We start from the raw sequence: 130,778 nt of genomic DNA on the forward strand, positions 1-130,778 counted from the left end.
TTTATACAGTAACCACGAGTAAGCTACACATCTATTTATGACCACAGTTGTATGTGTTGCTACACTACAGGCTCTACATTTCTGATAAAGCACGCTAAGCCAAAATATCAAACGTTACGTAATTCAGAATAACGCAAATAAAAAAAAATCAGTAAGGGTCAAGTAGTTTTTTTAAATACATTTTTAGTTATAAATTGAAAACTATTTAAAACTTTTACGAACGCTGTTTCTTCTTGCAAGTTACGCAATCCTGGACTAAACCCTAGCTATGAGATCCTAACCCTGGCATTAACCTTCAAACGTTACCGATTTGCCTTTGGGCATTAAAACCTACACTTCTTCTAATAATTATCATTAAACAAGTTTTTAAAAACCCACGTTTTCTGATTGAACTAAAAAGTAGAAAATAAATGCTATACATCACAATAATGCAAGCGATCACTCTACTATAAGCGATGAAAAACGTGGGGCGCCGAAGTAAAAGTTTTTTATCGGTCATTGTTAATATAAGATGTAAAAGTTATATTACTATTGATTAGATAATACTATTGACTTTTTTTAGGGAGCTGTTAGAGAGTCAACAGTATTAGAAACTGTAAGAAAATCACGGAGCCCCACGTTTTTCATCGCTTATAGTAGAGTGATCTCTTGCATTATTGTGATGTATAGCATTTATTTTCTACTTTTTATTTCAATCAGAAAACGTGGGTTTTAAAAAACTTTTTTAATGATAATTATTTTCTACTTTTTAGTCTTTGTCTGTTTGTTTGCATTCAAATCTTGCTATGGATTTTATCTTTTCGCATTCACTTTTTTTGGGTAAACGAAGACAACTCGTAAAAAACACGTGCCTTTTCCAATTTGCATAGGTTTATACACAAACACCGCGTGACCACTACTCAGTAAGCATGAAGAGGGAAAGTACCGAACCTTGTTTTCATCAAATTACAATTACTGGTACAAATCAATAGAAGTCTAAAATGATCAATAAAAGTTTTCCATGGATCAATTTAGTAATAATAATAATTGAATATTGTATTGTCATTGGAAACAAAGTTTCCCTGAAAATTTCAGCGTGCTAGCTAGCAGGGAAGTGCCCGAAATTTCGATCGCAAGATTTGATTGGAAAAACAAACAAATAAACAGACGCGAAAGCAAGTTAAAGAAAACGTGGGAATAAAAATGAAAATATCTCATCTGCAGCAAATCTGTGTTCGCCGGTCACATCGCCCCCCAGGGTGACTGGAGGAAATGGAACATGCCTCGAGGTATGAACGATGCTTACGTCACACCTAAACCAGACACCAAAGCGGAGCCCTCACATTTCTATGATTACCTGGACGCCAAGCCACGCAAAGAAGGTCAGTGCACTCACAACAAGGCTTTCGTTTCCAGCGTTAGTTTCGTAAATACCGCTTTAGTTTCCTAAAGACATATTCATTTTCGTAATTAGTGTTAGTTTCGTAGTTCAAACTCCATCAAAATATCCCGAAGTCAAGTTAATTGACCTAGACTAAATTATGTGAATGTTTATTTCTGGTTTGTAATACATTTTTCATTGTTATGTTCCATCAGCTTGTTTGAATATGGTACACCTTACAACATCTTCATACCGCAAGCTCGATGGTTGTTTATTAGGTTCACACGTGCTTGTGGTAGAGGCGTAGCTAGGGCAGGACGGATGGGGTGACCGCCCCGGGCGCCGATCCTAGAGGGGGAAAGAGGCTGCAAGGAGTCGAAAAAAAGCTCATTTTTAGTAGTGTTTTAGAACTATAAACGGTTAAAGTTAAGAAAATAGTCTGATACTGGCTTGAACGACTGTTTTCTAAATCAAATGTGATACGAAATATTACAAATTTAAAAAATTGTAAGGGGCATTGTTAGAAATCGCAACTGACATTTCCGAATTGGGGGGGGGGGGGGGCGCTTTTCGAAAGGGAAAAATTGATAGTCTTTTCCGGACGCGGAATAGTTCGATACACACCTGACACGTGATTTTCTTTGGCTAATAAAAAACATTATGTCGCTTTCAGGCATGAATGAAGGAAATTTCTCCTGGGATTTTATGTTCAAAATGTTGGAACCAGACGGCCAGGTAAGATTATGTCTTTGGCGTCTGTTTAGTTTAACGATGCAGTTTCGTCATGTTGCTGTAAATTAGAGTCTCGTGTTCGAATCTCTCCAAAACCTAAATAATGTGGTCATCTGATTTGGTTGGCCTGATTCATTATGTTTATTATAGCGAAAGAGCTGGTTAACATTAAAATAGGACCAACATTATTTTCAAATGTAAACTCGGAATAAAGTTTGTATATATTGTTTTAGTACTATTGAAGTGCTACTCTTTAAGTAAATAAAATGGGGTCTTTTCGCTATTACTCAGAAGTTCTACGAGAAATGTGAAGATACTATTTATGATTTTTACAAAAGCGTAAAATACCGTGCAATGCTGTGTCTTCATATTTTTAAGCAGGACATTTTATTTTAAAAGTTTTTACCAAAACTAACACGGTAGCATCAGTACTTAACGATAGAATATTCAAATAAGGGGGGTAATTCAACAAGTTCATATCTTCCAACTTCCAAGCAAAGTTTTTAAAAATGCTATTTGAACGTAGCTGTATCCTCGGCAAAACTTAGGAGTTGAATATGGCAAATGAAGAAGAGTTTATGGGTAGTTATTTGTTTTTCTACCACATAAGAAAGAGGTAGTGTGAGAAATAAAACCAGTTCACCATCAACGCGGAGTTAACGCCCTTTGAACTCCAATAGTTATGGGGATTTAATTTCAAATTCACTCGTTCAAGTTTTATATTTTGCTAATTGATATTTTTTAATTTTTTTTACTTAAACAGGAATTTAAACTTCAGAGACCAAAGATTAATTTGGTAAGTGAATTAATGCTATAAATAAGCCATATATTTAAAGTGGCACCTATAGATATGCTTGTAATTAAAGCACTCGTTTAAAATGAGCGTACTTTGAGAAGAACTATGCCCAATACTCTGGTGATTATTGTAAAATATTAGCAACTAATTTGTTGAAGATATTATCGATTTTAGTCAATTAGAATTTGAATTTTTAAATAGGAATTTCCTTATGAGTTAATTAAGACTAATTAGAATTTGAATTTTTATCAGGGATTTTACCAGGATATGTAACCAATACCAGCTGACAACTCAGTCAAAGTGGCCAGATCAAATTTTGCACTTTAAATTTTAAATTATTATCCTACTGTTTCTTATGATCCAAAATTGTTTTTATCTACCTCACTGATTTTTTAAAATACTGTTTCTTTCCTTTCCATCATTTGTACGGTTAACTCAAAATATTGTAATAATTTTATAGCCCTGTTTAAAGTTTGTTTTTTGTTTGTAAAAGCTTAAAAACAGTGTTTAAAAATGCATTTTTAACTTTGAATATTTTGTTATTTTTTTCTTTGAAAAAAATAAAGTAACTTTGTTAAAATTTTTAGTTAATTAAATAGAGATATCAGAGCAGACTTCCCATATTTTTCTACTGCTTATTTTAAAAGGAAACTTGACATCAACATTTTTTTGGAGGGGGAAGGGAGAATAGTTAACATTTGTTTGTTTCTTTGATTTCTGAATTCAGTAAAACCCATTATTTATTACTAATGCTATTTTTTAAAAGCCCGGAATTCAAAATTAAAAGGGTTAAATTCGCCCAACACAAAATATATCAACTGTTAATATAAATCTCTATAATATGAGCCTTCTTTGTTAAAATACATTGGTACATAATTAAAAATAGATCTAGGAATTTTGTACAGAGATTAAATGTTTGAAGCATTACAGATGGTCATATGGGAGGGGGAATCATTACACCAGAAATGTAAAACTATTTTAAATAAAGCAATATCCCACCATTTAGTTTAGAGGTGTGTTTTTTTACTGACTTTCCATTCTCAATATTGTTTCAAATCAGAAACTGAATTCTCAGTTTTTATAACTCACTGCATATACAACAGAAAGAGGTAGGGGCGAGGGGGTGGTAAGTCTGCATTTTTGTGGTTAAACATATACATCAGACTACGGAAGTTCCTATTGTATGACAGAACTCTATTGGTCTTGTCATGCTTTGTAGGTTTTTCTAATTCATTATGAGCTCTGTAGGTCCTCTTATATGAGGTCTATGTAGCTCCTGTTATGTGAGGGCTGTGTAGGGTCCTATTATAGGGTCCTGTAGGTCCTAGAGTGAGATGCTAGTACTAACGTGACTTCTGCTAATCAAAAAGTAACTATTGAACAACAAAATGACTTTTTAATTTTATATACTAATTTTAGTCAAAGGAATTCACAGAAATTATGAAAATACATGCAACAAAAAATTACTAAAGCTTGGTGTAGACTCCTCAAAGAATAATTTTAAAAATATCAATATAAAGTATTTAAATCGTAAAGCGAAAGATAATCAAATGACACCATGTCTAGTTTTTTTTATATTATTTTTGCAAATGCTTTTCATCTTAGCAAGCATTAAAAAAACTCTAAATGAAGAGTTCCTGATTCTGAGTTAAATGACTAAGTAAGCATTAGTAAGTTAATTTAAGTTCCCTTTCGAAACTGAGGGGCCTTTTCTTTCCCTAACGTGAGTCATGTACCCGTCATATTTGGGTGTACTCATGCACGTTTTACTGACTTGATCCAGGATTCGAACGCAAGACTTTAGTGTTAGCAGTCTAGCGCTCCACGGCTGGCCACGCCGTACCAACAAAAATTATAAAAATATAAACATAAAATACAATAATACGAAGATAGCATTTGAAGAAAATACATTGAATCTAGTTGCCTCAAGTAGGCTACAATCTACAATAGGACGTAGAGCTGTAATAAGGTAAAGGAAAATACCTCGTTAGCTTTTATAAACATAAAAATTGGTTGCGCAGCTTCTATTCTTGGTAATTTGGTAAATGTTTAGGTCTCATCAGCCACAGGTGGAGCCAAACAAAGATAGTTTGGAGGCGATGCTTCAAAACATAAAAAACAGCCGTATGTTTCTTTACAAAATGTGGGCGCTCTACCAAACTAAGATTTTATTGTTGTGTCGATTGCACTTCTAATAAAATAGACATAGGTATGTTTCTGTACAAAATTTGGCCGCTCTACCGAACTAAGATTTTATTTTGGTGAAGATTGCACATCTAATAAAATAGACATAGATATGTTTCTTTACAAAATCTGATCGTTCTACCAAACTAAATTTTTATTGTGGTGATGATTGCACTTCTAATAAAATAGACATAGGTATATTTCTTTACAAAATCTGGTCGTTCTACCAAACTAAGATTTTATTGTGGTGTAGATTGCACTTCAAATAAAAGGACATCTGTACATGCGTGGACTGGCTGTGTCCGAGAGGCCCGGGAAATTTTAAAAGGGGACCCTAACTCTAGATTGAACTTATTTTATTGTACATTTTTTCTCTCCATCAAAAGTAGAATTTTAATCCTAGGTATGAAGAAACGGTGAAATGATAAAATAGCAAGCATTTTTAAAATAAACACTATTAGGACAATTACAGCACCATCTAGGGGGCCCCGTCGAAATTTTCTCCTGGGGGCCGACCCATGATTTTACCAGGTAGACCAGTCGACCCCTCAAATGTAAGTTTTTTAAGAAAAAAAGAGACAGCTCTACCAAAGTAAAAAAAAATTTGTGTCTATACCACTAAATATTAAAAGACATCTGTATGCTTCTTTTTAAAATTTGGCAGCCCTACCAAACTAAAATTTAATTTTTGTTGCCTTGCCTCTCCCTGTGAAAAGACTTCTGTATTTCTCTGAAAACTTGGAGCTAACCGTGATGTAGATGATGAAGTTGACGGAAGCGTTGATCTGGTAGAAGATAGTCTGGATGTAGATGATGAGGTTCTTCTCAGCCGGCTGTATCTCTGTGTAGGTCATGTAAATATCAAGGCTGGTGGTGGGTACCACGGTGATGATGTACACGATACAAACCGTCAATAGCATCTTGATCACTTTCATGTCTTTCAGGATTCTAGACGTCGACTTTTTCGCGTTCTGTTTGGTGAACTTGGAGACTGAAATCAACTTGACGGTGATCATGGTGGTACAGATTATTACAACTATCAACGGGATGGTTGTTAAAATGTTGTTCCTGTACAACATAAAATACGAGTTAAGTGTATCGGAATTGTCTGTATAAAACTGAGTGATTCCGATCCATCCGTATGTTATATTAAGATTTGACTTGTGGTACCATATAATATAATAGCACATATAATCAGGAATTACTAATATAAAAAGGTAAACGTACACAAAAATCACAGCACATTTCATTCGAAAAGGGGTGATAATTCTAGTTACATGCAAGGGAAACCACACGGCTATGAATCTTTCAATGGAGATAATCACGACCAAAAGGAAACTAGATGCATTACCGATGCCGTTGATGGTTAGTAAAATGATGATGTAGTACGCGTAGTATGTCTTCTCTAGGTAGATGTCGAAGAGGTGAATAATTTTGCGTACATAGCAAACCTCTGTGGTCAGGGAGTACACCAAGTCAGAGACTGACAGCGAGAGCAGGACTATGTTGGTGGTGTCGCGGAACCCGCACTTGGTGATGATGTAGATGGTGAGCACGTTACCGACGATGCCGAAGGCGCACATGAAGTGGATGATGTAGGTGTTTAGGTAGACGTCGAACTGGTTGACTAGTTCGACTAAGTTCTGTGACGCCGTGTCTGGAACATTAGGGACTACCATATGGTCAAAGTTCAAGTTTAAGGTCACGTTTGTTGTGAAAGTGAATGGCGTCTCGGTAGTCTCACAAAGGAAATCAAAGTCACGTGATCTGTTCATTTTCTTAATACTTTGCGAGACTGCCTTGTTATAAAATGTAACGCTTTCGAAAAAAATCTGATATTTTAAACTTGTAATTAAATAAATTGTATGTTTACTTAGATATCAAAAGTGTTGAACACACATTTTATTCAAACTAATATTCACATTTAAGAGTTTAAAATGTGAGAGAAATTAGATAAAAGTTTTTAAAAAATGTTGTTGTGAAAAAAAAATTGAAAGTTCTCAAGTATGAAACACTTTTTCCATTTAATTTAAAAATCTAATTAATTACTTATAAATTTAAACGTTTATCTTTCTAATAAAACTAAAAGAGAATCATGAAAACAAGGCGGTTTAACATTTATTAGAGTTTAATACCATACTAGATTTTTTTTTCTAAAGTAAAATTGACGAACTGAAGTGTAAATTAATAAACGAGTGTAAAACGTACATTATAGTTTCAACTTCTTATTGTCTTTAGGTTTTCATGTACCCACCAGCGTGATTGATTAATCGAATTTTCCAAACTACAATAACGAAATATATGTTGAGGAAGTTTCATGTGGACGAGTCTAGACCTAGCATTGATGCATAGTTTCAATACCTCTGGACTCTAAAGTCTTTTTCCTCTGTGTATTCTTGTGGTTGTTTGTTTTCTATGTATCAACAACCAATCATGTATGTTAAATTATAACTTTAGAATTTAAAAAAAAATCTAAACTTAGCGCGGCTAAAAAGTCAACATACAGATCGTCCTTTCAATGTCGCTAAGTAACCAAAAAACAGGTTTAAATTTTCGAATTTTGAATCAAGATCAATATCGCTATGTCAAATATCTCTCCTTTGTTTTTCGCCAGTTCTTTCAAATAATTTAACAGACAGCCTGCTGGTTGCTGAGATTCCTAATAAGAAAACATTTACAAAATTTCGGTTGCCTCAGATTGCATTCTTTATAACGATGTGGAAATAAACATTAGGCTAGTTAAAGATGTATGGGTAGGGTTTAAACTATACCCAGGACTAGTTTGAGTGGTATGTAATACTGGGGTAATTTTTGTATCCTCCACTCAAGTGGGAATTTACATCAAGCCTAGTCCCGAGGGGACAGACAATCCCAAAATGTGGTTAATGAGATTAATTTCGTGCAGAAAATGTCTGGATTGATCCAGCGAAGTTTTTTTAATTCTACCATTTCAGCTTTGTCCGGAATATCTAAAAAAAAATGTAATCAATGTTTAGAGTTTTGTAGGTTTTATGTTTTTAGATAATTTTGCGAGGCGGTAAATTGCAGATAGATTAATTTGACTTCCTGATCTATAGGTTGAATCAATGAAAGAGGTAGTTTGTTGTTTTGTTATAACAAGATATGTTTGCTCGTGACAATAAGCAAGTCTACGTCGGGTTGGTGATTAGCTACATTTAGAGTAAAGCGGTTTAGGGTTATGGTTTAAATTAGTGATACCGTGTACATCTAGACGATGACAGTAATTTGAAGATTTATGACAGTATAGTTAAGACGTTTATAATTATGAAATTGTGCACGGTCGATCAATCTATAGGCCTACTATTATGTGATATAATACACGGAGACAATTACGTTAATTGTGTATGTCTGTGCCTACAAGTCATTCTAATGACGACAAACTAAAATATTTTAAACTAGTTGTAGGACTGTGTGGGTGAGTCGTACCAAATTGTTTTAGCTTGAGTTTTGGTCAAGGGATGCTATTAGAGTGAAAACATGTCTGTTGTCATGGAAACTGATGTGTTGTATTGGAAACTGATATGCTGTTATGGAATCTTTGGATAAACATGAAGGTGTTCTCTTCACCCAGCGTCTCAACTTCCTTCATATCAATTCATATCTTGGTACTAGCAGCTCGAAGTGGTAGACAGCCCGTCATCCCACTAAAAACTTGGTTTCTATCAAGTGATTTGTGTCTGAGCTAGTGTTTCTAACCAATGGTAATCAATCTTTAGCAAGCACATGCTCTAGTTCATATATATTTTCTCACCAATAAAAGACCCGCCTAATACAGAAAGGGGATGGTATATTTTTCATATAATTGGGAAGGGAAGGGGAAAGATAAAGATCGTCAACTAACTTGACGTCATTTATGGTTCATGGATGCCCCCCCCCCCCCCCAAATTTAACAGCTGTAAAGAAAAACCAACGGCCAAGATATAGAGCCAGACAAGTCAAGTAGTGGAACCCCCAGGGCAATTGACGGAAATCTCGACCCTAGGAAGACATGGCAACTTTCTGTGTTGGAGGAGCCCGAAAGGATAGGACGGAATTTGGAATAATTGAAAAAATTAGCAGGAGACCGTGGAGAGTGGGAAGATTAGACAGAGGCCCTGTCCTTCTCAAAGAACGAAAAGTAAAAATAATTATCATTAAAAAAGTTTTTAAAAAAATTCATAAAAAACGTTTTAATAACAAGCTTTTATGTAATGATGCACTAAAAAGTAGAAAATAAATTATAGACTACTATTTAAATAACTATAAAGAAAAGCGTGGGTCACTTTAGTATCTATTGGATACCTTTACTAATGTTAAGGAAGACACCCACGCTTTTCTTTATAGTTATTTAAATAGTAGTCTATAATTTATTTTCTACTTTTTAGTGCATCATTACATAAAAGCTTGTTATTAAAAAGTTTTTTATGAATTTTTTTTTCAGTACTTTACATGTTTTATTTACAATAGAGTTACATGACTAAAAACCATTGCGCGCCTACTGAACATCACGTTCAGTAGGCGCGCAATGGTTTTTGAACGCAGCCATTACGTGATGGCGCAGCTATTGAAGGTGATGACGCGTGTGGTGTGGTTGGCTAGACATGCCTACTAATTCGGTCCAAATTTTAATTAATTAATAAAAAATTAATTAGGCATCCAATTAAGTCAAATTTAGTTTCAGATTGCATTGTCTTCATGTCTTGACCCACGTGCCAACTGTGAATCGTGTCGGTCAAGTAGAAGTTTCCGAATTTTCACTCCTGCGTTTCCGTCTAGACAGACAGACAGAGGAAGTGAGTTAAATAAAAGCTTGTAAAAAAATTCATAAAAAACGTTTTAATAACAAGCTTTTATTTAACGATGCACTAAAAAGTAGAAAATAAATTATAGACTACTATTTAAATAACTATAAAGAAAAGCGTGGGTCACTTTAGTATCTATTGGATACCTTTACTAATGTTAAGGAAGACACCCACGCTTTTCTTTATAGTTATTTAAATAGTAGTCTATAATTTATTTTCTACTTTTTAGTGCATCGTTACATAAAAGCTTGTTATTAAAACGTTTTTTATGAATTTTTTTTTCAGTACTTTACATGTTTTATTTACAATAGAGTTACATGACTAAAAACCATTGCGCGCTTACTGAACATCACGTTCAGTAGGCGCGCAATGGTTTTTGAACGCAGCCATTACGTGATGGCGCAGCTATTGAAGGTGATGACGCGTGTGGTGTGGTTGGCTAGACATGCCTACTAATTCGGTCCAAATTTTAATTAATTCATAAAAAATTAATTAGGCATCCAATTAAGTCAAATTTAGATTCAGATTGCATTGTCTTCATGTCTTGACCCACGTGCCAACTGTGAATCGTATCGGTCAAGTAGAACTGTCCGAATTTTCACTCCTGCGTTTCCGTCTAGACAGACAGACTGTCGACAGAGGAAGTGAGTTAAATAAAAGCTTGTAAAAACCCACGTTTTCTGATTGAACTAAAAAGTAGAAAATAAATGAAAAACGTGGGGCGCCGAAGTAAAAGTTTTTATCGGTCCCACGTTTTTCATCGCTTATAGTAGAGTGATCGCTTGCGTTATTGTGATGTATAGCATTTATTTTCTACTTTTTAGTTCAATCAGAAAACGTGGGTTTTTTAAACTTTTTTAATGATAATTATTTTCTACTTTTTAGTCTTTGTCTGTTTGTTTGCATTCAAATCTTGCTATCGATTTTATATTCTCGCATTCACTTTTTTTTTTGGGTAAACGAAGACAACTCGTAAAAATTACGTGCCTTTTCCAATCGACGTTTTCTTTGTGTTGCCGTTTCTTTCACCGTTGTTTGTACACAAACACCGCGTGACCACTACTCAGTAAGCCAAAAGAGGGAGAGTACCGAACCTTGTTTTCATCAAATTACAATTACTAGGTTATGTCCCTTTTTTGTACAAATATATAGGGGCCTAAAATGATCAATAAAAATTTTCCATGGATCAATTTAGTAATAATAAGAATTGAATATTCTATTGTCATCGGAAACAAAGCTTCCCTGAAAATTTCAGCGCGCTAGCTAACTGGGAAGTGCCCGAAATTTCGATCGCAAGATTTGATTGGAGAACCAAACAAACAAACGCGAAAGCAAGTTAAAGAAAACGTGGGAATTAATGTGATGATGATTATCTAGCAAAGTTTTATTTAAAAGAAAAGAACTGGTGATATCAGTTGCTCAGCTTGAATCCCATGTGTCTACGGTAGCTTGTTGTGTTATTTGGTTTAGTGGAAGCTGTAAGCCTCAGAGTTTCTTTCCACCCCCCCCCCCTTGAAGTAAGTCTACCGCCCCACACACACCCCACCCCCACCCCTGGAACGAAATGGAATTTATATAGAAAATATATACTTTAACAGTGTCCGCCCCCCTTCCACGAAATTTTCAAGTGCACCTCCGGAGAAAAAAGTCTGGAAGAAATACTGGTAGGCATACAGCAAGTATTTAATGTACGTAGAGGTTTTTTTAGCAGTTAATAAAATTTGTATCTGAAGTGAACATGTCTTTCTAAATACCTTTGTCTTTGTCTAAATACCCCTGCTTTTGCATGAATATATGTTATAGACATATACGTTATAACATTATAATATGGGAGTAGAGGTGGGTCAGAATTGTTGTGTTGAATATGTAAATGATCCCAGGTGACTCAGGTGAGTTGTACTCACTGAAATGTTATTGTCGATTAGAGTTCACATCGCAAGCTCCTGATCGGGTTTTAAGCAAATGTTTTAGTATTTTGTGAACAATAGCATTGACTTACACTGTTGTTGTTTTTCTTCCTTTTATGTATATAGGGCCTACTGAGTATGAATGAAGTATTGTAATAGAGCAAAAAGAATCGACGTTTTGCACCATTATGAATCGAGAAAAGTTCACTGTCTGTCCATCTCCTTAGTTAAATTGACGAAATTTTGTATATACATTCTTATACTTTAATTACTTTTAATTTATGAGTGATATCCGAGATCCGGAAGGAGTATTTTGTTTTATTTCCGTTTTTTTTAATGCCGATAGCTTGAATGCCGTTTTAGTTAGGTATACAAAATTTTATAAAGGTCTGAGTGTTTTGGTATAAATGAAGCTTTGCGATCGAAAACTAACCTGAATCAGGTTTAGTTAGGTTTTGACGAAATTTCAAATATACGTATAAGATCTTATACTTCAATTACTTTTAATTTATGAGTGATCTCCGAGATCCGAAATAAGTATTTATTTCCGATTCATTTGAAAATACCGATATCTTGAATACCGTTTCGGTTAGATAGACAAAATTTCATGCATGCCTATGACTGTTTTAATTCTATTTCGTAGATTCTACCTCTATCAACTTTTGAGCGATTTCCGGTAATTGGAAAGAGTACTTTGCTTTGATTCCGATTTCTTTAAAAAAAAACAATTTAAAATTTTTATATCATATTCTCATAAAACATTTTCTAAGAATTTTTCGCCTCTATGTGTTTTCTCGAAAAAGAAGCGGTTTTACCACAAACTTCCATATTTTTATATCCCGGTTGCCAACCTTAAGTGTTATATATATTATATAATATATAAGAATAAACGAGAAAGTCTATATGGGATCTAAATCCCACTCAATTTTTATTGTTTAGTTTATATTTTTTAACATTTCGTAAGTGAATATATTTTGATTACTAACGAAAAAGCAAACTGAACTTAAAAATAAAACAATAAACCTGCCCCCTCCTTCTGAACAAAATAAAGTTCTTCAACCCGTGTCCAACCCACCACCCCGCCGTAAATGTAAGTCCCCTCATCCATTGACTACGTCTACAGGAATTCATCAACAGCTGGATTAAAAAAATACATTTTTATAAAATTACCTCCTATATGAAAGAGCTACAATTCGCGCGCTATATTGTAGGTGGTATCGGTACTTGAGGTTTCATTTCAGTACGTATCAGAATGCAACAAGTATCGTCTTGTACAGAATATTAGATTTAGAAATAATGTCGGATCGAACACACCCATTGGCTTCATAACAACATTACGTTTTCCATTCATCAGCGTTCTCATTCACATTTACAATCTGTAGACTAGACTCAGATCTTCAGTCTAGATCTAGATCTAGATCTAGATCTTAGCAATAAAAATGTCTAAGAAATCCATAAGCATAACGGTAGTCAGTTCTGAGCATGTTGTAGAGCACATTTTACCGGCGCAAATAGAATGCCACTCTAAAACTAAACATAAGAAGAAAAAGGGTGAGTTGATTGAAATTTATTAAATTTAATTTTAATTAATTTAAAAATAATTATTAGGCCTAAATTATTAAATTAATAAATAATTAATAGGCCTAGGCCTAACTAAAATTATCATTAGCTTTTTTTTGGGTGTAAACTACTGTAAAGTGATGAAAATTATCAGTTAGATTTATTATTTATTAAATCATTCAGCCCACATTCATTGACATGGTGATGGATTTAATTTTTAGTAGAATATCTAGATTCTAGATCTCAAAGAATAAGACTCCTATGTATCTCACTGTCTGTTTTTATTTTAGGCTTAACAAATTACTAAATCAGTAATTAGGCCTACTAATTAACTTTGTTTGCTGTAATCATGGAGAGAAATAAATTTAGTTATTGACTTATTGGCAAGTCAGCCATACTAGCAAATTTCATATGTAAATAAATATATCATTTTTTAATGCGAAAAATCTCCACTATCAATACAACTGTGTTGGAACAACATAGATCTAGATCAAATGTTTTTTTTTTTATGACAGGCCCTATAGGGAGTGACTTGACATATTCAACCAACTTGGGTAAAACTTCTCAGCAGCAAAGTAGCAGTGAAGATGACAATGAGATGGAAACAGAATTGCCTGGTAAGAAACAAGTAGTGGCTGGTGGGGAAGTTGAAGTTTGTAAATTTACATAGATCTATATCTAAACTTTTTATTTATTTGCAGCATTGTAGTAGGGCTGCAAACATTTATTTACCAGACACTTGACTGTGTTGAATCAATGCTCATAATGTGTATATTTTTTCTATGTTTAGCCCCAAAACAAGATGATCATGACCCTGACTATGGAGAGGTTTTTAAGTTTCGTACACATAAAAAATCAGGACAAATGGTTTCCAAAGGTACTTTTTTAGTTTTGTCAAAGGTCTAAGGGTTCTTCAAAAGATTGAGATAATTGAAAAATATATATGCTGGCAAAATAAAATAAATTAATGATAGGGAGAGCATAGCTACTACAAGCCAGCGAGAGATTAAGTGAATAAATCCAACCTACAATGGTCAATTTACGTTGGTAAATCAACATGTGAGAAAGGAAAACCAAAACACAATTACAGAAAAAGATAACTAACGTTTTAAAAGCCTGTGAATTTCAGGGATGTGACTTTTCCGAATTTTAGCGGAAATCCGATTTTTCCGTTTGAGCTGCAATTTTCCTCCGCTGATTTCATTTTTGCGAATTTTTCCGCCGATCTTCGATTTTTGCCGAAGTTTTAAAAATTAGGAAAAAAAACGAAAATGAAATCTACGGAAACGGCCGACTTGCGCATTCCATATATTCGTATTTAATTCGAGAATTACAGTACTTAGGTCAAATATGCACATTTCTTTTTAATTAGACGATTGCGCTAGGTCTGACGGTGCTAGATTAAGATGAAATATAGATCTAGGTCAAGATTCAGAATTTCTGCGAATTTCAGTATTTTTCAGAACGCAATTTTTTGGTCCAAATTTTCCGCTGATATCAGTTGAATATTTATCAAAAACACGGGAAAAGTAATCTAAAATAATGCCTTTCTTCACATGAAACTCGCATCTCCCAAGCCTGGTAATCTAGCTATCGATATAGCCTAATTTACCTTTCTGTATATTTGTTCACCCAAATCTACAGTTTCTCTCTTATTTTATTTAGCTATCTAATATGCATATTACAATCCTTGCAAAATGTGACTATGAGGACTAGACTTAACCCCCCCCCCCCCCCCCCCCCCCCCTTGTAGCAGCCGTGGCTCTTGTGACCTCACCTTGACCCCCAAGTACGTGTTTGGTACTACTTGTGGGGGAAAAAAATTAAAATGACGTCACAGTAGTTTCAAATAGCTGTTCCTGCAATACCTATGCTATAGGCCTATAGATTTAAAAAAAAAACGAACTCAGCGTGACTCCGAAGAAAAAGTACGATATGGACTGTTTTTAATAAGGGGTCTTCCATAAATAACGTCACACTCGGGGGGGGGGGGGGTCAGATAGAGTGACGTCATATTTTTTTTTTAAAAAGTAATGTTAGAAACTGAATTTTAGCAGCTATTACGTGTTTTAGAAAACTTTTTAAAAATTGTAATATAAATTGATTAATTAAAATACCCTATGTTGGTCGAGCTCAGTCAATATTTTAGAAGGAAAAAATCGATGTTTAAAAAAAAAATTCAAATTCAATTTTGAGGAGGGGGGGGGGGGGGGGCGGTTGTTGGCTGAGGTGTGACGTCATTTTTGAGGGTCGGGGGGGGGGGTCTGTCTTTTGTGATGGAGAGGAGAGGTAAAAATCGTAAAAAAACGTCATTTATGGATGACTTCAAACAATTTACAGCCATTCCAAAAACAAAAATAACGATGTGGTTTGGCTATCGAAATGGTTAACTTTGGTTCACATGTCAGACCCTTTCTAATTTCAGCTAATCTGGTCAATTTCATTTTCCATCACATGAACCCAAAACTTTCAAATTTCAATTAATCTGAATCTAGGCATTTTACAGTTGAAGACTAACATTTTTACCATGCCAATCTTTAAAAGAATATAAGGCATAATTTAAAATTGAAAACAAAAGTGTAACTAGACTAGATTAGTACACTTTAAATTAGCTTAATGTTAAACTTAATTGCCACTTTTATTACATTGTAAATGTAATTTTTTTTTAAAAGTTGTTTATAAGTTAAACATTAAATTGCAACTAGACAAGACTTTCAATGTCATTTTAGAGTAACATAAACTTCTTTTATTTATAATATTAGCTATATTAAACGATTAATTAGAACAGTAATGGCGTGAGGGTGCTTTAACTGAGATTTAAAAAATGGATAAAACATAGAGTTCTTGTCCGAAGAAAATTTCCTAATTTTTTTTCCTGGTCTGGTCACATCCCTGGAATTTGTATGGGAAATAAGAAATCTTGACATATTGTGGTAAATTTAGCCTTCTTTGTATGAAAAACAGAGAATTAGGCAAATCACTTTTAATAATGTCAACCAGGTTGGCGAGTTAACAGGTCACAATAAGTGGGTTAAAATTTATATTAAACCTGACAATTTGCTACTATTTGTGTTTGTTTTAGCTGAAACATGTACACCCAAATCATCTGCTAAAAGGGGAAAGCAGGGAACGCCAAAAAGTCTGAAAGTGAAAGCAGTAGCAACACCACCAAAGACCCCACGCTTACAAGACAAATTTTCTCATGAAGGTAACTTAATTTGCTTGCAGTATGCTTAGATGATCAGTGTTGCCTTAAAAGTCGATCAGCATTAAACCACACATAAATATCCTCTGCATGCAACACTTCCCGATGTGTCCATTAAAATTTATCTGAAATGTAATACATGGTTTCTTTAATGCAAAATCATGCACCCCTGCAGAAACTAGTAAAGTGGGAAATAAAAACAAAATCCAGGAGCTTGAAGAAAAAGTGTCGCCTTTCACATTATTTTAACTCAAAATTTGTATCATTTTTTTGGCAGTGAATAATATAAAAATGGTTTTTGATAATGCTTGAATTTTAAGAAAGTGGGCCAAATAAACACATTCTGTTTAGATTTTTCAGGAAAGTTGTACCAAATTCATATATATATATAGAGAGAGAGAGAGACATTTCGCTTCCCTAAAACCAGAATGTTTCAACTCCATTTAATGGTCATATATCTCACCCTTATTACGCAATAATTGAATTTTACTGAGTGCTTAATATAGAAATGTTATGAGAAAACAAAATTTTAAGCCTGGTTGTGGACATGAAAAGTGGAGTTGGAACAGTCTGGTTCTAGGGAAGCGATATATTAATCCTTCCTGTGGTACAAACTTGTGGTGGATGTTTAGCCTGCCTGTTATAATAGATTATTAAATTGTATGTACACTGTAGAGTACAAGAAAAATGGCAAATAGTTTTGTTACATGTTTTGCAGCTTCAACTCCTCTTAAGTTAGGTGTGGCAGCTCAGAGAGAACACAAGCGCGTGGAATCTTCAACACCTTACAGACTTCGCAAGCGTAACATGGATTCACAGCATTCAGGTGATTTTTTTTTTACGTTACGCTTGTCTTTAGGTGTTTGATACGATAATATCCTGTTCCGATTTGACGTCTTGTAATAGTGGATTTGATTGCTATAAAGTAATTTCATCCCTTCATACATTATTTAAACTATAACTTGACAAATAAATAAAAGTACAAAAATTTTTATCTTAAATTTTATTTAGTATTATGTATAAACAGAAAGAAAAAAATTAGTAATTATAAAATGTAAAAAACAATAAGTAGTAATTTAAACATGTACAGAAAGACCATGTTTCTTTTCTTTGTTAATAATGATAAACATAAATTTACATAAAATTCAGTAAGTGCCAGGTTAAAACAGAAGCCAATAATAATTGTTAATGCTAAATTTTACTTCCTAATATTTGTTTATCACTTTACATCTACTTTTGTTAAGTATTGTCTGATTGTATTACTTGCAATTACATTCAGTAGTAATAATATGTGGTAAAGGTGTTGCCTGTATTGTACTGTATAGGCATAGAGTTCCTAATGTCCAACAAGTTTCTAGTGGGATCCCTGTCATCTATATCTGTCTCTGGTAGTTCCCTCAGAGGCTGAGCTAGCAGGCTATTGGGTGAAGGGTTCCTGGTGTCTAGTAGAAGACTGATGCTGCGATCCTGCAGGAAGGCATGGCTGTCTTCCTGTAAGATGCTTGCCACCTCTGGCTTAATTTCGTGAATGAATGGAGACTGGTCGCTAGGTTCCAGGATTAATGTGGTGGGTTTCTGCATTATCTGGGGCATGGCGATTGTGGTTTGGTGTAGAGGTACTGCGTGGTGTAGAGGTACTGTGATGGTGGTTGCTGACAAGTCCTGTAAGGACAGGGACTGCTGTTGTATTTCAATGTCAGCTTGTGGAGTTTTCTTCCTTGGATTTTTTGTTTTTCCTGCGAGGACACAAAAAAATGAACGTAACAAGAATATAAAAAGAATGTAATTAATTTCATTTATCAACCTTACTAGTTTTGACGAAGAATATTTATTGGGGTAGAATTTTTTTTTTAATACATACATATTTAAGGTCATTGAAATACTTTAGAAATATACCTTACCTGTATTAGTTTTCTTTTTTTCTCCAAGAGCTTCTCTTGCATGGATTTTGGAATGTTTCTTTAGAGTACAAGATAGCTTGAAGGCTGCCCCACATGACATACACAAATATGGGCGTTCTCCTGCACAAAACATTAAGTTGTGGTGTTATATTAGTTAAACTAGTTCTCAGTACTTGGGAAATCTAGGTTAACCTATTTCCCAGTACTTGTGAAAACTAGGTTAAGCTAGTTCCAGGTACTTGTGAAAACTAGGTTAAGCTAGTTCCAGGTACTTGTGAAAACTAGGTTAAGCTAGTTCCAGGTACTTGTGAAAACTGGGTTAAACTAGTTCCAGGTACTTGTGAAAACTAGGTTAAACTAGTTCCCAGTATTCAAATGAAATGTTATTTTTTAAAATGATAATACAATTGCTGTTAACCTGAGTGGATTCTGCGGTGGTTCACTAGTGTGCTGTGCCTTGAGAAGCAGCGGTTGCATGTCTCACAGGTGTATGGTTTCTCTTGGGTGTGTGTGCGACGATGGTGCCTAAGCTCAGCGTGAGATTTAAACTTTTTATCACAGTAGTCGCAGGGGTGGTCGAATATGCCTTGGTGCATCTTCATATGGATGGTTAAACTGTTCTTCATTTTGTAAATCTGTGGTGGTAAAATTATCACTTTTTCAGCATACTCCTATCTTGGTAATTTTAATTTGGAATTACATATTTTTATAATTTTGAAAATGTAATGTCTTTAATTTTTAAATATTACTCTATGCCACAACTAAATTTTTATCAAAGCTTAGTCACTAACTTATTACTGATAGTATAAGTTGACTTACTGTTATCATAATTGCACAAGTAGTATTTTTATTTGTTTATTTAGCTTTCACTTACCCGCCCACAAACTTTGCAAATAAATCGCTCATTCTGTTTTTTGTCACTTTGCTCTTCGTTGTGACGACGTTTGTGTGTTTTCAAATCATTTAGGCTCACAAATGATTTTCCACAAATCGCACACACATGGGGTCTGTCAACTGAATTGTAAAATATCTTGATTTTGAATTTATTCAGCATTTCAGAATAGTAATAATGCTACGTTATGTGTTAAAAAAAAAACTTGTATACTGTAAAAAGTGAAATGATTACTTTCATGAGTCGTGGTATGGAAGTAATAAGAGCTCCTAGATTCAAAGCTGGCATTGCAGATTCTGCAGGAGTACTTGTCTTTGGTGTGTGAGCGGCGGTGAATAGAAAGATCATGGGCTGTTTGGAATTTTTTATCACAGAAGTCACATGACACATCTCGTGTGTTGTCGTGAGATTTTACATGCAGTTGTAGGCGAAATTTCGTTTTATAGCTCTGCAAGACATGAATATAAGTACTGTAAAGAGACATCAACAAGAAAATTAAAGTTATTTGAATTTGAAAAAAAATAATTTCCCTGCTACCTTGTCAAGAAAAACCAAAGTTGCTTACCCTGCCACATATACCACAGCTGAACTGACTAGAATCTGTGCCTCCCAGAGTTCTCTCCTCCTCTGCTGTGTGTTTTAGCTTGTGAAGATTCAAACCGGATGTTTGAGAAAAACATCTGCCACAAACATCACAGCTGTAGGGATGCTCACCTGTTAAAATCCTTTGCTTTATTGCAACATCTTTTGTAATTATAATCCTTAATTAATTATTGCAAGGAATGTATCATTTAGTGGAAATAAAACATGCAAAAACAAAACATGATTGCAAAAACAGACAAAAATTTTACCTGAATGGACTCCTAAGTGTGATCTAAGTGTTCCCTTGGATTTGAACCCCTTGCCACACTGCTCACACCTGTAGGGGCGCTGGCCTGTGTGCTGCTGCCTGTGTGACTTCAAGTCTTGAAGTTCTGGGAAAACTTGGGCACAAAATTCACAGTGGAAATCTCTTTTGTTGACATGTCTCTTCATGTGGGCCAGAAGCGCAGCTCGTTTGTTTAGGCTCTAAATTTGTTAATAGAAATAAGTTTATGTGCTTTGAAATGCCAGTAAACTTATACTATACAGACTTCGCCTAATTTTGTTATAAAATATGAGCATTTATTTTGTGTATGTATTTCAAAAATTAATTTTTAGAAAGTAGTTTTATACTACAGACAATTTTGCTCTATGCATAAATTTAGTGTTAGTTAAATTTACACTGTATAAAATATACTTCAATATTATAAACTAACTTTCCCACAAATCTGGCAAAGATATTTTTCTGCTGGTGTTTGAATGTTTTTCTCTTCCTGCTGTGATGAACTTGTGTGGTGGTGAGAAGCTTCTTGTCCTAACATGTCTCTCAGTTTCTCCTGCTCATGGGCCTTCATATGGATAAGCAAAGCCTTTTTAGTTTGACATTGCTGGAATGAAATAAAAAATTGATAGCAAAACATAGGTATCAAATGTCAAGTAAAATATGGATTGGTTTGTTTTTCTAGATAAATTCTAGCAACTTACTTTGCCACACTCCTCACATTTGATACTGCTTGCATGGTTGGGATGTTCTTTCTTCTGATGTCTGTTTAAATTTGATGTATCTGTAAAATCTTTCTTGCATACTGGACATTGATATGGCTTCTCGCCTGAATGGACTCGTTTGTGGCGTGTTAGTTGGTGTGAGTGGATGAATGTTTTATTGCATGTATCACATGAAAATCTTTTTTCTTTTTCATGAACCCATAAGTGTGACTTAAGATTTCCTCTGTCCATAAATGTCATATCACAATATGAACACTGAAGATGTTCATCCTTTATTAAAGGATCTATATTGCATAGACTTGCATTAAAATTGATAGATGAATTTATAAACTCATTTGAATAATTTGCAACTGCATCATTTAAATCATCAATTCCCTCTTCATCATTAATTTTGTTGACTTTTAAGTTATTATTCCTGGTCGTCTTGCTTCTATTAGTTCTTGTATTTCTCGTTAAAGGCTTATCCAACACCTGATTACATACATCTTGTTTGATCAATTCTTTGTCTGTAGCAATGAATTTGAAAGTTTTTTCTTCATTGATCTGATCAGTCCATACCGGTCTTAGGTGTTCATTACCTTGTATGAATTCAATTATCTGGCACACCAGAGAAATTGAGGATAGGTTAATGTTCATTTGCTGGCTGACCTGTAAAGCTTCCAAAAATAAAGCAGCAGCTTTTTCTAGTCTCCCTTTAAAGTCTTCAATATTTGTATCCATACTGCCAACTTGAGTTGTCAACCTGTTGAGTTGTATAAAAAATTTAGAATCAAGGGTTATTAAAATTATTAGGCTTAACTAGATTTTGTAGGCCTAACTACTTTTAATTTCTGTCCAGGAAGACCTACTTTCTAGATTTCGATTTAGATCTAGGGGCCTAATCTAAATTATATTAGGCCTTAGGCCTATATGAATAGATATTGAAATCTAGTCAAGAATCTGTACTGTGACTATAGATAGAGTTTAGATAATCCAGAAATTAGTCTAATCTGGATATAGAATCTAGATCTAGATCTTCCTCTTGGAAGTCTTCTCTCTAGGCCGCTAGGGCGAGGAAATGAATACAACTCGTACTTGTTAGTTGAACTAATTTACTAAAGAGAGCGTAGAATCTAGGTTCTAGTTGTAAGTTGACTTACGTCGACTTACGATCAAGAGGAATCAAAATTGCGAAAAAAAAGTTAACAAACGAAGCAACTGCTTCTAGATTAATCGTCGCGCATGTAGTAACGGCTCTGACAAACATAGGCAAGTTAAATGAAATTGAATAGTGAATTTCTAGATTCTAGGATGCCATGTTTACATTCTAAAATCTAAATGAAACAAGGAATTTAAAAATCTTAGATCTAATCTGTATGAAAGTATACGAAACAAAAATTAAAATTATTTAGAGTTAACTCCCTTGTTTAAAAAATTTAATCGTTTTTTTTTTTTAAATTTAAATTTATAAAACCATTAACCGTCTAAACTGAATCAACAAGATCTATCAATTTTTGTATTTATTAGTGTAATTAAGTCATTCAATTGATTTATCATTGTTATTCAAAAGTTTTTTTTGTATATAAAACACATTACTTTATATTTATATTATTTACTGTTCAATTTCAGGCTCATCTTCTGATGACAGTGTTGATGATGATACATCAAGTGATGAGGCACAAGAGGAGGAGGAAGAAATGTGCACTGATAAAAAATCATCAACCAACAATGACACAGATATGGTAAGATTTTTTTTTGTCTGGAACATTTAACCAAATTTATTAAGATATTTTAATGGAGCTCATGCTTTTATGTTCACCAGTTATTCTGTTGCATTTTTATTATTCAGATTTGATCAGAAATATTTCGTAATACTTTCTAAAAAAAAATTGTTTAACAGATAGCTAACTCAAATGAAAATAACTTACTGGATATGATCATGTCCACTATAACAGAACATTGCGTCATGATAGCTCAAAGCCTTGAGTTGTACTGGGTGTTTCATGAAAGTCAGTCTACCCAAGTAGTAGTTCAGTTTGCTCACAAGAGCAAAAACGTAACAACTGCAGGGCCAAAATCTTGTCAGAATATGTCCCTTAGCTGGTAACATCCCATGGTACGTGATTCTTAACTTTCAACTTATTTATTTTTAAGTACATTTTTTTTTCTATTGTAGTCTGCCAAAGCTGAGAATTACTTTGACCTTCACTCTATGGCGCCAATAACCTCAGACAGAACCATGTCCTCCTTAGACGGCCCAAGGCTTGATGTGGACACCATTCGAGAGGTTCTCAAGCACTTTGATGATGGTCACAAGAAGTCTATTTCAGAATTAATGGAGAAACACACCAGATTTTTTAAGAGATGGATGTTCAATATGTGGTAGAAAATTATTCTAAACATTGGCAAATTTTGATGTATTGTGTGATAGATGGCATTAACACGTAATGGAGGTTTTATCATGTCTCTAGCTGTAACCTCTGCCCATGGGAACTTTTGGCCTCTTTGTTTTCTCTTGCCCTGTGGTGTCCAGTGAAGAGCAGTCTTAATCAAAGGGTTAACTCTACTTCTCAGCAAATCAAATACTAGGAAGATTGTTTTAATTTTCAATATTTATCAAATAATGCAGGGTATTTTGTAAATAATTTTAAATAAAATTCAAGAATTAACAAGCTTGTCTCCTTATAGTTAGTGCTTTTGATTGTAAAAGAATACTAATTATCTAAAGGATTACGTCCCCTTAAGTCTTGTGTATTTACTTTTCTAGTCCTTTAAGCAACTGTGCTTCATAAAACTGGTTCTTTAACACAATTTTAATATCCGTATTTTGGATTCGTTATATATAATAGTTATAATAGTTATAATACCACAACTATTTCTTTTCTATGTATTCACATTTAAGACAATTTTTTTCAATTTTTCAAAATTATGCTTGAAAAAAGCTATTAACACATTTTGTTTTTGACAGCTGTGGCTATAATATATTACTGTATGGACTCGGCTCAAAGCGTCTGTTACTGGACAAGTTCAGAGAAGAATATCTGATGGAATTTTCTCACTTAGTTATTAATGGATACTTTCCTAGCCTTACAGTTAAACATGTAGGTTTTTATAAACTCTTAATTCAGGAGATTCTCTAATACTATACTGTATGCATGTTTTATTCTGATGGTACCTTTAGGAGTAGGGCTATGGCCTAATTTAGACCAATGATACTAGCTAAGAAATGGTAACAAATAGGTAGTGACATCGTTTTAGAAAGTAGGCTACCTTTTAAGTTTGTGTAAATTTTCCTAATTTAGTTACAATTTACTTTTTTATTTCACAGGAGTTTATTTTCATCTAAGTAATTGCTTGATAATTTTAATATTTCTTCTAATTCTTATAAAATTATTTTCTCAAGATCCTAAATTCAATAACAGAAGAAATTCTAGAAACATCTAAAGGATTTACAAATGTATATAGTCAGATAGAATTTATACAAGAGGCTTATAAAAATAAAAGTAAGATTATTTTTATTCTATAATATCAACTTAAGCATTACTGTATATTTGTTTTTATTTAATCTAGTTACATTTTGTTTTGTTTTTTCGTGTTGATTATTTTAGTTTTGTTTTCAATATTTTAGTTTCCTTTTGCTATTGCAGATGAGGATTTTTATTTAGTGATACACAATATAGATGGAGTCTTGCTACGCTCTGAAAAGTCCCAAGCAGTACTGAGTAGTCTGGCAAAGATTGAAGGCTTCCACATCATTGGCTCAGTGGACCATATCAATGCTGTGCTCAGTAATACATTTTTAAAAAATTTGTGGTGATAGACCTTTAGCTTATTTTGAGAAGACAAAATGATGTGCATTTTAGGAATAGTTTCTGTTAAATTTATGCCAGACAGGAAGGTTTTGGACAGTACTTTAAAAACAATTCTTAAGTTTATAAAATGACTAAATTTGAATTACTTTTCACACAAAGGGAGAGGAGGAGGTTTTAACTTTTTTACAACATACTTTAATAGTCTACGGTTGTTGTATATGATAAATTGGCCTTGTGATGGTGCGAATAGAGGGAGAAAAATGGTTAAGAAAATATATTGACAATACCTACATTTATGCATTAGAATTAATAGTATTTCTTTGTTTATTGGCAAGGAAACTATTTTGTGTTGTCCATTACTTAAGTTACAGTGATTACATTTGTTTACAATCCCAAAAGCATTTTCAAAATGACTTAAACATTTCTCATCCTAGTGTGGGACCAGAACAAGTATTGCCATTTCCGTTGGCTGTGGTATGAAACTGCCACCTTCCAACACTACGACGCGGAGAACTCGTACGAGAACTCGCTCATGGTGCAACAGTCAGGCTCGCTGGCCATGAGCTCATTGGTTCATGTGATGAGGAGTTTGACGCCTAATGCACGCCAGGTGTTTCTTCTACTGGCAGAATACCAGCTTGAGATGGGGCAAACCACAAACTATTCAGGTGAATGTTTTGATGACGTTATATATACATATCCAGCCAAAGCACAAACCAGAGGCGTAGCGACCCTTCCCGGCGCCCGGGGACAAACTTTTCGATTTGCACCCGTCTCAACCTTTCAATTTATTTTTCGAACCCCCTAAGGTCGGCGCCCGGGGACATATGTCCCCCCCCCCCCCCCCTTCGCTACGCTACTGGCACAAACCAATGTTATGGTTTTTGTTTAATAACATTGGAACATGGGTATAATAGTTTTATGATTATTGTTTCAGGCATGTCCTTCCAAACTCTGTACCACAAGTGTAGAGAAGCTTTCCTTGTTAACAGTGATCTCACCCTACAAGCTCAACTTGTTGAATTTAAAGACCATAGACTGATACTTTCAAAAAAGGTACGTTTTAAGCATTCTTAACAATAGGAACAGAACATGTGTAACAGCTAACAAAAAGAATTCATTTGTTTCTGCTCTATGCCTCTTTAAGCAAAACAGAACCTACTAATTTTGAACAGAAACTTGATCTGGGCTTGTTTTATGAGGGTTCATGCATTGAAGAGATTGCTTTTAAAATTCCATGTCATTTTAAATCGTTATCTATTAGTAAAAAAAAATGTCTGTGTAGGATGATTTTTTTTTAAAGATATATTTTACTGTTGCTTTAAAAAATAAATTCATTTTTTTGTTTCTTCCTCCAGAATTATGAAGGTATCGAACATTTAATAATTCCTGTGGACCAGGCAACCCTCAAAGAATTTATTCAAGAACATAAAAGCAGTTGACCCGATTTGTTCAGTAACACTTGAATTCCATATCCCAGGTTTTATGCCATGCTTGCCTTACATTCCCTGTAAGTTCTTGTTACTGTAGGAATTGTCAGTGGGTTTTGAATACATTCAGATTAGGCTTTCATTGGTTTTTTTTCATCTATTTCACGAAGAATTTACAAAAATTATTTTAATAAATATGCAACTGTACATTTCCTTTACAATTTATAAAAATTTTCAACTCAACTGCTGTTTTTAAACAATGTATTGATGTATGTTTTTTTAAAATTACTGTACTACTCAGACTTGGTCTGCTTTGACATAATGAAATTGTTCTCATTCTCAACTAAATAAACTGACTTCATGAACACAGCTTGTATTTTCAATACATTTTTTATTCTCTAAATTTAGAGGCAGACATTTCATACTTTCACTGATTTTACAAAAAGTTGCATACCCAAAAAAAAACACTTAAAAGGGGGAAATGTGACCAACAACACTGCGCACATACAGACATCACATGGGTTATGTTAAAGCAATAAGAATAAATACATTTGACTTGAGATGTACACAAACAAGCAGGTGGAGAGGATACAACTTACTTAATTAACAAGACCTGAGCTTATGTTTCAATATCTGTAGCTTTGACCCACCCTAATTGTTTAATTAAACAGTAAGTTGATTTTAAATCTCATAGCAACACTAAAGTGACTTAGGGTGTCAGCCTCTTGGGGTCACGAGGGAACAAAGATGTTTTCCTGATGTTGTCCAGTCCCAGATAAAGCATGGTCACTCTCTCCAGACCTGCCAATGCAAAAAAATTAGTCTCAGATCAAATGAAAATTCTAATCAATTTATAAATAGCAATAAGTTTTCATTATTTAGAGCAAAAAAAACCCCCATAAATTTGGTAAACAATTTTTTTTCCTTCCAGTCCAAACCAAATGATTATTATAATTAATTATTAATGATTATTATTATGATTAATAATAATTAATTCAACAATTATTACTATATCAATGTCAGAAAAAGTATATAAATAAATCTTACCAATCCCACCCCCACCATGAGGAGGAGCACCATATCTGAAGCTGTCGATGTAACCTTTGATTTTATCCAGCTCTGTAGGCAAGTAAACAATATTTTAATTTGGTGCAAGTTACGTATACTTTAAAACAGAACATCACAAAACAGCACATGGGCAGACTGTGAAATACTCCTATCCTAAAACTAAAATACACACACAAAAAATGTAGTTGTATCTCAAATTTATAACATGAACCAAAAAAAAAACAACTTACGACATCCATGAGCTTCAGCTCTTTTACTCAGGAGTTCTGGATCATGAATCCTCTGGGCACCAGACAAGATTTCTTCTCCCCTCATAAACATGTCATAGGAATTGGACCATTTCTGGACAGTAATTTTACATTGGTATTAACATTAAATGAGTCGATACAAGACAGTAATATTACATTGGTATTAACATTAAATGAGTCAATAAAAGACAGTAATTTTACATCTGTATTAACATTAAATGAGTCAATAAAAGACAGTAATTTTACATCTGTATTAACATTAAATGAGTCAATAAAAGACAGTAATTTTACATCGGTATTAACATTAAATGAGTCAAAAGAGACAGTAATTTTACATTGGTATTAACATTAAATGAGTCAATAAAAGACAGTAATTTTACATTGGTATTAACATTAAATGAGTCAATAAAAGACAGTAATTTTACATCGGTATTAACATTAAATGAGTCAAAAGAGACAGTAATTTTACATTGGTATTAACATTAAATGAGTCAATACAAGACAGTAATATCTGTAAAATAATGCTTACTGAATCAAAGGGGTCTGGCATGGTGTAGAAAGGTCGGACTGCAAGAGGAAACTTGTCCAGGATGAAAAAGTCGGTGTCATACTAAAAAAATGTAAAAACATGACAAAATGTTCATAGAACTAAGTGCATATTAAGGGGAAACTTATTTTGTTTAAAACCAACTTTAGTCCAATTATAATTATTTCAAGAAAAAAAAAAGCAAATAATGTAGAAAATAATAAAAAATATTGCTTTATAGTTCTCAAAAATGGAGAAAAATATAAAATTACTAAAATTAGTGAACTCTTCTAAAAGGAATTTTAAATATTTTTTAAAAACATTTAATAAATCCTTAATGAAGGTATCTCTCTCAAGAATAACCAGTTTTGCGTTTCTGCACCTTTGCTTTCACCAGTCTTCCTAACAGCTTCTCATTGGCTGTGGTGAGATCTTCTTCATCTCCCATCTCAATGCCAGCACTTCTCAGCATCTCCACACCATCCTTGTAGTTCAGTATCAAACTAGACACAAAACATTGAACAGTGTATTTGTAGCTTAGTATCAAACTAAACACAAAACAGAACATTGCACAGTGAGTCAGTGTATTTCTAGTTTAGTATCAAACACAAAACAGAACATTGAACAGTGTATTTTAGTTTAGTATCAAACTAAACACAAAAAACCCATTTATCACAGTATCTTTAAGAGTTAAACCTTTAAAAAAATGTATTACAATGTTGTGGGTTAATTGGAACACTGCACTACTTATAGTATATAAAAGTACTGTATCATTAAAACTTTACCTGGGTTCCAGAAATTTAAAAGGCTCAGATGGGAATTGCTTGTTGACTAAACTGATTTCCTCAGCATACCTAAAAAAAAATTGTAATTTAAAGTATAAAATAAGAAGTTAAAATAATCCGACTACAGCCTGTATGAATTTTTAATGCTTATAAAATAGTACTTACTCGGACTGTAGACCTTTGAACATGTTAACAAACATATCACCAATGACATCAAGGACCTCGTGATAGTGATAGTTGATTGCCATCTCAAGATCTAGACCAACAAACTCAGTCAAGTGGCGATGGGTGTTGGAATCCTCCGCACGGAATACTGAAAATTATATTCTAAGCTTTAAAAATGTGCTTTAAGCATCTTTATTTTCATGTAAACAAAAAATGACATGACATGATTATTTACAAAGTGTGAGTTGAAGATAGATCCAGTATTTGTTTTGTAGCCTACCTGCTCCCACAGTGAAGACCTTGTCAAACTCAGCACACACTGCCATCTGCTTGTACAGCTGAGGGGACTGGGCCATGTAAGCTTTAGTCTTGAAGTAAGTCACTTCAAAAACATTTGCACCACCCTCAGATGCAGCTGGGGATGGTAATTTTAACTAACAAATAGAGCAATACCTCTTACAACAGTCATTTTAGCCATATGCAATCTAGTAAACAGTTTTTCTATTTTCATTTTTGTTTTAAGTTGACTTGTAGCTAAACTACAGGATTAAAATGTACTTATGAACAAGGTTTTAATCTTTATCTGGCCAAGGTTTTATAGAAAATGTTTTTTTTGTTTGTTTGAAAGGTATCAGTTTTGACAAATTTATAATAATTTTGATTTACTACACAGTATTTCAAATCTATGTGGCTATGTAAGTTGGTGACTTTACATAATTTTGAAAGACCTTAATGTTTAGACTGTATTGCTACCTTGGGTTTTTTAATTAAAAAAAAAAAGACTAATGATAAAGCTCATCTTAACAAACTTGCTTTGTGAAATCTAATTAGTGCTAACAAAGAGAGCAAAGCCTTGTAGAGCAACATACAACCACTAAGTTATGTACTTCTGTTAAAATTAGCTCTTGTGTAAGTTCCCTTTTCAAACCTGACTGTCCGTGGGGGAAAGTGAAGCCTGTTCACCTGTTTCTGTGACCTCCACATTTGAAAGGATATTAAGGTCAATACTATCCCCAGCTACCTTTACTTTTCCTAACAATGTGATAATAGTGGCTTTTCTGCTAATATTAATCTCCTAACTTTTTTTGTTTGTTTACTGAGGTATTTTAAAAGTTAGATGTTATCAATCTTAGAATTTAAAGAGTTCTCTTTAGAGAAACTCACAACAAATGTCTGCTTAGGATACTTAATTTCGGTATGGACTTTTAGGTAACTACTTCAGAAAAATGTAGATGATATTTTAATTGAAATTTTGTTGTTCACCCTCAATGTATCTATTTTACAGATGTTGAAAACATAATAAAAAAATATTTTCACCTAGTATTTGATAAATTAAATAATTTTAAAACACAAACAATTTAATAAAAATGCAATTATTTCAAGCTGTTGTTTTCTAACCTGAAATGATCTTAGGTGTGTGGATTTCAACAAAACCTTTGGATGTCAAATAGTCACGAAAGAATCTGCACACCCCAGCCTCTAGTCTAAAAATAGACTGACTAGTCAATGTCCTAAGGTCAAGTACCCTGTTGTCTAGCCTTGTATCTTGATTGACAGTTGCCAGTTCCTGGAGGGTAAAGTGGGTTGAAAGACATTTTTATAAAAGGTACATTTCTAAGACATCAATATAAATCATTATACAACTACACAATATGGAAATTATCATCTAAAAGGTGATTGACACATTTTTTTTAATAAAGTGAATTAAATGTTGTCATGAAAGTATACAAGAAAACACAGCAGGACTACCTACTGATATCATAGAGTGGTACTACTTACCCCTTCTCCTTCAGGTCGACTAGCATCTTCAATAAGAAGGGGCAATCGTGGCTCAGCTGCACTAACCACCCAAATCTGCACACACACAAAAACAAACAATTATGCCATGTTTTGTACATTAGACTTATTGTGTTCTCAACACAATATAAAATAGTTGACACTATAAAACTATAACAAAGTAAGAATTTATAGAGAGCCAGTTGTCAGTGCTGCACCTACCTGCTTGATATGTAGCTCCACTTCCTGCTGTGTACAAGACTGTATTTTCTGACCCACTGTTTGCACCACACCCTCAACATCAATGATTGACTCAGCTGTCACACTAGCAGTTTAAAATAAATTAGAATAGTTTGTTTAAAAAATAACATTATAAATAGAATCAAGCAGTAAAATACAGATAAATAACCATCTGCACATCCTTTCTTTTTATTGAAAAGGATGGAAAAACAATAATTTTAAGTTCTAACCTTACTGAACATGAAATAAAATTTGTTAATGAATTTAATAAAAACACATTTTTAAAGATTGAAGAATTGTGTCTAACATCTTTATGAATGTATGAATGTTATGCTGAAACTTTTAAAAATTATTTTTGCTGTAGAAGAGACTTCATGACAAGTTTTCCTACTGCATCCATCCAAGTAAACCATATGCTAACATCAGACAGAAACATTCATCTCTTATCTACCAAACACTAATCACAGTGGCACCAAATCTTACCTTGAAATAAACTTGATCATCTGTTTGCTGATCGTTTCATTCTGCATGGCTACTCCCTGGACAGTCCACTTCTGCTGCCTAATAACAAAAAAGCACTGCTTGCCTGATCACATTGGTGGGAATACAAAAACAAAAAATTGTTATTTGCAGACTATAGTGCTTTGTACATATGGCTTCATTGTAATTAACAGAATGGTCGAAAGTTCAGAGTGAAGAAAAAATAGGTTGTAAGCTTATGGTGGTTTTTTTTTTGCTAATTAGAACACTGTCAAAAGATGTAGTAAAATAAAGATAAAAAGACCTCTGATGATGTTAACTGTATAGTATAAAGAAAAAAAAATTGTCTTCCAAAGAGGTGATAATAATTTCATTATAAAGAAGTTTGATGCTATTATTAAGCTAGGAAGATCTCAGGCTGCAGATGCAGTAGAAGTCATTCGTTTTTTTTGCTATATTATCAAATGATATGATAGTATCATGGTCAGCTGTCTTTATCTATCCTGCCACAAAAATGCATTTTTTACTGTTGACCCCTAAATTTTACCTTTGCTCCTACAAGTATGCAATCTTCCTCTAACCCACACTTTTTCTCCAGCAATGCCTGGCAACATTTCTGAAATTTTATAGAGGCGGCGCTGAATCTTTTCTTGTGATTGGAAGAGTGGTAAAACTCCATAGAGGCCTTTGGATACATCTTCCCCCTCTTTCTCACCTGCCTACAATAGAATTTTAAACATGCTATTAAATTTTAAAATTCATTAGGGGGGCCTATTTTTTTTTTTACCTGACATAAATATAGGAAAAAAATCAGATAATTTGAGATTTTTATCTTTAAAGGCATCAATATCTGGAGAGTATAAAGTAGCTATCAGATATATTACACTATTACACTGTATCAGTTCAAAGTGGTGTGCGGGGTTGAAAAAATAGCAAAACTTACCTCTTGTTCAGTTGGTTTTTTATACTGTGCTTTCTTGGCCGCCTTTTCAGCTTCTTTCTGTTGTTTTTTTAAAGCTTTTTTGGAAACAGGTAGCCCATCTGGCCTACAAGAACATTAGTAAAAAAAATATATATATATAATTAGACTACATTTTATCAGGCCTAATATTAATAAACTATAATTTTATAAAAGGGTAAATAATAAAATCCAAAGATTCTAAGATTGTGGTGTTATTTGTAGGCCTATTGAATTTATAAAACTAACTTGAAAATGTGTATGATTGAAAAAGAAAATGATTTAGGTCTAGGCTAGTTGACGATTCTAAAATTTAAATATTACAGAGACCAGAGATCTAGATCTTGATAGAATCTAGAATTATAGTATTTGATAAGGGTCCGAGTAGCTTAAGCTCGACTTAGACAACAACAAACAGCTGCCGGTAGTGCAAAAGTACATTTGACAACAGTACACAACGCTGAGCAGAATCGGGGACGCAAAGGGATTGGCATGATGTTGATCTATGTTTATAATCAGAAATGAGAAGATAGATCTAATTAAAACGTGCTGATAAACTTACCCGACAGCTTCTTCTCCGCTCATTTTAATATCTTTGGATCTAAATCTATAGATCTAGACCTATATTTTTATAAACAAAACGTCGCTTTTATGCTTTTTCGCAGAATAACATTGGCACGTTTACATCCCACACTGGACGGTATCGAGCCTAAATTAGCTCTTGTTAATACTCGATACTACTCATTGCTTACTTTAATAAGTTCAGGATTTGCAATTTTCTTCAGATAGTTGGCATATAGTCTGTCTAGATGCTTTTATTTTTATTTAAGTAACGTTACAAATATTTCAGTAGCATGTATTTTCAGTAAATATCTTATTGCCTTTAATAGATTTTGAAAAACATTACGCCTCGTCGAACTCTTGTACTCTAAAATAACAATGTATATTTGATGAATTTTCTTTACATGTTCGTTTGATTATTTCAACATTCACTATTTGGACCAGCAAGTTTATGTAGAGATCTACATTATATTTATTTTTTAAGTGTAACACACATTTTGTAGCCCTGTGCTGTTATTTCAATAGTTTTTTTTTTAATGTTCTGTAGTATCGATATTTGTATCGATGCTTCTAATATCACAATGTTCCTTTCGGTTTCTTCAAAACATGCTGCAATACGCAGTAATGCGTAGAGCAATGTAGGCCTATTGCAGCAATAGATTTAGGCCTAGAATGAATCTATAGAGCCTAGAAGCCAAAACAATTAAGACAGTTATAAGCATAGTTTTGAGCTAAAAATAACTTACATATTTTGATTTTTAAATAGGCCATGACGCTCAGTTTGTATGATGTATCGTTTTGCAATGGTATTTTCTTAAAACAGTCTAGTTCATTAGGCGGATCTGTGAAGGGAAAAAGGGGGGGGGGGGGGGGGCGGAGAATTAAAGTATGTTAGATGTGAATAGGTAAGGAAACAATACATGTAAATCCAAATATCTTCGGCCTTGAGGATGTACTATAAATGACGTTAGGCTTTATTGACGATTTGAACTCCACTTCCCTCCCCCTTCCCATTTAATGTGTTATCCAGTTAAAATAATAAAATTGTACCAGAGAGAGAGGGGTATAAAAAAAAACTGAAAATACGAAATTGTTGGAAGGAGTGACACCTTTATTTACCACACCGCGGGTGACACCCATTATTGTGACGCCACTGATACTTAGGCCTGTGTCAATCTCGGAGAAAAGAGCAGTTTACATCAGACATAATAAATAACCCAAGTATAACCACCCACGCATTATGGCAACCGGATCCTAATCTAGACATTTTTTGTCTCGATTGTGTCAGCCTACACAATTATATTTGTGTAGCGAGTGCTAGATGGGGCGGAACACCTCTTACTCCCACCATCACAGTCCTGTTACCAGAGTTTTCTTTCAGACATTTCCCACGAGCCCATCACCCCCTCCCCTCCCACCCCATAGACGAAATAGAACAAATATATAATTTAAATAAAAAGAATATTCTAAACACTGTGCACCCCTCCCTAAAATTATAAGTGCCCCTTCCACGGACATCGTAGCTCCATCTATGCACACTTTAATAAAATGACGCCTCGAGAAAAGCACAGAAGATTGACACAATTTAGTGTAAATATCGAACTAGACCTTTGTGCAAGGGGTACTCAATAAAGAGGTGGAGGATTCTCCAAGTCATCAGAGTTCTTCTAGGCATCTCTTCGGGGGGGGGGGGGGGGGGCAAAGCCCCCCCCCCCCCCCCCGAAATTTTTTTACCGCCCCCCCCCCCCCCCGAACGAAATGAAATTTATGTAATTTATATAGAAAAAATATACTTTTAACAGTGTCCGCCCCCCCCCCCCGAAGAAAGTCTACCGCCCCCCCGAAAATTTCAAGTGCCCCCCCCGGAGAAAAAAGTCTGGAAGAAACACTGCAAGTCATAGGTTTGTAATTTTTATACGTCGGCCTTGTATCCTACGCCAATCATTTGGTTACTTTTGTATGTCGGCATTGTGTCCTACACCCATCAGTTGCTTACTTTTGTATGTCGGCATTGTGTCCTACATTCATCTGTTGATTACTTTTGTATGTCGGCATTGTGTCCTACATTCATCTGTTGATTACTTTTGTATGTCGGCATTGTGTCCTACACCCATCTGTCTACTACTTTTGTATGTCGGCATTGTGTCCTACGCTCATCTGTCTACTACTTTTGTATGTCGGCATTGTGTCCTACACCCATCTGTCTACTACTTTTGTATGTCGGCATTGTGTCCTACGCTCATCTGTCTACTACTTTTGTATGTCGGCATTGTGTCCTACGCTCATCTGTCTACTACTTTTGTATGTCGGCATTGTGTCCTACGCTCATCTGTCTACTACTTTTGTATGTCGGCATTGTGTCCTACACCCATCTGTCTACTACTTTTGTATGTCGGCATTGTGTCCTACGCTCATCTGTCTACTACTTTTGTATGTCGGCATTGTGTCCTGCTCTCATCTGTCTACTACTTTTGTATGTCGGCATTGTGTCCTACACTCATCTGTTGGTTACTTTTGTATGTCGGCATTGTGTCCTACGCTCATCTGTCTACTACTTTTGTATGTCGGCATTGTGTCCTGCTCTCATCTGTCTACTACTTTTGTATGTCGGCATTGTGTCCTACACTCATCTGTTGGTTACTTTTGTATGTCGGCATTGTGTCCTACGCTCATCTGTCTACTACTTTTGTATGTCGGCATTGTGTCCTACGCCCATAATTTGATTACTTTTGTATGTCGGCATTGTGTCCTACAACCATCGGAAATACTAGTCTGTGAGGGTAGAAGGCTAAGCTGGGTTTGGGCAAGAGAGAGTTCCAGAGGCGTAGCGACCCTTCCCGGCGCCCGGGGACAAACTTTTCGATTTGCACCCTCCCTCAAGATTTCGATTTGCACCCCCCCTCTCAAACTTTCGATTTGCACCATCTCAACCTTTCAATTTATTTTTCCAAGCCATTTTGGCGCCCCCGGGGACATATGTCCCCCCCCCCCCTCGCTACGCTACTGGAGAGTTCTGAGTAATTATTGGTAACCTTGGAATCTGCTAAATTAGCGTACGGCGTAGCTTCTAACAAAAATATTTCCTTTTTCAACATTCCAGCACACATTGGGTGAATCTGCATGGAATTAAGTTATTATTATTGTCTATTGATCCTTTAATATGAATATTATTCATGTATCCTTTTTTCTCTCCTACTAATACTTAGAACGGTCTTTTTGACACCTGCCTTAGGTCTAAGTCTTGAAGCGTATACGCTTATGACTTTAGGCCTTGTTTGCTTTGAATTAAAATTTCATTTCATAAAAGGCACATTTTCTTAAACTCTTACAATGAAGAACGAGCTGCTTTATCTTTTTTAAGTGAATTAATATTCTCCGGCCAATTCAATTTTTATCTTATTTAATTTTTTAATGAATTTTCTCACAAAATCGATCGGATCTGCATGTGCATCCCTCCCATTCCCTTTCCATTCTGCACATTGCATAGGTTTCCTTTAATGTACGTTAAGCTGCCCCGGTTGTGGAGAAATTGCGCTAGTGGTAATCAAACTGTTTATTTTTCTTATTGTTTGAGTATATGTAGCTTAGGTACCATTTCCGTTTGGCAGGACACATTTGAAAATTCAATGAAAATGCTGTAGAAACTGCCTTTCGTTCATGACTGTCCACAACCGACAACCCTTTAATTAATAAAAAAAAAAGCTCATTAGCGCAATCTATTAATTTATAAAGACTGTTTTTTCCCTTAGCCCTCCCCCCCCCCCCCCCCCACGATACATACATTCAATTGTTCTTAGTGTGCGAATACTTTGGACTCGTCTCGACCCATTGCCTTGATCTGACTAGCAGGAAGTTGGTTGGACAAAAATAATCTGGTACAAGCCGGCTATTAATAACTTTTGACCTCAATCGGAAGGGAGAAGACTGATTTTTTTGTAGTGAAGATTCTCTCATAGTTTGTCGCGCTTGTTTACAAACTGCTATCGCAAAAAGAAACTAGAGAATCTAGAAGAAAGTATGTCTAGATCTACAACAAGAAGATGTAGACAAATGAGCAGTAAGTTTTTAAAAATAAATTGTTTACTTACTACTTAGCATTCGTTTAATAATATTAATATCTACTTCACTTCACTAGTAGATCCTATTAATTAAGACCTATTAAGTAAAATAAAAACAAATAGAAATCTACATAAAATTCTGTTCTAGATCTAGATCTAGATCTAGATCTAGATTCTAGATTCTAGATCTAGATCTAGATTCTAGTTTCATTTCATTTATTAAAATTTATTTTGATTTTTTTAGATGATTCTAATTTCTATTCTAGAATAGAGCTCGATTATTTAAGTGAAAACGAGTAAAAAGTAGATCTAGATTCTAGATCTAGATCTAGTGATCTAGATTCTAGATCTAGATCTTCTAGCTAATTTGCATTCACACTTTTTAGACTCTTGCCTTACATCTAGAATTTGAATATATCAATAATTTTTTAATATCATTGTAGGCAAAGCATTGTACATTTTTATTAGATTTAGATTCAAGATCTAGATATCTAATCTAGATTCTAAATCTAGATCTAGATTAGATCTAGATTTAGATCTAGAAATCTAGATCTAGTCTCTAGTAAATGCTGTGACAAAATGGATGTTTTCATTCTTAAATTTCTTTTGCATAGATTAACCTAATCTAGATCTAGATCTAGATTAATAATTAATACTAGATCTAGATCTAAATGCTATCAAATTTAATTCTAATATATCTAAATCAAACTAGATCTAGATTTTGAAATCGAATAGATTAAAAAAATGTGTCGTAATGTATGGCATTTGTCATGTGGATTGTTGAGTAGTGTTATAGTTTAACAGCATTTTAGGCCTTGCTATTCTAGGCTATAGTTTATCATTATTTATATGCATGCATACGGTTTCCGTTTATTTTGTTTATATTTTGTTTGATGCAACCCATGTAATTTATTACTCCATATATTATAACCTTAGTGATAGATTCAACTTCATTTTATTGGGTGAAACAAAATGCGTAGCTTTGGTACGCTACTTAAATCTCCATGGCCTGACATGGTAGAGCGATTTCGATTCCTGAGTAACCCGCCCATTGTCGCCGGCTTATCTCACGAGACAGGTAGGCCCCATTAGAGCAAAAAACGTGTGCACTCAAGGGGTGCAAGACCGTGCTGGCGAGCTAGTCCAAATTGTGTCGCGAGATGGGGGTAGGAGGTCTCGGCTTATCTTCAGGGGTAGGGGAGAGTTGTTTGCGCACTTGTTGATATGCCGTGACACAGGCTGAGAAGCAAGGGCACACAGCACACACTCGTCCTGTCCTTTCCGGCTCCGCAAGCGCGGTCGTGTGACTGCCATGGCTGAATGCGCGCTAAAACTGAGCGTGCGTGCACAACTGGGTACGTCTCGGCTATGTCAGAACAGTGTCGCATAAGATTTTAGTCGAGATAAATGCGTGTTCAGCAGTCGAGTCTATTTTTAAAACAGGAGCCATAAATCAGTGTGTTTTAATAGAAGAGAATTAAGGTACGGTAGAGTATTGGGTATCAGGCAGCCATTGCTTTAGCATCAACGTTTGCCTTGTGATATGTTATGGAATGTAGTCAAATGTTAGACGTGGTGGTACTTCTGATACATTATTATTTAAGGAGCATTTATACAACAAACTGAAAAAAGTATCCCTTTCTAACTAAATTGTCCATTGGGTAGATGAAGTAGAATTAATCTGTTTCTCTGACTGCGACATATGCTTGTTAAGCACTTCGCCTTACCGTCTTTACTTTCCCCGACTCGAGCCAGGTACCCATTAGAGCTGGGTGAACTCAGTGATGTCATGTGAGCTGAAGCCAACGTCCAGAAGTTCAAGACTTTCAGGTTATGTAATCGTGGGTTTGACTACAATGTGCCATCGAAATGTCAATGAGCAATTTTCATACGACTAATTAGATCTTAATTACACTCCCCCCTCCAGTATATTTTGTTAAAAAAAAAAAAAAACTTAAGAAGATGGGGTGCTGAATGTTGTACTGCTTTGGGACGGGGAATGGTACGTTTTTGTATGACAACGTGAGGCGACAAGAAGGGGGTGGGGGTAAAACTACCATTGTGTGACGTCATATATTGACAACGTGAGACCAAAAGAAGGGGGGTGGGGGTAAAACTACCATTGTGTGACGTCATATATTGACAACGTGAGACCAAAAGAAGGGGGTGGGGGTAAAACTACCATTGTGTGACGTCATATATTGACAACGTGAGACCAAAAGAAGGGGGTGGGGGTAAAACTACCATTGTGTGACTTCAGAGATTGGAATCGTGAGACCTAAAGAGGGAGGTAGGGGTGGGGGTAAAAACTGCCATTGTGTGACGTCATATATTGACAACGTGAGACCAAAAGAATGGGGTGGGGGGGGGGGGGGGTAAAACTACCATCTCGTGACGTCAGGTATGGACCAGCTATTGTTCAGACCACGTGATTTGAAGGCTAGGCTAGCGCGGGTTCGGGTTAACATGCGTTCAATAAGCGATACAGATCGAACTGTTTGAGGTGGGACAATCACCAGCTTGTATCCGAACCCGGGGGGGGGGGGGGGGAATGGGTCTTGTAACTTTAGTATCTCACTGCTATCTATCTCGGTTCTTCTATGTCAGCCGGCACGGCAACTTTACACGGAAAGACTCACGGGTCGAGTTGATTTTTTCCCTGTCAAATTCGTCTCGGGGTTAGGGCCAAGCTCAGATCAGGGTTAGGGTTAGGACACCAATGAACAATTTCGATACGCCATACCGTCTCTAGAGGTATGCGCCCGGGGACAAACTTTCAATTTGGCGATTTGCATGCACCCCCCCCCCCCCCTCACACTTTCGATTTACACCCCCCCCCCCCTTTTTCATACTTTAGATTTGCAACCCCCCTCAAACTTAAAATTTGCACCCATTTTGGCGCCCCCTAAGGTCGGCGCCCGGGGATATATGTACTCACCCCGCCCCCCCCCCCCGCTACGCCTCTGCATAAACTAGCTGTATTTCCCCCCCCCCCCCCCCCCCCCCGTTTGGTCAGAGAAAGAGTCACTGCCACTATGCCACTCTCTACCTTGTCCATTTAGTTTACAGGTGGGAGAGAGGGGATTATTTATTTTTTTATCATGTATCCCACTCAAGTAAAATTAAACATAAATTACACAGGGAATCTCTTTTTCCACTATTTCGTTCAGCCAAAATAAAGCATTTAAAATAAAATACCCAGAGCATCAAACTGTAAATGTCGTTGCTAATACGACAGCCATTGCAGTATTATAGACAGGTACCCATCAGAGCTGGTTGGACTCAGGGACGTTCTACATATCGACTCAAGCCCCGGGATTCGAACTCGAGATTTTCGGGTTAGATGTCTAAGAATAAGGAAAGATAACGACGTTCTACCCTTAGGCTTTGTAAGCTGCTTTATACAAGACGTATATTTGGCAAGTCACAAGGTCTTATTTAAAGTACCAGTTAACACAGTATTCTCTGGACTCCCTTTAGTTCTGTTGACATCTAACATTTTGACAAGTGTCACAAAGTAAACAAAGAATAAACTTGAATCAAATTACAGTTCGCTAAAAGTTTTAACCCATTTCAAAGCTAATGAATTATTGTTAATCTTTTTTTATTTAACTATTTTTTTTACCACGCATGTGCACGCAAAATGCATTTTCATTTGGACCCGAATCAAAAATTATTTGAGAGACAAAATACCCCTGTATTGATCAATCCAGCATTTCCACAGCAGTCCCGGAACTGTTGTCTGGCCATTCACTGTTTGGTTTTAAGTTCTGGTGTATAGAGTGTAGAAACTTAATTTTGCAGTTTTGTCTGTCTGTCTGTCTGTCTGTCTGTCTGTCTGTCTGTCTGTCTGTCTGTCTGTCTGTCTGTCTGTCTGTCTGTCTGTCTGTCTGTCTGTCTGTCTGTCTGTCTGTCTGTCTGTCTGTCTGTCTGTCTGTCTGTCTGTCTGTCTGTCTGTCTGTCTGTCTGCCTGCCTGCCTGCCTGACTGTCTGTCTGCCTGTCTGTCTGTCTGTCGACGATATTTTTATTTATAAGTAAAATATCTTACACGTCTAGGTCTATTACTTTCAGTTTTTGAGTGACCTTCGACATCTCTATTTCCAATTTATAAAACGCCGATGACGCGAATACCATTTTCGTCGGGTGAACAAAATATCATACGTAGGTATTACATCTTATATACTGGTGTCTTTCAGATTTTGGATAATTTCCGATTACCGGAAGTTGTACTTTACGCTATTTCCAATTTCTCAAAAAAAAAAAAACAATAAAAATTTATTTAACTTGATTCCTCGGTCTATCATCCGCCATGGGCGGAAACTTGCGAGCGAAATTTCCACCACTTCTAACGGACTGACTTCTTTCAGATTTTTCACGTAGATCAAGACTCGACGGCAATTCATTGTTACATAAAATCTGACATAATAAGACGTTAACTTTTTAAAAATTAATCAAGGTTTCCTTTGTAAAATTCTGACTTTCCGCACTATTTAAATAAATAGTTTGCCAACATTTGGTGCGTATTTTTTTCTACGCGCTTCGATTCTATTAAAAAAAAAGTAAGTATTAAAAAAATAAATTTAAAACTATAGCCCGATTGCAATGGATGTACCATTATAATTAAAGTTATGCAAGCATGCAACATAAACTTTAATAAGATCACTCCCGCTTTATTGCGTTTTTGGGTTGAGCTAAAAAATTAGTACATAAGTATAATACTTTAGTGCATGAGTACCACATGATAAACTAGTACATGAGTACCTCATGATAAACTAGTACATAAGCACCGCGGCATGATAAGCGAGTGCATTAGCACCACGTGATAAACTAGTGCACGAGTACCGCAGTCTTATATTGATTATTCACATGGCGGTGCCAGACAGAGTCTGCTATTTAAAATTTTCCTGAGCAATTTTATTCAAGGCAAGACAATAGACTGTTTTTTATTATCATAACGTTGCACGTTGTATGTAAATCATCAATTGATCTACGCCAAGCGCTTCTATCCCTCTTCCCGTACCTGATACACAAAGCTGTATCAGCACCTACATATTGTATTGTGAAGGGCCGTGTGATACACAAAGCTGTATCAGCACCTACAGATTGTATTGTGAAGGCCGTGTGGCCGTGTGGTACACAAAGCTGTATCAGCGCCTACAGATTGTATTGTGAAGGCCGTGTGATACACTAAGCTGTATCAGCACCTACAGATTGTATTGTGAAGGTCCGTGTGTGGTACACTAAGCTGTATCAGCGCCTACAGATTGTATTGTGAAGGGCCGTGTGTGGTACACTAAGCTGTATCAGCACCTACAGATTGTATTGTGAAGGGCCGTGTGTGGTACACTAAGCTGTATCAGCGCCTACAGATTGTATTGTGAAGGCCGTGTGATACACTAAGCTGTATCAGCACCTACAGATTGTATTGTGAAGGTTCGTGTGGTATTTTAAAACTATCGCAACCGTGTATTTAGGTTATAATAAGCTACCAAGAAATATTTCTATCCGTTCACTTACCTGCACCCCTGGGGGGGGGGGGGATGAGTTTTTGCGCGATAATGGTAGATGACCGGTGGGTTAATTGAGCCTTGATCGTCGTTGATCCGCTCTAATGATGGCTGTTTTCTGTATCAATGGCCCAGAGGCTGTACTGACCGATTGGTTTTGCTGTCACCTGTCAGCCGACTGACCTATGGATTGATGCTTACCTGTAGGCCAACTGACCTATGGATTGTTGCTTACCTGTAGGCCGACCTATGGATTGTTGCTTACCTGTAGGCCAACTGACCTATGGATTGTTGCTTACCTGTAGGCCGACCTATGGATTGTTGCTTACCTGTGGGCCAACTGACCTATGAATTTTTGCTTACATGTGGGCCAACTGACCTATGAATTTTTGCCTACCTGTAGGCCGACTGACCTATGGATTGTTGCTTACCTGTGGGCCATCTGGCCTATGGATTTTAGCTGACCTATAGGCCGACTGACCTATGGATTTTGGCTATGGATACATCGTGAGCGCAACTAGCTACCATACTGTGTCTCACCAAGGGCTTGTGGGTTATACTTTTAGAACCCTTGGTCCCAGGTAGGCACAAAGCACCAAGGTTGAGCCGTGTGTCCTTTACCTCTAGTGCTTTTACGTGTGTTCGATGGCATTAGGCTGGATCGATGCTACCCGGCACAAGATCTGCTACCCGGCACAAGATCTGCTACCCAGCACAAGATCTGCTACCCGCTACCCGGCACAAGATCTGCTACTCGCTACCCGGCACAAGATCTGCTACCCAGCACAAGATCTGCTACCCGCTACCCGGCACAAGATCTGCTACCCGCTACCCGGCACAAGATCTGCTACCCGCTACCCGGCACAAGATCTGCTACCCGCTACCCGGCACAAGATCTGCTACCCGCTACCTGGCACAAGATCTGCTACCCAGCACAAGATCTGCTACCCGGCACTAGATCTGCTACCCAGCACAAGATCTGCTACCCGCTACCCGGCACAAGATCTGCTACTCGCTACCCGGCACAAGATCTGCTACCCAGCACAAGATCTGCTACCCGCTACCCGGCACAAGATCTGCTACTCGCTACCCGGCACAAGATCTGCTACCCAGCACAAGATCTGCTACCCGCTACCCGGCACAAGATCTGCTACCCGCTACCCGGCACAAGATCTGCTACCCGCTACCTGGCACAAGATCTGCTACCCAGCACAAGATCCGCTACCCGGCACAAGATCTGCTACCCGGCACAAGATCTGCTACCCGGCACTAGATCTGCTACCCGCTACCCGGCACAAGATCTGCTACCCGGCACAAGATCTGCTACCCGGCACTAGATCTGCTACCCGCTACCTGGCACAAGATCTGCTACCCGGCACAAGATCTGCTACCTGGCACTAGATCTGCTACCCGCTACCCGGCACAAGATCTGCTACCTGGAACAAGATCTGCTACCCGGCACAAGATCTGCTACCCGGCACAAGATCTGCTACCCGGCACAAGATCTGCTACCCGGCAAAAGATCTGCTACCCGGCACTAGATCTGCTACCCGCTACCCGGCACAAGATCTGCTACCCGGCACAAGATCTGCTACCCGGCACAAGATCTGCTACCCGCTACCCGGCACAAGATCTGCTACCCGCTACCCGGCACAAGATCTGCTACCCGCTACCTGGCACAAGATCTGCTACCCAGCACAAGATCTGCTACCCGGCACTAGATCTGCTACCCGCTACCCGGCACAAGATCTGCTACCCGGCACAAGATCTGCTACCCGGCACTAGATCTGCTACCCGCTACCCGGCACAAGATCTGCTACCCGGCACAAGATCTGCTACCCGGCACAAGATCTGCTACCCGGCACTAGATCTGCTACCCGCTACCTGGCACAAGATCTGCTACCCGGCACAAGATCTGCTACCCGGCACTAGATCTGCTACCCGCTACCCGGCACAAGATCTGCTACCTGGAACAAGATCTGCTACCCGGCACAAGATCTGCTACCCGGCACAAGATCTGCTACCCGGCACAAGATCTGCTACCCGGCACAAGATCTGCTACCCGGCAAAAGATCTGCTACCCAGCACAAGATTTGCTACCCGGCACAAGATCTGCTACCCGACAAAAGATCTGCTACCCGCTACCTGGCACAAGATCTGCTACTCGCTACCCGGCACAAGATCTGCTACCCGGCACAAGATCTGCTACCCAGCACAAGATCTGCTACCTGGCACAAGATCCGCTACCCGGCACAAGATCTGCTACCTGCTACCCGGCACAAGATCTGCTACCCGGCACAAGATCTGCTACCCGGCACAAGATCTGCTACCCGGCACAAAATTTGCTACCCGGCACAAGATCTGCTACCCGCTACCCGGCACAAGATCTGCTACCCGGCACAAGATCTGCTACCCGGCACAAAATCTGCTACCCGGCACAAGATCTGCTACCCGGCACAAGATCTGCTACCCGGCACAAGATCTGCTACCCGGCACAAGATCTGCTACCCGGCACAAGATCTGCTACCCGGCACAAGATCTGCTACCCGGCACAAGATCTGCTACCCGGCACAAGATCTGCTACCCGGCACAAGATCTGCTACCCGCTATACGGCACAAGATCTGCTACCCAGCACAAGATCTGCTACCCAGCACAAGATCTGCTACCCGCTACCTGGCACAAGATCTACTACCCGGTAAAAGATCTGCTACCCGCTACCCGGCACAAGATCTGCTACCCGCTACCCGGCACAAGATCTGCTACCCGCTACCCGGCACAAGATCTGCTACCCGCTACCCGGCACAAGATCTGCTACCCGCTACCCGGCACAAGATCTGCTACCCGGCACAAGATCTGCTACCCGCTACCCGGCACAAAATATGCTACCCGCCACCCAGCACAAGATCTGCTACCAGTCAATCATTCGGCTTTGCTTGCCATCTCATTAATTCAAACTTAGCCATAAATATGAAACCTATAAATAGATGTGCATTTACGCTGGGTCTAGGCGATTTATGGTTATATGAGTAGTGGGGTGGGGGGGGGTGTATGATAATAAACGGGTGCACACACCACTGTGGCCGGGTTACGATAGGGGATGTACTCAGCCCTATATTGTGAGATTTTTTGTCTTCATCTTATCTACAGTGTTAACTACAACACGAGGTGACGTTTTGAAATGAGCCCTAAAGTTAGAAGGTAAATTTATACAGAGGCCGATCCTACGGGTGTAGTGTATGTAGTATGCTGAAATCGTTAAATCGATATCGGTCAGTTGTTATCGATAGTACCGCGAGATCGATGCTGATGGGAATGTGGCTCCGCTAGGTTTGAATGGTTATAGTTGGTTTTTTTATTTCTACAAAATTGATTGGAGACGCATGCAGGTTGACTAGATTAGACTTGTTAAAATAAACATTTGTGTTGCACGAAATCAGGTTCAGTGGATATTTGTTGAGTGAGCTATAAATAGCAACACTGGTTATAGTCACGTGATTTATTTTAAAATACTATCGTATATTTCGTGTGGCTTAGGCCTCTTGGTCTATCCAGCTTAACATTTTTTTGTGATATCTTGTGAAATGTGTGTGTTGCGTAAGGCCCCATAGGTGATACATCTACACTCGGCTAACTTACACATGATAACCATCCCTCCAAAACATATGCACTATGCCAAGTACCCCCCCCCCCCCCACACACACACTTATGAACATATTTAACTAGTTCCCCGCTTACATGTTTCTGGATTCACAATTCAGGATATTGAAACAATTATGGCCACAAACGCCTCATTGTTTACAGTTTTTATATCTACCACATCTCTGTGAGTCCTGCAGGTCAGGAACCGTTTTATAAAAAAAATATTTAAAAAGTTATGCTAGTAAATTAAGAGTAGAATGGTATACCTATTCCAATTTTACTTCCTCATCAACAGAGAATAGAAGAAATATTGTAATCGTGTTGAATAATTAAATGAGTCTTAGACATTTTTCACCGTTTTACTTTCGCGTATCGAATTATACAGGATGTACTGTAATCGTGCAAAACAAATGTAACTCGAGATTATACCATAGTTTAACGTTTACAGCCTTTAAGAGCCTAAAAGTAAAAACTTAATTTTGCAATCCTGTTCATCTGTGTATGTGTGTTTGTACGTAAGCTTGATAACTAGAGTACTTTATCAGTTAGGTTGAGGAAATTTTATATATAGCAGCAAATTTGTGTGTTTTTTTTTGTTCAACTTTTGAGCGATTTCCATTTACTCCCCCTTCCGGTTTCTCAAAAAATACAGAACGTACTTGAGGCCGAGTAGAATTTGGTTGATGATATCCTGTCCTCCGCCCAAGTGTCAGTGTGTAAGTTCGTGTAACCTTGTACTGTCTGCTTAATTTCTTAGCATTTGTGTCCAATCTTGTATTTTTTGAGGTTACAACGTTTCGGGAGGGGAATAGAGGCATTTATCAAAAGAATTTAAAAAAAAATACATTGGAATAAAAAAAATGAAACTTTTCCAGCGATAAATTTTTAAAACGACGTTCTTTGAGGCAAATTAGATTGTCCCCCCCCCCCCCCCCCATTCCCTCGTCCGTAAAACCTTGACATTTATGCTGACGTAACACGCACGCACGTGAAACACAATGGGTATCGAAAGGTGCAAGTCCGTATTGCAAAGTATCGATAAATACATTTCATGAGATCATCAGAAGAATTCTATTTTCGTCTCACAGACCTTGTCCCTAAAACCTTGATTGGCCAATTACATTTTGTCCGAAAGTAAGGGATTGTCTTTGTCCGCCATTTATATATATATATATATATATATATATATATATATATATATATATATATATATATATATATATATATATATATATATATATATATATATATATATATATATATATATATATATATATATATATATATATATATATATATATATATATATATATATATATATATTTAGGCCTACATTTTAAAATTTAAATTCTATTTTTGACTTGCTGCCCAGTTAATGAGATATTGGATTAAATTATTTTGTTGAAGATCACGACCCGCGCCATTCATGATGGCGAGTGTGTCACACAACACGTTCGTATCATTTCCATTGTCTAGGCGGAAGTGTTTTATTTTCCGCCGCCACCACCACGCAGACCCTACCCCCATCTACTTGAGCATGCTGACAGTCTATTTTTAGCCTGAGAAACATCGGGATGCATGGCTAGCCACCGTCCTCTGGCCATACGTAGCCGGCTCGCTCACGTGCCGGCGATCGACATCACACCAATGTACTCACCGCCAACACAAGCGCCTGTCCACAAGCTCCATGCGCGCATCATACCTCCCACTACAGACACTCTCCGCCTCACATCGGACTAGTAAATTAAAACCACGCGTGAGGTAAGTTAATCTTGCTGTTACATCTTCGTTATATTTTTAAAAAAAATATCCAGTGTTCATTCTTGCCTGTACTAATAGAATAGTCTCTGGTGATTTTTGTATTGGATCTGCCTGCATCGATATTTTGAGTATCGATTATATTGATTAGGTTTTGATGGCCGAACTGACGCGTAATGTGTTGTGTATGAGGCAGGCCGATCATGGTATGGGCACTTGTGAAGCAAATGGTTCACCGTTAATATGTCATAAATATTGTCGTGTCTGATGGAATATTGAGGCGATATTTGACGGAGAATAACAAACAGAAGTGGTCTAATAGTATTTTTTATATTAGCCAGAGACTGACCTAACATAGGCGTGGTCAAGAGGTGTTGAGTATTTAGCCAGAGGGGGGGGGGGGGAGTAAAGCATTTAGCCAGAGTTTGGCCGAACAGATATTGTTAACAGGGGTCGAGTATTTAGCCAGTTTGACCCCACATAGACATGGTCAAGAGGGGTCGTATTAAGCTGGGAAGGGGGGGGGGGGTATTTGGCCAATTTGACCTAACATAGACATGATCAAGAGGGGTGGAGTATTTAGGGAGGGGGGGAGGGGGGGGCGGAGTGTCAAGTATTTAGCCAGTTTGACCTAATATAATATTCTATTTTATTATCAATTGAAAAAAAAACAACAAAAAAAAAAACCCTCAGTAAATTTGAAAGTTGCGGGGGTAGGGGATGGTTGTGATGGGTGGTTTGTGCTGTAATTTGGGGAGGGGGATGTCTGATGTAACACTCACACATTATAATGTCTTACAAAAATCTTTTATTATTACATCGACTTAACTATAGTAAGAGCGTAATTCAGAAGATTAACTGGGATAAATGTAAACAAGGCACCTGCACAATGAAACCATCTTCACGACCCTTGACCCCTCTGCTATAACCACCATACACAACTGCAATTTGTTATGATTTCTCTCCACTTGATCACATTATCGAACCGTAAATCGTATTTTTTGCTATGGTTTTGGTGAAATAGCTTAGCTGTAAGAGCTATAGGTTTTGTCTAGTTTATATAGGCTCACTAGAACTGAACTAGGACCTTCTTGTCTAAAGCCCATTTTCATTGGACCCTCGCCCCCCTTTTTGTATATGACCCTACAAAACTACCCTGTTTTACAGGGTGGGAAATGTTCGACTATGCAGGAATAGCTCATACAACAGGTCTCGATATCTTTAAGACAGATACATCCAGGTCTAGAGGATATCTTTCAGATATTTAGCCTGACAGATACATGCAGGTCTAGAGGATATCTTTCAGATATTTAGTCTGACAGATACATCCAGGTCTAGAGGATATCTTTCAGATATTTAGCCTGACAGATACATGCAGGTCTAGAGGATATCTTTCAGATATTTAGCCTGACAGATACATGCAGGTCTAGAGGATATCTTTCAGATATTTAGTCTGACAGATACATCCAGGTCTAGAGGATATCTTTCAGATATTTAGCCTGACAGATCCATGCAGGTCTGCGATAATGTTAGACTAGTTATTCGTAATGAGGGTAAACCCGATATTGATCTACATTAGCACATGTTATTTTGGCAATGTTCGTTCTTTGAGGATGTGAATCTATCTACAGTAAAGCGCATCTTGATCTTGGTGAACACTGAGACTCATCGAAATCTTGGATGGGAACTACTTTTTTAGATAGGATGCCAATGTCAGCAGAGTTCAAATACCGAACCTAACCTTTGATACCGTCCACCTATGTTCTCATTGTAGTTATAGTGTTAACTCGCACGCGTTGTAATACATGTATTTAAATTATTGAGGGATCTCAGGTCTCGATTTTTTTTACTGCTGCTGTAGACCTAATGTAGAAAGTCGCAGTCTCGATCTGTACGCTGACTCCAAACATCTTAGCCAACCGAGCACTGACCCATCCACCACCATCGCAACCTAAAAATAACGACAGCCATCGATTTTTTGGTATGTTTTTTTGTGTGCGGCTAAACTAGTAGTGAAACACTTTCTTTTTTTTTACTGGCAGTAGCTCCAGCAGTAACAACAGCTTTTACTGGAACCAGCCGCTCGTGTAGGAGTCGACTGTTGCTAGCTGTCTGGTATTGGACGTATCACGGTTAATCCTGGACGGTTAGACATACATACTCGTACATATAACGTGAACTTAAACATGAAAACACAATTGAATATATATATAAATATATATATATATATATATATATATATATATATATATATATATATATACATACATATATATATATATATATATATACATATTCATGAGCATATGCATAAACTACTTATAATACGTAACCATCATATAATGCAAGGTATATGACATACTCTTCATATAATAAATATAATATATAAAATACATAATAAGTATATAGCAGTTATTGCAAAGAAGTAGTACAACTTATTTTATAGACATTTAAGACATAATACATTTAAGATATAAAATACAAATAATACACCAAATGCATAAGAAAATACATGAAATACTTCAAATGCATATACATTATTTATGTGTGTATCTAATTGTATTTTGATTCATACATTGAGTTTTATTTCGCTATAACTATAAGTCAAGTGAATTAATAATATAGTGAAAGTTTTCACATTGGATTACATATTGCCACGGAACAAAAGCTTTTCTCCATCGTCATTTTTGTCACTGTTAAGTGCTAAGAGATGTAAGCGCTTGAACTTGAAGATCAATTTTACGTTGTAAGCTACAAGGTCGCTATTGATTATGATCAAACGAATCGATCTCTATCTCCAAACTTCACAAATGTACATAGCCTTAATGCCTTATCTGTAACACTGAACGATATCAAATTTAAGCCATATTTACGGTCCATCATGATATAACGAAAAAAAACAACGTTTTGTGTCTTTATAAACCAAATCCAAACGATTTTGCTTGTAACAGCAGAGACGCTTTGATTGCCAGTAATCGGGAAATCCCGTTCACGAATTGTGTCATTACGTTCGCTTGTTGACATCAACTTGTGTTCTATTTAGGACAGCGTTGTTCGTGTCTTGTGGTATGGACTGCAGGGGTTCTCATTCAGGGTACACTTCCCCCTGGTGTGTGGGAAGGGTGTGTGGGGGGGGGGGGCATATGTACGGCTCGCGCAGCTTGTAGGGGAGGGCGGGGGGTTGCGCTTATTCTTGGTGCTGGGAATTTTACTCAACTATTATAGTGAGCATAACATAGGTTGATTCCCATCCATAGTGGATTAGAGGCCACTTTTAGCCAATGGTGGGGGGGGGGGGGATACTTATCCCTGGTTGTTGGGTCACACCTGTAGGGAGGAACACATAGTGGTTCAAAGCACACACCCTGTGTAACACACTCTCTGTGTAACACTCTCTGTGTAGCACACTCTCTGTGTAACAAACTGCATGTGTAACACACTCCCTGTGTAGCACACTCCCTGTTTAACACACTCCCTGTGTAGCACATTGTGTTAAGCCAGACTACACACTTTGTTTCTACACAAAGTAAGACAAGCAGTGGCGTAGGCCTGGGGGGTTAGGGGGGGTCATACCCCCCATAGACCCCTCGGTATATATATATATAAAGTATGAGGGGGTGCAAATCAAAAGTTTGAGGGGGGGGGGGCGCAAATCGAAAGTTTGTCACCGGGTAAAAATTGGAACGAACCCCCCCCCCTCCCCCCTTGAGACGATCCTGGCTACGCCACTGAAGACAAGTGAGTACAATCCAGTTTTTATTTTTATTTAATTCCTCGGGAAAACCCGCTACAGAGGGCCACTAGGAGGAAACAAATTGAGAACCGCTTAATGTAAACTATCTAATTATCCCATCCTTAAGTGTCGTACGGTCATGTGACCAGCAGGCTTTTGTTACATGCCCCCCCCCCCTCCCCCACCCCACACACACACACTTGTTTACCAACAATCTAGACACGACGTGTGGAATCGCTAATTATAGATTTGATGTCCTCTAGGCTTTAGCTGAGGCGTTGATGATCTCACGCGCTTAGGAGTGGGTGGGTGGGTGGGTGGGTGGTTAGGGTAACTGAGGAGCTGCGTTCTATCTTGAGTGGGGGGGGGGGGCGTGTTGGTAAAAAACGTAATATTGTACGTTGTTGTATAACACGAATTAAATATTAATAACTTACAAAAAAACAATCTATTCATCAAAAATGTAGGCATCGTGTCAAAGCTTCAGTTGTATTTTTTACTCCCTGATAGGCCTAATTTCTGTCATAAAACTTATTTAATTCTTCTCACTAGGCCTTTCAGTCATAAAATTTATTTAATTCGTCTCACTAGGCCTTTCAGTCATAAAACTAATTCGTCTCACTAGGCCTTTCAGTCATAAAACTTATTCGTGTCACTAGGCCTTCAGTCATAAAACTAATTCGTGTCACTAGGCCTTCAGTCATAAAACTAATTCGTCTCACTAGGCCTTTCAGTAATAAAACTTATTTAATTCGTCTCACTAGGCCCTTCAGTCATAAAACTTATTTAATTCGTCTCACTAGGCCTTTCAGTCATAAAACTAAAATCGTGTCACTAGGCCTTTCAGTCATAAAACTTATTTAATTCGTGTCACTAGGCCCTTCAGTCATAAAACTTATTCGTGTCATTAGGCCCTTCAGTCATAAAACTAATTCGTGTCACTAGGCCTTCAGTCATAAAACTTTCGTGTCGCTAGGCCCTTCAGTCATAAAACTTTCGTGTCGCGCGGCCCTTCAGTCATAAAACTTATTTAATTCGTGTAACTAGGCCCTTCAGCCATAAAACTAATTCGTGTCACTAGGCCTTCAGTCATAAAACTTATTTAATTCGTGTCACTAGGCCCTTCAGTCATAAAACTAATTCGTGTCACTAGGCCTTTCAGTCATAAAACTAATTCGTCTCACTAGGCCTTTCAGTCATAAAACTAATTCGTGTCACTAGGCCTTTCAGTCATAAAACTAATTCGTCTCACTAAGCCTTTCAGTAATAAAACTTATTTAATTCGTCTCACTAGGCCCTTCAGTCATAAAACTTATTTAATTCGTCTCACTAGGCCTTTCAGTCATAAAACTAAAATCGTGTCACTAGGCCTTTCAATCATAAAACTAATTCGTGTCACTAGGCCTTTCAGTCATAAAACTAATTCGTGTCACTAGGCCTTTCAGTCATAAAACTTATTTAATTCGTGTCACTAGGCCTTTCAGTCATAAAACTTATTTAATTCGTGTCACTAGGCCTTTCAGTCATAAAACTTATTCGTGTCACTAGGCCTTTCAGTCATAAAACTAATTCGTGTCACTAGGCCTTTCAGTCATAAAACTAATTCGTGTCACTAGGCCCTTCAGTCATAAAACTTATTTAATTCGTGTCACTAGGCCCTTCAGTCATAAAACTAATTCGTGTCACTAGGCCCTTCAGTCATAAAACTTATATAATTCGTCTCACTAGGCCTTTCAGTCATAAAACTAATTCGTGTCATTAGGCCCTTCAGTCATAAAACTAATTCGTGTCACTAGGCCTTTCAGTCATAAAACTAATTCGTGTCACTAGGCCCTTCAGTCATAAAACTTATTTAATTCGTCTCACTAGGCCTTTCAGTCATAAAACTAATTCGTGTCACTAGGCCCTTCAGTCATAAAACTAATTCGTGTCACTAGGCCTTTCAGTCATAAAACTGATTCGTGTCACTAGGCCTTTCAGTCATAAAACTAATTCGTGTCACTAGGCCCTTCAGTCATAAAACTAATTCGTGTCACTAGGCCTTTCAGTCATAAAACTAATTCGTCTCACTAGGCCTTTCAGTCATAAAACTTATTTAATTCGTCTCACTAGGCCCTTCAGTCATAAAACTTATTTAATTCGTCTCACTAGGCCTTTCAGTCATAAAACTTATTCGTGTCACTAGGCCTTCAGTCATAAAACTAATTCGTCTCACTAGGCCCTTCAGTCATAAAACTTATTTAATTCGTGTCACTAGGCCCTTCAGTCATAAAACTAATTCGTGTCACTAGGCCCTTCAGTCATAAAACTTATTCGTGTCACTAGGCCTTCAGTCATAAAACTTATTTAATTCGTGTCACTAGGCCCTTCAGTCATAAAACTAATTCGTGTCACTAGGCCCTTCAGTCATAAAACTTATTTAATTCGTCTCACTAGGCCTTTCAGTCATAAAACTAATTCGTGTCACTAGGCCCTTCAGTCATAAAGCTAATTTAATTCGTGTCACTAGGCCTTCAGTCATAAAACTAATTCGTGTCACTAGGCCTTTCAGTCATAAAACTGATTCGTGTCACTAGGCCCTTCAGTCATAAAACTAATTCGTGTCACTAGGCCTTTCAGTCATAAAACTTACTTAATTCGTGTCACTAGGCCTTCAGTCATAAAACTTATTCGTGTCACTAGGCCCTTCAGTCATAAAACTTATTCGTGTCATTAGGCCTTTCAGTCATAAAACTTAGTTAATTCGTGTCACTAGGGCCTTTATTTAATCAGGCATCTCAGTCATAAAACTTACTTAATTCGTGTCCAAAAAAAAATAAGTTGACACTATGCTATGATACCCGGTAATAAAAAAAAACACGCCATGATTCCCTGCTTTGAATAACCCTTTCTACCATTAAAAAAATGGTCTATAATCGTAGTCACAAATATGTCACCCAATCACCACACTTCTCACGGTATTGACTCCATCCGACTCTCCAAATTCTACCCATATCTAGACCTCATCTCAATACTTCCATATTTTACCCTTTCACAAACTTGACCCCATTCCACCCCTCGACCCCTCATAAAATTCGCCTCCATCCACCCCTAACCCTGTCCTGAATTTGACCCCTTTCACCGCTCACCTTGTCACAGATTTGACCCCCTACCACCCCTCGGTCACAAATGACACCCCCTCCCACATCACCTGTAGAAGACCTCACTCACAATTCTAGTGTTAATCCATTTTCCCGGCTCGAACTCTAATCTAGTGAACGAGAACAACTGATCAATATACCCATTACAAATTTTGCAATAGCAAAAAAAATAATCTAACAAGGGGAGTAATCGTTGTATTAGTATTACCACTGCCCTTGCTTATAATGAAATGCGTAACATTCTGATACGTGCTGTAGGTTAACTTGAACTTATGATTTATACCTTCCTTTTCACGCTCCATGATTTTACCCAATGTGCGCGCGTAAATTAAAAAAATATAGCACTCCTGTTTGCACGTGTTCAATGGTGCGTGCAGTGTGCGTAGTGGAAAGAGGAGCTCGCAATTTACATTATCCCCCACCCTCCCCCCTCACCCCCGTATAATCAGGACGTTGGTATGCCGAAGGTGTCGGGCTAAGTGAGGGGCGTCCTGCTCAGTCATGCGTGCTAAGTGAGGCGAGTCGTGCTCAATCATGCGTGCAAAGACCTGACGTGCACGCTCGCTGTGTGTAGGGGAGGGGGGGGGGTAGAGCTGACGTCCCCTCACGGACCTGTTGGGACAGGATCCGGGGTCATTGTTAATACAGGAGAGGTAGGGGGGGGGTGGAATGGAAGGAATTTCCATTCTGTCTATATTTGGGCTCACGATGTATTTTTAGAGAGGTTCAGGGATGGGAATGGAATGCGCGTGATATTAATTATAACAAGCCTGATCTATCTAGTATAACGATGTTATTGTGTTACCGAGCTCTTATGATAGTGTTTAGTACTGCTGAGTTTACTTAGACTTGTGTGGGTTTGTGGCAGCGACTACTGAAAGGGTTCTCAACCACTGACTTCGTGGATGTACGGACGGGGTATGCGAGGTTTGAAGAAATACTCATCCCAATCAATATACGTTTAGTGATGATCTAGTAATATCACATGTTCGGTCCTTGTTGGTGGATTTGTAATGAGCCCCCGTTATAGGTGCACGGCCATTACATTGTTCTTTTTGTATTGGGCCTATTTATGGAAAACACAACCACGCCCATTCCACGCTCTAGGAATACTTCATGTATTAGTTGTAGCCCATATGTTGGCTGTGAAATACTCAAGCAAGTTGTGATTGGTTAGATCACATGACCATTGATTGATTTGGTTGGTTAAAAACTGGGCTGTGTATGTACACTGTAGCTACCCATTGTACTCTTTAGACACGGGTACTTACTCGGTAGCCTCAAGTGAGCTACTCTATATCCAAGAGTACAAAAATGGCTACCTTATATAGCCACCTGCATTATACAGCCACAAGTTTAACTACTGTATAGATAGCCTCGAGTACTCTGTAATCAAAGCTACTCTACAGCTACCTGCAGCTACAGGTAGCCGCAGGTACTCAGCCCCCAGCAGGCCGCAGGTAAATGCTGCGACAGTCACCCCGCACCAACACACACACGCCCACACACATGAGCAGGCCAGGCCTACCTTCACCCCCCCTCCCCCCTCACCAAGCCAGCCGTATATCTTCCAGCGGCCTGTTGACTGTCCTTCATGCGGCGCGCGGGGCCACGAGTGTATTAATCAGGTAAGACGAGACCTGTGTCTCACGCTCTCCTTCAGATGACCTTCTGGCCCGAGCCTGTTTACAGCACACACTCACCACCCCACCCCCTCCTCCCCCAGTCTCACGCACCGTGTGTGTGTGTACTACAGCTACACGTACTTCAATCACTTAAATTTGTTCTTACAATTTGAAACATGAGCAGACACCGACATTTTAATGACATGACCTAATTGACATTAATCCACATACTACTACTTCTACTCATTATGTTTATTCAATGTTATATTAAACATTACATTTATTACAAACTCAATTACATGTTAATGGAGATAATTTGTCGAAATAATTCGTTTAAAATTAGGTTCAACATTTAATTTCTTAAAATATAGTTTGCTTTTATTCGTATTCACGTTTAAATACGTAAACAGTTATTGATAAAGTGGGAGTGATCTCCCTAAAATTTTCCCGTATACTCTTTTTTATGATTGAGATGGCACTTGCACTACTTCCACTGCAAAGAGGCTGTTGAATACAGAAAAACACATACAGACGAACATATATGTTGCTTTAAAAAGTATATGAAATGATCAAATTCTTACGTTGTTTTTTTTTTTTTTTTTGAGAAATCCGAAATAGTTTAAAGTATTACTTCCGTTCATCGGAAACCACATAAAATTTGAGAGAAACCAGTGTTTAAGATCTTAAACTTATTTTTTGAAATTTCTTCCACGCACCTGCAACGGTACTCAAGTTATCTTAATTTTAGAAACCTGATATAGAGTGAAGTACCACTTCCGGATATCGGAGATCCCTCGAAATTTTAAAGTAATCTTAATATAAAGATCTTATGCTTATGTATCAAATTTCGTCTACCTTACTGAAACTACGTGGAAATCGAGCAAAGTACCACTTCCAGTTTCACATTTTATTTCTAAATTGAAATAAACTTGCACATACAATTTAATACTTATATGTGAAATTTTGTCCATGGAACTTCAACGGTACTCAAGTTATGGCTTTTGAGAAACAGGAATTAGAGTAACACTTCCTGTTACCGGAAATCGCTCAAAAGTTTATAGAAAACTAGAAATTTAACATTATACTTTTACATGAAATTTCTTCAAAGGTACTAAAGTTATCATGTTCACAGACAAACAAACAAAAAATTGCAAAAATTTTTTTTTCTGACTCAGCAGAGAGGTGTAATACGTCGAGATTTTCGAAAATATCGATTTTGACCCCCCCCCCCCCCCCCCGCTTATACCGCGTGTAAGTATAAGAGAATGTGAAAATTATTAAATTGTCTATATAATCTGGGCTATAAATTGTTTGTTATTTTCTTTTAAGCTATCATTACTGACATCAAATCTAGATTCTCACACATTGTGTTTAAAATGTGTCGACATGAACTGTCCCATGCTATCGTTCCATATGACAGTACATGTTCTAATAGTTTCATCGTCTTACAGAGGCGACATGATCTGTCCCATGCTGTCGTTGCATGTTTTGTTCCCTATTTGAGTCCACTCATGCATGTCTTGTATGTGCATATCTTTAACCAACGCGGAATTACATCCAAATAGGCAACTATTAAAACGTAGTGCCGGCCATGTATACCTCACAATTCTTTGGCATGGACCCCCCCCCCCCCCACCACACACACACCCACACCCACCCTAAACATTCGTTAATGGACCTCTAACCACGACGCCAAAGCTTGTCTCATGATTAAGATTTTTTCCCCCCATAGGAATATTATTTCAAACCTCGTGTCACCGGCCATATTCCTGCTGTTTCAAAACATATGCCTGATCCCACTTTTTGCTCTAAGCTGTAAGGTCGGATTCCTGCAACTACAGCTTTGACAATTACTTCAACAGCTTACACATTACGCTTCGCTGACTTCAACTGTTTGCCCGCCCCGAGGTTTTAAGCTGTTTGCCCACCCCGACTTCAGCTGTTTGCTCACCCCGACTTTAGCTGTTTGCCCGCCCGAGGTTTTAAGCCCTTTGCCCACCCCGACTTCAGCTGTTTGCTCACCCCGACTTTAGCTGTTTGCCCGCCCGATGTTTTAAGCTGTTTGCCCACCCCGACTACAACTGTTTGCCCACCCCGACTACAACTGTTTGCCCACCCCGACTTCAGCTGTTTGCCCACCCCCACTTCAACACTTCAACTGTTTGCCCACCCCGACTTAGCTGTTTGCCCACCCCGACTTAGCTGTTTGCCCACCCCGAATTCAGCTGTTTGCCCCCCCCCCCCGACTTCAGCTGTTCACCCCCCCCTCGACTTCAGCTGTTCACCCCCCCCCCCCCCGACTTCAGCTGTTTGCCCCCCCCCCCCCCCCCCCCCCCACACACATCAATTGTTAGCCCACCCCACTACATTGCACTGCCACGGTTTCTGTTTCTTCATTACTGACGACATGGCACATTTTTACGACGCCAAATTTCCGATGACAATTGTGCTAAAAGCCCAAACCAGGTCGCCGATTCATAAACCCGTCCCGGTGTTAAACGGGTGTCTCAATGTTGTACCGGTATTTAAAGCTAGGGAAGATATAAATATTTTTGTTAAACGAAAATTGTGTATTCGGTGTTCTACAATACACAGTTGCTGTTCCAGATTAATTGTTTGAATTCTTGTAACCCGACAACATGACAATGTGACGTTGTTTCTTTACTCTATCACCTGTTAGGGTTAGGAGTAATGTCATGGATAATTTCGGGTGTCAGGGTCAAGGTTATGAAGAGAATTTGGGTAATCTTTGATGAAATTAGAATATAGTTGGAGGTTACTGGCTGCATAAATCAATGATTGGTGTCAGTTAAAAGTCTCACATTAAGTCCTTAAGATGGTGTCAATTAATGGTCTCAGATATGTCAAGATGGTGCCATTTAATGGTCTCACACAATCCCGTCATTTCGTGTCGATGTGTTTGGTCGTGGCAATGTTCGCCTGCGTGTTTGATCCAGCCGTTCATTAAAAAATCAACTCATTAATTAAAGCGTGAACGGCTGACGTGTTGTGGGTGACGCGGGTTGGGTACGGGCGGTATCAGTTACCTGAGCACAAGAGAGGGGGGGGGGAGCGGTTGTCTGAGTTTCTATAGGGCTACACGGGAGGGTGAGGGCTACACATGTCAGGGATAGAGCTACACATGTCTGTGTGAGGGCTACACGTCTAGGTGAGGGTTACACATCTGTGTGAGGGCTACACGTCTAGGTGAGGGCTACACGTCTGTGTGAGGGCTACACGTCTAGGTGAGGGCTACACATCTGTGTGAGGGCTTATGATCGTGACCAGACAAGCACACCGAGAGGTCACGGGTTGCCACGGTCACGTCAGTCACGTGATCACCGTGTCATTACTGCTACGAGTGACTCTCAATTTCTAATGTATGAGTTCCCATAAACAGTCTCGCTATTAAAATACGTGTGTTAAATTCTAGAAGCTTTTATTTAATCATGTCATACTGCTTTATCCAAAGTATTTATTATTATAGCTTACATCAGGGGTTTCAAAATTTTGGCATAGGATTAGAGTTTCGGCACTTCATTGGCGATCATTTTTAAAACAAGTTAATAAAAAGTCTAGTGACAATTTAAGCGCAATTTCCTTAATTAATTTTTTGTGACCGAACGAAAGGATATTTGTGAAAACTTTCTTCGGCAATATTGTTCTAAATTATGGCAGGAATCGATTGGTAAATGTTTCAAGTCGCTAAGTGGTCTGGTTGCCAAGATATGGGCCAAAAACTGCATTTTTTTTTAGGTTTTTGGGCTTTTCCGGGAAATCCATGAAGGAATTCCGGGAATTTTATTGGCCCACAATCATCCTCGGAACTTGCTTAACATATTTGCTTTTGGAACTAGTCCTCGATATTGCTTCGTTGAGGAGGAGATACGACTTAAAGCTGCGGACACACATCCATTCAGAAATAACGAATTAATAATCGCAACTGTCAGTATGGAAATTGCGCTAAAAAGTTGATGCCAGTTCTAAAGACACGTGCAATGTTAAGGTGTAAAAGGAGTTTACACGTCTGCTTTCTGGTTAGCAGTTCAGTACCATTGGAGTTTGTACAATAAGGGCACGTCTTGACCATCGGGTGAAACTAGCAACTAAATGTTGAAACATCCAGTTTAAGTACAGTAATTAAAGTTCCCTGAAAGTCCATATGGCAAGTTGCCTGTTTCAGTGTCCTCGGTATATGAATGGATAGTAGGGTCAGCAGTATGCCCAGACGTCTTTACGTTCACTAGCATTAGTCGGGTACCTATCAGAGACGTTCTACACACTTGAACCCGGATTCGAACTCGAGGCTTTTGGGTTAGCATCGTATGCTCTACCATTCGACCACGCCTTCCCACAATCAGTCTAAGAAGGCATATACAACTTGTAATTGCTTTAGTTCTCCTTTTATTCATTAATTGTGTTTACTTCATTAATCAGGGGACTGTTTATTTTATTATTTAGGGGATTATGTTTATTTCATTAGGGGACTGTTTATTTCATTAATTAGAGAACCATGTTTATTTCATTAATTAGGCGACCACGTTTATTTCATTAATTAGAGAACCATGTTTATTTCATTAATTAGGCGACCATGTTTATTTAATTAATTAGTGGACTGTTTAAGTAGCCCAACCCAGGCGATGGTCAGTACCTGTGGTCAGTTCTACAACACAACGGTACACGTCAAGAATATTCTTTCAATACGTTTAAGAGAGGGCGGGGAAAACCATAGGTTGAGGCCTGGCCAGCTCAGGTGCACGATGGAATGTGGGGGGTCAAGGGTCAACCTGTGGTCCCTTCCAACCAGCCTGTCGCCTGCCCCCATTTTTTTGCGCGTGAAAAATCTGAAACTGGAAAAAACTTTCACCGCGGGGGTGAGGGGAGGCGACCCAGTTGACACACACGTTACCTCCCCTGCCAGTGGTTAGGCTCACAGTTCTCTTCCCCTGACGTGTCGCCTATCGCACACCACACCCAACCCAAAAACAGACCCCTAAGATTACAATCCCGGATATCTGGAGGGGGGGGGGGCACCTCGTCACGTGATCCTTGTTTTTCTGACTCATCCATCTTGGCGTGACAGCCCCACCTCCCTCCCCACCTACCGACTCCAGGTCGCCTTTGTCTTTCTCCTTACCTGCGAGCAACAGGTAGTCACGACGCGCATGGCTTGTTGACAAACTCATCCGTACCTTGTGAGCAAACTCGACCCCCCCCCCCCCCCCGGGGGTGATGACGCGTCCCCTGGCACGGCCGACGTGTTTGCACAAATGTGTAAACACGTGCGCCCGGCATTTACTAGACGGACGCACGCTACACGCTGAACACACACACACACACACACACACACATACGAGTGGACAGTCGTGTCACGTGAACACGCCCGCTGACCTTGACCCCGTACCTACTCGCGTTGTCAAGGCTGTCTATACAAAAATGGCATCCAGAACTCTATACGCCTACATTATACAAGTTAATGCAAAAAAAAGTTACATAATTAAATGATCAATCTATTTAAATATTCATATTGATTTGGGAGAAGAAAGCAGTTTTTTAAAAATATTTTTTAAATAAATTTTTTAAAATATCAATTTAAATAGTCAATATTAAAGCATTACTTTCAATGAAATAGCCCACTTTAATCATAACGATACGGCTTGTATAAAATCGTAGGCCCCTTTTTGCATTACATTGAATGTTATAACGCCCAATTACGTAAAAAAAAACTTTAGGCAACAAGACCACAACGCCTCCAGTTTTTGTAAAATTAAAAATTTCATATTACCGCCCACTACCTTTTTTTTATAAAGCTGATATCCAGGTATGAACCACCTGTATGAAGATCTACAGGTGGAGCGGCAGCAAATGTAACCCAAGCCGCCTGTCAGCTTGTCCCCCCACGGAGGGTGCCGGGTCCAGACGTGTAGATAGCCTAGAGCACGTCACGCGGGTCTCCGGGTCACTCACGGGTCTAGACGTGTCGATAGCATTGGACACGTCACATGGGTCACTCTCGGGTCCAGACGTGTAGATAGCCTAGAGCACGTCACGCGGGTCTCCGGGTCACTCACGGGTCTAGACGTGTCGATAGCATTGGACACGTCACATGGGTCACTCTCGGGTCCAGACGTGTAGATAGCCTAGAGCACGTCACGCGGGTCTCCGGGTCACTCACGGGTCTAGACGTGTCGATAGCATTGGACACGTCACGCGGGTCTACGGGTCACTCACGGGTCCAGACGTGTAGATAGCCTTAAGCACGTCACACGGGTCTCCGGGTCACTTACGTATGTTGAAACTAGGACAGAACGTCACACGGGTCCTGGGTCACTCACGGGTCCAGACGTGTCGATAGCCTTGAGCACGTTACGCGGGTCACTCACGAACTGTTGATCTAAGGCCAGCTCAGCTAGGCACAGCTCAGATTTAAACCCAACTGACATTTTGTTTCTCAAAATAAACTCCCGAGTGTATTTCTATTTCTATTAATAAATTATACAATTTACCAAGACTACACTTTCGTGAATAAAAAATCATCCGCCTACTAGGATTACATATCTGTTTATAAAATATCCGGTTTTCTAATATGACAGTTATGCGAATAAAAAAAAACAGTGTAAGATTTATATATATATATCTGTAATTAAAAACACCCTAGATATATGAGCTATACGAGATAGTCCAAACAAAATCTTTTACTAGACCATGTTCTTCTCCCTTGTACCGCTTATCTCTGCTCACCCCTGCCCCCTACCACCGTCAACTGTCACATCTTATCTCTATACTCATCCTTACACGTCCCCCCCCCCCACCTCACTTGTCCTGTCCGACACTATCATACCTATGACCTTTGAACTATGTCGTAGGAGCCCTCTCGCGCACACCGGTTGGAATGTCAGCTCGGCGCGGGCTATTTTAAGCTCGGGTCTCTCACGAGACGACTTCACGACAGTCACCTACGGCAGGTTGGGGAACGACACCCCCCTCTCTCTCCCTCCCCCACCCCACCTTTTTTACTCAGTCAAGTCGAACCGCCGTGAGAAATGCACAGGAGAGGGTTCAGTCGTTTATCACAGGCTGTGACCCAACACACGCACGTCCCGTTCGTGCTGTGCTAGAACTATTATCACCTGAGGCTCATTCCCTCGGTGGGTGTGTGTGTGTGTGTGTGTAGGACATGCGAGCCCGCGTCACCAGTCTGTGCACGGGCGACACGGTCAGTCTCCGCTCAGCGTCGTGAGGCAAGCAACTAGTGGCGGTATGGCTGCCAGCCGAGGTATTTCGTTGTTTTCGTTTTTAAATTATTTTTGTCACCTTCATTTTATAGGCGAGTACATATTATACAATTAATTTCTAACCCGTCATATTTCTCATCGCTCTGATTGTCTACCTGTCTTTACATGCAACCAATACTAACTTCAACTTAGTTATACTATAGTGACTCTATTATTCTTTTTGATAGTGTATTGTGTTTTAGTTTTTAACTTTACCTAGTCTTTACTTTATCCGTATAGATAAGTATATATTACAACTATTTACAAAAGTTTATATATGGGCCTACAGAACATAAACCGATATGTTGATGTCCCATCATATGGTTATCACTAATTACTGACATCGTTATCATCGTTAATTAATATTAACATAAGTGTTACAGCCTTCTCTATGATGTCACCTGTTGCTGATATTCAGGTCAGGTGTTTAAAAAAAAACCGTTTATCAACGTACATGGAATTGTTGATCCTGTTTCTATTTTCATCTACACGCGACACCCACCTGAGGGAGCCAATTGAAAGGTGGTGTGTAGCTGCGCTTGTGACAATTAGTGTACTCGATTCCGCCTCGTGTAAGGGAGACGAGTGTCGCGACGCTTGGCCTACATGCTCGTGTTTTGGTAACACGGCGCTACCGTAGTAGTGGTGGGGCTGATTTTGTAAACAATAATAAACTGTCTTCATTGTGGGGGGGGGGGGGGTGATCTGCTTGTTCGGTGGTCACACTAAAGGGTTAGGTTAAGTCTAGGGTTTCGTTTTAATAACTTTATTAATACGTTGTAGTTATTAGCGCACTAATTTGATCCTATTGTTATGAAATTGAAAAAGAAAATCAATATTATTTATTATTAAATTATTGTCAGTACCAATCGATTAGGTTTAAGCTTAATTTCGTGCAGTGTTTCTTTACGGCATTTTCCCTCAGGGTATTTTTCTATTTGTGAGAGGGGGGGGGAGGGGGGTGATACGTGCTCGGAAAATGAGCACTGCCGATGTATTCTCATTTATTTGATGCCACTATGTGTTAAGGTTAGATATGGCTGAAGACTAATTGCAGTAATAGTATCAATGCTAAACGTAAACACATGATTCATGACGGTGTGGGAAAGCTTAACTCAAGCTTAACTTAAGTGTCGGCGTGGTCGAGTCGGTAAAGCTCATGGTTGCTAATCCGAAAAGTCTCGAGTTCGAACCCTCGGGCAGATGAGGCTCGTTAGCTGGGGACAGCCACTCGTCTAGGAGAGACAACTCCAAAATTAAACAACTGCTGCCTTGTAGTTTGTTCTTGGTTGGACAAAGGCTATGGAAGCAAATCCAAAAAGAAAAGCAGGCTGAAATCGGAGTCAATGGCCTCAACGGCGCATAACCAGTTGACACGTACCGCTTAATTGTGTTGGAGGCGTGGTCGAGTCGGCAAAAAAGCTCATAGTTGATCAATTCGAACAAAGTCTCGAGTTTAACCCACTGGCAGATAAATCTCGATCCCCTTCAACACTAAAAATTAAGAACGAAGAAGAAGAAGAAGATTATTAAATTATTGTCAGTACCAATCGATTAGGTTTAAGCTTAATTTCGTGCAGTGTTTCTTTACGGCATTTTCCCTCAGGGTATTTTTCTATTTGTGAGAGGGGGGGGGGGAGGGGGGTGATACGTGCTCGGAAAATGAGCACTGCCGATGTATTCTCATTTATTTGATGCCACTATGTGTTAAGGTTAGATATGGCTGAAGACTAATTGCAGTAATAGTATCAATGCTAAACGTAAACACATGATTCATGACGGTGTGGGAAAGCTTAACTCAAGCACCCATATGCCGTTTAAGTGTTACGAGAATTAGCTGAACGTACTTTGATACACAAACGTGGGACAAACCAAACAAATGTCGTGACAATAGTGTAAGGTGGGGGTGCTCGAAATGTGATGTGGGGGGGGGTTAGTAAAGTGTTGTTAAGTGATAGAAGGGGAGACTCGCGCTTGGTGGGGAGGGGGGAGGGGGCATGGACCAACAATTGATGTAGATAACCCCGTCGTTATAACCTTTGACCTTTTTGACCGCCGCCGGACTTGACCTATGGATAGTGTGCTGTATCGTTAAACGGCCACCACCTATTGTGGCGGGGGTGAAGGGTGGTATGTTTTTTTTTTTAAGTCAGACCGGATTGTCCACAACTCGTTAGCTACATATCGGATTTACCCGAGAATTAATTAATCTAATTTAATCAGTTGGGTTTTATTTAAGGTCTGATTAAAGACAAGTTATGGTCCATTAATTACACAATCATTCACTTTTGCAATGTAAATTGACACAATGCCTTTGTGTTTTAATATTTATTTGTTTATATTAGATCTCAATATCCCGAAATGCTCCTAATATATTGGATTTACATGCATTTTAATGGTCAAATATTGTTTTTATTTCTCTCGCGTATTATCTAAGTACGATTGTTTCCCTTTGTGTTGGATCAAGTTGCGGTACTTTTATTTGTATTAGCCTAATTATTCTGTTCCGCGAAGCTCGGCTGAATATTTCATGCGCTCCCACGCCTCGATGACCCTAGCACGTGCATAGTGGGTTAAACCAAGTTACACACACACACACAATAGTGGATGATCTAGAGACCTGTGTGGGGAGGGTGACCTATGTACCTCAATGTGTGGAGAGGGTGACCTATGTACCTCAATGTGTGGAGAGGGTGACCTATGTACCTCAATGTGTGGGGAGGGTGACCTATGTACCTCAATGTGTGGGGAGGGTGACCTGTGTACCTCAATGTGTGGGGAGGGTGACCTATGTACCTCAATGTGTGGGGAGGGTGACCTATGTACCTCAATGTGTGGGGAGGGTGACCTATGCACCTCACAGTGTGGGGAGGATTAGATATATGTTCACCTTACAGAAGGGGGAGGGTGTTAGGACATAACACACAATATGGGTGCCATAAAGACATTTCACAACAAGGGTGACATTAAGACCCTGTACCTCACAATGGGGTGTATGCGGGGCGGCGAGGTCTACTAGACGAGGTGTTCACAATGCCGAGTGCCATAAAGCCCTTCTAGAGCCCTACTTGCACGTGTGTACCACCCCAACACTAGGCCCTGCAGATAACGAGTGCCTAGGTTTATCTAGAACAAATCGTCGAGCTGGGCGCAGGTCAGGACTGCTCATGCATTTCATGTGAGCCGGTCGTGCTGGCGTCGTCTGCTAGCCGTCCCTAACGCGGCGGCCCTGAGCACGCTATTGTGACACCCCCGCCCTCCCCAAGACAGCTAGTTTTTAAAAAAAAAAATTACAGTTGTCTCTGTATTTAACAGAATGAACTTTATTCTCATCGATTGGCTCTATGCGTATCACTGTCTAGCATGGGTTTTCGATAACGTGTGAATGTATACTGTTTGGGCTGTGTTATCGTTAATAATACGTGGGTATACGTAGTCACATATAAGTGACTAGAATTGTATTCAAGAGTGTATACACCAGTAGTCAACTGGACCCTAGGCTTACAGCCAACCGTATGTCCACTTTTTACCTGTTGATTCAACTCTCCACCCCCACACTGTGCTGGTGAGACCGTCCTTGACCGAGTAGTCAAGCGTTGTGTGTGCGTGTGTGTGGATGACGTCACGCGAGTGTGACACTGTTGACACAGTCTAGCACTGGGCTGGGATCAGCAGTCGTCCCAGCACAGCACAGGTAGAAACTTCAGGTGAGCAGAGAGGGAGGGGGAGGCGATACAAGATCGTAGCTATAGGAAGGGGGAGGCGATAAAAGATCGTAGCTATAGAACATGTATAGTGAGGGAGAGGCAGCTATAGAACATGTATAGGGAGGTAGAGGCAGCTATAGAACATGTATAGGGAGGGAGAGGCAGCTATAGAACATGTATAGGGAGGGAGAGGCAGCTATATGACATGTATAGGCAGGGAGAGGCAATAAAGATAACTGACTGTCCTATAGCTCGGTGGTCCAGGAATTGTACTCCCCTATAACATTCTTACACTAAATAAAATCATTGCGTCTCAAATCGCGGTTACTGTAAGCTTTATTTTGTTCACAACGTGTTTGCTTATGGGATATGGTAAACCTTGCAACATAATTTTGACCCACTTCAAATACAGCCATTTCGTTTTAACTTGCCAAATACATTTGTCTCCAATGAAAATGCAAGAATATAAATTTTTAATCTAATTAGAAAATAGGTTCCTCAAAACGTAATGTAGTTTTATACAATCAAACTCAGTTTATGTTCTTTGTGACAGCTAATTAGGTACCCAATTAGTTTTTAGTTTTAGTCCAACTCACATCGCTCACATAGATGCGCAGTTTCTTCCAGGCATCTTTGGGGGTGGAGGGAATGGGGTGGAGCCGCCCCCCCCCCCCTGAAGATACCGCCCTCGAACAAAATGGAATTTATATACAAAATATATACTTTTAACAGCGTCCCCCGCCCCCCGGAGAAAAAAGTCTGCAAGAAACACTGTAGATGCGGTCTCTGACCACTGGTCAAAATTTTGGTCAATTAAAAAACGGAATGGGAATGTCAACAGAAGCTTCATGTCACAAAGGTCCTGTCACATTCTCTAGTGTCAAAGTTGATTAGGTCTGGGGCTATCAAATCTTAAAGTGTGGGGGTGGGGTGTGTGTGAGGGGGGGGGGGGTGATGTGACTAGTACCATCCGATAGTGTTGAGTACCACCCTATAGAGGGTGTGTTGTGACACACGGGACGTGACACTGTGACAGGGGTGTCGCAATAACCACCTCACCAGTCTACGGCAGGTGCCTGCCTACAAAGTGTAACACAGTAACCCGGAAGTGAAACATGGGCCGTGTGCTGTTAGACGTCGTCCCTCACCTGCGCTTGGTGTCACTGATTCACCGTGCTCCTCCATGTCCCCCTCCATGTCCCCGTAATGTTCTACATGTCCCCCATGTTCCCATCCATGTCCTCTAGATCCCCTACATGTTTTCCATGCCCCCTACATGTCCCCCTCCATGTCCTCCATGTTGTCCTCCATGTCCCCCTCCATGTCCTCTACATGCCCGCTAATGCTGCCTTACCCAACATCCATTTACTTGTTCACTACCACAATCTCTACCACATCACTACCACAATCTCTAACAAAATCACTACCACAATCTCTAACACAATCACTACCACAATCTCTAACACAATCACTACCACAATCTCTAACACATCACTACCACAATCTCTAACACAATCACTACCACAATCTCTAACACAATCACTACCACAATCTCTAACACATCACTACCACAATCTCTAACACATCACTACCACAATCTCTAACACATCACTACCACAATCTCTAACACAATCACTACCACAATCTCTAACACATTACTACCACATCACTACCACATCACTACCACAATCTCTAACACAATCACTACCACAATCTCTAACACATCACTACCACAATCTCTAACACATCACTACCACAATCTCTAAAACACAATCACTACCACATCACTACCACATCACTACCACATCACTACCACATCACTAGCACAATCTCTACCACATCATTACCACAATCTCTACCTCAATCACTACCACAATCTCTACCACAATCACTACCACAATCACTACCACAATCACTACCACAATCACTAACACATCATTACCACAATCACTACCACAATCACTAACACATCATTACCACAATCTCTACATAAATCTCTACAACATCACTACCACAATCGCTACCTCAATCACTACCACAATCACTGCCACATCACTACCACAATCACTACCACATCACTACCACAATCACTACCACAATCTCTACCACTGTAAACCATGTGCAGCATGTCGTTACTTACCCCACAAACTCCCTCACACACAATCTTAACCTGTAATTACGTCACCCCCCCCCCCCCCCCCCCTCCCAATACACACCTGTCAAACATTTAGTTATAAAATTTCCCACTGTAGTGGGGGGACTCCCCGGAAAAGTGTCGGCCAGTAGTCAACAGGTATACATGTTAATCACACCTGCACTGTTGTTGTGTGTAAACAGCGGCTGTTGTTTATAATTGTGGAGGGGGGGGGGGCTTGAACTTGTCCATTATAAGTTCACGGAGATTTGTTTACGATTTAATTTTGGGGTCAGAGGGCATTGGAAGGGGCAGCATTGACTTGGCCTGAGGCTATAATAGGGTGGGGGTGGGGCAGTCTTTATTTCCCCACATGGGACAGAACACAAGACGCCGCAATCTTATGTCCCATTTTTGGACAGAATACGATACAGTGCAATATGTTGACTAAAGACGTTCATGTGCGCTAAGTCTAACTGGTTAATAAAGATAGTTGTGCCATACAGCCTCAAGATGGGGCCCGCCGACTTCTAATGATCTTTCCTGTTAATTTTCCTTCAAAATTATTTTATACTCGCCGTGTAAAATTAAAATCGGCGACATCGAAGGTGTTGAGTTAATGCAAGGTGGGGCTGTCTTTATACGTGAAGCTGTTGTCTTTAGCTGGCGCTGTGTTGTCTTGCTCTAGACTGCTGTCTTTAAGATGGGAGGGGGGGGGTGTTACTATTGATGCATAAATTTTCACAAATCATATAAGGCCCGTTGAGTATCGGTCAATATACTTGAATATTGCTACCGTAGTTTCACTGTAAGCCTTTTTACGTTATCGAGTATCCGACAGTATGTAAGGTAGTTTAGATTGTTAATTGATTTTAATATCAGGTTTACGGCCATAAATTATGGTCAATATGTGGCGGGGTCTTATTTTATATTTGGTTCAGGTTTTAGGTTAGGGTAGACATCAGCAGGTCATGTTAGTGGCGTAATATTTGCGCGAGACATTGCAGGATTCAACTATCAAATGGTTTACAGTATCTTGTCGTCGTTCTCACACTGGAATTCCCCACACCGAGGCTCGGCCTGTGCTGTAAGACACCTAATAAGTGTCAACACAGTGCAGATGTAGGGATATTTCTATCACGACGCTGACCTTGCCGAGCGACCTTCCAACGCCGAACAATGTCGTCTGCTGAATGCACGCACACGTCCGCGGTGTGCCGTCGCAAGGTGCGACAAGACGGAACATCCTTGTAGAGTAGCTGCGACAACACATCACGCCGCGAGTGGACACCGTTTATCAATTAATTCGTTTTAATTACATATTCCCCCGGATTCGTTTTTTTTTTTTTTGCTTTCCGCGTTAGGATCCGTTTCGACAACTACACTCTATCTAAATCTTGGTTAAAAACAATGTCGTCAGTTTTAAAAGTTTTACATTCGAACTTAATCTAAGTAGGTCAGCACACGCAAGCATGCATAAACACGGCACGGTCGCCTCTCCACCCCGCTTCTCCCTCCCCCACCCCTGTCCTTATTTCTCGACGCGAGTGGATTGTGTTGTCAATGCAACCCAATTGTTGCTGACTGCGGTACCCCCCCCCCCCTCCCCTGGTATTAGCTATGCATGCCTTATCGGGATGAACATACAGCTCGCTCTCGCGTTATCTCGCCGCTAGAGGGAGAACTCGTCCCTCTAGTCCCGTCGAAGGTGAACACATCTCAGGAGTGTCACCAGGTGTCACCAGTATGCTCTGGGAGTGTCACCTTCAAAGCTTCTTTTAAGCGTCACCACCTTCTATCGTGTAATTACCACAACAATCATGCACTTACCATAATCAATACTTAAAACACTACCTCACATAGTAGAAATATAAAACCCATCAATGAGAGACATATAGGCCTACACTCATCAATACTTAAAACACTACCTCACATAATAGAAATATAAAACCCATCAATGAGAGACATATAGGCCTACACTCATCAATACTTAAAACACTACCTCACATAATAGAAATATAAAACCCATCAATGAGAGACATATAGGCCTACACTCATCACTACTTAAAACACTACCTCACATAGTAGAAATATAAAACTCATCAATGAGAGACATATAGGCCTACACTCAGCAAATCACCAGCCCACCTCCCCAACCCCACTCCCATCTTTTATAACCAGGTCACAAAGTAATTCACTAAATAGAGATATCCAGTATTAAAACACTTCTTATGACATTTGTCATTGGCTGGCTGCTCAATCAATAAATCTAGTTAAGAGAAAACAAAGCATCTTTTTACCCTCTTGAAATTGGCCTGATTATTATTTTACACGATTGCTTTGGGTTTGAGGATAGTTTTGGGTTAGTGTATAGTTGTCTAGGGTTAGTGTATAGTTGTCTAAGGTTACTGTATAGTTGTCTAAGGTTACTGTATAGTTGTCTAGGGTTAGTGAATAGTTGTCTAGGGTAAGTGTATAGTTGTCTAGGGTTAGTGTATAGTTGTCTAGGGTTAGTGTATAGTTGTCTAGGGTTAGTGTATAGTTGTCTAGGGTTAGTGAATAGTTGTCTAGGGTTAGAGCATAGTTGTCTAGGGTTAGTGAATAGTTGTCTAGGGTAGAGTATAGTTGTCTAGGGTTAGTGTATAGTTATCTTGGGTTAGTGTATAGTTATTTTAGATCAGTGTTAATTTCTTTGGGTTAGTGAAAATTTAATTTGGTTTTAATTGATCGTCCAAATGAATAAGGCACCCCATCTTTTAAAATGTAGACTTTGTTTTGATGCTGGAGGTTATTATGTGGTTTTAGCCTGTAATTAATTTACGAAACAGTTAAAGAAATAGTTGTATGTAAAACTTGCTTTATTGTCCAGGTGATATTGAAGAAGGCCGACTAGCCCTGCCTGATTGTATAAAGCTAGAAGATGGAGCAGATGAGGATGGCATGGATTCGCTGGACGACAGCGAAGATGACGGCTTGTTGATAGATGATATGCAGGTAGAGAAAGACAAATCATTTTTGAATATAAGCATTAGCTCAGAACTTGATTATCGTGTATATATAAGATACGTTAAAAATCTACATATAAAACTTGATAATTTCTAGACTAATGGTGTAATTTATAAGTACAATTGCAGCACTTTTTATTAATTGAAGTAAATTTGCCCACCTGTTAAAAACTGTCTTTACTTTTTTATTAATTGAAGTAAATTTGCTCACCTGGTAAAATCAGTCTTTTCTTTTTTTTACAGGAGGTGAAAGACACAGATGAAGCAGAAAAAGATTCAGAGGTTTGTATGATAGCTTTATTTTCATGCTGTTTAGACTTTGATATCTACCCTCATAATTTTTATGCTAGTTATTCTTACTTAATTATTCTGTTTATAGGCCTGCTTTAATCTTGCACAATTATACTTTAATATGCACATTTCTTTCTTTTTATAATCTTGGCTACACTTTAAAAAAAATTTTTTGTTAGTGTATAAGAATGTAATCTTTACATTTTGGTATATGTTTTCCTTGTTATACTTTGGAAATGTTTTATTGTTTTTTTAGTAAGAATTTTTTTGAATGAATTATCCTCTATTTTATGTTTTTTGTTACATTCAAATTAAGCTCATGTTTTTATTAAATTCAGGATGATGATCAAAATCAATTAGTTTTTAATGGCACAATGACTCGACGACAGTCCAGACAGTTCAAGGACGCAGGAAACAGCTTCGCTGTGTTTTCCGTGCGCTCACCAGCCAGCAAACCCAACAAGACGCGCACATGCGAGTATTGTCATGTGGTCAAGGCAACACCTGCCGCGCTTATACGACACTTGCGTAAACACACAGGGGAGAGGCCGTTTGTATGTCAGGTCAGTTGTGTGACTGAGCTAATCATGTATGTGGACGACAGGTGTCGTTACACTCAGAGTTGATGAACATATTGACACATAAAGAGGTTTAGAGTGGGTTTAGTATATAGATCTAGTTAGGATTGATAGGCTACTTCTAGAACTATGTCAGGAATATGTTGAGGTGAATTGTTTTTGTTATTATGACTGGTCTAGCCTGGATCCTAAACCTAACCCTAATTGTAAAACCTTCACATAATACTGTGTTGTTCAATACTAATGGTTATCTCCCATCAGTAATGCTAATAGACATCAACAGCATCCCTAGCTGTCCAATACTAACAGTTCTCTCCCATCAGTAATGCTAATAGACATCAACAGCATCCCCCCAAGAGTTTGAGCTCCCAACTTCCTTTAACAGCACTCACTTAAACCTGTATCATATCTTTATTATTAAAGTGGGAGAAGCTAGTTTTTATAATTGGTCTGTTGTTGATCTTCAATCAACTTTGAAGTATTTGAGACCATTATAGAATAGCCGCAGTAACCCAAGCTACTGTAGGCCACATATTGACTTAGTGGGAACATCTAATCCACAACTGGAAATTCTGATTTTTTAAAATCATATTATTAAATGGCTGTCCAGATAATGATTTTTCTTATTGGTCATAGATGACATGACTATATTTAGGTTTTTTTAAAATGTCATGTCCCAAACAAATGTAAGTTATTCTTGAAAATTTAATATACTAAAGAGAGGCTTGTATTTTTCAGCAGTGCGGCAAGGCTTACAAGGCCAAGAGAAGTTTACATCTCCACCAGAGCACCCACCACAGAGAGATCCCTGTCACTCCCCCAGTACAGCCTGCAGCACCCACTAGCACCCCGCTCACTGCTGCAGTCATTGTAAGTTTTTTTTTAGATCCCTGTCACTCCCCCAGTACAGCCTGCAGCACCCACTAGCACCCCGCTCACTGCTGCAGTCATTGTAAGTTTTTTTTTAGATCCCTGTCACTCCCCCAGTACAGCCTGCAGCACCCACTAGCACCCCACTCACTGCTGCAGTCATTGTAAGTTTTTTTTTAGATCCCCGTCACTCCCCCAGTACAGCCTGCAGTACCCACTAGCACCCCGCTCACTGCTGCAGTCATTGTAAGTTTTTTTTTAGATCCCCCTCACTCCCCCAGTACAGCCTGCAGTACCCACTAGCACCCCGCTCACTGCTGCTGTCATTGTAAGTTTCACTGGGTTCTATTCAAACTCTATCTCTTATGGCATAGTCAAAATTTAGGGTTGAATGAAAGTTTTTCCAAAATTCACATTTCAATTGAGATTTTTTTCCCAAACTGTATGTTTGAAAAAAAATTTGTAGCAGTGATATTTTTAGTGGGTTGTGTGAAAATGAAAAAGATATTTGTAAAGGTTTTGATGAGTGAATAAAAGTCTTGTTTGGTAAAATTAATTGATGGTAATTATTTGAACCATTTGTTATGCACCAGTATTAAAGTAGATCTTTAGTAACAGTCAAAGAAGTGCTTAAGGTCGTCCATATTTACAAATAACTTTTGTAAAGTAGATCTTTAGTAACATTCAAAAAAGTGCTTAAGGACGTCCAAATATAATTTTGTCTATTTTAGCAACAACTATCTGCAACCCCTGCTGTGTCTGAATCTACAAAGTCTTTATTACGGGAGACACTAGAGTCCAGTCGCAAGGCCAAAGATGGCAGCACAGGATGCCAGACCCCAGAGCTGACCCCCACCAGCTCAGTGAGGCCGGAGCTGACCCCCACTGGGAGGATCATTGAAAGGTTGTCAGCCCCAAACCTTGTCACTTTGCTCACTTCTGACTGTACTAAAAATGTCTCTCCAACAGAAGATGTTGGAAAGGGAGTTAACTGTTTGTAAGTTTAAGCCAGGAAATGAATTTCAGTTGCTTTCGATTTTTTCTTTGTTGAATTTGGATTTTATTATTTCTATTTACAGTTCACTTAATGATTTATTTTCAAACTCACTGTTAAAAAGACTTTTTTCTTAATTTCTAATATTAATATATAGTTGGAATAACATTATTGAAATAATTAAAATTCAACATAGAAAATAATTCAAAAAACTAATAAAGCAACACATTTTGGACATTTTTAACAGGCAGTTAAAATATTTGAACTTTATAAAAGATTTTATAGTTTTTTTAAAATTGACCTCTTAAAGTCTTTTTTACCAAAAACTTTTGGCAAGTTTTCGGCAATAAAATGACATATTTACCTCCATCCCTGGTTAAATAGTTGAAATTTCCTGCTTTTGTGTGTAGCGATGAGCGGTTTTTGGAGTGTTTTCAAACTTGAAATAATCAAAACACTCAATTGTTTCTCCTAACCAGTGAAGGAAATATATTTTTAAGAATATTTTTTTTAACCACATTCTTTTGCGTTTTGTAATATTCAATTAGCACAAGTTTTTAATTTACCTCATTTTTGTTTATCTGTTTTTTTTTTAATGTCTTGTCTTTAATCACATGAAAAATTGATGTGGATAATGACTGTTGTATCAGTAGAATGTACAGTAGATGAGTGTTGTATTGTTGAAAAATGAGTGTTGTATTGTTGAAAAATGAGTGTTGTATTGTTGAAAAATGAGTGTTGTATTGTTGAAAAATGAGTGTTGTATTGTTGAAAAATGAGTGTTGTATTGTTGAAAAATGAGTGTTGTATTGTTGAAAAATGAGTGTTGTATTGTTGAAAAATGAGTGTTGTATTGTTGAAAAATGAGTGTTGTATTGTTGAAAAATGAGTGTTGTATTGTTGAAAAATGAGTGTTGTATTGTTGAAAAATGAGTGTTGTATTGTTGAAAAATGAGTGTTGTATTGTTAAAAAATGAGTGTTGTATTGTTGAAAAATGAGTGTTGTATTGTTGAAAAATGAGTGTTGTATTGTTGAAAAATGAGTGTTGTATTGTTGAAAAATGAGTGTTGTATTGTTGAAAAATGAGTGTTGTATTGTTGAAAAATGAGTGTTGTATTGTTGAAAAATGAGTGTTGTATTGTTGAAAAATGAGTGTTGCATTGTTGAAAAATGAGTGTTGTATTGTTGAAAAATGAGTGTTGTATTGTTGAAAAATGAGTGTTGTATTGTTGAAAAATGAGTGTTGTATTGTTGAAAAATGAGTGTTGTATTGTTGAAAAATGAGTGTTGTATTGTTGAAAAATGAGTGTTGTATTGTTGAAAAATGAGTGTTGTATTGTTGAAAAATGAGTGTTGTATTGTTGAAAAATGAGTGTTGTATTGTTGAAAAATGAGTGTTGTATTGTTGAAAAATGAGTGTTGTATTGTTGAAAAATGAGTGTTGTATTGTTGAAAAATGAGTGTTGTATTGTTGAAAAATGAGTGTTGTATTGTTGAAAAATGAGTGTTGTATTGTTGAAAAATGAGTGTTGTATTGTTGAAAAATGAGTGTTGTATTGTTGAAAAATGAGTGTTGTATTGTTGAAAAATGAGTGTTGTATTGTTGAAAAATGAGTGTTGTATTGTTGAAAAATGAGTGTTGTATTGTTGAAAAATGAGTGTTGTATTGTTGAAAAATGAGTGTTGTATTGTTGAAAAATGAGTGTTGTATTTTTGAATAAGGAGTGTTGTATTGTTGGATAATGAGTGTTGTATTGTTGGATAATGAGTGTTGTATCCATAGAATGTCCAGTGAATGTTGTATCTGTAGAATATCCAGTAGATAATGAATGTTGTATCTGTAGAATATCCAGTAGATAATGAATGTTGTATCAGTAGAATATCCAGTAGATAATGAATGTTGTATCAGTAGAATATCCAGTAGATAATGAATGTTGTATCAGTAGAATATCCAGTAGATAATGAATGTTGTATCAGTAGAATATCCAGTAGATAACGAGTGTTGTATCAGTAGAATATCCAGTAGATAATGAATGTTGTATCAGTAGAATATCCAGTAGATAATGAATGTTGTATCAGTAGAATATCCAGTAGATAATGAATGTTGTATCAGTAGAATATCCAGTAGATAATGAATGTTGTATCAGTAGAATATCCAGTAGATAATGAATGTTGTATCAGTAGAATATCCAGTAGATAACGAGTGTTGTATCAGTAGAATATCCAGTAGATAATGAATGTTGTATCAGTAGAATATCCAGTAGATAATGAATGTTGTATCAGTAGAATATCCAGTAGATAATGAATGTTGTATCAGTAGAATATCCAGTAGATAATGAATGTTGTATCAGTAGAATATCCAGTAGATAATGAATGTTGTATCAGTAGAATATCCAGTAGATAATGAATGTTGTATCCCCAGAGCCAAGCTCCACCCAGACGTCAACACCAACTACCTGCTGAGTCCAGCCTTGGTCAAGGTGGAGAGGGACCAGGACCTGCTGGCCCTCAGTGTCAAGGAGGAGGAGCAGGCGGAGGACCTGAGCATGGCCTCCAAGAGAGCTGCTAGACCCACGCCAGAGAAGAGGCTCAAATGTGATGTAAGTTATTAGCGCAGGCTCAAATGTGATGTAAGTTCTTAGCGCAGGCTCAAATGTGATGTTAGTTCTTAGGGCAGGCTCAAATGTGATGTTAGTTATTAGCGCAGGCTCAAATGTGATGTAAGTTATTAGCGCTACAATAGGCTGCTGTATTTCTGACCAGAAGTAAAATGACCAGTGTGTTAGTAACTTATTAAATGTGTGTAGTAACTATCTACCTTGAAATTTGAATCAAGTTTCTAACCATCAGTGTTATTTAACCCCTTAGAACTTTCACTGTTTGTTTCTATTCTTTTTTTTCACCTTTCTGTTACCCTCACCTACTGTAGCCAAATCAATATTAAAATATATTTTTATTTACAGCTTTCAGACTTCTTTGCTGTTTGTTTTAGATATTTAAGTTTCCTTGAATAATTGATCTCATGTAAACTAATATTAGTTTTCAGAAGAAAATGTTGCTAGCTAAGAGGAGGATGATTTTTTTTAAAAAAGCTAATAATAATTTCTCTAACTTGGAGCCTACTTGTAGCTTACAAGCTGTTTTCTCTCTTCATCATCCTTTTCATTTCAGGTTTCAAACTTCACCAAAAATGTAGACTTAATGCTATTAAAACGATGTTTTAAGTTTCAGAAGGGGCTGAGCTTGACCCAGCATGTGGACACTTCTAAATGCATGTTCTCTTTCTTTCCCTAGTTTTGCAACAAGTCCTTCAAGCACGAGATCTCTCGCGCTAACCACACCCGTACCGCCCATGGCATCGTGATAAACTTCAACCCACTACAGCACGGTCTGTTTTCACTCTTAGATAGCAAACCCAGCTCAAATATCACCCAAACCTTACCTCACACTACACAGGAGCCGTCCGCCATCAAGTCCGATCCTGCGGCAGATTTGCCGTTTTCGTTACTCTCTCGTCAAGTCAGGGAGGCCACATGTGCCGAGGTGGTCAAGATGGAAATGCCAACGGTGAGCAGTGATGGACCGGTGCTGGATGAGAGCAATACGCTGCCGTATCACGTCACATCTCGGATGGTTCAGGAGTAAGTAAATTCTTGCGTCAGTTTTAAACATAATTTAATTGTCATTTTAATTGATTTATAAAAAATTAATGACTATACAATTTACTGTCAATTTTTTTTTTCTTTATTATTTTCCTTATATGACTTGGAGCTTTTAAATAACATTTTAATTTTCACCTTTTTAAATTTTAGTTTTAATGTAGAAGATCTAAGGATCAAAGATGCAGAAAAATCTGGTAGGTTGATTTTCACATGAATTTTATTTGTATCTAACATCTGTTATTTTCATAGCAATAATACATTTTTATTTGTGTCTCACGTGTTTTATTTCCTCTCCTCCAGTTCTGGCAGAAGATGGTGGCAACCGCAGGCTGAGGGTGACTGTTCTAAGAGAAACTGTTCTGGCCACCAGACTGGATGGAATCAACAACGTCACTGGCAGACGTGCTACAGTTTTCAAGTTAGACTTTTTTTTTTATTGTGACAGACTCTTTTTGGGTTGAAAAATTGTTACAAAAAAATAAAATCTATTATTTTTAAAAAGTTTGGAAATTGTTTTAAATTGTGTTATTGGAAAAATGTTAAATTGTTTAAAAAAAAATAATCTGGAATTGTTTCAAAACATGGTGAAATTTTTATTGTAAAAGTTTTTAAAACTGAGAAATTATTGCTGAATTAAATTTAAGTTAATCTAACTCTACAAATCTATGATGCTTCAAGTAGTTTAAAAGAAAGATTATCTTGACTGACTTATCTAATTTAAACATTAATTAACCCTGACGTAATTAAAATGTCACTTGACTACTAACCTGCAATGTTGTTGATGAATCCACTAGGTGTCACCTGTGCCTGCGTGTGTTCTCCTCCCTGCTCCGCTTCAACCACCACCTGCCCTCCCACTACGACACAGAGGTTCAAACCTATGACTGCAGGTACTGCGAGGCTTCGTTCCGCTCGCACGTCCAGATCGTCAAACATCTCCAGGTAACTCCATTCCTATCTTACTGTTGCTACTTCTAGCCATTCCTATCTTTCTCTTACTGCTGCTACTTCTATCCATTCCTTCCCTATTTGTAACAAGATCAGCACCTATTGACTGTACTGAGGTATCATGAAAGCACTATTTAAAAACAATGTGTCTAACTCGACAGTGTCACAGAGAAAAGTTCACTGGGGTCAACCAAGCTGGCACAGCTCTCAACAGCGCTGGTTTACTGTTGGAGGATCCACAGAGGGTAAGTTTCATTCCTTGTTTTAATTGGCTGCAGGCCTAACTGCCCACTGGTCAGTTGACCACAGGGTAAGTTTCATGCCTTGTTTTAATTGACTGCGTGCCTAACTACCCACTGGTCTGTTAATCACAGTAAGTTTCATGCCTTGTTTTAATTGACTGCGTGCCTAACTACCCACTGGTCTGTTAATCACAGTAAGTTTCATGCCTTGTTTTAATTGACTGCGTGCCTAACTACCCACTGGTCTGTTAATCACAGTAAGTTTCATGCCTTGTTTTAATTGGCTGCAGGCCTAACTGCCCACTGGTCTGTTAATCACAGGGTAAGTTTCATGCCTTGCTATAATTGGCTGCAGGCCTAACTGCCCACTGGTCTGTTAATCAAGAAGTAAGTTTCTGAATCAGTCCTTGTTAATTAGCCATGAGCCACTGGTCTTTTTACCACAGATAAATTTCAAATTTTTTCCTTGCCTTAATTATCAACTGGTATTGAAAGGCCCAAAACTAAAGGTTTGGCTAAGATTAACATCAGTTGTTTTCCAGGACTTGAGTCATTTATATTTCATTATACTTATAGCAATACTGTAAATAATAATTGTTTGAACCTTCAGTGTATTGCCTCATATACTAACTATAAAAGATATTATTTTGTCCAACAGAAACTGAAAGATCAGCACATAGACCTGCCCCTAAGTTCATCCAGTGCATTCAGCCCAACCTTCACCTCTGATGACTCCAGTCACATGATCTCCAGTACTGAGCCAGGTGAAAGGGCAAACGGTGGATACTCCTGCGTCAAGGTACACAAACTATCCCCATACCTGCTTATCATTAGTCTTAACAATAAATTAAAATTTTCTGCTCCCACGTCATTAGCTGCCTCAATGTTTATGTTGCTAATTTGATTTTTCAAGTGCCGCAAGAGCTTCAGTAGAGAGTACCTACTGCAGCGCCACATGCGCATCCACCAGAACCAAAGCACCTTCTACTGCCCAGACTGTGAGAGTGGTTTCAATGGTGAACAAGACCTTTTAGACCATCGCAGGGTGAGTTGTTTTAAGCACATTTACCTGTGTCAGCTGTTAGTATAAGCCGTGTCAGTTTTGTGAAGTGTGGAGATTCATCATTTTTGTTATCTTTATTTTGGTTGTCTTAAAGTTGTATTAAATTAAAAAAAAAAAAATCAAATTATTTGGCTGTTCCTGAGCTAATGGGGTTGTTTGGTAGAGCCAATACCACATTTTGCCTAGTTAAAAAAAAAAATTCTTAGTTTTCTTCGGCTAATTAAATAATTGTCTAAATTCTTAATTTGGCTAATTAAATTATTTTTTCATCTATATTACACTCTGGTTTGTTATTTTTCCACCTATATTCTAGCTTTGGCTTATAGAATAATTTTGCCATCTATAATTTTACCTTGGCTAATTAAATTATTTTTTCATCTGTTTTCTTACTTTGGCTAATTAAATTATTTTTTCATCTGTTTTCTTACTTTGGCTAATTAAATTATTTTTTCATGTTTTCTTACTTTGGCTAATTAAATTATTTTTTCATGTTTTCTTACTTTGGCTAGTTAAATTATTTTTTCATCTATAATTCTTTGGCTAATTAAATTATAGTTTCATCTGTTTTCTTACTTTGGCTAATGAAATTTTTTCATGTTTTCTTACTTTGGCTAATTAAATTATTTTTTCATCTGTTTTCTTACTTTGGCTAATTAAATTATTTTTTCATCTGTTTTCTTACTTCGGCTAATTTTTTTGTTATCTAACTCTTACATGGGCTAACCAAAAAATTCTCCCCTCAGCTGCACCACGGCATCAAAAGCCCAGAGCTGATGCAGTACACCAACCTACTGAAAAGTTTGAACGCTGGGGTTGACCCCAACAAGAAAGGGCTCCAGTCACACGTCTACCCCCTGGTGGACATGAAGGCTTTTGACCTGAGGCGTGGGCAGCAGGTGGAGGTGAGGATGGCCTCAGACGTCAACGACAAGGAGAGGGAGGAGACAGTAAGAATTTTTTTCTTGTTATATCAACACCTAGCCGTTATTTGTGTTGGGGCGTAGTCAAGCACATATTTATAAACAAGGAAAGTCTCAAGTCCAGGCTACCTGACCTGTCAAAAAAAGTAAAGGCAGATGGGCATTGAGATGACCACAAATCCTTTCAAATGATCAGTAGCAGTTAAACTCTATTTCATACGTATGAAATGGTTTAACACGATATTGCTTAACAAAAAATATTGATTAAGACATAGTAATACACTGGTTTCCGCAAAATACAAGATATTTTATATGCATTGCTTACTGAAATTCTTTGTTGCTAGAATAGATAGGCTAAAGTAAGGATGTTATTGATTGTGTGAACAAGTTGTGATTTCCTCTGTCGCCAATGTTATTGTTTACATGAACAAGTTGTGATTTCCTCTGTCGCCAATGTTATTGTTTACATAAACAAGCTGTGATTTCCTCTGTCACCAATCTTATTGTTTACATAAACAAGCTGTGATTTCCTCTGTCGCCAGCTAAGACGAGCACTGCTGCAGGGCTATCAGCACAACAAGGCCCTGGTCATGATGATGGCTGCAAGCACCAAGGCTGAGGACCAGAGGAAGGCCATGCAGCTGTTGGAGCAGATCAACACGCACCTGCTGCAGGTGGGGTACTGTCAGGTGTTGTGGGGGGGGGGGGGGGGGGGGGTCAATCTTACAGGTGTTGTGGGGGGGGGGGTCTTACAGGTGTTTGGGGGGGTGTCAGTCTTACAGGTGTTTGGGGGGGGGGGGGCAATCTTACAGGTGTTCTGGGGGGGGGGGGGGGGGGCAATCTTACAGGTGTTCTGGGAGGGGGGGCAATCTTACAGGTGTTCTATGGGGTGGTCAATCTTACAGGTGTTCTGAGGTACAACCTCGATCAGTGTGGCTGTAATTATTGTTTTTACAACCTTCAAAAGTGTGGCTGTAATTATCATTGTTTTTGCAACCTCTATCAGTGTGGCTGTAATTATCATTATGTTTTTGCAACCTCCAGCCCTCGGCACAACAGACAGAGCAGCTACGTCAGGCACTGCTGAACGCAACCAATGTTGATGAATGGACGAAAAGGGTGAAACTAGAGGAGGAGCTGAAGAAAAGGGAGGAGGAGGAAGTGCGACAGAAGGAGGAGAAAAAGAAAAGGAAGATGGAGAGAGATAAACTGAAGCAGATACTGGCCAAAGAGGGAATGGGGGACGTGACTGTTGTGCTACCTGATGCCCCGCCCCCTGATGAGGGTGATGTCACAGCTGACCAGCCAACTGACCTCTCCGCAAAGCAGCCAGCTTTGGGTTTTATGGCGAGGAAGATGGACAGTACATTAGCCTCATCCAGTCTTCCTGCTGATAAAGATAGAACATTTGGCATGGTAGGTGAACTGTTTTGTTATTTTTTGACTGTTTATTTATTAAGCCTGCATGCATTGATGACATTTTTTAGATACTTTTTTAAAATTTATTTGGATTGCATGCTTTAATAATATTGTATTTTACATATCACTTTTATTTATTGTTTTGGGTTACTGGCGTTACGTAAAATTTTTTTTTTCAAAATTTCTTTTTTTTTTCTTTGGACTGAGTAAATCAATGAAATCTGTTTTTACGTTGGGTGCATACATTTATGAAATTGTTTATTAGAATATATTATTATTATTAACCAATGGTGAACTATTTATCAGGAGTCTGAGCAACATCTGGCATCAAGTTTGAAAAGACCCCAAACTGTCTTACCAGAACATTCCTCAGGGCCTCCATCAAAGAACCGTAGAAAAGCAAACAAGCCCCAAAGGATACAGTTTGACAGGGAGACAACTCAGAAAGAAAAAGAGGACAAAAATAATAACAGCACATCCACCACTTTTCAGGCCAATAAAAAAGGTACCAGTTCCTCACAAATTTAACTTCATTCTTACACATTCTTTATGTTTTTGCTAGTACTTTTGTTGGCTTTAGAAAAACTGATTCAAATGGCGTTTGTTTTTTTCTTTCAGAGCCAGCAGCGCCAGAACCACCTGGTGGTGTAGAAGAGAAGAAAGTTATTGCAGGATCTGTCAGCCAACCACACACAGCTTACACCACAGAGGCCATCGACCTCAGCACTGAAAACAAGGAGAAAGCCTGGTCAGCCTTTACTGTTGTCAACCGCACCGCCTCATCCTCGCCCTCTGTCTCCCCCTCACCTGACGACCAGCATGACTCCGGCACCAAAAAGATAAAACCCACCATCAGCCCCCCTGCTCTCGACTCTGAAAATTCCCTGTCTCAGGAACTCACGTCTGCTGCGGATTTATCTAAAGCCACCAGGCAGCTCAGCATTCAGATTCCATCATCCGTGAATGGATCCGCCTCCCTGCCTGGTAACTTTGCTAGCATTAACTCCAGCATCTCGCTGCCATCTGATCCTGAGAATCTTGTCGGCTGCCCTCGTGTGTTGTGGAAGTCGGAGTACCCAACACCTTCAGAAATCTCGGAGAATTTTCTCGCCAAAGGCCAGTGGAACGGTAAAGGAAATAAAACATCTGTTCCTCAGACGCCATCGCCGGCTCCATCGCCCACCAACTCTGACACGTCATCAGCGGAAGGGAGGAAGATCACAACGACCTCACTGTCTCGCACCCACTCCAGGTGAGTACTACCGCACATAGCGCGAGCAAAGATAACCCTGAGCTTTTAATGCTTTTAGCCATCAGTTGTGGCTTTCATTGGTTTGTCCTGTAACATGTCAATTTTTTTGTTTTTACCTCAAATATTCGGAGAATGGACAACCAGAATATTAACATGAATGGGAGATCACTCAAATATAAAACTGTAACAAACTTGTCTGGCCTTGTCTTCAGATCTATTGAATTCTAGTCTTCTGATCCCATTAATTCTAGAAGTTCTTACATTTCCTGTCATACTGCTTTATCATGCCAGGTGGCTTATCTGCTTCAGAGGGTACTTTTATGATATATTTTTTTCAAAAGTCTTCTCAGGAAAGGGGTTGCTGTGGTACTGCTAGGGGTTGGTAGGTTAGGTGACAAGCTTTTAGTGCTGAGGTACCACATAAAGAAGTGGCTGCTATAAATTTAGAAAAGTTGGCGCAACAAAATCATATTTTAAATTTGGGGTGGGGAGGGGGGGAGGTCAACTTAAAAAATATTTTAAACTAGTTAGGGTAAAATCTTGTGTCAGGGTTGTAGATGTTTGTCTGTTTTGCTGTTTGAGTAGTAGTAAAAAAACCTTAGGGTCCTGAGTTGTTTCCTCATCTTATCCTGTTATTCACATTGTTGGATGTTATTTCTGAATAATTTATAAATTTTCAAAATATTTTTGATCAGTAGAATATTAGTCTATGTACAACATGATTTTCTGTCTTAAGAACAACAACCCAGCTCTGTGTATCTGTTTATGTCTGCTTGTTGTAGTCTCCACCTGCTCTTGAAAGTTTTGGTCATTAACTGGCTTCTAATTTTTTGTCTTTTGTTTGCAACTGGGTCATTTTTGCAGTGCAAGAGCCACGTCACTATCCCGCACCCACTCCAGGTTTGTCAGTCTGGTTGTTTTGTAGACCTCCTGTATTTCTCCACTAACTCTCATGTATGCATGCTCTAGTTGAGTACCCACTAACCCAAAGGTCTTACTAGGTGGGGCTAGCACAAATTACTAACTACTAGTTTGACAAACCCTAACCTGATGTTGTGCCTAATTTTGATTACATAGGAATTACAAAATTGATATTTGTTAATAAAAATAAATTGTGAATGGATTAGCTAAAAAAATTAATTTCTGATGTATAGTCTGTTTGACTATTTGTGAAAATAAATAAATGAATGACTAAATAGAATAAATATATTTCATTTTCAAACACCCCAAACCTTAACCACAAGTTGTGGTGATTACTCTTTTTAACTCTTTTTAGATACTACATAGAGCTAGGATATTTTGGTACTTTGTTTAAACCCTCAACAACTTTTTATACTTAAAAAATTTGAATCATGTAGCAAATTATGTAATACGAGCCGGCCCGCGGCATAACATACGCCGCTATTTAGTTGTTTCTAATTTTCAATAATTCATAATTTGTGAATTCGACAGTACCAACGCTGATACTGAAAATATTTCTTTAAAACACTATAAGTAGCTCGTTAAGGACCATAACCCCCCCCCCTTCCTTCCCTCCCCCCCTCCTCCCCCCCCCCCCCCTACGTTTAAAATCGTTGGCTCTGCTTGTAAACATTTAGAGTGAACACAGCTCACTAAAACCATGTAGGGGTGGGGAGGTAGGGAGAGCGTTTGCAGCTTGTTTTCTAACGGCTCGAAGAAGAGAATTATATATATAGATGTAAGAAGGTAAAAAAATCATGATGGTTCAATAACATTTCTTCTATTGAAATTTTAGGTGGTTATTTTTGTCTGATTCTTGCTTTTGTATTTTAAGTAGCAAGCTGTAGTTGTACTTTAATCATGTATATTATTATCATCAGTTAAAGTTTATGGTTTATGTGTATGTATAGTCCTAATGTATACATTTAAAATACCCATTTGTCTGCCATATTTTCCTAATTATGTATTTATAGGGTTTTTAATTTCCATTTTCAAGCTGTGGTTGGTCCAAATTAAAATTATTTTTATAATCAATGACACTAATGTCCAATCAATGGGCCCCTATAAGAAAAGTGATGTTCCTTTAGGTTTCTTACAAATATAGTATTCACCCAACCATTTTTTAAATAGGCCAACTTCGTTTTTCTTACATTACTTTCTGTTGGCCTATAACAAATGTTTTTTATATAAATATGCCTACTTTGTGTTTTATAAATTACATGTATATTACACAGAATTAGTCTTTCAAGCAAAGTTTTTCTACTTTCCTAGTTTTCTCATAGTGCTGTAAACATTCATTTATACATCTACTGTAGGTTGCATATCTTGTGTAGTGATCTAGATGTAGACATTTTCATGCATGTTCTAACTCACTTTGGATCTTCTCACCGCATGTTTTTGTTGACGGCACACAGTAAATTAGTACACCTAGCGCTAACAAGCTTCCATACACAGTGTACCACCTGTCATCACACACCACTCTAGGCTGCTCAATTTTTTTATTTCAACAATTTTATCCTGTTAGGGATTATGAGAGTATTAATTATAGATTTTCAGTTTTTTTTAATGAAATTTATCAGTTTTGGGCAAAAATACATTCTTTACTTTCCGTAGCTACAAAATCAACATTTGGAATTTGTATTGTTACCTAAAAGAAAATTTATCAAAACACTGAAGTGTCAAAAATAAAATATTAAAATGGGTTGGTTAAGAGGTTATCCATGAATGACATACATAATTTTTTCATGAATTTTTCTCCCCCCATCACCTTTATCACATTGTCACAAAACAAAAATATTAAAATAATGTCAGTCTTCAACCTTACACTCCCCTCTCCAAATTAAACTTAGTTTTTTTAATACTGAGGTTGTTCTTCTAAAAAATAAATTGAGCTAGGTCAAAAAAAGGTATATTGATCAAATTTTGTTACAGATACTATAACTTTATATTATAACTTACAACAGTTAATAAGAAATTCAAAATAACTGCAAAAATTCAATTTAAAAAAAGTCTAACCCCCCCCCCCCCCCACCTCAAAATGCTATGTCACACATGGATGACCTCCTACACTGAACCTGTGACAGTTTGTGATGACTGACCTCTGTGATGAGTGTCCTGACCTTCTTGTCTCTCCCTGCTCAGGCTGTCTGTTGTGAACGAGCCCCTGGACAGAAACTCCCTGTGTAAGCCCAAGGTACTGGATGACGGCAGGTCTGTCTACAGCTGCGTCATTTGTCACAAGAACTTTCTCTCCCTCTCTGACATCAACAGACACATGGACTTCCACGAAGGTAAGTCTTCATTCTATCTCCTCATCTGGTAAGTGTTCAATAGGGTTGCCAGGTGTCCAGTTTTGAACTGGACAGTCCAGTATTTGAGCAGACTGTCCAGGATAAAATAAATATAAATACTGGACAAGTATATGAATAATACTCTTTTACCCCCCTTCTTCTGCTTTGTGGCATACCTGAGAAGGGAAGGATGGAAAGGTGTCCAGTATTTTCGGAAAAGGTATCTGGCAACCCTAGTCTTCAATCTGTCTGGTAAAAAATCGACAGTTTGAAGATAAATATTTTAAACTTTAAATGGAGTTGTAGAATATTCAAACAGTATCATTTAAATTTAAAATTTAAATTGTCGAGGTGACGACATTAAAAGTGATTTAAGCAAAGTATATAATCTATAGTGTATTGTCTATATTTATTTATTTCACCCAGTCACAAATTAGCTGCTTGCTAATAACTTGCCTAATTAGTTCCTCTCAGCCTGGAATTTAATAAGTTTTTTGTTAGGAATTCTAAATATATAAATGCATAAGATAATTGAATAAATGGAGATAGTTGAAGTCCTTGAACCACTTATCTTTGCTAACAAAAGATTTGTATCTTCTGCTCACCGTTCCAGTTGGTATGTTGCTCATTGGTTGTGGACCACGTGTTTGATGTATATCACTTTTTAGTTGTATTTTTTTCACTTTGTTTTTAGTGGTAATGCATATGTTTAGTGCGGGTGTCTTTGCAATATTATTTCAGTTTGTTTTATTGCTAGACATTTTTTTTTGAGTGGATTTCAACACACAAAACAATTCATTTAATTTTTTTTGCATTTTCTTTCTTCTGGTAATTTAATGGAGGTTATATTTTTACTTAGGGCAGTGTAAAGTAGCCTACTGTATTTAAAAAAATAGTGAAATAAATATCGATTAAAAAATATTGGTAACCAAATCAATTATATCACAAGTCGTTAAAATGCAGGAGGGGGGGGGGGAGTTCACAATTTTTGATATGGCTGTTGAAACTTCATGAATTTTACAAAGTAGTTTATAATAAACTTTAATGGAGGGGGTAAATACCTTTAAATATTGTTTCCTTCCTGTTTGCTTTTATTTTGAAGCAGGAATTTTTAGACATTAAGTTGTGTTATTTCTTTTTTTTTTAAATTTTCGTGCAGTTTTAAAAAAAAAAAATAATTATGAAGCTCTACTATCTGTTAAATAGTTTTTAAAAAGTCCCATTATGAAGACGAAGGCTAAATAATTACCCAAACTCTTCTCACCAAGAAGTGTGTGTGGGTAGGCCTACTTTTGGATGTTATATTGGAGGCCAATTTTATATTTTACTCTGTTGTTTATAGCTGTTGTACTCAATGCTGTCAGTATCAAAGTATGCAATGGTTCTTTAAATACTTGAAATAGCCAAGATTATTTTTTTTGTTTACTTTTTTATTTGTGCTTTTAAAAGACTGCACTTTTCATGGTCAGTGAATATTTGTAAAATAAAGATGCAATATATAAAAAAAAAACAATTATTGAATCTACTTTAAAGCTCAACTTTCGTAGCTTATTTTAAAAATATTTTTGAAAGTTTGTCGTAACAAATCCATTTATATTTAATGACTCGAACATATAACTTGTATTGCTTTTAACAAACATTTTTATTAATTGTATGTGTAGCATATGAAATGGAATTGATGCTTATCAGTTAATGATTCTGTATGACAAAGTACTAGGTATTTTATATGAATAATTTATATCAAAATATTTCAGTTTCGTGTTAAAGAATTTTCTCTAATTTAAATGTGTGTGGTGAATGTTTTTATGAATGAAATTCTTGTACGCTACTTCAGATATCCGGCCATACAAGTGCAAATATTGTGACTACTACGCCAGGACTAACAGCCAACTTAAAGTTCATAAACTGAGGCATGAAGGTAAGTAGATGGGCCACCGTATGGTGTCACTCTAGACCAGAGGCATAGCGACCCTTCCCGGCGCCCGGGGACAAACTTTCAATTTGCACCCCCACCCCTCAAACTTTCGATTTGCACCCCCTCTCGAGATTTCCATTTGCACCCACCCCCCCCCCCCCCCCTCAAACTTTCGATTTGCACCCCCCTCAACCTTTCAATTTATTGTTCCAATCCATTTTGGCGCCCCCTAAGGTCGGCGCCTGGGGACATACGTCATCTCCCCACCCCGCTACGCTACGGCTCTAGACCATGAATGGTGTCACGCTAAACTAATACCTGTCCCTATCTCTAACTTTATCCTTATCTGTAACCCTATTCCTAACTGATCTTTAATCTATCCCAATTTTTATCCTGAACCTATCCCAATCTGTATCCATCTCAAATTACATTTTTTTTGAGTGTGTGGGGAAATTGACGGGGGGGGGGGGGGTAATGTTCAAGATTGATGGTGCCCTTTACGAGTTTCTAGTCCTATGCCCTAGCGTCCTATGCCCTAGCATCCTATGCCCTAGCATCCTATGCCCTATGCCCTAGCCTCCCTAGCCTCCTATGCCCTGGCGTCCTATGCCCTGGCGTCCTTTCCTATGCCCTGGCGTCCTATGCCCTGGCCTCCTATGCCCTGGCGTCCTATGCCCTAGCCTCCTATGCCCTAGCCTCCTATGCCCTAGCCTCCTATGCCCTAGCGTCCTATGCCATAGCCTCCTATGCCCTAGCCTCCTATGCCCTAGCGTCCCTACATGTCTGAATATTTTTGTTCCAGGTGTGAGAGAGTTCTGCTGCCGAGTGTGCAACTACAAAGGCGTGACACAGTCTGACTTGAACAGGCACATGAAGTCCCAGGTGCACCTGCTCAGGTCCAACCACGTGTGTGCCCAGTGTGGGGAGGGGTTCGTCACGCCCAAGACCCTGCGGGACCACTCCCTGTCCTGCACAGGTTCTGTGGATAAAAGCTTTGATGGCGTGTCGGCCAACGACAACGATGATGAGCTCAACGATGAGGATTACGATGAGGAGGATCTGATGAGCGTGGAGGAGTCGAGCCAAGGTAACCAAGGTAACGGCAGTACTGTTCTAGCAGAGGTCAAGGTCGCGGTTATGTAAATTTGATGATTTGTGAATTACTGCAGTTATGTTAAGTAGAAAATAAATTTTGTGACTTTTATTCTTGTACATAAAAAAGAATCAATTTTAACTAGAATTTGACAATGTAGTTGAATGAATTCTGCTGTATAATGATCTACCTTTCTGATGAAATCACTGATGTATCTGCCACTGAGGACACCACATAACAGGAACATGTCTCCAAATATTACTGGATGCTCACAAATGTTCATTCCATCCAGACCAACATTATTTATTCCGGTTCCAAACGCTGTATGGTACAGCAATGTTTGCTGTTAAGTTCATTTTCTTGTGATATGGGTCTGGGGTTGCTGGAGATTATTGGTGGCCAAAACATTTCATCGCCATATGGATATCTGGCAACCAGGCAACTCATAGCCATTGGCCAGGATTTTTGTATCAAATTTCAGGAGTGATTTAAAAAAAATTGATATTTGTTTTTTTAGTGGTAGATTTGGTTGTAACATGGCCTTTGATTGGTCAATTCCATTGTCAACACATTTGCCCTTTACACTCCTCCACAATACACTCCAAGTGAGCTCCCCTAAGGACATTCCATTGTGCTGACTTCCCTTTGTCAGCTATCCTACACTCAAAACCTGGAGATTCAGTGTGTTTTTTAAATTGCCATGAACTAGCTAGCACTTTCACTTTTCTTTTTCTAAACACTTGGACAGTGTAATAAATTGAATTATTTTCCTATTGCCATTTATTTTAAGTAAAATATTTGCAACATGGCTACTGAAGTAGTATAGTGCTTTTTAAATGTAGATTAAGAAGAATGATTAATTAAGCTCACACTAATACACTTGTGGTAAACACTTGCAATGGTAAATGTATTTACTTGCAAACATAACGTTTGGTTGTTCGATTCCAGTTCAAATTGTATAATGTATATATAGAGATTCTTTAAAAAAAGTTATTATTGCTACAATTATATATCATTCCTAAGGTTGGTTGTGATTTTTATAAATTTTTATGTATATATTTATATACGTCTCAAGGTGTTCTATAGGACGTTTACACCTTTTTTAAAATTTTGCCTTTTACTTTTTTTTGTATAGAACGACCAATCAAAGTTGATTATTGTAATATGTACAGGTGTGTTCAGGGGATTTTTTTTTTGTTAGTGTGTTTGGAATAAACATGGCCCAGCTATTTAATTAGCCCAGCTGTGGGTGTTTAATTAGCCCAGCCCAGCTGTGGGTGTTTAATTAGCCCAGCTGTGGGTGTTTAATTATCCCAGCTGTGGATGTTTAATTAGCCCAGCCCAGCTGTGGGTGTTTAATTAGCCCAGCCCAGCTGTGGGTGTTTAATTAGCCCAGCCCAGCTGTGGGTGTTTAATTAGCCCAGCCCAGCTGTGGATGTTTAATTAGCCCAGCCCAGCTGTGGATGTTTAATTAGCCCAGCTGTGGATGTTTAATTAGCCCAGCCCAGCTGTGGGTGTTTAATTAGCCCAGCCCAGCTGTGGATGTTTAATTAGCCCAGCCCAGCTGTGGATGTTTAATTAGCCCAGCCCAGCTGTGGATGTTTAATTAGCCCAGCCCAGCTGTGGGTGTTTAATTATCCCAGCTGTGGATGTTTAATTAGCCCAGCCCAGCTGTGGATGTTTAATTAGCCCAGCCCAGCTGTGTGTTTTAGCTCATGTTTAGCTCAGTGTTTAAGGGCACAACTCAGTCCCATCGGTGAGAATCAAATCTTGTTGTACTTAAAATGTTTGCCAGAAAATTGTCGTTGAAGTAAGTTTATTTCTTAGTTTTGAATGTGCCAAAATAGTTAATGAGCAAAGTAGTTCATTTAAATTTAATGATGTAATTGTATAAAAATTTTAAATACATTTTTGGAATATGATAAATTAAAAAGATATTTAGCACTTTGATATTTGATGGTCTAACTTTTTAAATACATTTTTTTTAAAAATTCAAGAATTTCAAAATGATTTTCTTGTATAATAAACAACCATTTGTGAATAACAAAAAATTTTTCCTGCTAATCTAACCTTATTTTTGTACAAACCACACAAAAATTATTTAAATTCCTCTTTCTAACTGTTTAAAGTAGGTCTGTTTCTACGTTTATATTAGTGCTTTATAATTGAAACCTACTTTCCATATTTTTTCAGTCTTTTTGTGTAAAAAAAAATAGAAACAAAATTCAGATGAGCCAAAATTGGTTTTCCCTAAATTCATGTTTATTACTTGTCTCATGAACATTTTTATAAAAATCTAGTTTAATCTTCAAATGGGCACCGTAAGATATTTCAAAGAATTTGTACTTATAAAAATATGGCAAACACATAAAACTGTAATCACCAATGATAGTATGACCTACTTTAGCAAGTGGCTGACCCACTTCAACTTGAGGCTGACCTACTTATATGTAACATTTTCCTAAATAATTTTATTTTTACATTCCTATTTTAGTAATGTTTTAGTATTAAATACACTACACTCGTTCAATGTATGTATACAAGTTATGCTTGCATCTTAAGAAACATGTTTTTGTAAATAGTTATGTTTTAAAACTTAAAAAAAAAATAATTTTATTATCTAAATAATGTATAACGTTTCCAGTGTAATTAAAATACGAAATTTTATTTTTTCTTTCTTTTTTTTTTCATTACTAAAGTACACATAGCTAATCAAGAGTTTAATCACTCAGTTAGTGATATTATTTATCATTTTCATTTATAAATATTTACATTTCTTTAAAAATTGTTGATTTGTTCAATTTTTGTTTTTTGTTCTACTATGATTATTTTTATTATAAATGGCATTATAAATGGTTAATGACATTTTTGTTCAGACCCACCTTGATTTATAGGATCAAAATATTTTAACACAAGTGGCAAGGAAATCAAAAGCTTCTTGTAATTAATCAAACTGTTTCGATTGGCTCAGTTGTTAACAATGACTGTGGCCATGACGACACATGGCCAAATACTTGTTGTAATGGTCAAGTCATCACACCTACTTATTGGGTATGATGTCACATCCTAATCCTGTAATTAATGACCATGACGTCACATGACCAAATGTAACTGACTGGGACCTCAAGTCTACGAACTGGTACTTAAAACAATGACAACAGGATGACTGGCTTAAACTACACTTCAAATGTTTGTAGTAACTTTTGGTTAGAACTTGTGCAGTTGAATAAAACATTTTTCTAGCCATCATGGCACATCTAATGCTAATTTGTGATAGCAACTGAATCTGGTTGTACATGGACTTATTTTTTCCCAATCAAAATATTTTCTGCACCAATCTTCTTCTACATGAAAATACCTCACTTTTTAAAAAGCCCAGCTCTGTATGTTTGAAATTTTTTTCTATTTGTTGCCTAAACTAATGTGAAATTTTTACATGTGATAATATCAGTGAGAAACTGCTACACAATTTTTTTTTAAATTGGAAAAAATTTGTTACCAAATCTTGTTTCGTTGCTTCCATTTTAAATTCTATATTTTAATTTTCCCTATTTTATACTGTGGTCATGTGGTTGAATTTGTAGCCTCAAACCCTGGACCAAAGTGTATGTAGTTAATTAGGGTTGTGCTGTCTCACCTAATTGTTTGCTCAGTGCTTTTTTCTCTGCCTTGATTGTGTAGATCTACTGTGTGTACCATCATCATCTTGTTTGTGTATGGTTTGTGTACATCACAATGTTGGTGTACTGTGTGTATGTCATCACCTTGTTTGTGTATGGTTTGTGTACATCACAATGTTGGTGTACTGTGTGTACATCATCACCTTGTTTGTGTACTGTGTGTGTACATCATCACTGATTGTGTAGTGTACATTATCCTTGTGATCATGTTATATGTGTATGTGATCACCTCCATTGTGTACTGATGTTTACATTATCACCTTGATTGTGTAGCGTGTGTGATCATGGTCACCTTGATTGTGTATTGGGTATACATGATTACCTTGATTGTGTACTGTGTGTACATTATCTATCATTATCATTCCATTTTTGTACATAAATTGCCATAGAGTACTTATCAAGAGTTCAAAGGTTGTAATTAAAATTTTATATACCAGATGTTTTGGGTTTTTTCTTTCTATATGCTTCACAAGATATGGTGTTTGTGTGTGTTAGTATCGTCGTGTGAGGGTGGGCGTGTTAGTATTGTGGTGTGAGGGTGGGTGTGTTAGTATCGTGGTGTGAGGGTGGGTGTGTTAGTATCGTGGTGTGAGGGTGGGTGTGTTAGTATTGTGGTGTGAGGGTGGGTGTGTTAGTATCGTGGTGTGAGGTTGGGTGTGTTAGTATTGTGGTGTGAGGGTGGGTGTTTTAGTATTGTGGTGTACAAAGATGCAATTTCTCCGTTTTGTTTTGCTGAAATTATGTTTAAGCCGAACGAAATGGAATTTATATAGGAAACATACTTTTAACAGTGTTCGACTCCCCCCCCCCCAACCCGAATATTAAAGTGCCCCCACTCCCGGAGAAAAAGTATGGAAGAAACTCTGCATACAAACATACGCAGACACATGAAATCAAACTATCTAACCGAGTAGATCAATCTTAGTGAAATATAAATTTGTACAGAAATATGAATTCCGCTCCAAGCAATATAAACTTAAATTCAGTATCAAAGATTAATACATGTATTAAACAGCCTTGGTGAAGTAACAAGGTACGCAACTCTCATTGGCAATACCACAAAGTATTCTTAAAGTGTTTCCCTTACAAGTCTCCCGGTAAAATCGAAAAAGCGGGTCAGGTGATAAAGCCTCGGTGACTGATGAACAAAATTTACTGTCTCAGTGACCAGAGAACACCATGTACTGTCTCAGTGACCAGAGAACACCATGTACTGTCTCAGTGACCAGAGAACACCATGTCTCAGTGACCAGAGAACACCATGTACTGTCTCAGTGACCAGAGAACACCATGTCTCAGTGACCAGAAAACACCATGTACTGTCTCAGTGACCAGAGAACACCATGTACTGTCTCAGTGACCAGAGAACACCATGTACTGTCTCAGTGACCAGAGAACACCATGTCTCAGTGACCAGAAAACACCATGTACTGTCTCAGTGACCAGAGAACACCATGTACTGTCTCAGTGACCAGAGAACACCATGTACTGTCTCAGTGACCAGAGAACACCATGTCTCAGTGACCAGAAAACACCATGTACTGTCTCAGTGACCAGAGAACACCATGTACTGTCTCAGTGACCAGAGAACACCATGTACTGTCTCAGTGACCAGAGAACACCATGTCTCAGTGACCAGAAAACACCATGTACTGTCTCAGTGACCAGAGAACACCATGTACTGTCTCAGTGACCAGAGAACACCATGTACTGTCTCAGTGACCAGAGAACACCATGTCTCAGTGACCAGAAAACACCATGTACTGTCTCAGTGACCAGAGAACACCATGTACTGTCTCAGTGACCAGAGAACACCATGTACTGTCTCAGTGACCAGAGAACACCATGTACTGTCTCAGTGACCAGAGAACACCATGTCTCAGTGACCAGAAAACACCATGTACTGTCTCAGTGACCAGAGAACACCATGTACTGTCTCAGTGACCAGAGAACACCATGTACTGTCTCAGTGACCAGAGAACACCATGTCTCAGTGACCAGAAAACACCATGTACTGTCTCAGTGACCAGAGAACACCATGTACTGTCTCAGTGACCAGAGAACACCATGTACTGTCTCAGTGACCAAAGAACACCATCTGTTTCTGTTTTAAGAACGTGTCAGCAAATTTTACATTTTCGTGTACTCATCCTGTAGAGATGTATCGAAATGCCGGATTACCCATGCGTTATCTCTGCATGGTTCAGTAAGTTCTAGTTTTAAGGTTAATCGTTTAGACCACACAAACGACCTTAGGGTTAGTTGGATTTGAACAACGAATGTAAAAGCCAATCGTTACGTAACATGTGTGTGGATTGGGATACGTTTGACTAGAGAAAATAATGTACTGTCTAAATGAGCAGAGAACACAGTGTCTCAGTGACTTAAGAACACAATGTCTCAGTGACCCAAGAACACCATTTCTCAGTGACCCAAGAACACAATGTCTCAGTGACCCAAGAACACAATGTCTCAGTGACCCAAGAACACAATGTCTCAGTGACCCAAGAACACAATGTCTCAGTGACCCAAGAACACAATGTCTCAGTGACCCAAGAACACAATGTCTCAGTGACCCAAGAACACAATGTCTCAGTGACCCAAGAACACAATATCTCAGTGACCAGTTAACACTATGCACCGTCTCACTGACGTGGTATACCATGCACTGGGTTGATGGGGTTGGGTGTAAGAAGAGGTTGTTCCTGTGAAGAGTGAGTCTCTTAAGTTATTCGTGTGTGTGTGTGTGTGTGTGTGTGTGTGTGGTAGCGACATTTTAGTGTGAGTAGTAAAAAGGGGGCTTAAAGCGTGTGCGATTGGGTTGTTCGGCTATGTTCGGCTAGGTTCGGCTATGTTCGGCTATGTTCGGCTATGTTCGGCTATGTTCGACTATGTTCGGCTATGTTCGGCTATGTCCATTATATACCATTGTGGTAGCGTCATTTGGTGGGAGAAGTTGTGTGTTGTGAAGTGACCTTGACCAGACCATCTCTCACACCTATCTCGCAAGCTTCCCCTGAGGGACGAAGCGAATATCTGGCAGAAACCCACGGGTGTACTGACTGGCAAGGTTAGCATCAGAAATGGTGGATTCTTTTTTACATGGAGCCGAAACGTTGCGAAGTGTTGTATCGGCAATGTGTTCCAGACTTGGACTAAATAAACACCCAAAATGGCGTTTCTGTTGGCGGTTACGTCCTACCTCTACCATGCCATCCTCTCCCCTTCACCTACAAGCTCATGTGTGATGTAACCTCTGTTGTAGTGTAAAAAGTTTAACACTAGAATGAGCACGCAATGAACCATGTAAAGACAAGTGGGAGTAATGCGGGATGTTGATGACTGTCTACATGATGAGTCAAACAAAATGCAAATAAAGCTGTACGTGCTTAAAACGTTAAATAAAGGCAATAGAGTTAAGTTAACCTTAGACAAGAGTGTAGCTCGATCTAGTTTGTTTTGATGGACAACATGGAACAGATGTTCTCAGAAAATATCAGTTTTTTAGTTGACTGAATTTTCTGGTCCTTTTAACAAAGGTTTATTTTCCGTTTGATGTTTGCAATTAAAGCCGATACGCTGGGTTTATTTATAAAGAACTGATTATAACACGCGATCGTTCAAGTTTTATAAAATACTGATACCTACAAGTCACATTCTTTGAAGTTCCAAGCACATTTAGCGACCAGTTATTTTACAAAAATAAAGTAATGTCATTTACTTTTAGATGTGTACTAGACGACCTTGTTTCTTGTTGGAAAACGGTCTCTCGGATGCACTGCACAACACAAGCGAATATCCCATACGTCCACCCCACCCTTTTAAAGCCCTTTAACCCCAAATCAATCCCCGTTTTAAGACCTAAAGCCAGTCACGTCGATTTTTGGCATCTTTCTATGACGTCCGAATGGCGTGGCAGGACTGAGGTTAAGTTTGTGACGAATTCCATTCATCAAATGTAAAAAATTCGGAATCTGTTAGGAAAACAACAACCCAAAGATATATATTTATTCGAAAAAAAATTAATTTATTCAATACCAAACTGATTTATTGCCTTAAATATTTCAGTTAAGAACCTTTTTTAACTTTCTCGTATACAGATTATAGAGGAAGTATTGTAATCGTGCACACAAATCACATGAAAATTTGACAGTTTTCATCGTTTTACACCTCAGTACTTCATCATATACGGAATATAGGGGACTTATTTTAATCGTGCAAAAAAAAAAAATTTAAAAAATGCAGATTTATCAAAATTTCAACATTCTATGCATAATTGAGTCAGAAAAACTGGGCTTTGCAATACTGTCCGTATGTGGTAGTGTGTGTATGTGTGTGGGTGTCTTTGAACACGATAACTTGAGTACCGTTACAGATAGGTTGATGAAATTTCTTAAAAATCTATTTTTAGCTCTGCATCAACTTTTCAGCGATTTCCGGTAACCGGAAAAGGAACTTATTCTACTTTGGTTTTTCAAAAGCCTATAACTTGACTACTATTTTAGATAGATAAACGAAATTTCACGAAATAAACAAAATTTCACAAATACGTAAAAAGTAATTCTCTGCCTTCTGTCAAATTTTGAGTAATTTCCGTTGACTGGAAATAGTAATTTACGCTAGTTCCGATTTTCTTACATAACGCACGTGAATTTATAAAGTATTAATAATATTCCGCACTATTAAACACAGATTGTTTGGCGTTTACTTGGTGCGCAATTCTTCTTCTACGAGATTCTATTCTATTTTAAAAAGTTTAGGTAATTTAAAATGGATTAAAAATCATGTCTATATCCCGAGCCATCCCCCGTAGTGTTATATAAGAATATTCGAGAAAGTTTAGGGGAGATCACTCCCGGTTTATTTTAAAGAAAAAAAATATTTATCTTGTTTTTTTTCGACATAAATGATTTTGTCAGTGCTTTAAGCAGTGCGTAATATGATGACACAAACATTAATTTCTTAATTTTCTCGAATTGGAATATTTTTTTTAACCCTCCGATACTTAGGCCACTCTTAGCCATGGAGTAAAAATTATGTCAAATATTATTTTAAATAAAACTAAATTTTTATTAAACCTATTCCACTGCTAAAAAATAGAGATAGTTATGAAATATTCAAGACCTGCATATTTTGAATTAAAAAACTCAATTATTCATTGTAGTTTTTGTTTTCAATAAATTGAATTTAAATTAAATTTTATAAAACAGTTTAATTTACAGAAAAAAAACCTCATTAAAAATGTGTATATGGTTTTTCTTGTCCACAGTGTTCTCTGGTCACTGAGACAGTAAATGGTGTTCTCTGGTCACTGAGACAGTACATGGTGTTCTCTTGTCAATGAGACAGTACATTGAGTTGTCTGTTCACTTAGACGGTACATGTTGTACCCTGCTCACTGTCACTGAGACACTCCTAGGTATTTTCGAAGTGGAAATACTAGACCACGGGTTCCCAACCTGGGGGTCGCGACCCCCCTGGGGGTCGCGAAGGGATTTCTGGGGGGTCGCCAACTGGTATACTTAGTCATAGTAATTTGAAACAAAACATAAATATTTAGAAGAATTTTTGAAATTCGGCTTTACTAACATCACTAGAAAGGGAATAGAGAAGAAGCAAAGCGTACTGTACAAAGTTGTTCTCAGTCACGAGTTTATGAAATCGTCAAAACTAAAACGTCATTTGACACGAGTCATTCGAAACACACCAAAAAAGATAGGGAGTTCTTTCGTCGGTATGAAGCTAGTTGCAAACGTCAGAGACTTGATCGAACAGGAAGTTTTCACCAAGGAAACTCAGCATTAGTGCCAGCATCACATGAAGTCGCGACAGAAAATGCCAAGCAACAAAAAAAAACACAATAGGAGAAAATCTCATCAAACGCTGCATGTTGAAGATGGTGAAGTTAATTCTTACATGTCCGTAGATGTTAAATAACACATTTTTATTGAAATTAAGCTTTCACCATTGTTTGCTTTTCAAGTTGATAAATCAACAGACGCGAGTTCGTGTTCGCAGTTGCTGGTCTTCGTCTATATTTATTCAGATGATAGCAAAGAAGAGTTGCTCTTTTGTGAAGATAGCATGGAGAAAATAAATACGTTTTTTTTAAAAAAATGGATGATTAAAATGGGTTAAAACGACTGTGAGGGTTTGTACGGATAGTCCACCATCTATGTTTAGGTCAAAATCGGGCTTTCAGAAAGCAGAAAAGATTTAGCTCCCTAACCACTGCCCTCACCAATTACCATCAAGACTCCATTGCTAGTATAAGTCGTAAATTATATAAAATCTGGAGCCTTCAAAGAACCGAGCAAAGACCTGAATAAAGATCACGAGGTTCTGCTCTTCTAACTACAGTGCGCTGGCTGTCAAACGAATTGTTGTGAATCGTGTTTTTGAATTGAAATCTGAAATCAAATTGTTCTTGGAAATGCAAAGGAAACAAGACCTTTTGGTTTACTTAAAACGACGTAGAGTGGTTGGAGAGAGTTTCATACCTAGCAGATGTGTTCGAACATCAACATAAGCATAACCTGAAGCTTCAGGGAAAATGAACGAATATTATCACTTTCCATGATAATCTCGGGGCATTTTTATCAAAGCTGCAAAATCGGCGAAGAAAATAAATCTTGGAAATATTGTAAATGTGAGAAACTCTGCAGTGTGGTAGATGAATCTAATTGTGAGATAATTAAAATTTTGAAAGAAGAAATTTCTGGGCGTCTTGAATCTATTGAAAACGAACTGCAGCGCTATTTCTCTGAGCTGAAAAAAAAAAGAATCTGCATTGACACATTACCCATTCTCTTTTTCCCTTGATGTTGCCAGCATTCCCGATGAATTACAAGATGAATTCTTTGATTTGTAGAATGATTCCGCGTAAGATGAAAAAATTCAGACACAATTTTGGTGTTGTATTAACCATTTATATCCAAACGTAAAATTGATTGACTTTTCGAGAATATAATTTTTTTTGAACACTATTTTTCGATTAAAAACAAAATTAAGATAATGATAATGACATAGGTTGGCGTTAACAAAAAAAAATACTTTATAAAAAAAATTAACCTAGAATGTTTAGTGAATAGTATGCAATTTTACTCATGGTATTAAAACAGTTATCAAGAGTAGTTCATATTAAAAGTCTACTAGAAAATCTTATTTTAGTGCTTATTGATTTCCATACTAATTTCGGCTTTTTAATTCTATGGGGGTCGCGGGTCACATAATTTTTATAAAAGGGGGTCGCCACTCGAAAAAGGTTGGGAACCACTGTACTAGACTGTAAGTTTGAAGTTGAGAAAAAGGCAGGTAGTAGCTACACCAGATGTTAAATACAAAGAAAAAGAGATAGAGTGGTTGGATAATTAAAAACAATGTCATGGAAAAAATCATAAAGGGACGGGGAAGGCCAGATTGTATGATTTCGACCCTCTGCGATTTAAAGTTAAGCAGAATTTTAAGAAAGATGGGGAATATTATACAATTAGCATGCTGTGATATATTTAGCAAAGGAACAAGCCCCAAATGGTGTCTCAGTTTGCTTTTATTGGTCCCTGACTTCCACGTCAATCAGCCAATCACTAATGTTTGGCGTGAGTGATCAACTCTTTGTTTAGAACTTAATGAACCAGGCAGAGATAACATTTGGGTAATGCAGAATTTCAATACATTTCTACAGGATGAGAAAACAAACACAAAATATGCTGACTCTTGCTTAAAACAGAGAAAACAAAAGTATTCTCTGGTCACCGAGACTGGGCGTTCTCTGACCATATATATTTCTTTTTTTTCTTTATATTTATATATAAAATAAAATGAATATAATGTGTGTTCCCGAGCAGCTATTTCAGCTGATTTGGGTTTCTGCACAGGTGTTCAGGGTTATTACTACTTCAAAGGTTTAACTGCAGTGGAGCGTCCAACAGCCTACAGCTGCTGTCCGTCACGGCTCACCATGCACTATGGCGCCTATATTCATTTTAAAGAGCGTCATACATATTGGCTGACTACATCGAACCAATAGTGCACGGTTGGGCGCCTCGAATTCCCGCACGACTAAGTTAGCACTCAGAGTGTGTCTATTGGGCGAACTTCATTGGGTGTCAGTGGCTCGACTAAATTCAACGGTCAACCTAAGCAACCGGACTCGTGTGGTGCCATGGAGAACGTGCGACTCGGTACACCTCCCATTACTCCCCTCACCAAAGAACTCTATGTTGTCTATATTCGTTTTAAGGAGCGCCCTACACTAGGGATGCAGGAGGCTACTACTATTGACAACTAAGCACACGGATCCACAGCGTCAGTGTAACTGGTAGCTCCATAAAGTGCCACCAAACGCTCCTGACACTTGGCCGGCGACCGTGCAATGTTGTACCTTACCATTGAAGAGGATAATTAACGTGCACTCAATGTTTTCATCCAGCACGTCGGTAATAGTGAGGACAAACCAGTATCTGTCAAATTTTAGCTCCCACAATAAATTAAACTCATGCAGCTTCATTAAATGTTATTCCTGTAAAAATTGCACTTTAGCTGTTCTTTAAGCTCCTGCCTATAGACTTTACAAACATGTAACTATTGTATTGAACGTTAGTTTAAAACTAGTGTACCTTTTGCGCGTCTCTCAATTACAAGTTACATTTCATGCCCCAATGAATCTGGAGTCATTATAATATTGGTAAAATAAATAAGGAGCCATTTTTCTTGGTTGGTTTTTGTTGGTTCCTTACATAAAAAACTCTTTTAAAAAATCAACAAAAACATCAACAAAAACATCGACAAAAATGTCAACAAAAACAACAACAAAAACAGTCACCAAACGCCAACAAAAATGCAATAAAGTTTTTTTAAAAATAAACCGGGAGTGATCTCCCCTAAACTTTCTCGAATACTTTTATATAAAATAACAGGGGTTGGGAACTCGGACTATAGACATGATTTTTAATCCATTTTAAATATTTAAAGTTTTAAAAATAGAATAAAATCTCGTAGACAAAAGAATTGCACACCAAGTGAACGCTAAATAAAAAAGTGCATAATAGTGCGCAATATTATTAGTACTTTAAAAATTTACATTCGTTTTTTGAGAAATAGGAAGTAGCGTAGATTACTACTTCCGGTCAACGGAAATGACTCAAAATTTAAAAGAAGGTAGAGAATTAGATCTTTTACTTACATGTGAAATTTCGTTTATCTATCTGAAATAGTACTCAAGTTATAGGCTTTTGAAAATTTCAAAGTAGGAAAAGTACCACTTCCGTTTATCGGAAATCACTCAAAAATTGATAAGGGTCTACGATTTTGATAAAATACTTATATATGAAATTTCATCAACCTAGCTGTAACGGTACTCAAGTTATCGTGTTTACACACACACACACACACACACACACAGACACACAGACAGACACACAGACATACGGACAAGATTGCAAAATTATGTTTTTCCGTATCAGTGAGATGTAAAACGTCGAGATTTGTAAAAATCTCGATTTTTTTTTTTGCACGATTACAATACTTTCTCTATACTTCGTATATACGAGAAAGTAAAAAGCCAACATAATAACCTAAGCATAAACAATTCATGAACAACCATTCAAACTAACGTCGAAAAGTCAAAACAATCTTTAAGAAATCTTTTAAAGCGTTGTTTAATAAAAAACAATCATGATTGACAAGTTTTACTCAAATAACTTGAACAACCAAATTTTCAGACCAAATCTTATTTATCAGCCACTTTTTTCACACAGGAACTTATAAGTTCCGGGCTGCAGATAAGAATAATCATTCATTTTGAAGAATCTATTTAGGGTTAGATAATCTTCTCCACCCTGATAGTTGTCGGGATTCGACTCAAACCAATCAAGAAACTTGACGGGTTCCTTACTGAACTGGAAGATCCATGTACCTTCCTGGGCCTTGTCAGTTCCAGAAATCAGCAGACCGTCAGTCCTGGCTCTCCTGGCAATGTCCTGGACAAACTTGTATTCGCCTGCGTCGTTGATTTCTACCAAGTACATGCCGTAGGACAAACATACACTTTCAGCTTGATCCACGTTTGAGTAGTAAAACTTGGAGAGATAATACTTGTTTCCATTGTACTTTTCAGCTGATTCAAACAGATTACCGATGGGTGTTGGGTACCCATAATCACAACTGAAAACTTGAAAAGTGAGAAAAAATATGACAAAGTTATTTAAGAGGTATGAAATGAAATAAAAATAAATTTTAAGAATTTGAACTGTTTTTATTTATAAAAGTAAATTTAAACATAGAAAATAAATGTGAGAGAAACTGTGAGTGCTGGACAGTAATTATAACCCGACTGTCCAGCGATCTAAATATAGCTCCCTACCTCTTAAACAATACGATTTAATTAGATGTAGAGAGGGAAGGAAAGAGTGCTAAGCTTGTGGTTTTTGTCAGAGAACATTACCACATGTGGAACTTGCCAAAATCTGAGAAGGCTCTAAAACATTACGACATGTGGAACTTACCAAAGCGGAAAAGGCCCTAAAAATTACGACATGTGGAACTTACCAAAGCCGGAGAAAACCCAAAAACATTACGACATCTGGAACTTACCAAAGCCAGAGAAGGCGTGAAGCAACAGAGCGATGAACAGCAACATTTTGGTCGAATCTCTTCAGGAACAGCCGAGAGGATGTATCCTAATGGCTGTGTGGACTATGTTTTATAGTAATACTGTAAATTAATTATGCAGTTTGCGTGTCTGCAACCGATGTTTATCTGGTAATTTCCAATTAAAATAAAACCAATTAAAAATCGTTTATATGCAGAACATTAAAACTATTTACTTGGCCAAGGAAAATGTGTTAACCAAACAGAATTAAACAGTCTAGTTGGCCAAGCGAGCGTTTGGCCAAAACAATATTGCAAAGACTAATTGGCCACGAAAATAATTGAGAAAATAAAACTGACAGAGGTCTGTTATGCTTTATTATCCCTATAACTATTTGGCTTAATTTCTTCTGACCAGCATATTTTTATATAAGATTATAACGTGTGATCTTAGATCATTGAACAGAAGCAGTAGCCAATCAATAAAGTTAAATGTGTATGGTCGTAAAATACAGTTACTAGATTTTAAAAAGTTTTAATTTGAAAGAAAGCGTTTGGGGAGGCCAAGTATTATTGAGAGATGGGGAATATTTTCTTATCTTGTGTTGATGTACTTAGCACAGTGATCAAACCCAAAATGGTGTATCAATTCGCCCATTCTTCTCACCACCTCCCCCCCCTCCCCCGCCGTCAATACACCAACCTCTAAATCCGTTAGTCTGGTTTGAACGATTAACCTAAAGACTAGAAATTACTGAACCATGCAGAGATAACGCATGGGTAAAGCGGCATTTCGATACAACTCTACCAGATGAGTATACACAAATGAAACATTTGCTGACACGTGCCTGAAAAAGAGACACATGGTGTTCACTGATCACTGAGATAGAATTTTGTGTTCTCTGGTTACTTATACTGGGCTATTGAAAAAACCTCTGTGATGTAGTTTCATGTACTGTAAACTATTGACAAAATTTACTTAATCATCAGTATAAAATTAATTTATTTTAAAATGTAAGAGGTTTTTGTATAAAAATAAAAAAAAAAAAATAAAAGCTTTTTTGCATACAATAAATATCCCCTATTCTATTCACCGGCCGTGAAAAACTAAGCTTATACTTCACTCTATGCGATTGTCTTATTTACCCTTTACATTTTTCCAAGAAGTTCCATCTTGTCATCAATCAGTCCATTTAAATCTTTTTCCGGGTGTGTTTTGACGATGTTATTTGTCATGTGCCTTTTTCTCGTATAAGATGAACATCTGCCGGGGCTCTAAATATCTAATTTAGACCGCGACTAAATTTTCGTAGAATTCATTTAATCTTTATTCCGATAGTTTTTGCATAGTTACACTTTTGTTTGAGAAAAATCATTAACAAAAAAATCATAGTAAAATTATTATTTTAGTAAATTTTACAAAATATCATTTTGTAAATATAAAATGTTAAAAATATTTTTTTTGCATATAAAAACTAATAGATAAAAACAGCCTATTATTTTTCAGTGATAGAGGTTTACAAGCTTAAAAGGTCGTCCATTTTGTGAAACCTAATTTATTATAAGTTTATATTTTTGGGTTCATTTTTATTCGAAATCTTCACTTTTATTTGAATTATATTAAAATCAATTGAAGGTTACTAGATTTAGTTTATATTTAAGTTACTTTCTAACTCAGTTAATTAGTTTTTAAAATAAATACTATCCAGTCCACGCCTCCCACACCCAACATCCCATTTTAGAAATGAAAACACAATTTTGACACTAAAATGACAGTAACAAAGTAAAAAAAAAATACTGGCTTCCTTAAATGAAATCTTTGATCTTTGAAATTGGTGAGAAATGCAAAATTATAATTTTTTTAAAGTATCCGTATTTTATAAAACATAAATGATTATTTGTATTATATTGTTCTCCCCAGTGTATTGGGCCGGACAATAAACTACAAACAGAAAGAAAAAAAATATTTGAAAGAATCACACATTTTGCTGAGGACTTCTGTCCATGTTGTCCTTTAAAAAAACTAGGTCTATATCCACGACACTTTATTCTAAGGTAAATTAAATTTTTGTGTCTTTATTAACTGAGCGCTTTTAGCACGTGCAACCTTATTTGCATTTTGTTTGACTCATCATGCGGACAGGCTTCAACTTCCTGCATTGCTCCCCCACAACTTCTAAATGGATTGCTGCGTGCGCCGCGGAGCGTTAAACGTGTAATTCCACACCAGTAGTTACATCACACATGAGCTCGCTGGTGAAATGGGCAGTGACAATATTAGAACAGACCCGGTTTGATGAATTAAAGTAACATTTTAAAACCCTGCTTCTCTGGTTGTTTACTTTGGCTCCTTATAGAACATTGTGCCTTCACAACACTTTGACACAGTTTGACTCCTTATAGGGATCGAACATTTTTCATCCTTGTAGCTCGTAGACCCGTTAATTTCAGTTAGACATTCGCATCAGCGAATCAGATATATTTAGCGATGAAAGCTTTTATTAAAGAAGGTCGCTAAAATAGTAAGAGATCGCATGCGCGACCAAAGCTTCTACTTCTAGTAAAAATAGCAAGTTTGCTTTATTTTCTTACTTCAGTGCATTTTAAAGCTTGCTATTATAAAGATTTTTATATTTGTTTTATTATAAATCCAGAAGGATATTAAAAGTCAAATTTCTTTAAATTCTTGATATTGACCTTTCGCACGATCTCAACATTCTACACCCGTTAATGTTAAAGTGTGAATGTGGTAAACGAAGAAAAACGTCATAATATCTGTGAAATATTAAGCATGATAACAAAAACATCATTAATTTTCCTAGTAAACTAATAACACCATGTTCTGACTCCGTAACCACAGAACACCATGTACTGTCTCAGGGCCAGAGAACACCCTGCACTGTCTCATTATTTAAAGAACACCATTTGTCTCTGGTGTATGCATGCTTCAGCATATTTTTTGTCTGTTTAGTCATCCTATTTTGATGTAACAAAATAGCGAATTACCCAAGCGTTATCTCTGCATGGTTCAGTAAGTTCTAGTCTTAAGGTTAACCATCCACACCTGATTAACGAATTTAGAAGTTGGTAGATCAAAGGGGAGACGCGGGGAAAAAAAACAATAATTACTCTCAGATTCCATGTTGGATTTGGACCCCTCTGATAATTATTTCAAATTGTATGTTTTCCCGAAAGACTTGCTCGAAGGCCGTTTCCCCGAAGGCAGTTTTCCGGAATAGACTTGCCCGAATTTGAAATTAGCCCGAATGGACACTTGCACGAATGAGACAAATGCACGAATGGACACTTGCCCGAATGCATACCGTTTTCCAACCAGAACCTGGGTCGTCTAATACACACATAAAATAAAGTGACAGTGCCTTTTTTTTTAAGTAGGAGCATTGGTCTCTAAATGTATTAGAGATTTCACAAAATTTGAACTTTAAGGGATCAGTTTTCTTTTTATATAAAAACTTAAACGATCGCATGTATTAAGCTGTTTTTTTCTGAAATCTCGTGTATCCGATAACAAATTACAAACATGAAGCGAAAAATAACACCTTTATTAAAAGTACCAGAAACTTTAGTCGACAAAAATAAAACATCATATTTTCTGAGAACATCTGCCCCATGTTGTCCTTCAAAACAAACTAGATCGAGCTACACTCTTGTCTAAGGTTAACTTAAATTTATTGCCTTTATTTAACATTTTAAGCACGTGCAACTTTATTTGCATTTCGTTTGACTCATCACGTAGACAGTCATCAACATCCCGCATTACTCCCACTTGTCTCAACATGGTTCATTGCGTGCTCATTCTAGTGTTAAACTTTTTACACTACAACAGAAGCTACATCACACATGAGCTTGTGGGTGAAGGGGAGAGGGAAGTGGCATGGTAGAGGTAGGACGCCATTTTGGGTGTTTATTTTGGCTAATACTGGAACACATTGCCAATACAACACGTCGCAACATTTCGACTCCTTTCAGAATCCACCATTTCTAACCTTGCCAGCGGTAGAGCCGTGGGTTTCAAACCATATGGTATGGATTTGGGTGGGTGGCAGTTCAGTCGTGTGACGACCAATGGTCTCGAGCCTGAGTTTCGAATTCGAAACTTTCGGGTTAGCGAGTGCGTGTGCGAGACCATACTGTCCCATCTCTGAACCTAACATGTGACCATGTGGACAGGTTTTTATCAATTAGGAAATAAAAAAGATTTTTTAAAAAATTTCAAGTGAAATTTTAAAATGTAGGCACTGTATACATTCAGTACATTTTAAATTCTGCAATAGTTTTGAATGGTGACAATGGATAACCAACACCCAATTTTGACTGGTGGGGAGGATATCCCGACAACTATGGAGACCACGACTACTAGATGAATGCTGGCTTTTATTGAAATTGCTGTGGTTTTAAGTTTTTATGTGATACGCGGTTGATCAAAAAATTAAACATTACTTCTTTTGTACCATCATGTTGAATAAAGCAGATGAAGTAGATTTTAGAAGTTTTTCTGATCACAGCATACAGAGACAGTGTGGTCAGTTCTATGCTTAGCCGTCTTTACTTTCACAAACTTGATTCAGGCGCCCATAGTTCGTACGGAACCTACCTTGGGTTACCAGTACTGTTCGGCTAGCAAGATTGGTGTGAGAAATGGTCTATTTATTGTAACTCTGCTGTAACTGTTTAGTTATTTTCGCTCGAAAGGTTAAGATACAGATACCACGAGGACAACACATGAAAGGTACACACAGTTGGAGAAAGCCCTAAAACATTATTTAGTGATCGACATACCAAAGCCGAAGAATTACAAACAATTCATTGTTGAAAACTTTAAAATCAACAGATAAAGAGGAAGGGAGGGTGGAAAAACATGTCATGGAGGAAATCCTTTGTGTAAGTGATGTGGGAGGTTGGATTGTATGTCTGGATGTCTTGTCTCGACCCTGTACGTCACTGAGAGCCAGAAAGAATTGAAACTGAGATGGGGAATGCTGTATTATTTGCTAGTTTTGATATGCTTAGCACAGAGATCAAGCTTAAAATGGTGTCCCAATACAGCCTTTTTTTATGGTACAACGTATACAGGTTTTCAGGTTAAGGGGAGAAGCTAGTCGAGAAGGCGCTATATATATATATATATATATATATATATGTATATATATATATATATATAAGGGGATATGCGCGGTAAAAAATCACATTTCCTTTTTTTCGTCATGATGGATTTCTTGCACTTTTGGATACTTTGACCATTTTTGTAATAAGAAAATAATAACGTTAAAGAAAATAAAAGTTATTTGTTTAAATTACCATTTTTATGACCCTATTAATTAAAAAATAATCAAGTTTTCCCAATCTTACAAGAGATCTAGGAAAAGATTTATATCCGTCATCATATTGCATTTGGCATCATTGGAGAGCTGGATTTCTCGTTTTTTTTATAATCTTAATTTTCATCATCTCGGAAACACCCAAAGCTTACAATCGGCTTTGCAGTTTACACAGATATGGTATTTTAGTGACCTACTTTTCGTTACTTTTGGCTGTTTATCTCAGTTCGCAGGTTTTTAAAACTTAAAAGCTTACTACTTTTTAAATTTATTAAACAATGCCAACCATATTTTCAGTAATTTTTCTTCATGCAAAAATACAACTTCGGTCACGAGGGAATTGTGATTGCTTTTATAGAAAAAAAGTATTTGGTAATTAATATGCAAATTTTGAAACTTTTGAATACTAAAAAGGATACGATATTTTAGACTGTAAAATTCTTACTATTTCAAAAAGGTTTAATATATACTGAAATATAAGCAATTTAAATTTGATTGCTAAAGGTGCATAAATAAAAAAAGCCTAAGCATTTTTTAAAGTATTGAAAAATTCAAAATTGTTTTCAACCCTTTTTTGCTGTTTAGTACTTTCTTGTGCCAAACATGATAAAAGTATTCATAATGCTTTAGATCTTAAATTGTAAAAAAAAAAGAAACCGCTTATATCATCTGAAAGTGAAGAAATTGTATTTTTTTTTGGTGATCTATCAGGGACGGTAATTAATACTTTGAGTTTGTTTATTCCACAAGACGTTAATTAAATAATAAGTTTGAAAAATAAAACTTGTTTTACAAAACTAACAATATTAATTTTTTAAAATCACTAATTTAGATGACAAACACTTTAAGAATATCACACTATGACGATCAAGTAAAGTTTTTTTACTATATGTATGTGTGCCAGGGGTCAGTCCGCCTCATACACACATACACAGACAGAGAATTCGTTTGAGCTTTATATATTAGATTCTATACCCTCCTTTTAACCAATGTAACAATGATTTTTGCCATACATTTAAATCTCTTTCTCACTCCCCCATTTTTTTTCTCATTGTTAACAAATAAACAACCCAAAACAGAAGATAAACTTAAGCTAAACATTATTAAAAATAAAAAACAACAACAAAAATGAAAAAGAAACACCCAACAATAACTACTCAAGACTAAAAACAAGAAGTCAAGAAAAGTATTCAGAAAGATTTTAAATAATTGTTTAATCAAAAACAATCATGATTTTTAAGCTTTTTTTCATTTTACCTAAACAACCAAATTTTCAGACCAAATCTTTTTTATCAGCCACTTTTTTCACACAGGAACTTATAAGTTCCGGGCTGCAGATAAGAGAAATCATTCATTTGAAAGACACTATTTAGTGATAGATAATCTTCTCCACCGCCATAGTTGTCGGGATTTGGTCCATACCAATCAAAAAACTTGACGGGTTCCTTACTGAACTGGAAGATCCATGTACCTTCCTGGGCCTTGTCAGTTCCAGAAATCAGCAGACCGCTAGTCCTAGCTTGCCGAGCAATGTCCTGTACAAACTTGTATTCGCCTGCGTCGTTGATTTCTACCAAGTACATGCCGTAGGACAAACATACACTTTCAGCTTGGTCCACGTTTGAGTAGTAAAACTTGGAGAGATAATACTTGTTTCCCTTGTACTTTGCAGCTGATTCAAACAGATTACCGATGGGTGTTGGGTACCCATAATCACAGCTTGAAACTAAAAAAGAAACATTATCTCAACCGTCTTATAAATTGGTATCATATATGTAGATTGAATGAATGTATGAATTGGATTTATAAGTAACTTTCAAATAAAGAGTAAATAGCCTTCCTTAAGGGAGGAATCTACTAGAGTTGCGTGGATATAAAATGGCGCTTTTTAACTCGAATATCACACGACTGAATTATCTCCCCCTCCCACTTTCCAAAGGATGAGAGAAAGAGCTTAACAAAGTCAGAAATTGCATTACAGCATTGCGATAGGTGGCACTAAATAAAAACAGAAAAAGGCCTAAAATGACACCTTGAGCTTACTAAAGCTGGAGGTACTAAAACATTATTACATGTGCAACTTACCAAACCAGGAGAAGGCCCTAAAACATTACGACATGTGGAACTTACCAAAGCCAGAGAAGGCGTGAAGCAATAATGTAATGAACAGCAACATTTTGGTCGAATCTCTTACGTAACAGCCGAGAGGTTGAATCCTAATGGCTGTGTACACCAGATTTTATAGTATTGTAGGAAATTAACTAAGCATTGTGCATACAATTAATGTCTGCAACCGCCGTTTATCTGGTGATTACAAAGTCAAATAGAACCAATTCAAAATCGTTTATTTTCAGAACATTAAACAAATTGGTTAGACAGGAAAAACGTGTTAACCAAACAGAATTAAACAGTCTAGTTGGCCAAGACAGCTTTTGGTAAAATAAAAATTATAAGACTCGTTGGCCAAGAATCAAACCAGCGCTACCATAACACAATTGCTGAGAAAATGTTAATAATAATAAACATATGAAATCCCCTTCCTTCACACAGACGATGTGTCAAAAATTTAAGCTACTAGATTTGCCGGTGTGCTGTGCTGAGTGTATGCAGCCCAAGGCTCCGGATTTCCTGGGCTCCAAAACTGAGCCACACGTAAAGGCCAAGATCTGGTATGTTTGATAGATGCTCTCACAAACGTCAGCTGTTTGCGTCATTTCTTTTCACATTGGAGATTATCCCTTCTGCAGCCAATTTTATCAATATACATTGAGTAAACCGTAATGCATATTTTACATCCAGGTTGACTTCAGTATCTGGCAAATGTAACCCAGTGTTAATTGTTTAATACTATATGACACTGCCGAAATGTTTCAGCTAGTCCTAATGACTACACAGACGGCAAGACAACTCTGCTAAATGTTTTCAGTGCTGTTGTTGAAGTAGAAACTCCTGAAGTGATTAATAGCTATAATTAGTCAAGTCTGTTCCTTGATAAAAAAAACTTTTGATATTTAAACGATTTTTTCTCTGTGTGGAATTCAATTTAGAAGAAATGATTTCGGCTCCTAATCGTATACCTTAGCTAGTAGGTAAAGGTAACACAAACAAAACATTATATGTAGATGGTACTTTAAACGCTATTAATGAATAAACAAAAAAGTGGGGGTGTGGTGCTATAATGATAACAACAGTTACATTTTAAAGACGAGGCATAATTTAATGGATCAAAGCCACTAGGTAATTAGCAACCCGATAATGGCGGAGTTTAGTCACAACGAGGCCCAACGTATAGGCAATTTATTGGCTATATCTTTCATTAATACTGATTATATCTTGGCCTACCATTTACCTACTGTCTATATATTATTAATCCAACATTGGATATTCAGGTGTCGATATTGTGGTGTCATTTTAAAAATGAGATGTGTGGTGAGAGGTAGCTTTGTTAAAATAAATAACTAAACTAAAGTTTAACTTAAATATAGACTAAATTTCATAACCATCACTTTATTTTAATATAATTTTATTATAACATGGTGAAGTCATTTAAATTGAAGACAATGCTCTTATTTGAATAGACAGCTTGAGCCAATTTCTGCCAAATGTTACCAGGTGTTTTACTCGTTCTGTAGATATAAAAACCTACATCAAAGCCCCACATCAGTAAAACGTTATCTCTGCATGGTTCAGTAGACCAATGTGCTAATCATATGGGTAAGCTTTTCACACAACAACCTTCAAAGCAAAGACATTAAACAGTGGGATGGTCTCCAGTATTTAGCACAAGAGTTAAACTATTTGAAATATGCTGGGCAAGGGCTTTGAGTTTTAAACTAAGACAACAAAATATAATTGTTCTATCGAAACTGGTAGCACATGGGGAAGATGTAGAATAGTTCACTAAATTTAGTTCTTGGACTTTCAAAATGGACATTTTAAGCTTGTAAACCTCTTTTACTTAAATATGTTTTACTGTTATTATTTATCAGTTTTGATATGATAGAAGATAATTATTCTTTAACATTTTTTGTTTGCAAATCTTATTTTAAAATTAATTAAATGGCAATTTTTTACATGATTTTTTTGGAAAATAATTTTGAGAAAACAAAAGTGTAGCTTTACAACACAATTGACCCTAAAGATTAAAGTTATTCTTCGTGAATTTAGACTCAGTTCTATCAGACCTTTAGAGGTCAAACCATAGCGGATGTTTATCATTTATGAGAACAAAGAACATGATAAAGAACATGACAAAGAACATCGTCAAACTAACCCCGGTAAAAGAATTAAAAATGACAAGATAGAAAAATGTAACGTGTAAATAAGGCAGGTGCATACCAGTGGCGGAACTAGAAAAAAAAGGCCCCCCCCCCCCGCAGAATTTTTTTTTGGGCCCTATATATATATATATATATATATATATATATGTATATATATATATATATATATATATATATATATATATATATATATATATATATATATATATATATATATATATATATATATATATTATTTATTAATTTATATATATATATATATATATATATATATATATATATATATATATATATATATATATATATATATATATATATCGATAGATAGATAGATATAGATATAGATATATATGGAAAACAAGGGTCGCTCTAATTTTTTTTTAATTTCCATCTGGTACACGAATAAATCAGAGGTTTTCCATCACACGAGCTGGCCCCTTTCAGTTTTCCAAGTGAGAAGCACGGACTCTCTAAATCTAGTCCAACACACCAAACTGGCGCCGATTTTTTAGGCTTTCATCAAAACGTTATCAACCGTGTGCCCTGGTTTTCAGAAGTTGAATTAAATGTTAACAATGTCGGCAGTTCATTTCTTGGATCTTAGGGCGCGGGTTTGTCCATACTACCAACTTACACGCCAAGGCATGCTGTAAGTCCCTCGGCGACGGCCCAGGTGTCAGGGGAGTCACGGGGCTCTTGGAGCTAACGGTTACATTACTGCACGGGTGATGGGTGCAACACATTATTTCTTCCGGCAAAGCTCCCCCCCCCCCTCCCCTCCCCCGAAAACAGTCTATCCTGGAAGAAACATTGGTGCGACACCTAATTAGATTTAGTCATCGAGTGTTGTAGCGAGACTTATTCCTAGTGTTGTGGAAACTTTTAAACGACTGTCTGTGGGAGCCAACTTGCTCATATGTGATACGCTCTGGATGACACTGCCGCCGGTTGTATTCAAGTAGTAACCACATCCGCTTATGCAGGATCACGGGGCGCTAAATCACATATTTCCGTTAGGAGTCCCCACTCCAATATGTACAAATGTTAGGCCTATGACAAAAACCTTTGCGGGGCTGTACTCAACAGCTTCCCAAGTTTTCATGGCGATTGGGTGCAGGGGCGTAGCGAGGGGGGGGGGGGGCGGGGGGGGGGGGGGTGCGGACCGCACCGGGTGACACCATTTAGGGGGGTGACGTCAAGGCAAAAAATAGCAAAACATATAGAGAAAAACTCGAGGGGGGGGGTGTAAATCGAAAGTTTGAGGGGGGGGGGGTGCAAATCGAAAACTTGAGGGGGGGGGTGCAAATCGAAAGTTTGAAGGGGGGGGGGTGCAAATCGAAAATTTGAAAGTTTGTCCCTGGGAAGGGTCTCTATGCCTCTGGGGGGGGGGTGACACCATTAAGTGCCGCACCGGGTGACACCCGACCTCGCTACGCCACTGATTGGGTGAATGATGCAGTAATGCATAATAGACAGAAAAATGTTTTTCACATGTAGGGTAACCCGGGGTAATTCCCTACACTACTTTTCTAAAAAATTTGTAAAAAATCTAAAATTAACACTACCACAATATAATATTGAGGGTATAACTAGACATGCATTACTTTTATGATGGCAAACAAATATAGAGATAATTTACTAAATAAAATACAATTTTTAAATATTTCACTTTTATTCCAAAAACATGGCAAGTGGGGCAATTCCACACACATTATGAAAATTTTAAAATTCATGTATTTAAAAATGTGTAAAAAACATTTTTCCCCTTGGAAACAATTTTGCATGGTGGCAACCACTCTTCATCACTGAATGAAGAGAAAGCCTCAATTTCTTCCTCCTGAATTCTGCTCTCATCTGTCATAGGCCGAAGTTATTCGTTTATAATTGTGGACCATTCTGAAATAAATACAAAATTAAATGTTAGAAAGTCTAATTAATAATGTGCGTATGGGGATGTTTAGCTCTAAATATTGCATAAATTATAATAAATAATATAGGTACAGTAAAAATAATAATAGATAAAGAAATAAAAGAAGTCTGTGGCAATTTTACTTAACTTTAATAGCATAGTCTTTTTAAAAATAAATAGTACTAGATCTAGTACTATTTAAGTATTTTTTAAGATTAAATCATGAGTTGTGAATTACAGAATTAGCCACAACCAATTAAAATGGTTTAAAATAATAGCTAAACCCTCTAAAAAGTATAAAAAGCAACATGGGACATTCTGGTGCGCGGACCTTTGACCACAGGTGCTTTGACCATAGGGGGTTTGACCATAGGGGGTTTGACCACAGCGGAGCTTTGACCATAGGGGCTTTGACCATAGGGGGTTTGACCACAGCGGGGCTTTGACCATAGCGGTGCTTTGACCATAGGGGGTTTGATCATAGGGGGTTTGACCATAGGGGGTTTGACCACATGTGTTTTCTCAGCAGAGGGTCTTTGATCACAGGTGGTCTATCAACTGGTGTTTGATCACAAGCGCTGCGTCCGGCTTTGATCATAGATGTGATACAATTAACACGATTTTGTACATGTTTCCTGAGAGTACGTTAATAGAAATTAACATGTATTTAAAAAAAGCCAAGAACTATATTTTAGTCTCCACATAAAGGCTGGCGCTAGGCCTCATAAATTTATTTTAAATATAAATGAAACACAAATAATGCGACATATAACAAATTTCACAAATAAATAATGTAGATGTACTTTAAAATACATAGCATATATAAAGGATAAAAAATGATACAAAACTTGCCAACAATATAGTCAAAGATGTAGTACATAAAATGGTTAACTAAATGACAGATGTGCTATGTCACGCAAATATGGTAGTACATCTGTTTGACCATGTCTGGACAGCACGTTGTACTTTTTCATGCAGCATCTTGTATCGCTTCTCAGCTTGCCCCTGCGACACCTTGCAAGAAAGTTGTCTTTTGCCGTGTGCAGTCCATCTGTAGACCTTCAAGGAAACGTCACATTGTTGGGTGACTACATTGGAGGAGAGACTGAAGACTGTAATGCCATCCTTCACAAATGTTATTAGTTCGTGCTACACCATCGACAATCGTGTGCAAAATTCTCCATGGTTTTGAAATAGAGTAGTTTAGATGACTTGTATTTATACATGATGATTTAACATATTATTACATCATGTCGAAATTTAAAATATAATTTAGCAACTTTTAAAATAAATCCTTACCATATATGGACAGCATTGGACAAACCACCTGAGATCAAAGACCCTATGTGGACAAAACACCTGAGATCAAAGACCATTTGTGGACAAAACACCTATGATCAAAGCCGGACACAGCGCTTGTGATCAAACACCAGTTGATAGACCACCTGTGATCAAAGACCCTCTGCTGAGAAAACACCTGTGGTCAAACCCCCTGTGGTCAAACCCCCTATGATCAAACCCCCTATGGTCAAAGCACCGCTATGGTCAAAGCCCCGCTGTGGTCAAAACCCCTATGGTCAAAGCCCCTATGGTCAAAGCTCCGCTGTGGTCAAACCCCCTATGGTCAAACCCCCTATGGTCAAAGCACCTGTGGTCAAAGGTCCTAGGACCGACATTCTAAACAATAGTGTATGGAATTGCCCCACACCATGTGTGTGGAATTGCCCCACACCTACTATTGAAAAAAATATGCTTTCCTGTTCTAAATTAAAGGCTGAATCTAGCATCATTAACTGTTACTATTAACAAAAATGATTAAGCTTTCATAAAATCAATAAATAATTGACAACAATTAAAAATAAGACCAAAAAAAATTTTTTTTAAAAAGTGCAGGGGTTGTACTTACCTAAGGATGTTTGAAGATAGATGCAGATAAAATTAAAATTCTTGCTCTTATTGTAGATGAACGCTTCTCTAACAGTATCAGAAAGTACAAGAAATGACCTCTTAGAAACAGGGAATAGTAACTTTTAATTAAACTTTACTCCCATTAAAAATAGAGAGTATCCAGTATATAGTGTGTGGAATTACCCCGTGTGTGGAATTACCCCACCTTACCCTACAACTGTATGTGGCCAGGTCACGCGTTGGATAACCTTCTGATTTAGGGGAGGGGGGGGGGGGAACTAACAAAAAGCCAGACCCTCACACCCCCCCACCTCAATGACGTCATTTATAAATAGTAATTGACTATTAATAATGTTCAATTAATTCTAAATGTTCTAATTAATTTCTAAATTATATAAAAAATAATCTTACCTGCCCTGTTTTGTGAATTAGATGTGCCTAATACTATGAAAGTAAATTAATATCTGTTGACTAGATCTAGTGTCTAGTGATGTCTAGTGTCTGACAAAATGTGCTGAAGTGGTGAATCGTACGATTAGGATGTAGTTCATAAACGATACATTTATCTCCTCGATACTTGTGAGGTTGAGAAAGAGGGATGGGATAGGGGTCGGCTCGGGGAAAAAACTTGAAAGAGACAACAAAACGCCTTGATCTATGTACGTCAGCATCGCCCATTGGAAAACTTACTCAGTGGAGATAATTCCAAGTATAGGCCTTAAAAGTTTACTATGATATTTCTTGTAAAAGCAAAAACAAGTAAACGTATATAAAACTGAAGTTTCTAGTATTATATTATTTTTTTATTATTTGTAGGATACAAGATAGTACAGGATACAAATTCAACCACTATCACAAACACATATTAACATTGAAAAATGTACAATGGATTTCGGGTCCCTTACCAATGCCGCAAAGAAGAAAGCCCACTTCATATGTAGCGGCCTTTCGTGCTATGGACTTTGTTGTTTTTTAAAAGGAATTTTGCCGGCGACAGCGTGTTTGATTGTAGGGAAATGGAACTCGGCCTTGGCGATGGTTTAAAAATACAACTATAAACAACTGTTTTAAATATGTAAAAAAATGTGTCGACAATTTTTGAACCCCCTTTTTGGTCCCCATCCCCTGCCCCATCCGCCACAGTACACTTTGGAGGATCGGTCAAACAGTTACGTGTCCTCTATTTAGCTATCAAAGGGGGGGGGGGGCAACGAGTCAAAGAAGTCATTCAAATTTGAAGAGTTGCCTATATTTTACACTGTAGTTTGTGTAATGGATTTTATCTTTTGCGGAAGAGCGTGGTATAGTGACTGTAAAATAAAGATAATCGTACCGCAGCTACAGTGTTTTTCTTTTACAAACCAAATATTAAGGCAAAAATATTAATTTTGGTCAGCCGTGGGCTGCCCCCCCCCCCGCGCATTGCGGGGTCTGGCCGGACTGTAGTTCCGCCCCTGTTCATCAGGTAAATGAAAAACTACTGACTAGTGTCTTTAACAAAATGTGCAGAAGTGGTCAGTTTACAGTTCAGTAGTTCGTTAATCTATGCATTACATCTTATTGTAAGAGTAAGGGTGTGGTGAGGGGTAGAGGTGAGGGGTAGGGGTGAGAGGGGGGAGGGGAGAGAGGGGGGAGGGGAGAGAGTTGGGAAGGTTCATTGGAAGGGGACAAGAAAGCGCCGATAAACATCTACATCAATAGTGCCGACTTTTTCCGGTCGTCTAGAAGACAAGGATAGTCGCCGCAACATTTCCACAGCCCGATTTCAAAGCGTGCCGGCAGTCAAATTTCAGATGCTTCGCTGAAGAGAGGTAACTTAAACTTTTACAAGTTTATTGATACGGTTGTTAAAGTAAAAATTAACGCAATTATAAATGTATGAGATCGAAATAAATAATTATATTTTTTGTAGAATTCAGGCCAGTAGTTTAAACACACTATCATAGATTTGTATTTTAATAATGTAAACAATATAACAATACTCTTTTGTTCTCCTAATCGACGCCACAAAAAAGAACGGTAGGCTACGTCTTTGAAGTTGTCTATTATATGTCTGGCGGTCTCTCGAGCTATAGTCTGTGCATTTTTCTCAAAGACGTTAGCCTACTATCGTGTTTGTTTGTAACTGTAGAAGAAAGATAACTCGACCTCACCTATTTTTTTTTTAATTTTTTAAAAATAATTTAGCCAGGATTTTTGGGCCCCCAATCGGTCTGGCCCCCCCCCCCGCATTGCGGGGTCTGGCGGCACTGTAGTTCCGCCCCTGGTGCATACGAATACAATATAGGCTTAGTTAAACACACAAGATGAATAAAATGAAGATATGTAATGTATGAAAAGTTTACTTATCCTCTTATATATATATATATATATATATATATATATATATATATATATATATATATATATATATATATATATATATATTACAAATAGAATGTATATAGATGCAAGAAGCGCTTAAGTTTTTATGGGATGAATAAAAAAAACTTTGTTGAAAAGCGAGGACTAAGTGAGAAACGGATCTTTAATTTACAGACCGATCTCAGTGAACGTCGACAGCTTACATCACATGACACTATTTTACAGAGGCTTTTTTTTTCTAAGAGACCCATTCAATTAACTAAAGAACACAATGTACTGTCTCAGTGACCAGAGAACACCATGAACTGTCTCAGTGATCAGAGAAAACCATGTACTGTCTCAGTGACCAGAGAACACCATGTACTGTCTCAGTGACCAGAGAACACCATGTACTGTCTCAGTGACCAGAGAACACCATGTACTGTCTCAGTGACCAGAGAACACCATGTAGTGTCTAAGTGACCAGAGAACACCATGTACTGTCTCAGTGACCAGATAACACTATGTACTGTCTCAGTGACCAGAGAACACCATGTACTGTCGCAGTGACCAGAGAACACTTCCTACTGTCTCATTAATCAATGAACACCACCTGTCTCTGTTTTAAGCACGTGTCAGCATATTTTACATTTTCGTGTACTCATCCCGTAGAGACGTTTCGAAATGTCGGATTACCCATGCGTTATTTCTGCATGGTTCAGTAAGTTCTAGTTTTAAGGTTAATTATTTAGCCCAGACAAACGACCTCAAGGTTAGTTGGATTTGAACAACGAATGTAAAAGCCAATCGTTACGTAACATGTGTGTGGATTGGGATACGTTTGACTTGAGAAAAAAATGTACTGTCTAAATGAGCAGAGAACATAGTGTCTCAGTGACCCAAGAACACAGATCTCAGTGACCCACGAACACAATGTCTCAGTGACCCAAGAACACAATGTCTCAGTGACCCACGAACACAATGTCTCAGTGACCCAAGAACACAGATCTCAGTGACCCAAGAACACAATGTCTCAGTGACCCAAGAACACAATGTCTCAGTGACCCAAGAACACAATGTCTCAGTGACCCAAGAACACAATGTCTCAGTGACCCAAGAACACAATGTCTCAGTGACCCAAGAACACAATGCCTCAGTGACCCAAGAACACAATGTCTCAGCGACCGTCTCACTGACGCATTACACCATGCATTTGGTTGATGTGGTTGGGTGTTAGAACAGGCTGTGTCTGTACATTGTGGGTCTCTAAGGTTATTCGGGTGTGTGTGGTAGCGACATTTTGGTGTGAGAGTGTCAAAAGCAGGCTTGAAGCGTGTGCGGTTGGGTTGTTCCACTATGTCCATTATACGTAAGGTAGCGACATTTGGTGGGAGAAGTTGTGTGTTTTGGAGTTACCTTGACTAAACCATCTCCCACACCTATCTCGCAAGCTTCCCCTGAGGGACGAAGCGAATCTCCACAGAAACCCACGGGTCTACCGGCTGGCAAGGTTGGCGTCAGACATGATGGATTCTTCCTGACATGGAGCCGAAACGTTGCGAAGTGTTGTATCGGCAATGTGTTCTAGAGTTGGACTAAATAAACACCCAAAATGGCGTTTCTGTTGGCGGTTACGTCCTACCTCTACCATGCCATCCTCTCCCCTTCACCTACAAGCTCATGTGTGATGTAACTACTGTTGTAGTGTAAAAAAGTTTAACACTAGAATGAGCACGCAATGAACCATGTAAAGACAAGTGGGAGTAATGCGGGATGTTGATGACTGTCTACACGATGAGTCAAACAATATGCAAATAAGGTTGCACGTGCTTAAAACGTTAAATAAAGGCAATAGAATTAAGTTAACCTTAGACAAGAGTGTAGCTCGATCTAGTTTGTTTTGAAGGACAACATGGGGCAGATGTTCTCAGAAAATATCAGTTTTTTAGTTGACTGAATTTTCTGGTCCTTTTAACAAAGTGTATTTTCCGTTTGATGTTTGCTATTAACGCCGATACGCTGTGTTTATTTATAAAGAACTGATTATAACACGCGATCGTTCAAGTTTTATAAAATACTGATACCTACAAGTCACATTCTTTGAAGTTTCAAGCACATTTAGCGACCAGTTATTTTAGAAAAATAAGGTAATGTCATTTACTTTTAGATGTGTACTAGACGACCCAGTTTCTTGTTAGAAAACGGTCTCTCGGATGCACTGCACCATACATACGAATATTCCATACGCCCACCCCACCCTTTTAAAGCCCTTTAACCCCAAATCAATCCCCGTTTTAAGACCTAAAGCCAGTCACGTCGATTTTTGGCATCTTTCTATGACGTCCGAATGGCGTGGCAGGACTGAGGTTAAGTTTTGTGACGAATTCCATTCATCAAATGTAAAAAATTCGGAATCTGTTAGGACAACACAACAACCCAAAGATATATATTTATTCTAAAAAAATTAATTTATTTAATACGAAACTGATTTATTGCCTTAAATATTTCAGTTAAGAACCCTTTTTTAAAGAAAAAAAAATATTTATGTTTTTTTCGACATAAATGATTTTGTCAATGCTTTAAGCAGTGCGTAATGTAATGAACATTAATTTCTTCATTTTCTCGAATTGGAAGATCTGTTAAAGTTAAACGAGCCCAAGGGAAAATCGTCCCAAGCTAATAATAATAATAATATATATATATATATATATATATATATATATATATATATATATATATATATATATATATATATATATATATATATATATATAAGCAAAGTGGTCAGGTGCCCGACAGGGCCCTTTCCCGGCACCACAGGCGTGTCAAATTTGGGACGATGGTGCCTTGGGGCAATAGAACACGAGGGCCGGTGATGGTTGGTCGAAAAGTCCACGGAGAGGGGGTCAAAATTGACCTCGACTGACCGGCGCCTAATATGGGCAATATTACGAAAAAAAAACTTTCGTCCGACGACCCCCCTTGAAATTTTGTGAGGTTGTAGGAGATCGCCTAGGGGTGTCACAAAAAAACTCGGCATATCTGGGAAAACTTCGTAAAGGGGTCAAAACTGACCAGTGTATTTCCCTATATAATCTTTGTATTTTATGGGGGAAAAAGAGGGTCATTTCAACGCGGATTTTAGGGTACTTAAACTCAGTATATCTGGCTCATTTTTTGCATGCTCCTAGGTAAATGGGTTGGCCTTTATGGTAAATTGTCGGTTCGACTCAAAGCCCTCGACGAGGGCTAAAACATGACCGCGTGTCATATATATATATATATATATATATATATATATATATATATATATATATATATATATATATATATATATATATATATATATATGAACATTTTTTACCGCCCCCCCCCCCCCGAACGAAATGAAATTTATATAATTTATATATAAAAATATATACTTTTAACAGTGTCCGCCCCCCCCCGAAGAAAGTCTACCGCCCCCCGAAAATTTCAAGTGCCCCCCCCCCCCCGGAGAAAAAAGTCTGGAAGAAACACTACCTGCGCGGAAGGTTGGACCAATGCCCCGCGTATTCATAACGCCGGCTCTGATAGTAATAGGAAAAACAAATGAATAAATCATTATAGTTAATGTCTAAGAAATCTAATTACATTTTTAATTATCGTCTTTAAAAAAATACTTTGATTTCGTGGTTTAGTACCTACAACCTGCTTGGGACAGGGTAGCTTAGTGGTGAAAAAGTATCATATTATTTTTTTTTACTCTCCGATTCTGAGGCCTCTCTTAGCCATGAAGTAAACATTATGCCAAATATTATTTTAAATAAAATTATATTTTTATTTTACCTATTCTACTGCTAAAAAAATAGAGATTTTAAGGCCTGCATTATTTGAGTAAAAAAAAACCTCAATAATAATAGTTAATAAAAGTTTTTGTTTTCAATAAATTGAATTGAAATTGAATTTTATAAAACATTTCAATTTACAGAAAAAAACTCATTAAAAATGCGTATATGGTTTTTCGAAGAAGAAATACTAGACTGTAAGTTTGAAGTTGAGAAAAAGACAGGTAGTAACTACAAGAGATGTTTAATAGAAAGAAAAAGAGGAAGAGGGGTTGCATAACTAAAAACAATATCGTGGAAAAAATCATTCGTGAAGTGATGGGGGAGGCGAGATTGTATAGTTTCGAACCTCAGCGCTTCAAAGTCAAGCAGAATTTTAAGAAAGATGGGCAATATTATACAATTAACATGCTGTGATATATTTAGCAAAGGAACAAACCCAAATGGTGTCCCAGTTTGCTTTTATTGGTCCCTGACTTCCACGTTAATCAGCCAATCACTAATGTCTGGCGTGAATGATGAACTCTTTGATCAGAACTTAATGAACCAGGCAGAGATAACATTTGGGTAATGCAGAATTTCAATACATTTCTACAGGGTGAGAAAACAAACACAAAATATGCTGACACTTGCTTAAAACAGAGAAAACAAAAGTATTCTCTGGTCACTGAGACTGGGAGCTCTCTGGCCATATATGTTTCTTTTTTTTCTTTATATTTATATATAAAATAAAATGAATATGTGTGTTCCCGTGCAGCTATTTCAGCTGATTTGGGTTTCTGCACAGTTGTTCAGGGTTATTACTACTTCAAAGGTTTAACTGCAGTGGGGCGTCCAACAGCCTACAGCTGCTGTCTGTCACGGCTCACCATGCACTAGGGCGCCTATATTCATTTTAAAGAGCGTCATACATATTGGCTGACTACATCGAACCAGTAGTGCACGGTTAGGCGCCTCGAATTCCCGCACGACTAAGTTGGCACTCAGAGTGTGTCTATTGGGCGAACTTCATTGGGTGTAAGTGGCTCGACTAAATTCAACGGTCAATCTAAGCAACCGGACTCGTGTGGTGCCATGGAGAACGTGCGACTCGGTACACCTCCCATTACTCCCCTCACCAAAGAACTCTATGTTGTCTATATTCGTTTTAAGGAGCGCCCTACACTAGGGATGCAGGAGGCTACTACTATTGACAACTAAGCACACGGATCCACAGCGTCAGTGTAACTGGTAGCTCCATAAAGTGCCACCAAACGCTCCTGACACTTGGCCGGCGACCGTGCAATGTTGTACCTTACCATTGAAGAGGATAATTAACGTGCACTCAATGTTTTCATCCAGCACGTCGGTAATAGTGAGGACAAACCAGTATCTGTCAAATTTTAGCTCCCACAATAAATTAAGCTCATGCAGCTTCATTAAATGTTATTCCTGTAAAAATTGCACTTTAGCTGTTCTTTAAGCTCCTGCCTATAGACTTTACAAACATGTAACTATTGTATTGAACGTTAGTTTAAAACTAGTGTACCTTTTGCGCGTCTCTCAATTACAAGTTACATTTCATGCCCCAATGAATCTGGAGTCATTATAATATTGGTAAAATAAATAAGGAGCCATTTTTCTTGGTTGGTTTTTGTTGGTTCCTTACATAAAAAACTCTTTTAAAAAATCAACAAAAACATCAACAAAAACATCGACAAAAATGTCAACAAAAACAACAACAAAAACAGTCACCAAACGCCAACAAAAATGCAATAAAGTTTTTTTAAAAATAAACCGGGAGTGATCTCCCCTAAACTTTCTCGAATACTTTTATATAAAATAACAGGGGTTGGGAACTCGGACTATAGACATGATTTTTAATCCATTTTAAATATTTAAAGTTTTAAAAATAGAATAAAATCTCGTAGACAAAAGAATTGCACACCAAGTGAACGCTAAATAAAAAAGTGCATAATAGTGCGCAATATTATTAGTACTTTAAAAATTTACATTCGTTTTTTGAGAAATAGGAAGTAGCGTAGATTACTACTTCCGGTCAACGGAAATGACTCAAAATTTAAAAGAAGGTAGAGAATTAGATCTTTTACTTACATGTGAAATTTCGTTTATCTATCTGAAATAGTACTCAAGTTATAGGCTTTTGAAAATTTCAAAGTAGGAAAAGTACCACTTCCGTTTATCGGAAATCACTCAAAAATTGATAAGGGTCTACGATTTTGATAAAATACTTATATATGAAATTTCATCAACCTAGCTGTAACGGTACTCAAGTTATCGTGTTTACACACACACACACACACACACACACAGACACACAGACAGACACACAGACATACGGACAAGATTGCAAAATTATGTTTTTCCGTATCAGTGAGATGTAAAACGTCGAGATTTGTAAAAATCACGATTTTTTTGCACGATTACAATACTTTCTCTATACTTCGTATATACGAGAAAGTAAAAAACCAACATAATAACCTAAGCACAAACAATTCATGAACAACCATTCAAACTAACGTCGAAAAGTCAAAACAATCTTTATGAAATCTTTTAAAGCGTTGTTTAATCAAAAACAATAATGATTGACAAGTTTTACTCAAATAACTTGAACAACCAAATTTTCAGACCAAATCTTATTTATCAACCACTTTTTTCACACAGGAACTTATAAGTTCCGGGCTGCAAATAAGAATAATCATTCATTTTGAAGAATCTATTTAGGGTTAGATAATCTTCTCCACCCTGATAGTTGTCGGGATTCGACTCAAACCAATCAAGAAACTTGACGGGTTCCTTACTGAACTGGAAGATCCATGTACCTTCCTGGGCCTTGTCAGTTCCAGAAATCAGCAGACCGTCAGTCCTGGCTTTCCTGGCAATGTCCTGGACAAACTTGTATTCGCCTGCGTCGTTGATTTCTACCAAGTACATGCCGTAGGACAAACATACACTTTCAGCTTGGTCCACGTTTGAGTAGTAAAACTTGGAGAGATAATACTTGTTTCCATTGTACTTTTCAGCTGATTCAAACAGATTACCGATGGGTGTTGGGTACCCATAATCACAACTGAAAACTGGAAAAGTGAGAAAAAATATGACAACGTTATTTAAGAGGCATGGAATGAAATAAAAATAAATTTTAAGAATTTGAACTGTTTTTATTTATAAAAGTGAATTTAAACATAGAAAATAAATAAGATAGAAAATGTGAGTGTTGGACAGTAATTATAACCCGACTGTCCAGCGATCTAAACATAGCTGCCTACCTCTTAAACAATACGATTTAATTAGATGTAGAGAGGGAAGGAAAGAGTACTAAACTTGTGGTTTTTGTTAGAGAACATTACCACATGTGGAACTTGCCAAAATCGGAGAAGGCCCTAAAACATTACCACATCTGGAACTTACCAAAGCCGGAGAAGGCCCTAAGAATTACATCTGGAACTTACCAAAGCGGAAAAGACCCTAAAAAAATACTACATGTGGAACTTACTAAAGCGGAAAAGGTCCTAAAACATTACGACATGTGGAACTTACCAAAGCCGGAGAAGGCGTGAAGCAACAGACCGATGAACAGCAACATGTTGGTCGAATCTCTTCAGGAACAGCCGAGAGGATGTATCCTAATGGCTGTGTGGACCATGTTTTATAGTAATACTGTAAATTAATTATGCAGTTTGCGTGTCTGCAACCGATGTTTATCTGGTAATTTCCAATTAAAATAAAACCAATTAAAATTCGTTTATATGCAGAACATAAAAACTATTTGGTTGGCCAAGGAAAATGTGTTAACCAAACAGAATTAAACAGTCTAGTTGGCCAAGCGAGAGTTTGGCTAAAACAATATTGCAAAGACTAATTGGCAAGGAAAATAATTGAGAAAATATAACTGGCCGAGGTCTGTTATGCTTTGTTATCCCTATAACTATTGGGCTTTATTTCTTCTGACCAGCATATTTTTATACAATATTGTAACGTGTGATCTCAGATCATTGAACAGACATAGTAGCCAATCAATAAAGTTAAACTAAAAGAGGGGATTTGCGTGGTCGAGTCGGTAAAGCTCATGATTGATAAACCGAAAAGTCTCGAATTCGAACCCCCGGGCAGATGAGGCTCGTTAGCTGGGGACAGCCACTCTTCTAGGAGAGTCAACTCCAAAATCAATCAACTGCTGCCTTGTAGTTTGATCTTGGTTGGACAAAGGCTATGGAGGCAAATCCAAATAAGAAAAGCAGGCTGAAATCGGAGTAAATGGCCTCAATGGCGCATAACCAGTTGACACGTATCCTTAACTGTGATGGAGGCGTGGTCGAGTCGGCAAAAGCTCATGGTTGATAAATTCGAAAAAAGTCTCGAGTTCAAACCCTATGACAGATAAGGCTCGCTCCCTTCCAACACTAAAAATTAAGAACGAAGAAGAAGAAGAAGAAAACTAACGGAATATTAAAATGTGTATGGTCGTAAAATACAGTCACCAGATTCAAAAAGGTTTAATTTGAAAGAAAGCGGTTGGGGAGGCCAAGTATTATAACGAGATGGGGAATATTTTCTTATCTTGATTTTATGTACTTAGTAAAGGGATCAAGCCCAAAATGGTGTCTCACCCCCCCCCCCCCCCCCCGTCGTCAATACACCAACCTCTAAATCCGTTAGTGTGGTTTGAACAATTAACCTAAAGACTAGAACTTACTGAACCATGCAGAGATAACGCATGGGTAAAGCGGCATTTCGATACAACTCTACCAGATGAGTATACACAAATGAAAAATTTGCTGACACGTGCCTGAAAAAGAGACAGATGGTGTTCACTGATCACTGAGACAGAATTTTGTTTTATCTGGTTACTTATACTCGGCTATTGAAAAAACCTCTTTGATATAGTTTCATGTACTGTAAAGTATTGACAAAATTTACTTTAATCGTCAGCATAAAATTAATTTATTTTGAAATGTAAGAGGTTTTTGTATAAAATAAATATAAATATATATATAAGTCCTCGACCTATCTGTAAAAGAACGTGACTTGTATGTTTCGTAAGCAGTATATTCCCGGCATTGCCCGGGTTTTGAAAATATATCAGTTTTCCAATTAAATGTCTATATGCAAATACAGACGTTTGAGAAAACAACACATAACCCGAATTCTATCTCTAAACATAACCCTAATCACAACCAAACACCTTTCTGTTCTTGAAGCTCCAATCCCACTAAGCTTTTTTTGCATACAATAAACATCCCAATTCTATTCACCGGCCGTGATAAACTAAGCTTATACGTCACTCTATGCGTGTCTTATTTACATTTTACAATTTTACTTTCTCGTATATACGAAGTAGGCTATAGAGAAAGTCTTGTAATCGTGCAAAAAAGAAATCGAGATTTTTGCAAATCTAGACGTTTTAGAGGGTCCTGAGTCGGAAAAACATAGTTTTGCAATCTTGTCCGTATGTCTGTGTGTCAGTGTGTCTGTGTGTGTGTAAACACGATAACTTGAGTACCGTTACATCGAGGTTAATGAAAATTTCATATATAAGTATTATATCAAAATCGTAGATACGTATCAACTTTTGAGCGATTTCCGATAACCGGAAGTGGAACTTTTTCTACTTTCCATTTTTTCAAAAGCCTATAAGTTGAGTACTATTTCAGATAGATAAATGAAATTTCACATGTAAGTAAAAGTTCTAATTATCTGCCTTTTTTCAAATTTTGAGTAATTTCCGTCTACCGGAAGTAGTAATTTACGCTATTTCCGACTACTCATAAAAACGCTTGTGAATTTGTAAAGTACTAATAATATCCCGCACTATTATGCGCATTTTATTTGGCGTTCACTTGGCGTGCAATTATTTTTTTAATGAG

General features: G+C 37.7%; 7 protein-coding genes across 12 annotated transcripts; 2 read left to right on the forward strand and 5 right to left on the reverse strand.

Moving 5' to 3' along the window:
• Window positions 1–5,746: 5,746 nt before the first annotated feature.
• On the reverse strand, window positions 5,747–6,847 carry LOC131952400 (thyrotropin-releasing hormone receptor-like). Its single transcript, XM_059315029.1, has one exon. The coding sequence runs from the start codon at window positions 6,845–6,847 to the stop codon at window positions 5,747–5,749; it is 1,101 nt and encodes a 366-aa protein (XP_059171012.1).
• A 6,193-nt stretch (window positions 6,848–13,040) lies between these two features.
• Window positions 13,041–26,509, forward strand: LOC131952412 (origin recognition complex subunit 2). The gene is made up of 13 exons (XM_059315041.1): window positions 13,041–13,332; window positions 13,857–13,958; window positions 14,132–14,218; window positions 16,424–16,549; window positions 17,265–17,372; window positions 22,535–22,647; window positions 23,082–23,287; window positions 23,874–24,006; window positions 24,309–24,408; window positions 24,553–24,693; window positions 25,152–25,385; window positions 25,655–25,773; window positions 26,076–26,509. The coding sequence occupies exons 1-13, from the start codon at window positions 13,221–13,223 to the stop codon at window positions 26,157–26,159; spliced, it is 1,665 nt and encodes a 554-aa protein (XP_059171024.1). The 5' UTR covers window positions 13,041–13,220; the 3' UTR covers window positions 26,160–26,509.
• An 11-nt stretch (window positions 26,510–26,520) lies between these two features.
• LOC131952413 (aspartate--tRNA ligase, cytoplasmic) lies at window positions 26,521–33,098 on the reverse strand. The gene is made up of 15 exons (XM_059315042.1): window positions 32,956–33,098; window positions 32,379–32,481; window positions 31,983–32,154; window positions 31,439–31,541; window positions 30,938–31,040; window positions 30,719–30,793; window positions 30,338–30,506; window positions 29,220–29,354; window positions 28,940–29,087; window positions 28,775–28,843; window positions 28,372–28,492; window positions 27,993–28,073; window positions 27,446–27,557; window positions 27,195–27,266; window positions 26,521–26,948 (listed from the first exon to the last, which is right to left on the reverse strand). The coding sequence occupies exons 1-15, from the start codon at window positions 32,976–32,978 to the stop codon at window positions 26,857–26,859; spliced, it is 1,578 nt and encodes a 525-aa protein (XP_059171025.1). The 5' UTR covers window positions 32,979–33,098; the 3' UTR covers window positions 26,521–26,856.
• A 3,852-nt stretch (window positions 33,099–36,950) lies between these two features.
• Window positions 36,951–95,151, forward strand: LOC131952414 (zinc finger protein 236). 6 transcript variants are annotated; one of them, XM_059315043.1, is made up of 23 exons: window positions 36,951–37,011; window positions 72,401–72,525; window positions 72,780–72,818; window positions 73,166–73,390; window positions 74,144–74,275; window positions 75,007–75,272; window positions 77,693–77,870; window positions 78,565–78,911; window positions 79,083–79,126; window positions 79,233–79,350; window positions 79,727–79,874; window positions 80,042–80,125; window positions 80,781–80,921; window positions 81,036–81,167; window positions 81,929–82,132; window positions 82,648–82,779; window positions 83,150–83,521; window positions 83,831–84,029; window positions 84,143–84,776; window positions 85,641–85,676; window positions 87,879–88,027; window positions 89,862–89,945; window positions 90,745–95,151. In XM_059315043.1, the coding sequence occupies exons 1-23, from the start codon at window positions 36,972–36,974 to the stop codon at window positions 91,083–91,085; spliced, it is 4,170 nt and encodes a 1,389-aa protein (XP_059171026.1). In that variant the 5' UTR covers window positions 36,951–36,971; the 3' UTR covers window positions 91,086–95,151. The 6 variants fall into 6 exon arrangements, with proteins under 6 accessions (XP_059171026.1, XP_059171031.1, XP_059171030.1 ...); XM_059315048.1 differs by having other exon boundaries at window positions 78,727–78,911; XM_059315047.1 differs by having other exon boundaries at window positions 75,007–75,179.
• Window positions 95,152–104,359: 9,208 nt separating this feature from the next.
• On the reverse strand, window positions 104,360–105,395 carry LOC131952416 (uncharacterized). The gene is made up of 2 exons (XM_059315049.1): window positions 105,309–105,395; window positions 104,360–104,886 (listed from the first exon to the last, which is right to left on the reverse strand). Exons 1-2 carry the CDS (start codon window positions 105,352–105,354, stop codon window positions 104,453–104,455), a joined length of 480 nt encoding a protein of 159 aa, XP_059171032.1. The 5' UTR covers window positions 105,355–105,395; the 3' UTR covers window positions 104,360–104,452.
• A 6,448-nt stretch (window positions 105,396–111,843) lies between these two features.
• On the reverse strand, window positions 111,844–112,853 carry LOC131952422 (uncharacterized). The gene is made up of 2 exons (XM_059315056.1): window positions 112,775–112,853; window positions 111,844–112,370 (listed from the first exon to the last, which is right to left on the reverse strand). The coding sequence occupies exons 1-2, from the start codon at window positions 112,818–112,820 to the stop codon at window positions 111,937–111,939; spliced, it is 480 nt and encodes a 159-aa protein (XP_059171039.1). The 5' UTR covers window positions 112,821–112,853; the 3' UTR covers window positions 111,844–111,936.
• Window positions 112,854–127,462: 14,609 nt separating this feature from the next.
• Window positions 127,463–128,538, reverse strand: LOC131952417 (uncharacterized). Its single transcript, XM_059315050.1, has 2 exons — window positions 128,452–128,538; window positions 127,463–127,988 (listed from the first exon to the last, which is right to left on the reverse strand). Exons 1-2 carry the CDS (start codon window positions 128,495–128,497, stop codon window positions 127,555–127,557), a joined length of 480 nt encoding a protein of 159 aa, XP_059171033.1. The 5' UTR covers window positions 128,498–128,538; the 3' UTR covers window positions 127,463–127,554.
• Window positions 128,539–130,778: the final 2,240 nt, after the last annotated feature.

The sequence above is a fragment of the Physella acuta genome, unplaced genomic scaffold (genome assembly GCF_028476545.2).
Source record: "Physella acuta isolate Inbredline_101_S28 unplaced genomic scaffold, ASM2847654v3 ptg000872l, whole genome shotgun sequence".
In the NCBI taxonomy this organism is placed as follows: Eukaryota; Metazoa; Mollusca; class Gastropoda; family Physidae; genus Physella; species Physella acuta.

What these genes read in the sequence shown, in the direction of transcription:
- LOC131952400 (XM_059315029.1), bottom strand. Translation starts at nt 6,847, where the DNA reads ATGAACAGATCACGTGACTTTGATTTCCTTTGTGAGACTACCGAGACG.
- LOC131952412 (XM_059315041.1), top strand. Translation starts at nt 13,221, where the DNA reads ATGTCTAAGAAATCCATAAGCATAACGGTAGTCAGTTCTGAGCATGTT. An exon ending in AGAGGCTTATAAAAATAAAA is followed by an intron (nt 24,409 to 24,552) that starts GTAAGATTATTT and finishes TTGCTATTGCAG; the next exon opens with ATGAGGATTTTTATTTAGTG. An exon ending in CCATATCAATGCTGTGCTCA is followed by an intron (nt 24,694 to 25,151) that starts GTAATACATTTT and finishes TTCTCATCCTAG; the next exon opens with TGTGGGACCAGAACAAGTAT.
- LOC131952413 (XM_059315042.1), bottom strand. Translation starts at nt 32,978, where the DNA reads ATGAGCGGAGAAGAAGCTGTCGG. An exon ending in AAAAACCAACTGAACAAGAG is followed by an intron (nt 32,155 to 32,378) that starts GTAAGTTTTGCT and finishes ATTCTATTGTAG; the next exon opens with GCAGGTGAGAAAGAGGGGGA. An exon ending in TTCAAAGGTCTACAGTCCGA is followed by an intron (nt 28,844 to 28,939) that starts GTAAGTACTATT and finishes ATTTTTTTTTAG; the next exon opens with GTATGCTGAGGAAATCAGTT.
- LOC131952414 (XM_059315043.1), top strand. Translation starts at nt 36,972, where the DNA reads ATGTCTAGATCTACAACAAGAAGATGTAGACAAATGAGCA. An exon ending in CAAAGATGCAGAAAAATCTG is followed by an intron (nt 79,127 to 79,232) that starts GTAGGTTGATTT and finishes CCTCTCCTCCAG; the next exon opens with TTCTGGCAGAAGATGGTGGC. An exon ending in ACAAGGAGAGGGAGGAGACA is followed by an intron (nt 82,133 to 82,647) that starts GTAAGAATTTTT and finishes CTCTGTCGCCAG; the next exon opens with CTAAGACGAGCACTGCTGCA.
- LOC131952416 (XM_059315049.1), bottom strand. Translation starts at nt 105,354, where the DNA reads ATGTTGCTGTTCATCGCTCTGTTGCTTCACGCCTTCTCTGGCTTTG. An exon ending in TCACGCCTTCTCTGGCTTTG is followed by an intron (nt 104,887 to 105,308) that starts GTAAGTTCCAGA and finishes TCACTTTTCAAG; the next exon opens with TTTTCAGTTGTGATTATGGG.
- LOC131952422 (XM_059315056.1), bottom strand. Translation starts at nt 112,820, where the DNA reads ATGTTGCTGTTCATTACATTATTGCTTCACGCCTTCTCTGGCTTTG. An exon ending in TCACGCCTTCTCTGGCTTTG is followed by an intron (nt 112,371 to 112,774) that starts GTAAGTTCCACA and finishes TTTCTTTTTTAG; the next exon opens with TTTCAAGCTGTGATTATGGG.
- LOC131952417 (XM_059315050.1), bottom strand. Translation starts at nt 128,497, where the DNA reads ATGTTGCTGTTCATCGGTCTGTTGCTTCACGCCTTCTCCGGCTTTG. An exon ending in TCACGCCTTCTCCGGCTTTG is followed by an intron (nt 127,989 to 128,451) that starts GTAAGTTCCACA and finishes TCACTTTTCCAG; the next exon opens with TTTTCAGTTGTGATTATGGG.